General features: G+C 37.3%; 2 protein-coding genes across 2 annotated transcripts in view; both read right to left on the bottom strand.

Moving 5' to 3' along the window:
- The window catches only part of LOC121460950 (transmembrane protease serine 11C), a 53,484-nt gene extending 914 nt beyond the window's left edge, over nt 1–52,570 (bottom strand). Inside the window, exons 1-9 of the mRNA XM_041671648.1 lie at nt 52,515–52,570; nt 43,782–43,897; nt 29,174–29,292; nt 22,975–23,042; nt 19,765–19,925; nt 9,456–9,494; nt 5,854–6,025; nt 4,143–4,402; nt 2,831–2,973 (exon numbers count right to left, since the gene is read on the bottom strand). Of these exons, the coding sequence (XP_041527582.1) occupies nt 2,831–2,973; nt 4,143–4,402; nt 5,854–6,025; nt 9,456–9,494; nt 19,765–19,925; nt 22,975–23,042; nt 29,174–29,292; nt 43,782–43,897; nt 52,515–52,570 (1,134 nt within the window). The remainder of the gene's footprint in view (nt 1–2,830; nt 2,974–4,142; nt 4,403–5,853; nt 6,026–9,455; nt 9,495–19,764; nt 19,926–22,974; nt 23,043–29,173; nt 29,293–43,781; nt 43,898–52,514) is intronic.
- A 14,101-nt stretch (nt 52,571–66,671) lies between these two features.
- On the bottom strand, nt 66,672–122,797 carry LOC121460963 (transmembrane protease serine 11D). The gene is made up of 10 exons (XM_041671662.1): nt 122,696–122,797; nt 97,020–97,141; nt 93,784–93,902; nt 89,178–89,245; nt 83,610–83,764; nt 78,238–78,276; nt 76,107–76,284; nt 72,492–72,751; nt 69,723–69,865; nt 66,672–66,833 (listed from the first exon to the last, which is right to left on the bottom strand). The coding sequence occupies exons 1-10, from the start codon at nt 122,701–122,703 to the stop codon at nt 66,672–66,674; spliced, it is 1,254 nt and encodes a 417-aa protein (XP_041527596.1). The 5' UTR covers nt 122,704–122,797.
- Between the last annotated feature and the right edge of the window lie 21,382 nt (nt 122,798–144,179).

Here is a 144,179-nt window from a genome sequence, read left to right as displayed (position 1 = left end):
AGGAGTTGTTGAAGGTATTTCTTCTTATGCAGTCATCACCATATTGAGGAATGCTCTTCCCTATGTAACTATTATGCTTGGGGAAAAGGAAGGTGTGTATATTTGCCCTCCACTAAAATTGGACATAGTTTTTTTATTCTTGAGCAAATGTTGGTCCCTATAGTAAGGAAAGTAACTTTATATATCATATACTTACTTTCTTATATGAGAATACTATGATTCTACTTTCATCATATTTCAAGTGGATAATAAGCTATTCTAAAGTAATTGTGCTATATATTAGATCCCCGAACTTACAATCTTCCTAAAACAAAATTTGTACCCTGTTTTGAGCAGTATCTTTCCATTTTTCCTACCCACCCATCCTTAATAACATTTGTTATTATTATTAATTTGTTTTAGAGTTGTATTTTTATTTCTGTGTATGCCAGAGTATGTGGAGGCCAGAAGGGAGCTTGGGTCCCCTGAAGTTGGAGTTAGAGGTAGCTGTGATCCACTCTACATTGGTGTTGGGAATGAAATTCACTCATGTCTTTCTTCTGTGAAAGCAGAACGTGCTCTCAAATGCTAAGCCCTCTCTCCAGTCTTGACAGATGTCAGTATATTCTATTTTAGTGAGACAGTCTTTAAAGATTTCATGAGATCCTGAAATATTTGACTTTCTCTCTGACTTTTTGTTTGGTGTGTTTGTTTTTGGAAGTACTATATTGTTTTCCATCATGACTGTACCATTTTCTCTATCATTGGTATGTAATTTTCTCTATATCATTACAGATCATCCTTTCTTTTTATTATAATCATAATTCATATTATCTTAAAGTGATTTCTTATTGTGTTTTTAATTTGCACTTCTGTCATTGATTTTGAGTACTTTTTCAAATGAAAAGGTATCTGTGTTTTTTTGTGTGTGTGCATGTGTATATTTGTATGCTTGCAGAGATCACAAGTTGATGTCAAGTGTCTTCCTTGATCACTTTCCAACTTATCTTTGTAACAAAGTCTCTTTCTTACAGAACCTGGAGCTCTCTGACTCACCTAGATGGTCAAGCTAGGGATCCCCCTTTCTCTCTCTCTTCCCAGGGCTAGGATTATTGATATGGACTTCCTTGTCTGGCTTTCTCCCCCATGGATACAGGGGAATACCAACTCAGGTCCTCATGATTGAGTGGCTAAACTATCTCCTCAGATCCGATTTGTATTTTTTCTTTGGAAAAAAATGTCTATTTAGGCTGTTTTCCCATTTTGAAATCAGAACATGGTGCATTTGGTATTGATTTATATGAGTTACAGGAAGTTTCTAAGATTTGGCTTCATGACAGACTTGATGTTTACAGAATATACAAAAGGATTCAACAGAATGGGGAATTTTAAAATATGAAAGCTAACATTAATAGAGAGTACAAATAATTGTGTAGATTGGAGGAGACAGTGAAGAAAACAGGCAAGTGATTACTTTTTAATACTAGAAGAAAGCTGATGAAACAAGAGGGTGAACTTGGGTACAAATAGAAATGTATTACAAAGAAAGGAAATCAAGGTGGTTTTCCTTTGATTTCTTCATTTTTCTAGTTATTAAGAAAGCTAATATTCTAAAGAAGATTGAGACATAATGTAATATGTAGAAAAATATGATGAAGGTTTGACATAGCACAATAAGATATACCAGAGTTACATTAGGTAAGGATTCACATGTATTAAATGCCTTGGGTTTACAAGAAGACAGCATTTTACCTAGTGTGCAGAAGCTGATAGGGTTGGCAGATTACTCTGTGATTCACTGTGATTCAAGATTATTAGCATAGGTGTGGGGGAAGTAGAAGATGAAGCCACAAAGGGTGTAGTAAATACAATTGCTGAAGCATGGGTCTTAGGCTGTGGCAGGTTAGAAGACACAAGTCTGCTTAACCAGTTAAGTACAATGGGATTTAAGCTCTTCTTCATCTCCAAGAATAGGCTTAGTTAGTTTGAAAACAAGAAAGATGAAAACCTGTAATTAGAGAGGACAATTGTGTGTTATAAATACTTATTTGCTTGTCTTCTTGTTATTAGAGTATAGGGATATGTTTACTCATTTCAATATCCCTATACGTAATACAATAAAACACTTCTGTACAGCGATTGAGTAAAGTGATGTTCTTCCTGGGTTTACCACTAGTAGTGCCTTCCTAGACTACTTTACTTGTGTATTGTGTAAGCTCCAGGACTATTACTTATTAACAACATAGGGATATTAGAAACACATTCATTAATAAGGAAAAGTAACAGAGTTTAGAATTCAGGGAATGGGTGCAAGATCAAAATTCCTCTCTGTTTAAGTCCCTGCTCTCTCAGTTTACTTAAGAGTGCTACCTTGTCTCTTTGCCCGAACTCCTCATCAGAAATGGGTTTCAAACTAAAATATGCTGCAGGAGGTCACCACAACTAAAGTAAAGGGATATTCTTAATGATCTTAGAATCATGACTCGTATGTGGGATTCCACTTAGAAGTTGTCAAGTAAATAAAATAAGGAGGATGTTGGAACCAGCTTGTGAAAGCTCCATAAGTAATTAGTATTAGATTAAGATGACGGCTCTTGGAGATAGACCAATCAAATTAAAGTTATCCACTATGTATCTCACTTATTCATTGTTCATTCTGAGTCTCTCCTTCACTTCCATACACTGCTTCCAGTAACAAACCGACTGCCTTAGAATCATACTACTTTACTGATACCAATTTACATTATAGTTAGACGATTTAGCCACAAAGTACACCCATATTTTTAAGATTGAGAAAATTGCACTGTCCACTGAAAATTAAAGCTATCAGAAAAAAAAATCATGGCATTACCTGGCAGGCATCAACACTGCCCTCCAGAAACCCAGCACACAGCATTCCAGGTGTTATCACTCCGCCATATGCCTTTCCACTATTGCAGGTCTTGTTATCAATAATCTTCACTCTTCCTTTCTGGAGTATATTAGGACTTTCTCCTGAAGAAATGATATCATATAATTTTTAAAAGCGTGTTTAAAAATCACATATTGACATTTGCATATCTACTGTGTGAGAACATACGTGTATGCACGTGCATGCATGTGCATGGATGTGAAGGTCAGAGGTCACCCCTGGAGTGTAGGTTTTCTCTTTCCACCATGTGGGTTCTGTGAGTAAGTCCAGGTTCTGATGCTTGAAGGCAAGTCCTTTGCCCACTGAGCCGTGTTGCCAGCCCTCCAAATTATAATACGTTTTTAGAAACTCAATATGAGTTTCTCTGAGTTAGTATTTTATTTTAAAATTATATTTGTTTTTCAGGCAGTGTAAATCACATTGTAGTGAAAGCAAGAAATGTTTATGAACACACTACATACCAAACTATTGCTGAAAACAATCACGTTTTGAACTAGTTTGTCTATCTTTTGTGACAGGATTGTTTTCTTTTAAAATGTTTTAGAAAGTAAAATTAAACTTTCCATGTCAGAAGCAAAAATTTCATCATCATTTATACATTTTTATTTAAGCTTACTACAGTAATTATAAATCTTAAAATCATTTAACTTATTTTCCTGTTTTAAAAATGAATTTTATTTTATTTTATTTTTTTTGGTTTTTCGAGACAGGGTTTCTCTGTGGTTTTGGAGCCTGTCCTGGAACTAGCTCTTGTAGACCAGGCTGGTCTCGAACTCACAGAGATCCGCCTGCCTCTGCCTCCCAAGTGCTGGGATTAAAGGCGTGCGACACCACCGCCCGGCTTTTTTTTTTAATTTTTAAAATTTTTTTTAAAAATGAATTTTAAATCTATTTTTGTACTAACTCTATAGAAGTAAGATCATGGAATTCATGTAATAAGTGGGTTTTGCTCAAATATTACCTCCTCAATGAAAGATAAATATTTATTGAATGAATTAATGACAGAGGAAATTATGTATCCAAATAAAAAGAAATTTATGATAACTGTCATTACAAGGGCACAATGGCAAATAGTTCTATGAAATTATAATTTCTAAATAAATGATACTGAGCACATTTTTCAATTCATTGTACATTATATTATTTTAAATGATCTACAGAGACTAGTTTTCACATTTAGTTGTAGTTCTGAAATTATTTCTTTTTGATTCCTGAACTGGAATCCTGTCATGGAGAGAGGTGAGGAACTTACCATCAGACTTTAGTGTTCCCCAGCCAGTGACCACCACATCTGAGTTGGGTGGGAACTTCTGAGTCTCTTCTGGTAAACATGCCCTTCGAATGTTGCTTGCAAATAATACTGGCGAAGACAGATGCACAACAGCTATGTCATTATCGTGTGCAGGGTAACTGTAGTTCTCATGGATTATAATATTCTTGACATTTCGTTGTATTTGTGGTTTACTTAAAAGAAGCCCAAAACTAACTTTCCAGCCTTTTGGATTTGCATCCCTAAAGGAAATAGATTTATTTATTAAAACTTCTATATATTAGACTAAAGGAATTAGTCACTTAACCTTTGAAAACTAATTTGGTCATTTGCATTTCCATAGCACTTTTTTTGATACAAGGTTTCATTGTGTATTTCTGACTGGCCTCACCTTGCTATGTAGAGGCAAATTTGAGACTGGCCTTTAACCCAGAGAGATCCATCTACCTCTGCTTCCTGCGTTTATGCTGAGATTAAAGGTATACATCATTATGGCAAGCTCCCCACCCCCACTCTCACAAAAAAGCTATATATTAAAGAATAAATAAAAACAAAACTGTCTGTATACATTTTGAGTAACTCTATAAAATATGACTTAAAAGATAATCAACAGTTGGGCATATGAGCCCAGCAACTGAGGCATAGAAGCAAGAGAGTGGTGAGTTTGAGGCCACTCCAGGATACAAAGTAAATCTGAGGTCATTCTGAGCCATGTGTAGTGAGACTTTAGCTTAAAAATAATTAAAGAGAAATGACAATTTATAGAAAGTGCATTTTATTTATTGGATGGAATGGAAAATACTGAAGGGAATTTAGAAAGGTAAATATGACAACACAAAATAACAAGATTTAATACAAAGTGGGTAGGATGTGAACACAAAGAATTTATGAAAATTATATCATTTATATCTTTTCTTTTTGTCATTTTACACAACAAATAAAATACTTTTGTCTTCCATCTTTACTTGTTATTTGCTATTTTGTACACTATTTTCTGAAAAGTAGTCCTGTTGGAATGTTTCCAAACTGTCTACTAAAGACTTATAATAAGTAAGGTTTTCATTAGAGCTGAACAACTTAGTGGCAGAGTGCTTGCCTGGCATGCACAAAACCCTGATTTCAACCCCTAGTACTGAGAAAAGAAGGAGAGATGGAGAGGTGGCAATCTCTCAGTGCAATCATGCACCCTTTAAAGCAGCCATTATTTCCTCTGGGCATGATAGTCCACCTCTGTAATCACAACACTTAGTAAACAGAGGCAGGAGGATTGCAAGTTTGTGGTAAGGTCAAGTTATACAGCAAGTTTGAGGCTGCTCTGTCATGAGACCATTTTGCCAACTTTCCTTTACCAATGTTTTGGAGGCACTATTGTTAATATTGAGACAGATTGCTGGTGGTTAAGGGAAGGAGGGCTGCCAAGTATTCCACAATGCACAGGCCAGCTTTCTACAAAACATGATCATATCTAGTCAAAAATGTCAATATTTCTATTTTTGACAAGGTTCTGTAGGATGAGTACTTCATTTGCTATTTTACTGATTAATCAATGAGCAATTCTGAGGCTGTACCTCACTGGAGTATGAAGCAGTTGGAGGCATTGGAGGCATAGTTTCATGATTACACTGAGAGGAATATATATTATCAGGCTCTTAGTACTTGAGTGCCTTTGCTCCCTTCACACAGCGTACCTTACCTTGTGAAACAGTGAGCGGCAGTGATAAGCCAGTTGTTACTAATCAGAGTGGCTCCACATCGGTGGACACTATTCTGTTGAAGGCTTGCTTGCCAGGGCCATTCTCCTTCCTCAGCATCCTGGCCTCCTACTATTTTGACGCCTGAGGGAGTAATTGTACGTCGTCCACAGCCTGTTCCAAGGAGAGTTCATCAGTGTTGATAATGCTTATGACTATGTCTTGCTGTAGTAAATAAACTACCTATGATATATGTCTCTAGTAACTAAGAAAAACTCGCTGTCTTGGAGAAATTTGGATGGATTTACTGCTGATATGATTTCTTGAAATATACTCTAAGCACATTGTCATCTCATCCTTCTGTGCTTATCACTCGCATGTTCTCTGTGTCTTTCTTGTCTTGATGTGTGAGGTAGGTAGGATTATAGGTTTGGTTTTAGAAGAGACCAACCTTACTATATTGCACGAGGAAATATGTGGTTTTAAACATCAGTGAAGGTTAAAAACGCAACAAATGGCATGCAAATATTCATATGAAAGTGAGACTGAATATGAATGTTATGAGATAGAGCCAATAGAAATCCTGATACACAGTAGTTAGACAAAAGAAATGACATGAATATGGCTAACACTTCCAAAGCCATATGCTTCTGTGAAGTTCGTCTGTACATTGTTGTCAGTTGAGAAACATAAGAGACAGCTAGACTCTGATGTCTTGACAGCAAATTCATAGTGATAGTATAGTTCATTATTCATCAGGCTGATTTTGGTTACCTTGACTATACTAACTTTGTACCAATAAAGTGCTGAGTTTGTTCTTTGTCTTCTTTTCCTAGAGATCACCATCTCATCAGTAAATACTTTTAAAGATAAGAAATTAGGGACTGGAGAGATGGCTCAGAAGTTAAGAGCACTGTCTGCTCTTTCAGAGTTGAATTCCTAGCAACCACATGGTGGCTCACAACCATCTGTAATGAGATCTGGTGCCCTCTTCTGGCTTGCAGGGATGCATGTAGGCAGAACATTGTATATATAATAAATAAATAAATCTTTAAAAAAGATTAAAAATTATGCTTTTTGATAAAAATATGTATCTAGAACCTCCCATAGAGAACACATTACATAAAAGGAACTCAATAAATATTTGTAGAATTAAAACTGTAAAACTTGGAATAAAAGTATTTGTTTACTACTTCATTCGGAGAGGGAAAAAATTGTAATCTATTTAAGGCATAGATTAAGGCAGTGGTTAGTATTTGGCAATGTTGGAGACATTTTGTATTATTATAAGAGAGTAGAGGCTGGGGGAGTGTCTATGGCTACCCAGTAGACAAAGGCCAGGGATATTGCCAGCTACCCTATGATAAACTGGAGAAGCACTGAAACAAAGAATTAGCTGTCAATTTTGTATCAGTGTTGTTAGGAGTAAGATACACTGGACAGCATAATTGACCTGTATCAAGAATAAGAATGTTTTGCCGGGCAGTGGTGACTCACTCCTTTAATTCTAGCACTTGGGAGGCAGAGGCTGGTGGATCTCTGTGAGTTCTAGTCCAGCCTGTTCTACAAAATGAGTTCCAGGATAGCCAGAGCTGTTACACGGAGTCTCGGGGGAAAAAGAAAGAACATTTAAGGACATTTAAGTATTAAAATAAATTTAAAAAATTTAGCTGGCCAGTAGGTTCACAATTGATGTATGATTATAGTGGCAGATATACTTTGAGATATTCTTTCCTGAAGGAAGAAAGGCATGAGAAGCGTAGGAGAGTCATGCACACTTTTAAAGTTCCTAACTGACGTCCTGAAACCATTTGGTTTGGTTTTTAGCACATTTTTAACCTTGGGTTAAAGCTCCTTTCTTGAGTCACATAGCTGTGGCTGCCATGTCTAATGGGTACGCTCACATTGACTCATTGACTGTCACTCCCTTCTCTTTTTCTTTCCACTCCCACATCACTGACTCTACAGAGGATAAAGCAACTAATCCAGACCCAGGGGATAGTGGTTCCTCCCTACCCTCATTTCTGTTTGGGCTCCTCCTAAAGGAAGTTGGCTTTTACTCAGCTTCCTTCAGAGAAATATAAAACCAAAGGTCTTTCTCTGTGGGTTAGGTGCCTCCCTAGGAGGCGTGACTTCATTGTTTCTGACCTTACTCATAATTCTCAATTTCTATTCATTCGTCAGCTTCTATCTGAAGCTCCCATTTACTCATGATTGTGTCTGTTGGGCTTTCAGCCACTATCTCCGCGGTCTTACCTTGCCTATTACCTCTGCTTAAGTCCTATGTGGAACCCTGTAGCTTTATTATACCAAAAGAGAGCAGATGGTAAATTTCAGAGCAGAAGATTGCTGGCTGATACTTTCAGAACCATCATGGAACCTACAGGGGTTTTATTGCCATCCTACTCTTTTTTCCTCTAATATGTTTTAATATACTTTAATGTGTCACATGCTGATGCTCTGTTCTTTACAATTATTTTGTTTTTCTGCATACCCTCATCTTTGTGTTACAAATGTGACCAGAACTCTAGCTGGATCACGTCAAATTCTGGATTCTGATATGAAAGGGTCTTAGTGTTCCAGTTAGGGAACAGATAGACTGGATGATATCTTTAGTACCATTGCTCACGGACCTGTAAAGACGTCTATGAACCTGACTGTTTTCCAATTGTGGATTTCAATTTACAGATACTGAGAATTTCACTGCCATAATTGGTTTTAAGATGTCTTATTAAGTTGCTTGTGGGTTGTTTAATCAAAAATCTCTGAAAAAAAGAAACCTTAAATAGCCTTGTGTTTAAATTTTGTCCAGGTTCCCACTAAATAACTAAGTGGTGACTATGGGGTAGGTGAGCAGCCTGGGTCACTGTCACCTAGCTCTACAGGGTGAATGCTCTAAGCCAGCTACCCCAGTCAGTCTTTGTCCCCAGATAAATGAAATGCTTTCTTTGACAGCTTGCTCTGAGTTCCAGCCACTTTAAGGATCATGTTTCCAAAGACCAGCAATGGAGTGGGGGTGGGGGTGAAAACAATGCCTTGCCCAGCAAGGAAGAGGTGGTTTGCATATAAAGCGTATGGCTCTCTGCACACAAATTTAGTTACTAGGGTCAGCATTCCAGAGAGAGTTCCTAGGCCTGGGAGTCTTACAGGTGACACATACAACACGGAGAGCTGACATGCGCTGAGGGCTAACTGTCAGTGCAAACACTCTGGTGAGTAATTTATTCCTACTACCTTATTTTATCTTCACACTAATTTCAAACAAAGGCTTGGAACATTAAAAAAAACTTATGCTAATCCTTCACTCTAGAATCCAGATCTGAAACTCCGAATGCGCATGAAGCTGATTTTAGATTCTAAATTCTTAATTACCACTGCTTGTCCCTAGGTCCTCTCTGCCATCATGGCATGTAACATTGCTCCTCCTTTTAAATCCATGACGTCACTCTGTATCTCTTCCTACAGTAACATTCAGTAATCCGTTACTACAGTACATTCACATATGTTTCTGAAAGTCAGGCTTCTTATTACACTTCAACTGCGGGTCTCCTTGTCATTTTAAGGATGAATTTTTGATGGCAAATAACTTGGTTGATAGACTTACATGTATTGAGAAGATCTTCTGCTATTGGCATTGAAATGTCTAAAAGTCAAGAAAATGAAAATGTTTACATTTATAAACACATTTTATTTTTAACATTAATGGTACTTATGTTGCTTTTGGAGATATCCTGTAAACATGTTATCTATCTTGATTACCAGTTCTGTTCATGAATTAAAATAGAGAAAAAGAAAATATTTATACTTATTTTTTTAAAATGCTAAAGTTCCCCACTATAATTTATTTACAAAGCAGTTTAGTTTTGAGATGTCCTAAAACATACAAGAAATAGTGACCTTCCACCAAATCCTAGAACACACCTTAACAAATAATTATAGTAAGTAGGATGCTGTTACTTTTACTACATTTTTAAAATTAAAATTAATTTTTTGATTAACATATAAAGAGATGGATTTCATTGTTATTTTTCAAAGTATATAGTCACACTTTGTTCTTATTGCCTCTCTTTCTTCTGGATGTCTCTCTTCTTCTGGATGCCTCTTCTCTTTCCTCTTACCACCTAACACTGGCCTCATTTCAGCTTTCATGATACATACTCCATTACCATCTCTTGTTCCTACCTCTTCTTCCTTTTAGTCCTCTTTCTCCTCTTTTATAATTTGCCCTGATGTTTAACACACACACACACACACACACACACACACACACACACTCTCTCTCTCACACACACACACACACACACACACACACACACACACACGTGCAGAAATTTTCAATCAGGATTCCACAAATAAGAGAAAATGTGTCTTTGTCTTCCTGAATCTGGCTAATTTTTGCTTGACATAATCTCTAATTGTGTCTATTTTCTGAAAATGTTATAATGTCACTCTTCTTTACGGATGAACAAAATTCCATTTTCTATAGGTTCCACCCTTTCATTATCTGATCATTTCTTTTTTTTTTTTTTTTTTTTTTGGTTTTTCTCTGTGGTTTTGGTTCCTGTCCTGGAACTAGCTCTTGTAGACCAGGCTGGCCTCGAACTCACAGAGATCCGCCTGCTTCTGCCTCCCAAGTGCTGGGATTAAAGTCGTGCGCCACCACCGCCCGGCATCTGATCATTTCTTGATGGATACCTAGGCTAGTCCGTAGCTTGACTCATATGGGCAGTGCTCTAGTACACAGAGATGCGCTGACAGGATCTTTTAGATGAGTGTCCAGGAGTAAGCAGCTGGGTCAGATAGTAGTTCTGGTTTTAGTTTCAGTGGTTTCATTTGTGTTAAGTCCTTTTAATATATTTTAAAATTTATATTTTTTGTTCTATGGTTCAATTGTTTGCCATCCTACTTCCCATTTATTTTGTATCAAAATAATTTATTTGGGCAATGAGACATATTTTGAGCTTTTCCTCTCATGTCTATATAGATTTTAGACATTTGGAATGAAATCATTTATACCAGATAGTTTTGTTATGCATCCCATTTGTTAACATAACTGTGAATTTGCTCAATTGACATGGAGAAACTATGAGGAGAGATTAGACAAATGAATCATACTTCAAATTTCATATGTGGAAAACTGCCAGTTCACTAGCTAAGAGTTCTAAAAGACACTATCAACTGCACTATGAGGTAAACACTATATATGTCTATATTCATTTATTTTATGTTCTTGATTTCTATAAATCAAGGAAGAAGAATCCAATTCTCCATGTCAATTAAAGTTCAGTTTAATATTTGGTTGCACAATTAACCAGACAAACAAAAGAATATTTTACCAGACATTGACCTGTCTAAACAAAAGGCAAGGGCACTTAGCAGTCAGCTGGACTAGAGAAGAAATGGGCCACACCTACTACACAAGAAATCTGCCGTAGCTTCATATACCCATTGCTATTGTCTCACAGAGGTTATTTTTTGTTTTATATGATATGTCTAGTTTAGTTTTGAATTTTTGTGCTTGGTAGCATATATCAAATCATATTAAGATTTTTAGAAATAAACGTTTAGATGGATTGGACAAATCTTGTCCTGTACTCAAAGAACTAATAATTTTAAAGCTCTATGTTATTCGTACAAGTTTCTTCCTTTCTTAAAGTTTTCTTTATTAATATATTCTTTTCCAAAGAAAACAAATGTCTTGGACTTGTAGTTAGCTTTTAAAAGTTGTGCTGTCCCATAGCTCAATGGGACAGTTATCACTTGGGGATGAGGATGACAAGCTACAGTGAATTGAGAAATGACTTAAGTCATTTTCCTTTCGGATTGAGTCACAGCTGTGGCTGTCTGTATTTCCTGCAATTTAAGTCCCCTGACTCACACTCCAAGGTCAGAAATCTTGTGGATTGGCCTCACAATGACAAATTTCAACAGTGTAACCCAAGAGACTCTCTGTACAGTGTGCTATATTAAGGAAGTGACCGAAAACAATAGCTCTGTCTCTGCCAAACAGGAGATGGATGAAAGGATGTGAAGAATCCTGGGAGTGGTGGCTCACAGCTGTCATTGCAGCGCTCCAAGGCTGAGTGAGTCCTCAGAGCCTGAGACCAGAGCAGTTTACAGTACAAAGAAACCGAAAGGCCAAACAGCTCAGCCAGTGTGCATCGGTCTTCTCCAAGGCCATAGGTATCAAAGCACAGACATAGATTTATCCTTAGTGAATCAATTTGTTGGAAATGGAGATGAAAATTCGCAAGAGTTTAAAAATAACCTCTACTTCTGTCTGTTTTCCTGTGGTAGGTTTAATGACTCACCTGGAAACGAATGTGTGAGCAAAAGTTGTTAAGCAAAGAAGGAGGATTTGAACAGCTGACAAAACCGTTCTTTTGAGGGAGGAGTCATGGAATTCATTTTAAGGCCAGAGAAATTTGGTATGATTGGTTGGAGGTGAATATTAGATTTGAAACATGCTCTCTATGTTAGTCCTGTAGAACGCCCATGACTACTGTTCATAGTTGGGAAGTATGAGAGGCAAATTTGGATGAACTGGAAAGAGAGGGAGGACTCCTGTCCTGGGTATGGTGCTGCCCTCCATTTAGCTTAACACTCAGGTTACAGAGGCAGGTGGATTTCTATGAGTTTGAAGCTTGCCTAGTATAAAAACCAAGAACCAAGGTTCATAGTGAGACTGTGTCTCAAAGTAGGAGGAAGATAGGGAGAAGGGAAAGGAGGAGGAAGAAGCAACAGCAAAAACTCCTGCTCTTGGAGGTAGCATGAACACTTATACGCTTTAATCCTAGCCGGTGCCCAGTGAGACCTGCCTCAATTAACAAACAAAGCAAATAGATAGAGAGGTAAAGGTTTACAAAAAAAAGACCTTTCTGTAACCTGGTTCTAGTAAAAATTTTCTCTTGAAAGAAGAAATCTGAAACAGATAATGATAATGAAAACCAAACTATAACATTCTGAGAATAAGAAATATTTTTATAGCATTAGTAGGCCCACTTGTGATGTGAATTTTATAGAATATGGATTTTAAATCTAATTAGGGGAATTTATCACATTGCATATTCTAAATCCTACAGAAGTTGATCTGTTCTACCCCTGAGCTACATTTTCCTGTGTTGATGCATTCAGCCATACTCTTAGGGACATTTAGAAATGTCCACCTGGCTGATTTTGGAAAACTCTAAAACCGTAAGTGTATATGGATTTGCTACCTAAAATAAACAGTATAATTGTTTAATGATGTAAAAATTATCTCCCACCATGGGTTCCTTATTTGTGATGCTTTAACACACATGCAGTGGTGCAACTGCTCTGTATTAAAAAGCAAAGGAGCTGAGTGTGGATATGGATAATGCTTGAACAGAACTAGAATGCTCTGCTTGTAATAGGTTTTGGTTGGTGACCTGACTGCATAGGTAGCCCAATAATTGCTTTTCTTTATGTTTTATGTTCTGTGGTTGGATGTTGTCATTTGCTATTCCTCAGGCTGAAGTAGGTTAGTTTTTGTTTTTGTTTTTTTGAGTACATACATTCCCAGGTAGCAGTCTTGATGACGAGGATATAAATGTCGATATTAAAACAATCATGAGCTGTTTTCCCAGATGATAGTTTTATGGGTGGGTGGCATATGCAAGATCAAAGGACAACCAGTTTGTTATGTCATTTTATTATAACAATATTATGTAATATTCTGGACATTTTTGTGTATATTTATCTCTTGTGCCCCACTGATCACAGTCACCTTCAAATAGTGACTATTTTATTAATATTTATGATTTTCAGTGTCTAGTACATAATTTTGTTATTGAATTGTAAGTATTTCAAATTCTAAGCTGAAACCTACATTTAAAAATGTGCAAAGAAATATTATTCTAAAATAAATTCTTAGACTGGAAACTATTTTAAATGTTAAGAGGCATAGTCTTCTACATCTTTTGGGAAAGTTGATTACATTTTCTGTGTGGCAAAGTCAAGAATTGGGGGAAAAAAGGTGTCTGCTAGAGCTAAAAACTGGCTCTTAGCTAAGAAAGTTTATTTTGATAATTATGTTTTCTTTCAAGTGTCTTTAAAGATTTATCCAAAAATGATGGGTTAGTTCAGTAATTTCAGTCCTGACACAGTGAAGCCATTCCTTGTCTCAAGAGCAAGATTCACGAAAATATGTGTTCTCCTGACTCAGTCACTGTTCCAATTTTAGCCAGCTGTTCACGATCACTAGGTCAAGTATTGCTGCCATCTGAGAACCTTGACAGTGAGTCAGGGTCAGCATCCTTATATTATTATTATTATTATTATTATTATTATTATCATCATCATTATTATTAGAGATCATTGTTCTATTTTTTTTTTCTTTTACTTCTACATGATTTGAAGTTTTTCATTAACCGTCAGGATTTAGGGCAAGCACTTAGCATAGTTCATCTTTATTCAATTCAGTATATTTGTGTGGGAAGTGATTATTATTTAAAAACAAGTAATAATCATAGCCTTTAATCTTCCATTAAGATTGTGAACATTAAAAGGTATTTCTGTTTTATAAAGCCATTTTATTTAAGATTTACTATATGAAGCTTGAAGCTTCCTTTTTCTCTTACACGTTTCCTTTAGGTTTCTCCTTCCAGAGCTGGAAAGAGGTGGCCATTCCACCTGGCTCTGCAGCGTTGCAAATCACTCTTGTCCACTGTTTGCCATCTTGGCTCGGGCTTCAGAGTGTCCATCAGTGGTAGGGAAGCTCATGTTTAGTATATGCAATATCATTTGCTCTTCTTTTTGACATTAAAAATTTGAATGGCATAAATATTAAGTGCATACTCTGTTTACCTTAATAATATCAGATAAGCAGCCATAAAGTAATAAAGGTGAAATTTTAACAGGGTGTGGTGGTGGAAAGCTGTAGCCCTAGCATTCCAGAGGAATGCAAGTTCACCACAACCCTCCTCTTCTTATGGAGATGCTGTCTTAAAAAAGCTAAAGGATGGGGTATAGGGGATGTTGTGAGCTAATTTTAACTATGGGCTTAATCATCTTTAATGGAATGTGATATTAACATCAATGAGTAAAACTTTGGGGTTTGGGAATGGATATCAGCTTTCTTTCCATTAAAATGAATGGAATAAAGTTAAGAACTGTGTTACAAGCAATTATTATTTACTATATTATTAACATTATTGTTATTATTATTATTAGTTGTGTTTTTGAGACTGGAACTCACTCTACAGACCAGGCTGACATTGAACTCAGAGATCTGCCTGCCTCTGCCTCCTGAGTGCTAAGATTAAAATCTTGTGCCACCATGCTCAGTTTGGAAATAATTCTGGGGGAGAGCAGGGTAGAAATATATAAATGCTTTTTCTAGTACTTATGCTACATAGTCAATGTCAGGTGGCTTAACCCTCTAACCTTGTAATGATTTAGTGTTATAATAACAAAGGGTTGTAGGAACTGGTTCTCCTGAGTTAGGTGTATTTATTACGTGTAGAAATGTTTGAGGATGCTTTGCTAGATTTGCTGCTTCTATATTTACATGAACAATAATCTTTATGCATAATTTACCTCATCCCTAAGGCTTGTAAAATCAATTTTAGTGAACTTGTTCCGCTACTTTAAATCCATACATGAAAAACACATATGTATATTCCCTAGGACTCAGCTGGTTGTACAGTGAACATTTGCTATTCAGTTATTAGAGAAATAAATGAAAGAACAATTTCTGATATATTTTATACAGCAACATTTTTTTCCACTCTTAGTATGTCCTAGGTTCTAGGCTAAGAGACTTGGCTGCATGTGCTTTAAAATCTGTGATGTCATACTCTTCTTTTTAAAAATGAAGTAACTAAGACCCTATGAAGTAAGTGATTAGGTTTTTTTGTGGGAGCTTGGAGTAGAGAGTAGAGTTTTGTTTACTGTCCCAGTGTTTAGGAGACTCTTTTTAAAGATCTTTTTAAAAAACCATCTCAGTTTTACTCATTTAAATTAATAAAGCAATGTGAGTTTGATAGACCAAGAGTAGCACTATTATAAATTATATATAACAATTACACAAGTATCTAGTCCATTTTATTAAGTGAGAATACAGTAAGGACCACCACACCGATAGACCAGAGTGAAAGCTCTCAAGCAGACAGCAGAATTATTGGATTTTAATCTTGTATTTTATCCACTAGACCATTGTATCCTACTAGACTTCAGATTGATAGCCTTGGGAAGTTTGCTCCAGAAAAGGACTGATTGTGTGCTCATGATTTTCTTTCTCCTGAATGATGAATGGCGTAAGAATGAAACTTCTATAGACAATTATCAGAAACTATAGAAAAGAGACAGGTAGTGGCAACCTGCTTGAAGGATGGCCCCAGATGAAGCCTTGGCCAGGGATAGATATATCTGCTGCTTGCCAGGATTTCATGGTAGAAATGTCCCTCCTCATTCTTCATCCATGTAGTTTAGCTGTCATGTGACCTGAGCTGTATAGAGTTCTCTACCATCCTGTTGACACTTATTGGTGATCGAGCAGGGGAAAGTGGAGCTTACAGTCATTTCTTCTCTCATTAGAATTGCCTGACAGTTGAGAATTTTATAAGTTGAAAGTTCTGATGCTCAGATTTACTTTCAGAAGAAGTGGCCAAACATGGAGCCCTTAGGATAATACATGTAGTCTATCTATAGAGCCTATCATCATGAAAGAAATAGCATGTCCAAAGTGTTTTGGTATAATCATGCCTTATGGTACACATAGGATTGTGTTATACCAGGAAACATTTTTTCAAATTATATTGTATTTAAATATGTTTAAAATGATTTGCTCAGTGTCAGACTCTTGAAGTCTGCACCAGTGCCAGCTACTAGTTATGTTGAACCAGATTTCCTCCTGTCCTCAGGTGGATCATTACTCTGCCACCCGTGGTGTTTGCAGAGACCCACCCCGACAGGGTGACCTGAGGAATGTGTAATCATAAACACAAGACTTCAAGCCACATGTTTTTGCAAAAAGTAACATATTGGGTGTTTTAGAATTTACTAATGAGGAAACAGATATGTAAGAATAGAGTATGAATAATATCATTTCTGTTTTTCTTAGAAGCAGTCACCCTCTTTATTTCCATGGATGTGATTTGAGGAACAACCCATAAACTATCAAATTAAAAATAATAATCATCTGCATTTCTTTCTTTCTTTCCTTTCTTTTTCTTTCATTCTTTCTTCCTTCCTTTCTATCTTCTATTCTTTTGACTTCAGTTTTTGATTGTATTAATTTATTTGTGTGTGTGTGTGTGTGTGTGTGTGTGTGTGTGAGAGAGAGAGAGATGTGTGATTCCCCTCTGTGTGCTGTAAATACGCTTTATTACCATTGGTTAATAAAGAAGCTACTTTGGCCTGTGGCAGGGCAGAATATAGCAAGGTGGGAAATTCAAACACACACACACACATATACATATATATATATAGAGAGAGGTGGGGGGGAAGGCAGAATCAAGAGATGCCATGTAGCTGCCGAAGGAGACAGATGCCCGGAACCTTTCCTGTAGGCCACAGCTCATGATGATACATAGACTAATAGAAATGGGTTAATTTAAGATATGAGTTAGTTAATAAGAAACCTGAGCAAATAGGCCAAACACTGTTGTAATTAATATAGTTTCTGTGTGATTATTTGGGGTCTGGGTGGCTGAGAATGTAAGAGCAGTCTCCTTTTAGAGAGAGAGGCGGGGGAAGGTAAGTTCACAAAAGAGACATCAATTGAGAAAATGTTCCATTGGCAAGTCCGTTGGGCATTTTCTTGATTAATAAGTGATATGAGAGGGTTCAGCTTACTGTGGGCAGTGACAGCCCTGGGCTTGTGCTCCCGAGTTGTACAAAAAACCACACCGAGAAAGCCATGAGAAGTAAACCAGTAAACACCATTATTTCCTGGCTTTTGCTATAGTTCCTGTCTCCAGGTTTCTGTCTTTGTGTTCCTGCTCTGACTTCTCTTAGTGCTGGAGTGTGACCCACAAGTTAATGAAAGAAACCTATTTGCTTGCAAGTTACTTTTGGATATGGTGTTTATCTCAATAATTAAAACAGCAACTAAGACAACTTTCAAATCTATAACATATACATATTGAGCAGTTTTGTTTTCTTTGGATTAAAAACTCAGTAGTTAGTAGTAATTTGTGTTAAACTTGTCTTTAAATGTTCTTTATGATGTATCAGTTCTCCAAAATCTTCACAATGACCATAAGAATTATTTTTTATTCTAATCCTTTTTTTTCTATGACATTATTAGACTAAGGCATTCAAATGCTAAGTAAATTTCCCAAAGTCATTCAGCTAACATATAGAGGACTAAAAAAATCCAAATATCAAGCTATCTAGTATCGGAATCTGTAACCTTAGCCACTGCTTTATATTGCTTTTGTTTTCCCTACTCACATTGTAGGATACTTGTGCTACAACCAGTCATTCATTTAATTAGCAGCTCTAACCAGTGACACATAAGGCTTTGTCTTAAACATAGAGATTTTCTTGTATGTTAAGCAGCAAGAATGAAAATGTACTTCACAGCCTTGATGTATCTGCTGTAAGTAGCTGAGCTAACTAGTCATCATAAGAAGGTCATAGTATTTAAAAAAAATGCTGAAACAGAGACTTTGGCTGCCAAATAAATTTCAAGATCTGTATGGCACAGACCTACTTACATCTTGATCAGTGATTAAAAATTCATCTTGGCAAAGGCTGTCCTGAGTATAAGCCCTGTATTAACATCTTCCATTGTGGTTTTAAGAGAATGGCTTTGTCAGCTGCTGGGTTTGCTTCTACATTGGTGAAAGCTCATTCAGTTTTATGAGGCACCAAACTTCTGATGAAGGATAAAGAGGGAGGGACAGAGAGTTTCCAAGACTTAAGACAAGAGCACAGCCTGTACTTAATCTGCTTAGTTTAACTGCTGACAGTGGTGTCTCTCAGCGTTACAACACGACCCCTAAAGAAAAACCAGTTGTTTGGAAGAGACCACCAGACCATATATTTCTCTGAGATCTTACTAATAATTTAAAATCTGGAAGGATGTTGGGAATATGTTTTATGTTTTAGTTTATGTAGTTAGAAAATGAGTTTCTAAGACTGTCCCTTTGGATGTTAATTCTCCACAGCTTGGAAGACTACTTTCTTCCTGCCTTTTTCGACTCTACTACATATGAGCTCTGTGAGAAGGAAGGCTGGGAGAGGAAACATCCCAGGGAAGTTACAGTTCAGCAGGTATGCTTTCTTATCCAGAAGAAGCATGCTCAGAGTTTGCTTTTTGATGCTTTGATATTTCATTTAACTGAAATGAAAGTTTACCCAAGGAGCCTCCACACCCATCTTTTAGTCTCTCCTGTAGAAGTAGCAATACTTTCAGTTTCAATTCTGTCCCCCAAAATTTTCTGCATCATTCTTATAACAGGATTTGTAGCAGAAACTGACAGCCTGTCCCAGAGATGATTTTACTATACCACACTCCCAGTTATTCTAACAATCCAGGGATAAAGTTAATTCATTCCTAAGAATAAGAATCAGAATATATGTGACCATGTGAGACAAGTTAGAATCAGATTATATGTGACCATGTGAGACAAGTTCCATTAAATGTATGTCAAGAAGGGAGATGTATTTTTTTTTAAAGTTCCACCAATCCTGGCAGTCTGCATTATTGAGACTCTCTGATCAGAAGGAGCCCTCATGACTGCAGAGTAAGCCATGGTTTAGACTGCTGTGTTTTGAAAATGAAAAATGTCATTTGAGATTCTGGTTACTTTCATAGTGTGCAAAAATAGCTATCATTTTATGCAGTACAATATTTAAAGGAAGAAATTCTGCTTCATGTGTATATCAAAACAACATATTCAAATTAAAAGATGAATATCATTCCATACCATATATATTCTTACCTGAAAATTTAAACGAGGAAAAATCTATAAGTAATTTAGTTTGGCGTTTGAGCTTCTGATACACAATGGTTTCAATGCTTTCCCAGAATTTTTCTACATTGTTCCTATAACAGGCTTTAAATTTCAACACAGCATGTATCACAACTTTCCCATTGGCTTTGCTGTAAAACATAAACAGACAGATTGTTATCTCAGAAAGGGACCACTATCATTTTTAGTGTCGGGGGTGAGGAGTTTGCAAAGAGTCAGTGGTTGACATAACACAGTAGAATGTTTTGTTAGCCATAGATTCCCTCCCAAGGGAGAGGAGACAACATTTTACAGACATGATAAGAGGATTTATTAATTTATTTATTTTTACTTAAAAATTTCCACCTCCTGCCGGGCGGTGGTGGCGCACGTCTTTAATCCCAGCACTCGGGATGCAGAGGCAGGCGGATCTCTGGGAGTTCGAGGCCAGCCTGGTCTACAAGAGCTAGTTCCAGGACAGGAACCAAAAGCTACGGAGAAACCCTTTCTCGAAAAATCAAAAAAAAAAAAAAAATTCCACCTGCTCCCTTCCTCCCATTTTCCCCCTCCATCCCTCTTCCCCATTCCCTTCCCCCTCCCTCTCCAGTCCAAAGAGCAGTCAGGGTTCCCTGCCCTATGGGAAGTCCAAGGTCCTCCCCCCCTCCATCCAGGTCTAGTAAGGTGAGCATCCAAACAGACTAGGTTCCCGCAAAGCCAGTACATGCAGTAGGAATAGAGAGGATTTTTTTAAAAAAATCTTTAGATCCAGGGCAACTGAGTCTGAATTTTATATTTAGTGTCTGCCACTGTGATCATACAGCAAGTTGCTGTCATTTGCTTTTCTTGGCTCTCATGCTACAAATGGAATGATCATCAGATTTACTAGTTTTTCAAAAATATTACAGATCAAGTGCTTCTTATTAATGGAGATAGAATAACTTTCAATCTCATAGAAGTTAATGAAAATGATTTGTTAGTATAAATGTATTATGAATCTAGTATGAACTCATCAGGGGAACTAATAGAAAAGAACAAGCATTGTTGTTTTGGTGATTGTAAATGAAGTCACAGCTTGCAATAGTGAGCCATTATCTATTTACCTCTTGAATACCAGGACTGAGTGTTACAAGAAGTGAACTCATTTAATTTGTCATTCTGAATGGAATATGCAAATGCTTAAACTATACATATATATGTAACTGACTCCAGAGACAGCTTAATATGTATGGCTTTCTAGTTCTGTGTCTTCCAATGTTCTGCTAGGATTTAGAAACTAAAGGTTCCCAGTACCTATATTATCAATTTTATGTACTCTTTACCTTTATAGGCACTAATTGATGATTTAATTATTTAATTGGTTTCTCAATTAGTAACGAGAATGCGAGTTGTATTTTATTTTTTGAAACTTCCTAATGCCCAGCAGAGCTCACAACAGTTTCTTGAAATGAAGAATAATTAATACATATTAAAAACTGAATTAGAATATTTTGGATATTATTTCCTGTTGGATTTAAAAATCTTGTTAGCTAGGAATATATAATAGGTGGAAAATAGTTTTGGAAGAACTGTTGTTAACTGGAATCTGTTTCTTTGTAAGAAAAAATTATCTCCTTTATCAACTTTTCTTTCTATGAACCCCCTTGTCACAGAGGTGGGGTACTAGAGACATGGTGAAATATGGGAACTCCTAACTGCTTGAGTTTCTTTCTGTTCATATCAGTTTCCCCCAGTTCTTTGTTTTATTTATTTATTTATTTATTTATTTATTTATTTATGCAATATTCTGTCTGTGTGTATGTCTGCAGGCCAGAAGAGGGCACCAGACCCCATTACAGATGGCTGAGATCCATCATGTGGTTGCTGGGAATTGAACTCAGGACCTTTGGAAGAGCAGGCAATGCTCTTAACCTCTGAGCCATCCCTCCAGCCCCCAGTTCTTTGTTCTTTATCAATATATTTATCTACGTCTTGACAATGAATAAAGCTTTGAAACTTGACTTCTGAGAGTTCCAAAACTGAAGGAGGGAAATTGTTATACACAATGCATGTATATCATGAATGTTTAGAGTCTAATGCAAGCTGTTGAACACCCTCGGCGATTTCCATCTATTATTTGTGTATTTATTTTATCTATATACTTCTTAATGCGAGATGCTTTCAGAATGTAGCCTTGTGTGCCTTGGAAGTTGTGATCCTCTCCTTCCTCAGCTTGCTAGTCATGGGATTACAGGAATGTTCCATGTGTCACAACAGCTTCTGTCTACTGGGTGGAGGACTAGAATGGGAAGTGAATTTGATTTTTAAGCAAAAATACCTAAATCCATTTTTATGTGAACTATCCCTACTTCAATATCAAATCCAGTTTTTAATTTGTTCATAAGCCCAAACATACTTTTTCCAAATTAACCCAGACATTCTGCAATGCTCTTTTCATTTTATAATGAAAATTATTTATTATTCAATTTCTGTGTATGTATGTGTGTGCACACATGTGTAAGTGCGCATGTTAGCATTCATGTTATTTCACAGTTATATTATGTCACAGGACAGTTCTCTAGTGTCAGATCTCTTTAGTATTCTATAATGGAACTTGGGTCACCAGACTGTGTCCAGTTCTTTTACCCTACATGTCGTCTCAATGGCCCTGGCTTATTCATGTCAAAAAGTTTTAAGTATACTCTCCTTTTTATATTTACTTTTTGGTTTTGTGCCCTCAAATAAAAACAGACCATTTAACTTTTATCTGATGCTTATAAATAGTTGGAATTCATGGTTGTAGTTTAGTCAATTTGTACTTTTACTATTTTTAGATTTATTTATTTTATTTTATGTGTATGTGCCTTTTTTGCATGCATGTCTATGAACTATGTGTAGGCAGAACTCTTGGAGGTGAGAAGAGAGCATTGGGCCCTGGAACTGAAGTCATAGATGGATAGCGAGTCACCATGTGAATGCTGGGAACTGAACCTAAGTCCTCTGCAAGAGCAACTGCTTTTATTACTGAGCCATCTCTTCAGTAATCATTTTCTAAAAAATGATAAAAATATTTCCTTTATATATATATGGAGCACAGGGAGTTTTACGACACTAAATCCATTTTTGTTTCAAACTTAAAGTTGCACACCACACAAACACATTTTGTTGGAAGGCAATATAGAAAGGGAGATGAAACTGCTTCTCATTCTGCTATGCTATGCATACCTTACTTGGACAGTGTGAGCTTTGACGTACTGTTTTCTCAGTTTTGATTCATGAAATGTTTCATTCATCTATTAAAAAGAAAAAGGGTTAATGACATGATTTTAGCTTCTTAAAAAGGTTTCTATCACTTTGGAAAACTTGAAATACACCTAAAAACACACAATAGTAAAACAAAGTCATCCAGTTTGACCTCATATCACCAAATACATTTAATTTTACTTATTTATGAGTCACTGAGATTATATATTCCTAATTTTCATAAAACATGTAATGTTCATGTCTTCCAAAAATCATGAGTAGGAGCATGGTAAATTATAATACTCATTTTGAAGTGGTGAATTCAATGTACTAGTGGATATTATGATATTATTTTTCTTCCATGTGCAAATTTTACTGAATGTCAATGTAATAAAAGTAGTGTGCATAGAGGAGATGTTTACAAATTATATGTGTGTGTGCACACACGTGTGTGTTTGTGCATGCATGTATATATGTGTGCTATGGCAGACCTGAAATGCATATATGGCAATCTATCTTTTTCATTTTTCAAATATGTGCTGTTGATAGGTTTAAAGGGAGATTGTAGGTCATAGGTATTATTGAAGAAAAAAGGGGAATATGGATGGGATACTTTAAATGGGGAAGGGGAGGAAGGATAATATGGAATGAGAAGGAAGAGAGCAAATAACACTAACAATGTCTGAAAAAGCCACGGGAAAAACATTGTTGTATATGCTTACTCATATATATATAATATATTGGAGTTAAATTTACATGGGGTGATAAAGTACACTACCCCATACACCTAACTATCTGACAAATAGTAAGAGCCCTAACAATCTAACAGAAAACCCAGCTGTGTAAAACATTCTTTTGTGTTGTCAGTCAGGGGCTTCCAAGAGACTCTTAACAGTATGACATTGGCTATTGTCATTGCCACTGAGTGCCTCCCAGAAACTGAAGGTAAGACCCTATTGCACTTTGGACATGAACTTGGAAGAATCAAATTAAAACAACCTGGAAGCCTCTTCCCTGAAGATTAGTTCTCATTATATCTGAAGGAACTATACAAGCTGCCAAGGGACAGAAGCAATCAATAGTCCTAACTAGCTATAAGTGTAGGAAGCATGAGGTAGTCTGCCAGAAGATTCCCAATGGTGCAGTGTGTGGCAGTTATAACTTGGGGACAGGGATAGCCAACAGTTGTCTAACTGGACTTAAAGCTTGCTCAGTGTGAGGGAATTCATGCCTTCTAATATAAGCATAGCCAATTACCAATGTAATTGTACTAATTTACTGAGAGGTCTTATGAAAAACGGTGTTGATAGAAGTGGAGGAAGGGTACTCAAATACTGAGGTAAATCTGGGGTAAATATAAGGTTTTTTTTTTTTTAGCTTTTTGGATAGTTACATGGCAGCCTTTCTTAAAATTATAATTTTACTGGTTTTTTATAAATCTTAGTCTAGAAACTTAATAAATGTGAAAAATTATGAGGATATAGGTGGATGTTTTTTAAAAATAATGCCTATTTATATTAAAGTCCTGGATGCAGGAGGTACCCACAAATATAGAAGCCCCTGAAAACATAATGCTGTATGTGGTGGTTGGAAAGAACGTGGCCCCCAAAGGGAGTGGCACTACTATGAAGTGTGACTTTGTTGGAGGAAATGGTGGCATATGGGCTTTGCGGTCTCATACATGCTCAAGTCACACTCAGGGTCTCGGTTCATTTCCTGTTGCCTTTGGATCAAGATATAGACTTCCCCAGCACCACATCTGCCTGTACATCACCATACACACATCAGTCATGCTCCCATGATGATAATGTACTGAACCTCTGAAACTGTAAACTGCCACCTCATCTGTGCTCCAGAAATAATTCTGTGGATTGTATAAAGCTAGCGTTTTCCTCCCCTAAACAGTTCATCTTTGCTTTCTTTTTGTACCATTTCCACTTGAACCATTTTTTTTCTGTTTCACAATGTTATTTGAATATGGTCAGCATTGTCTGGGATCAGGGTGTTGAAGATATTTGGAACAATAAGATCTAGGGAACATAGTAACTATTACAAAGGCAGATAAAATTAGATTATTTCTGAAGGTATTCTAAGGCAGAGACACCATGTTGATGGGATTGATTAACAGTTCGAAACTGGTAACAATAGGTTCATGGAAATCTGTTAGTTTGGGTTGTTTATCTTAAGAAAGCTGTTGTTAATGTATTAGACTGTAATATTGCTTCTTATACAATTTCCCCCGTTCTTATCAGTTCACAAAACATAAAAATATTTTATTGGTCTTGCCATGTTACAAAGGATTGCAAGATAATATATCTCTAAGTGAGAAATGCTGTCACACAAAGGAGATAGTACACAGCTAATAGTTTGGCATTCCCAAAGTGAAGGGAATGTTTAGGCTACCATCTTTTCTTTATTTCACAATGATTCCTGAGTCGAAGGGTCCTGAACATTTAGGGTTGGTTGTTTTATATCTATATTTTCCAGTTGTAGAAAAGAATACTTGCATGGTAGCAATCTTTCCTGTTGCCTTCTGTGATGGTTAACTAGAATCACTTGAGAAGAATAGTCTCAATAAGGTGTTTTCTGGACGGGGTTGGCCTGTGGGCATGTCTATAATGGATTGCTTTGATCAAGTTGGTTGATGTGAGAGGACCAAGTCCATTGTTGGTGGCATTATTTTCTAGGCCTGGGGATCCTTAAATGTGTGGGAGTGGAAAGAGCAAGCTGAGCAGAGGCAAACACGTGACGTATGTGCAGACATTTCTTTCTGTCAGGGTAATTTCCCACAATGATAGGCTATAACCTGGAATTTGTAAATTAAAATGAATACTTTCTTCTCTAAGTTACGTTTGGTCAGAAAATTTTATCACAACAGAAATTAAACTGAAAAACTTTTAAAGACTCTTGAAATATAAGTAGTATTTTTATAAAAGTATGTTTGTTGTATTTGATAAATTTTGAGTTATTTTATTTCCATTATGGCTAAAATCCTAATAGAGAATGGTTTACTTTTAATGTATGCAACAAATATTATATTTTAAAAATAGACAATATAGTAATACTTGAATTTAAGATTCTTGGCTTTTATAGAAAAATTCAGATTTTTCTCCACAGAAACACTTGAATATATCCAAATAAAATATTTCTTTTCTAATTGAAAAAAAAAGATTCTTGGCTTTTATACTGTTTTTTTCTGATACATTTTGAAGCTCATAGAACTGAATGTATGCTAACATAATTTTTACTCAAATTGCAATATTTGCTATTCTATATTAAGTGGAACAGAAAACTATTGTCATTTACTTTATTATTAGTTTTTAAAAACTAGCATGTTTTTAAATCTGATGAATCACATAAAGAACCTGTCATTTGGTAGACTGCATCAAAAAGAGACATATGTCTAAAGGGGCAAATGCTCCTACCATGCTCTGGTTAGCTTAGGGGAAATTTTATTTGATGAATTCTGTGGTTGTATGCCTAACTAATATGTCCCTTACCCTTGGATACTCCAGTAAGTGGTTTAATGTATGAGGTTGGCTGACTGTATAACTGCGCTGACCATCTATAAACCAAAAGCATTTATGTGTTGAAAATCATATTGCTTTGTATTAAACACATTGGATTATTTATCTGGTTATATTAACTTCCTGCAATTTGAAGTGTGCTCAAGATTTTGTAGTATTTTTGGTGATCTTTCAATAAAGGACAAAAGAAAATCAAGGAGTTTGACTTTGACAACTTAATCTTTTAGTGTCTCAGTTTCTTTATATGACATAGGGACATCCTGAGGACTAAGTATTGTTATATAAGTACTTATACTGAAAATTAATGAAGCAAATTATATCAATAAGATCTTGTGTCAGTGTTAATTGGTCTTAGAACTTCTTTTCACTTAGTTGGATAGCACACCTGCTGAAGAGCTTAAAATAGTACAAGAAGGGTAGAGGTTATATATGAACTTTGAGAATGTTCTCTATCAAGACCTTTCCCCAATAGTTTATGGTAAAGCAGTATTTCTCTTTTCCAAAGGAAAAAAATATAATTTCTTTTTAGGATGAGTCATTGAAAGAATTCTATAGTGGCAATCAGAGTCTACGGGAATTAGTGTAGTGGCTAAGAGGTTTGTCTGATGATTTGTAACTCCATTTGGTGCATGCTATTGTATTATGCTATCATGTTGTGCCTATGAATGTTGTATATAGTGATAGCTTTAACAAATGAGACCATTATTATATTCTGTGAAAACAGAAAGAAAGAAAATATAAAAATAAGGCATTGCACAACATGTTTGGTATATGTTGTTTTCAAGCATATGTATTGGAAGCTAGGAATGGAGTTGTTTAATAAACCTGAAGGAGGACATCATGATCACTGCTTAACAGGCAAGGATGATGCAATATTAGTTATACCAACTGTTCTAGAGCAGTGGTTTTCAACCTATGGGTCACTTTTGATCTTTTTGGGGGTCAAATGACATGTCCACAGGGGTCGCATATTAGATATCCTGAATATTATATATTTATATTGTGATTCCTAACAGTAGTAAAATTATAGTTATGAAGTAGCAATGAAAATAATTTTATTGGTGGGGGTCACTACAACATGAGAAACTGTATTAAAGGGTCACAGCATTAGAAAGGTTGAGAACTACTATGCTAGAGTAAGCAGGGGCTAATTGATTTGAAAGTATGGTCTGAAGTTTGAGCTTGTCTTAGGAATTCAGTATTGGCATGGGTGCCATGGGAGTAACCATGATTTAAGGCCCTCTTTACAAGATGAAACCCATACCTGGCATTATTGTTGAACCAAGAGCTAGAGAGATCATAAATTCGAGAAGAAAACCTACTCCTGCTATTATGCTGCTAAATGAATATATTAAACTGACTCTTATGATACTCATAGGTTAAGGCTATCTTTTTAAAAGACTCATGAAATAATGGGACTTTGACTTATATCACATTTCACCTTTTGTGACGACTGCAACACCTTATTATGTTGGCATTTGTGATCTAATGTCCACAGAAAGAAGCTGAATTGAACGAGAATTAAGGAACTCAAGTCATAAAGCTAGTAAAACACTAATTTTGAAATTGAATAAGGCCCTTGAGTCAATTTCTTTGTCTTTTTTGTATTTTATTCTTTCCATTAGTAGCATTCACTGTCTAAAATGATTGGCTTTATTATGATATTTTCATATAGGCATATTATGTTTTGCTTGTTTTGCCCTGGACCCCATTCACGTTCTTGTCCTCTTCCCACCCATCCATTGGGCACTTCCCATTCCTGCATATCTATTTTTAAAGTCTAGGTTTCACATAAAAAAGAAAGAAGCAGTAATTATCTCTCTGAGTCTGGCATATTTCACTGCAAGCTTTTTCTTATCCACCATACTATATTGCTTTGTCTCATTTTTGTTCTAAAGCTAAAGGTTGACTTTTCTGCCTTCATTTTCTGATTCTTTCCATAGTAAAAAAACACACCAGGACTTTCAGGGACTCTGACTTATTGAAAACTCTTGTGTAGTGGGTGCTTTGGAAGGACTACAAGCTTACTAGTCAGACAAGCGAGGTCTGCAATGTCCTATCAGGAGATTTTTGAATGGCAGATGGATAACATCACCACCGCTCCTGACACTGCTAGTCTGATTAATTTAGTTACTTTAGTTAATTATAATCATATCTGTGATAACAGACACTTCCAGCCCAACAGAGTGAGACTCTTGTTTGAACTTTTAACCTGGTGAACATGAACAGAAAGCTAATTCGTAAGCAAGAGGTTTGTCACCTTCCCTCAACAGGGAAGACATGCAAAGTGGTCTTTATTTTGGTTACATTGTCTTTCAGATTGGCCAGGCTTCTTCTTCAAGGGACTGGTTAATTTTTAAACCAGAGGCAGCATGACATAAGTTATGCATCTTAGAGATCAAACATGTATTACTAATGTAATTGATTAATCCATTAGAGCTATCTACTCTTTTTCATGAATCATTTTTCTCAGGGTTATTTGAAATGTGTCCCTTTGCACATTTCCATGTTCAAGTTTTCAGAGGACTTTCTGAAAGGGCTTCTTCATCTCATCTAGAACAAGGTATTGGTTAGAAATTGTTTTGAACTTGGAAGATGACTATTAGGGTCTTAATACTTTCGGGAAAGCACAGAAAAAAAGTAACTCAACTTACCAAAGACACTATCTTTTTATTTAGGTCCATGTATTCCTGAGAATATGGCTTTGCAAATTTGCTGTCATAGTCAATGTTGTTAACCTTAAAGCTGACATGGTAGTAGAAAGGTGGCTTTCCTGAGGAGAGAAAAGGAAAATAGTTTTTCCACTGGGCACAACCACTTTCATTCTGAGAAATCATACGCTCATAAAATGTCAGGTTACGTGACATCTAAAACTCCTATTGCCCACTGATTGTGGAAATTGCTTGGGTGGAGAAATGCTGAATTATAACCTTTTGCCAAAAATGGATTCAAGATTTTTTAATGTAAAATTTTTATATGACAGTTTTCAAGTTTGGGCAATGTGTTATGGAACAAAATTACATTAAAATATAGTAATTATCTTGGTCTTTGTGATTGCCATACACTACATTTCTGCAAAATCAGCTCAATCATAGGATTTCTTACTCACAAAATACCTAAGAAATTAAAATAAATAATGGAGAAAATGAAATAAGTCATGATTTGAACGTCCCGAACATTTAGTAAACTGAACAAAGAAACAAAGTATGTGATTTTAGACAGGCAAAGCAATGAATGCCTAGATAGATGTTATCATATAGAAAATATTATTTTCAATTTTAATTTACATTAATCCTTTTATTTTGTCTTTGGACTCGTGCATGTTTATGTGGGCTTATACTATACCCATTTTTATGCATAGTTTCATAACTTAATGCCATGCATGTGGCCAATTTGGGGTACATTTATCTTAGAAATTGATCTATCTTGAATGTCTTCATTAACTTCTGTGGTCTGCTTTTCAGACTTGATCTTTCCAACTAAATGCTCTCTCAAATAGGCCACTGGAGAGTTACATACATGCCCCTGCCAGAATGTATTACTATACTTGTTTTTAAAGAAGCTTTTTGGGAAGAAAGCTTGCTTGTGGTTCCAGAGTAAAATGCTGAAGTAAATACAAGGGTAATTGAGAAGGTCCTTTTTGCTTGTACTCTTACCTTATTACTTTCATTTACTATACCCTGAAACTAAACTAGTTTTTTTTTTTTGTGGAGGGGCGGGAAGAGGTGAAGAGTTTCCACTTAGGATTAGTCTAAATATGTTTGAGAATATATTGAAATAGAAGTGATGAAAAGATCAATGAGAAAGATCAACTTTCTCCAAGCACCAACCACGTGTCATTTATTGACAGTCTCCTCTTCTCCTTAGGGTAATGCAAGCTCTGATTTATCCCAGCTGATGCTCATCTATAAACTGTGTTTTCCAGCCTCTGTTATATTTAAGAGTGAGGCTGCTTCATTTGCATTCCTGAATGATGGAATGAAAAATGCTTGTGGAATTTCTGAGATTTCCGTCAGGGGCATGTAACTCTCCAGTGGCCTATTCGAGAGAACGTTTCGTAGGAAAGATCAAGTCTGAAAGGCACTCTTGCTTTCCTGGTCTCCCTTCTTGCCGGCTAGAACTAGTGCAGATTCCTTGGACACTGAGGTGATGGTGGCAAAGCAGGACATGTACGGCAGAACAACTTGGCTAAAGGCCTGAATTTTCGGCACTTTGGAATGATCAAGTGAACTTGGTCACTCCCTCTGAACCTCCAGATGTCTTACTCTTATATGTCTGTTTATCTTCTTGGAGGTCAGTTGTTCTCAAACTTGGCTTCCCACTAGACATAAACTTTGGATACTACAGGTTCTACTACATCCTTGAAAATGGACTTTGTGTACAGATTTTTTTGTGTATTCATAAGACTATAGAAATATAAATTAATTAACTTTTAATTTACATAATAATTGTAAATATTTGTAGGCTACCCATGTAATGTTTTAATACTGTTATTTGTGTAGTGTCCAAATCAGGGTAACATTTATTTTCTCAAACATTATTTCTTTACAATAAGAATATTCAAAATCTTTTTATTAAACTTTAAAAAATGGACATAATTTCAAATTGCCTTATAAATTTGCAACTCTATAACCAGCTCTCATCATGGAAATTTCTTTGTACAGCAGACACCAGTTAGTTTAGGAACTCACAGTTGGCCAAATTATAGATAATCAATGCCTGTGTAATACTCAGACACACTGAGATATCTCTAATTATACCCTCTACCACCAAGGCAAGGCTCAAGGACCATTGTGGAATAGGACTGAAAAGACCATGTAAGAGCCAGAAGTTAGAAAGAATTGGGATGAGACAGTGATATATGTGAATGACAGGGCCTTGAAAGCTGTGAACTCATAGCAGCTGTGGGTGCTGGGATAAAATAAAACTAGTCAATGTTACAGCATGGTAAAGCTTGGATTCTTGAGCCACAGCCTCAAGTTTATGCTTTCTGGAGGGGGAGAGTCAGTTTTCTTCAAGGGTGTGATCTCGGACAGATCACCTGTGTACCAGTGGATGGCCCTATACCCATGAGGATATGGGTAGCACAAATTGGAAACAGTGGGTTTTAGAAAAAAAGCAAAGCCATGAAGTTAGAAGGGGTTTGAGGGTGGGTAGTTGATCTGGAAGGAGTTAGGGGAGGCATAGAGTTGAGCATAGATCAAAATGTATTATATGTGTGTATGAAATTCTTAAAAAATAGTAAAATGTTAAATTGAGTCAAACAAAAAAATACATTATATTATAAACATTTGTGGTTACTTAGAGTACAATAGAACATCTGAAATTATTACTTCTATAGAACTCTAAATTAGTACTAGCAGACTAACATTTGATAATATTATCTCTATTCCTTTCATCCTCTCTCTTTCTTTCTTCCTTATCTTCCTTCCTTCCTTCTTTCCTTCCTTCCTTCCTTCCTTCCTTCCTTTTGCATTGGGAATTGAACTTAAAGATTCATGCAGGCTAAGCAAGTGTTTTGTCACTGAGCTGTATTCCCTTTTAGTAGTAGTGGAAAAATTCTTTTCAAATAATTCTTTTTTTTTTGGTTTTTTGAGACAGGGTTTCTCTATGGTTTTGGAGCCTGTCCTGGAACTAGCTCTTGTAGACCAGGCTGGTCTCAAACTCACAGAGATCTGCCTGCCTCTGCCTCCCGAGTGCTGGGATTAAAGGCGTGCGCCACCACCGCCCGGCCTTTTCAAATAATTCTAAGAGCTTGATTTGTGATAGGAATTTTAAATGATGATTTTCAGGACCAAATCTAGGTTGATTTTGGGTACTCTACAAACAAGTAACAGCCTTTGCATTTAGAAAAGTTGAAAAACTCATGTAGGGTTAAGACAGCCCCTTTAGGGGGTGGGGTTTGCCTCGGGTGAATGCCTACAGATAAATGGGGGCGCGGGAGGCAGCTCTGTCTTTTCCTTCCTACCTTCTGTGCCATGCGGGAACTTCGGTTCTGTAAGTTTATCATTAAAGTGTAAATATTCTTTAATATCTGCATTGCATTTATTTACGCCGATACATTTGGCGCCCAGCGTGGGGCTTTGCCGAGACCCGGCCCAAATCGGAGACACTGCTCCTGGCGGTGGTCTCCCTGGGCACGCGGAAGCAGCTGAGATTCTGAGTGACTCGATTTTCCCTGCTGCTTGCTAGAGAATCAAGCTGGACGGGAGAGCTAGCACTCCCCTGCGTTTTGAAATCGGCAGCACCTCTGTAACAGCGTGATCAGTCTCTGTTCCCCTCCCACCTCCACCCTTGCTCGGGTCACATGACAGCGGCCCTGCGAGCCCCGGCACGCCGGCATCCCTCTGATTTGTTCACTTTGGAGGCTTTTTTCTCTGTTCCCATTCTGGCCCAATTGCTACTTATTAGTCTGGTGTCTGTTTCAATTTTGTTTTTGCGTCATTTATTTCAGACTTAGGCCACGTGGACTCAAGTGGACTCTTTCACAACCACTGGCAGGAACCAGTCATTACAGGTAAAAGAATTTTTTCTTTTATAAATAAAATGTCTGAGAATGTGACAGTTTCAGATTTCAACAGCTTTTTTGAGTGTACCATTTGGGAGATTTTACAAGAGGTGTCTATCACCTCACATCTATGGATATTTCTGGGATTCTTAATTTTCCTTAGCACTATTTGGTTTGATAATAGGAAAATGATCAAATCTCTTAAGGCAGAGGTTGAACGTTTAAAAACTATTGAGAATGACAACAATCTTCTCAAGAATCAGTTTGAAGTTCTCCAGGAAGAAAACAGATTTTTGTTTAACATGACTCTGTTAACTGAGCAAAATCTAGAAAAGGTACAGGCTGATGTTAAGGAGAAATTCATTACTATGGAAGAAGGAACAGCTGAATTAGATTGTAAGTTCCAGCAGTCCCTTTCTGTAGGAACTGAAACATTAACTGAGAGAATCAAAACTGCTGAATGTGACAATCGAATTTTGTCTAAAGCTTATGACAGATTGGCGGAAAGATTATCGATACAAGAAGGCACGGTTTATGCCATAAAAATTATGTCCAAAGATGACAAGTTATCTCTAATGGACAAATTTCATACTTTAGAATCCTCAATGAAGGCTTTGGAACATAATTCTGGACGGGAGATTCAGACATTACAAAAAGCAATGGTGAATAGAGTTGAAAAGATTGAGGAACTTCTAAATTCTGATGAAGAAGAGCAAAGGGTAGAAAGGCAAATTTTAACTACATCTGTGGATATATCCCTCAGGGACAATTTCCACAAAGCTCTACCTACAGCTCTACATGCCTTTCCAGTAATAACAACAGAAAAGGTAATTGGTTCCAGAAACCCTAGGGTCATCAAGGAAGATACATGGGAGTCTGTCCGTATGAATGATCTCAAAGAAATTAAACAGGCCGTCATGACTTTTGGGATGCACGCCTCTTTTGTTAAAGGGATGCTAAAATCTTGGGCCACAACAAGCAGAGCAACCCCCTCAGACTGGCTCCAGCTGAGCTCCGCGGTCCTTGAGAGTGGACCGCAATTGAAATGGAAATGCTTATTCAGGCAAGAGGCTAGACTTTTAGAGCAGCAGGAAAAGGCGAAGGGAATTGACATTTCCCTAGATAAAATTCTAGGTGAAGGGCTCTTTTCTGACCCTCAGGAACAAGCTAATTTGGATGAAAACATACTCTCCATGTGTACTACAGCAGCCTTGAGGGCTTGGGACAGAGTACAAGACCCAGGACAGAGAATGGAATCATTTGTCAGAGTTAAACAGGGTCAGAGAGAACCCTTTAGTGACTTTTTACAAAGGTTAACTAAGGCTGTACAAATAGGGTATCTGACCCAGAAGCAAGATGTATAATAATTGAGTCTTTGGCTTACGAAAATGCAAATGTGGAATGCAAAAAGATCTTGGGACCTTTAAAGTTCAGATCAGTGTCCTTGGAAGAATGGGTTTTGCATACACTAAATGTTGACACATTTGACTATGGCACTGAAGCATGGGTAGAAGAAGCAATTTCCAATGGTAAAAGGAGACACCAGAATACCAAATGTTTTAATTGTGGCAAAATGGGTCGTATGAAAAGGAATTGTAAACAACGGATTTTCAGAAATAATAATAATGCATCTCCTAGAAATAACAGAAATAGAAGTACTCAGCCCTCAGGTTTATGTAGAAGATGTGGAAAAGGCAGGCATTGGATGAATGAATGCAGGTCTACAAGAGATAGACAAGGCAATCTGATACAGATGGGAAACGTGAGAGGGGGGGGCCTCACAGGCCCCCATGGCAAACATGGTTCAGTCATTTCCAGTTTCTGCAGAGAACATGCCTCGTCAGGACAATTAGGAAGCCACATGCCTACTGTTAAAAACACTAGTAATCAGAAAGATGAGTTACGTGTGTTTTGGCAAACTTCTATAAATGATCAAAGACCTAAGCTGAGAGTGTGTGTAAATGGCATTTTTATTACTGGCCTGCTGGACACAGGTGCTGATGTAAGTATCGTTACCCCAGAATCTTGGCATCCATATTGGCCTCTTCAGAATGTAAATGTTCAGCTCCTGGGTATTGGAACCCTATCTCGAGTAAGGCAGAGCACGAGATGGGTTGAATGTATAGGGCCTGAGGGACAAATAGGAAAATTAAGGCCATATGTAGCCAATATTGCAATGAATTTATGGGGCCGTGACCTATTACACCAATGGAACACCCAAATTAACATTCCTGCTACTTCTAGAGTCTATATTTCTGAAAATAATATTAAAAGTTATTACAAACAGAGAAAACCGGCCATTAGGGCTGTGCAAGAACAAGCAATTGATGTCCCTTCAGAGATACCAACAGCCTTGCCTCTAAAATGGTTGACTGAGAAACCAATATGGACAAAACAATGGCCATTAGCTGAGGAAATGTTACAGGCTTTAGAACAGCTGGTACAAGAACAATTAGATGCTGGACATATAGAAGAATCTACCAGCCCTTGGAATTCTCCTGTATTTGTGGTTAAGAAAAAATCAGGTAAATGGAGAATGGTGACAGATCTCAGGGCCATCAACAAGGTTATTCAACCTATGGGCCCTCTGCAATCTGGAATTTCTTTGCCCTCTTTATTACCAAAAGGATGGCCTCTCATAGTTATTGATTTAAAGGATTGTTTTTTCACTATACCTTTGCAAAAAGAAGATAGAGAAAAATTTGCCTTCACAGTGCCTACTTATAACAATTCTCAACCTTCGAGGAAGTACCATTGGGCCGTCCTCCCCCAGGGTATGTTAAATAGCCCCTCCCTGTGCCAATATATTGTGAACCAACCATTGAAAATAATACGCAAGAAATTTCCCAAATCTATAGTATACCATTACATGGATGACATATTGTTATCTGATTCAAACATAGATACCTTGAATAGACTGTTTGAAGAAATACAGATACTGTTACCTAAATGGGGATTGCAAATTGCTCCTGAAAAGATTCGGAAGGGAGATTCTGTTAATTATTTAGGTTATAGAATAGGTTTGCAAAAAATTAAGACACAAAAGGCACAAATTCGGAGGGATCGCCTACGGACTCTTAATGACTTTCAAAGACTGTTAGGAGACATTTCCAGTCTACGACCAGCTATCGGAATAACACCTGATCTAATAATTCATTTGAACAAAACCTTGGATGGTGATAAAGATTTAAACAGAGAATTAACAGCTGGAGCAGAAAAGGAACTGACAATGATTGAGGAGAAATTACAACAGGCACATGTGGACAGAGTGAATCCAGAGCTCGATTGTATTCTTGTCATATTACCGTCAAAAATTTCTCCTACAGGAATTTTAATGCAGAGAGATGATATTATCTTGGAATGGATCTTTTTACCACATAAACCAAGTAAGAAAATGAAAACTTATGTGGAAAAAGTCTCTGAGTTAATTATAAAAGGCAAGCTGAGGCTTTGTCAACTAGCAGGCATAGACCCAGCAGAAATTATAGTGCCTTTCACTGCTGATGAACTAAAGAAATTATGGGAAGATAATGAACCATGGCAAAGAGCTTGTGCTAATTTTTTGGGAGACATTAATTACAACTATCCAAAAAGCAAGCGGCTTAACTTCATAAAGAGAACTTCTTGGATCCTTCCTCGAATCGTCTCTGATGCTCCAATAACTGGAGCCTGTACATTCTATACTGATGCCAATAAATCAGGGAAGGCAGGTTACAAATCAGAAGACTTGGGTAAGGTGGAACAAAGTCCTTATGATTCTGTCCAGAAGGCAGAATTATATGCCATTCTTATGGTACTAAGAGATTTTAAAGAACCTATTAATATAGTTACTGATTCATAATACGCAGAAAGAGTTATTTTGCATATTGAAACTGCTGAATTTATACCTGATGATACAGAACTAACTTCATTGTTTATCCAGGTTCAAGATTTGATCAGGAACAGGCTTTGCCCTATGTACATAACACACATCCGATCCCATACGGGTCTGCCAGGTCCTCTAGCACAAGGTAATGCAGAAATTGATCAATTATTGATTGGTAGTGTGCTACAAGCCTCTGAATTTCATAAAAAACATCATGTTAATAGCAAAGGTTTGAAGAAAGAGTTTTCTATTACATGGCAACAAACTAAGGAGATTGTAAAGAAATGCCCTACCTGTTCTTTCTATAACCAAATGCCACTGCCAGCAGGGGCTAATCCAAAGGGCACCCATAGGAATGAAATCTGGCAGATGGATGTGTTCCACTTTGCAGAATTTAGCAAATTGAAGTATGTTCATCACATCATTGACACTTATTCAGGCTTTCAGTGGGCAACTGCTTTAAGTTCAGAAAAAGCTGATTCAGTAATCACTCATTTATTAGAAGTCATGACTATCATGGGTATATCTACACAAATAAAGACAGATAATGGTCCTGCTTATGTGTCTAGGAAAATGAAACGGTTTTTTGATTATTACAATATCAAGCATGTTACAGGTATACCATACAATCCTACAGGTCAAGCAGTCATAGAAAGATCAAATCGAACTATAAAGGATATGTTGAACAAACAGAAAGGGGTGGAAAACACCCCCAGAAATAGGCTACATAATGCTTTGTTAACCTTGAATTTTCTCAACACTAATGAGAAGGGAACGACGGCTGCAGAAAGACATTGGATAAAGGAAAAGTCTGCTGAACTAAATCAACCAGTTTATTTCAAGGATTTGCTAACCTCACATTGGAAGCCAGGAGATGTGCTGCGTTGGGGAAGGGGTTTTGCTCTTATCTCCACAGGTGAGGAAATATTATGGATACCATCAAAATTAATAAAGGTTCAGTTTGAAGAAGAGAAGTCACTTGGAAAAGATAAATAACAATTCATTCACAAGGATGACGGGCATTCTGATGGTAAGGATTACAGATAGGTTGGGGGCAGGGTTCTTTTCTTATCTCCACAGGAAAATATTCATCTTCAAAGATGTAAGGGACCCTGAATATTTAATTACTGATGGATGGAAAATAGTTACGACCCACTGAGTATCAACAATAAAATTATATATATACTGTAAGTATTGATTTTTTATATCTATTTATATGTTTTATTGAACACTTCTTTATAAATGTGTAGAGCTGGTTTTGGAGTTCAACTATGGCTCAGTCCCTCTTCAATTCCAAGCCTGTTGATAAGAGATATTTCAGAGTTTCTGTCTCAGGTCAGGAGCCATGAAATGGTACAGAATAAGAATAATTTTATATTTGATAAACTTTCTTTGCCTTTCCTCATATCTGTGTCTTTCTTTATATGTCAGTATATGTCCTTGTTGTTAATGTTTAAATTTCCCATAACAAGCAACATATTTTCCTACAGTAATCTTTGAAGTTTCCAGGATGAAGATGGGGCCCCACAACATCAACTCAATCTGGCTTTTATGACGTCATGAATTTGTTTTTTTTTAAGCGCTAATATTAGACCTGTTTTTTGGTACCAACTACAAGAGACAATTTCGAATGATGCACATTTTTGACAACACTCTGGCCGGACCTTCTCAAAACGCTCAGAGACTAGTTATAATTTTCTTAAGTCAAAGGTTAATTTGGGAATTTTACCATCATTTGCTTTCACAGGGGCCCCTAAGAAGAACGTCGCCCCCATATCAGCTAGAAGCAATCTAAGAGGACGATGTCCCCTCTCACAACAGAGTTTGCCCACAGGGTTAGGGACATCTTTTCGTGGTTGGTTTAGGGTTGAGGGGATGGGGAGATATTGTATGGAATTATGGGTATATACAAAAAAAGGGGGATTAACTGGTTTGATGGGATTATTGGTATTTGTGACTTACTGTTTTTAGAAAATTATATTGGTACTGTTTCTTGTATATTGATATATTGAATATTGAATGTGAGTGTTCCTACCTCTATTTTTGTATAAGAGTATGCTTATATTGTATGGATACATCTATCATATCACAATGCACATTTCTACCTCTGGTACTATTTATGTAATAACATTGTTTACATTTTGATATGTAATGACATTGTTTACAGGTGAAGATCATTGTCTTCATATATTGCACAGTTGTTTATTCTCTTAGTTTTCAAATTAGATAGGTATTGAGAATTATATGTTTGTCATATTTATTGTTAGGTTAATCAGGTCTTTTAGATGCATAGAGATTATTTTTAGGATAGATAGTATAATCTTCAGCCTCTTTGAAGAGCTGTAGAAAATGGCCTTTAATCTAACCTAGAATTCTGTGCCAACGAAACACAATTACTCCTGGCAACACCACTCAACTCCTGAGAGAACATTGAGCACCAAAGACACACTCCACTGGGAGCTTGTCTTCTTGGCAGAACTGGCCTTTGGGTTAAGAAAAACCCATACCTCAACTACTGACTAAGATATGAAACAGGATTGTCTTATCTTGCCAAGACAGGGTAGGATAATTCTAAGAAAGTTCCTTGCATTTGATAATAGTATGTCAGTTATGTTAGGCCTTAGCCAGAGTTGGTTGACTCAACATTGCAAACGAGACTTTGGGTGATTGCCCAGGTAGTCAGTTGTCTCTGTCATTTGTTGCATATTTTGGATATCTCTCATTTGTTAAGTAATATTTATTCCCTTCTCAGATCTTTGATGGAGTTGAAGATTATTTAATAGTAGTTACTCTCTACATTATTTAGACTCCTTGACATAGAATGCCTAGCAAAACTTTTGTTCTCAATATTGTTTGTTATATTTATCATTTGTTATTATTGTTTATAGTTATATTTGGTTTAGTTCTGTCTTATTTAGACAAAAGGGGGAGATGTAGGGTTAAAACAGCCCCTTTAGGGGGAGGGGTTTGCCTCGGGCGAATGCCTACAGATAAATGGGAGCGCGGGAGGCAGCTCTGTCTTTTCCTTCCTACCTCCTGTGCCATGCGGGAACTTCGGTTCTGTAAGTTTATCATTAAAGTGTAAATATTCTTTAATATCTGTATTGCATTTATTTACGCCGATACAAACTCAATTTAATATTGACATTTGGTGATATGTGAAAATTATGTGGAATTCAAATTCTAGAACCCAAATGCTTATTTGAAACCTTTACTGTGTTAAATACCTAGATATTAGTTCAGAAGTAGTCACTCAGTGAATGAATGTTAACTCAGTTTCTGGATACTTTCATGCATCTTTATTCTTTTTCTTTCTATTATTTAGAGTACCAATTACTCCCCCCCCCAAAAAAAAGGTAAGTGAAGATTGGGATTGGAAAGATGGCTCAGTAGGTGAGAAGGTCCAGGTTTAGTTACCATTACCCACATTGGGGATCCAGGTGTAGAGGATCTGATGCCCTTTTTTGACCTCTGCAGGCACTGCACATGTGTGGCATACACACAGGCAAAACATTTATACACATAAAATTTAAAAAAAATGAAATTGAGAAAGAAGCTAAACTAACGAGAAAGCACACGATGATCACTTAGGGTAACATGGAGCAGAGAAAGAAAGGTATCCATGAGGTTGAATTGTTCTGTGCTTTGTTTCACTCAGCTGTTCTTTAGCTAAAGCCCTGATTCCAGTGAAATTAATAGTAGTTGTGAAAATATAGTCCATTACTTTTGGGTTTGGAATTTACGACAGTGAACTACCAAATAGTTAAATATTACAGATTCATTCAAAAGAACAGTGGTATGTGTCTACCTCTGCATTATTCTGACTTTTGATTTATGCTTTTTGGCATTGCTGGAATGGTCTTGACCATATATTTCCTTTTTATTGAAAAAATTTTCTGTACTGCTTGTGTTTACTTCTTTTTCAGCATTTAGACTTGAGCCTCATCTTCCACTTATTTAACCAGAGATCTAAATGTTCTGTGGGTGGCCTCTTGGTTCGGACCTCAAATGGTGAAGATTCTTTGCTGGAAAGTTTCTACTTGCTCCCTAGGAAATAAACATCATTTATCCCCTTGACTCTGGCTGTTCATGGGGATTGCTTCTTCTTTACACTGCTTAAACACCATAAACCACTTCTATTTCTCTTAAGGTTTATTTTTACTTATTTGTATTTGTTTGTGTGTTTGTGTGATTGTCTGTTATCTGTATGAGGGTGCCCCAGAAGATAGAATAGGTAGTCAGAACCCCTGGAGCTGCAGTTACAGGAATTTGCGAGTTGCCTGATGAATGGGCTGGGAAGTGAACTAGGATCCTCTCGATGCTCATCAAGTTCTGACTGCTGAGCCATCTCTCCAGCCTAACAACTCATTACTTACATTTTAGATATTGCATGTGGGAGGCAGACTTAAGTCTGTGTTATTCCTTAATCTGTAAAGGTCTTTTCAGGATAACACTGATCTGCTTTATCAAGTCCATTTCTCGGCTTGATGTGAAGGGGAAATATCAACTCCTTACATGTTAAGTTGATGATAATAAATGCAAGACATGAAAGTTCATCTACTTCCAAACATAATATCTTTACATGCTCTCTCTTTACCTTCACTTTCTGGTACCTACTCTTGATGAATGACTGAGTTTAGAGTCTATTTTTCAAGCGAGTGCTTCTTGGTCATAGTTTTTTTGTTTGTTTTTGTTTTGGCATATGTTATGGCTATAACTTGTGATTTAGCAGTTGTAACATCTGTCACTGCAACCTGTCTAATGAATATACATGGAAGATACAATGGAAGTGATTGCAAACCTCCTCCTTCCTGGGGTGAGGGCAGTGCCTGATTAGTTCACTCTGCATAGTTCTTTCTGTTTCTGTCTGCGTCGGTGTTGTTTTCCCGTTGTAAACTGAAATAGATATTGTATGGGAAAGAGAAACTCTTATACATGTAAACCTGTTGTAGAATATTATTGTAAGTTGTGTTGCTTTTGTTTATGCGTGGAACATTTGTTTTAATGATGTAAAGGTGTGTTGCTTATGTTTATGTTGCATTTGTTTAACTCTGTAAAGCTGTGATTCTTTGCCTGTCTAAAATGCCTGATGGTTTAATAAAGAGCTGAATGGCTAATAGTGAGGCAGGAGCAAGGATAGGTGGGGCTGTCAGGCAGAGGGGATAGATAGAAGTACAAATCTGGGAGAAGAAGAAAGAAGGAGCAAGATAGAACAAGAAGAGGAGTACATCAGGGGCCACCACCCAGCCCCATAGCAAGCCACAGGGAAAGAAGTGAGGAAGGGTATACAGAAATAGAGAAAGATAGAAGTTCAGAGGCAAAAGAAAGATGGGATCATTTAAGATAAGAAAAGCTTGCTAGAAACAAGCCAAGCTTAAGGCCAGGCAGTCATAACTGAGGATAAGTGTGTGTGTGTGTGAGTGATTTATTTGGGAGCTGGGTAGTAGGCCACCTCAAAAGCCAAAGAATAAAGAGTAAAAACCAAACAACAGTTTCACATCCAACGTGGGGCTAGAGTAAAAGAAACTCCAACAACAGTATTTCAACCACATTTTTCCCTCTGTCCACTCCTTCCGTTCCCTCCCTCCCTCCGTCCCTCCCTCCGTCCCTCCCTCCGTCCCTCCCTCCGTCCCTCCCTCCGTCCCTCCCTCCCTCCCTCCCTCCCTCCCTCCCTCCCTCCCTCCCTCCCATGAACTCCCACTCTGTTTCTGTTCAGAAAGGGGCAGGCCTCCCATTGTGTGAGCTCCTATGAGCCCAGGTTAGTTGCCTTGTAGGTTCCCTTAGGATGATGTTAACATTCTCATATATTGCTTACATGACTTATCATAATTTCGTCATGTACAAATGTAGATATTGTTTTTTCTCACTCATGTGGAGAATATAAAATTGTTTATATAAAACCAGAGACTGGACAAGTGGTCACTAGGAAGTGCTGAGAAGAGGAGAACAAAGAGAGGTCAGATGACAAGTGACTAAGTGCAGTCAGATGATAGAAAAATGAAAATTATAAACACAAATAAATGATGTAATTCAAGGAGATATACATGGTAATCTCCTTGATTATTAAACAGTCTGTAGATGTATCAAGTTATCACACTGCACCTCAATATGTACAATAAAATATTTTTAATGATTAAAAAGAATGTCTTCATGCTTAAATTGATCAGAAAAAAACACAGAAAAATTGACATAAAAGGAAAAACTCAGTGACCTCATAATTTTTCCTATTATATTAATAAAACATATTGGAAATTTGTAGACATATTTTTTCCTTCCCTGTTCAATATTGGAGAAGAATCTACACTTAAGGAAGAATTTTATGGGTAGGACATATTGCATAGAGGAAACATAGGCTTTGGAGTAAGAAATCGTATTTCTGTAGTAACAAATCACGGGTCTTTAGCTTTCAGATTCATTTGTTAGTGCATTGGTTGTTTACTTATAGAGCTACTAAGTTCAACAAATAGGAACTGTGCCTGCTTTATTCATTAATGTAATCTCAATCCCCAAATCTTTCCAAACAAAACAACACAAAATAAAAGAATACTACATCTCTAGTTTTAGAATAAATACATTGGACTAAAAGTCACTTGAGGACAAAGTCTGAGGACAAACTTTGGGGAGTGAATATTTACTCCCTTAACTGTAATGAGTGCCATGAGTCATATGTCAAAACTCATAAAAATATGCTACATGTGCAATCTTTCTTATATTTATTATCCTTCATAAAGTATTAAGTGTTAGTGCAGTCAATGTTAATAACCACAAGGGTAAAAATGCATAGCAAACAAAAAATTATGTTTCCTCTCCCTCTTCAAATTGCCAAGTTTTCCTGCTGTAAAGTCAAAAAACCCATGTGACTGAAAAGACAAGCAAAATACGTACTTACCACAGGCGACAGAATAGGCAATGAGTCCAATGACTACAGCAGCAACCACCGTCATTAAGATGACAAGGATAATCTTTCCACACCTTGTTAGCTTTATTTTTGTTTTGGACTCTGTTCTGAGTAAAAGGACAGGAAGGTGTCAGTAAGAGTTTGATTTTGGATCTTGGAAATACATATCAGTTTAGTTTTAAGTGTAAAAGTGTGTTATTTTACATGAATGATGTGGTCAGTAGACTGATGACTTTGGAAACAGTGCAGAGTTGGTGGATGTGGTATTAGGGATGCTTATTTTTCAGTACCTATAATTGATAATGGTTATACTAAATCATTATTCATTTATTCTTTCCAAGAATAAATATAATTGTTTTTCTCTGCCAGGAAGAGTCACTTCTGTCCTTATGGAGCTTACAAACTACTGAGTAGAGAGAGAAAGGACAAAAATAAGTACATAATTGCAATCTGTAACTGGTACAAGGTTTTAAGTGCTATAGGAAAAGTAGGACCGGGAAAGATCAGATTTGGGTTCTTATGTTAGCTGCAGGTGTGATAAGCTGCTACTAAGTAGAGTGGTCAGGGTAGACCCCAGCAGGCAAAGTGTGAGAATACTTAACACATGTGTAGGAGTTATGCATACCAACATACATGTGGAAAACTTAAGGCAAAGTCAATGATGCAAGGGAGGTCCATGGGTAAGGACAAGTTCGGCGTGTTAGGTAATTATGGCTGGAGCAGAGGATGAAGGAAAAATAGTGGGAAAGTAAGATTGAGAGGCATCAAGGCCCAGATTTCCTGAGCCTCATGATAATGATTTGGGGTTTTCTCAGCTAAATGGCAGCATTGAGCAGCTTTGAGTGGTGGATTGTGATATCTTGGTCTAATGTCTTGATGGAACACCTTTGGATGCTGTGAAGAAGGAATTACAGAGGGGCAGGTAGAAGAAACTACAGAGGGGCAGGTATAAGTAGGAGAGGGGCAGGATAGAAAATATTACAATGATTGAAACAGCTAATGGTGTTGACTGAGACTGGAGAAATAGAGGTAGAGCAAAGAGGTTGAATTTTGAATATATTTTAAGTATAATACTGATAGAGAACTCTTAATGGAAAGATGGGTTGTAAGAGGAAAGGAAGATGTTTTCCAGATATTTACCTGGATCACTTAAATTATGGTGCTGTCATCATGTAAGATGAAAAGGCTTTTTATGCAACTGTATTGATGTTAGGGATGTTCAACAGGTATTCATGAGACAGTGTGGGTCAGATATACAAGTGTGCAATTTGCAAAAGGAGTGTGAGTTCATCATGTTAATATTTCATCCCTGATCATGTAGATGAGAGTCTGACAGGGGATGTCAATACCAAAGGAGTCAGGGTAGGTAGAGAAGAAGACAAAGATAGAATCTCCTGTGTAGTTTTTGTTAGCGTGTTAGAAAGAAGGATCTGGCAGAGAATAGATGCCAAGGAAAACAACCAGTGTGAGGCGGGAAAGGCAGGAATGTGGATCCTTGAGGCCAGTGAAGGTGAATCAAGGACAAGGAACAAGCTAAACTGTGCTTAAAGGTAGCTCAGATATATTATGGAATGAGGATGGAAATCATAGATGGGCATCATAAAGGTGATTTTGATAGGAAGCTTTAGGAATAACACAGGGTTAAAAAGACAATGGACAAAATCTCCTGAGTAATTGGGAGCATGGGGACATTGGGGGAGGGTTGAAGGGAAAGGCAGTGACAGGGAGGGGAGCAGAGAAAAATGTATAGCTCGATATAAACCAATAAAAAAGACAACGGAATTAGTGTAAACAGGGTCTTGACCACTGATCTTTCCTTCAAAGAGTTTGCTAAAAAGGGGAGCAAAGAAAAGGCATTATACTCAGGAGAGGAAGTAGAATAATGACTTAAAAAAATCCTTGAATACTCATAAAAAAGAGACTAGTTGGACAGATTGCCACATTCCTATTTCATAAACTTAAGAATTATTCAATTTTTATAATAATACTTACTTCATGTTATTTTTATTTGTTTGTTTGTTTTGAGACAGGGTTTTTCTGTGTAACAGCCCTGGCTATCGTGGAACTAGCTTTTGTAGACCAGGCTGTCCTCTAACTCAGAGATCCTACCTCTGCCTCTTGAATGCTAGGATTAAAAGTGTACGTCATCACCGCCTGGCACTCCCCGCCCCCTTTAACTTCATGGTCTTATGTAGCTTTTCCAAGTAGTTGCAATGAATTCACCTAGGTAATTTATATTTCATCTAAAAATTAAGAGTACTTTTCTGTGACCACTGATACACCTAGTGGAGCCACCATCAACTTCTTAACACCCATCAATACAGACTTCACATTTAACATCTTCAAAATGTCTTATACATATTTTTGTTTGAGCTGAACTGAAATCAGAATTTCTGCATTGCATTTCATTGCTGTATGTCTCAATGTTTTAAACCTGGAATTCAAATTCTACTTCTTTCTTTTCCTTTCTGACATTACTCTGTTGGGGTTACTGGTCAAATTATTTTATAGAATGCTTTCTTTAGATATGTTTCTGTATTTATTTTTAAGTTTAAAATCAATGTTCAACTTTGACGTGATTACAGACTTTTATGCAACTATAAAAATAATAGAAATTCCTTGTATCCTTAGAACAATTTTCCTTGACAGTAATCTATACTATACTATCACAACCTGGACATTGGCATGCACAGAGCCAAGATACTGGGCATCTATCAACAGAAGTCCCTAATGTTTTTTTTTAACTATGTAGTTCCTCCATCTCTTGTTCTCTTTCCCTCCTTAAGCCCTGACAATCCCCATTCTGTTTTCCCTTCCTATGGCTTTGTATTGCAAGAACATTATAGAATAAAATCATACACTAGGTAACTTTTAGGGATCTGTTGTTTTTTTATTCAGATGTGGAATTCTTCATTATTACTTACAAATCATGATGGGGTTGCAAATTTTAAACATTATATACATATTGGAAATAAAAGATGCACAGTCTCGAAGAATAAACAAATTTTTAATTCATTTTAAAACTCTATGTGTATGTGTGTATGTGGTTGGGTGCAAATTCCTATGGATATATAAGTGGAGGTCAGAGATCAATGTTGTGTGTCTTTCTCTCTCCATCTTTTTAATAAGCATATCCAAATTTATTTTAATGACATACAATTTTAGAAACTTTGTATGTTAGTTAGAGCCCAGGTTCTCTGGAATAGGATCCTAGAATTATGAAAATGTGTCATATTTCTTTGCAAAGCCGAGAGTCATCTAATTCAAAGTCACAGTCTCAGAAAGCAAACTGTCTCTTCAGTCAGTTTCACCTCTGTTTTTGAGACATTCACCTGATTCGGGAATTCTGATCCCATCAGACCCCTAAGATCTACCCATCTTTGCCACTCCCACACTGTGAGTATATGCACTGTACTCCTAAACTTGGCCTTTCAAGTGAGGCCAACTTACACAGCAAAAACTTCACCTACCCAGCCCTCTCCTGTCCTCCTGAAACCGAAAAACTTCTGTAAAGCAAAGGATACAGTCAATAAGACAAAATGGCAGCCAACTGAATAGGAAAAGATCTTCACCAACCCCATATCAGACAAAGAACTGGTCTCCAAAATATGTAGAGAACTCAAGAAACTAGACATCAAAATATCAAATAATCCAATTTAAAAATGGATACAAATCTAAAGAGAGAATTCTCAACAGAAGAATCTCAAATGACTTAATGACACTTAAGGAATTGCTCAATATCCTTAGCCATCAGGATAATGCAAATCAAAATGACTCGGAGATACCATCTTATATCAGTCAGAATGGCTAAGATTAAAAACATCAATGACAGCTTATGCTGGAGAGGGTGCAGAGTAGGGGGAACACTCCTCCATGGCTGGTGGGAATGCAAACTTATACAGCTACTTTGGAAACCAGTATGGTGATTTCTCAGAAAACTGGTAATCAATCTATCTCAAGACCCAGAAATACTACCCTTGGGCATATATCCAAAGGATGCAGGGTCATACCACAAGGACATGTGCTCAACTATGTTCATAGCAGCATTATTCATAATAGCCAGAACCTGGAAACAATCTAAATGATCCTCTAACAAAGAATGGATAAAGAAAATGTGGTACATTTACACAATGGAGTACTACTCAGTGGTAAAAAAAAATACAATGACATTTTGAAATTTACAGGCAAATGAAGGGAATAAGAAAAAAAAAAACATCCTGAGTGAGGTAACCCAGACCCAGAAATACAAGCTTTGAATTTACTCACTCATAAGTGGATATTAGATGTAAAGAAAAGGATAACCAGGTTATAGTCCAGGAACCCAGAGAAGCCAGATGACAAGGAGAACTCTAAGAGAGTCATACATGGATTTCCATGGGAAGGGGAAATACAAGAACTCCTGAGAAAATTGGGAGCATGGTGGGTAGAGAAGGAGGGGAAGAAGGGGAGAAGAGGGGAGAAAGGAAGGGGAGGAGAACATGATGGAACAGGATGGCTGAGATAGGAGAAGGAGAGAGAGGGAGAGAAAGACAAGAGTTATCTTGATTGATGGAGTCATTATGAGACTAGCATGAAACCTGGCACTAGGGAAATTTCCACGAATCCACAAGGATGACCCCAACTACGACCCTAAGCAGTAGTGGAGAGAGTACCTGAACTGGCCTTCCTCTGTAATCAAATTGATGACGACCTTAATTGTCATCACAGAAACTTCATCCAGCTACTGATGGAAGCAGATGCGGAGATCCACAGCTAGCGCTGGGCCGAGCTTCCAGAGTCCAGTTGAAGAGAGGGAGAAGTGATAATATGAGCAAAGGGGTCAAAACCATGGTGGGAATATCCACAGAGACAGCTGACCTGAGCTAGTGGGAGCTCACTGACTCCAGATTGAAAAGAGGGAAACCTTTTTATAGGGGTCCTCTGAATGGGGGTGATAGTTGTGTGGCTGGGGCTGTCTGTGGGGCCGCTGGCAATGGGACCAGGATTTATCCCTAGTTCTTAAACTGGCTTTCGGAGTTCATTCTCTTTGGAGGGATACCGTGCTCAGTCTAGAGAGGGCCTACATTCTGCCTCAAAGTGCCAGACTTTGTTAATTCTATATGGTAAGCCCCACCCTCCGAGGAGTAGATGAGCGATGGGGTGGATAGAAAGTGAAGGGAGCAGAAGGAGAGGAGGGAGAGGGAAATGGGATTGGTATGTAAAATAGAAAAGATTGTTTTAAAAATAAATAAATGAATACAAAATCTATCATAAGATACTGTCTTATGATTTACATATTGGAAAGCAACTTTATTTTAGTATATTTATGTTTCAGAACTGTAAATTCTATTTTATTTTTCACAAATGTGGAAACAGTGTCTTTAGAAATTAAGTGAAGAATTTATTGTACCCATATTTGCTAACCACTTTACATTTTTTTCCTTATAAATATAACATGAAAGAACTGTACAAAATTAACTTGTTCTATGTGCTCTGTCTTGCTATCAGGTCTCAGGACTGCCATAACAAGTTCCACAGACTAGTCATGGTAGCACATGCTACCAAGGTGGAAACATGAGAATAAGATACTGGCAGATTCACAAACTCCCAAGGTCAAGTTCCTTACCTTATAGGTGAAGGGTCTCTCCTTGACACATCACACTGTTCTTTTGTTCTCATGTCCTGACTCCTCCTTGTATAAGTACAGCCATACTGTGTTACATTCTATCCAATAACCTCACCTTAAGAAAATCACTCCATTTAAGCTTTTCCTGAATGCATTCACACTCTGAGATATCAGTGGCAAGAATTTTAATGTATGAATGGGAGGTCACAATTCAACCCATTATATATATAAAATATATATTATATATAAAATTTCATTTTGTATTAACATTATGATTTAATATTAGTATATGAATATTTATCAATATTTTCTTTTATGTTAACACAAATTCATATTTTGTTTTATTTGCCATATTATCTACTTTATGTTCTATTTTATGTACTCTGTATACTACCTCTCTATGTATGTATGTATGTATTACACACTTACATGCTTATATGAATGTAGATATGTCTAACATGAAGAAGCATAAATATATATTTTGGTGATTATATGAAGTACTGGTCACTTTGAATCACTTATATTAGTGCCTACTTTATTTTAATTTTTTATTTTGTAATGAAATCAAATATCTATTAGGAAGCTCACTTTTTATTTACTTCTCACTGATTCCCTGAATGGATAATTTTTTCTAAAGAAGCAGTGTCAGATAGGGTTCCATCATTGATGACAATTCCATGTTTTTTCAGAACTTTTATTTTACCTAGATAAGATTCTCATCATAGAAAAGTACATTGTCTAAATTGTTTTCACTAGAAATTTGGTGTCTTTCAATATTTCCATATGATGCCTTAGAACTTTTTGAGCTTGAAGAAGAGAAGGAATTATTCCAGATATATAATATCCCATTATCCCCACTTTTTTCTAGATAAGCCTTGAATTCCTGAGTCAAGAGAATATTCTGATTTAGACTGATAATATATTTTCTCCCTTGAATCAACTCACATATTGAATCTAGAATGGTGTTTAACATTTTGGATGAAGTAATTGACTCAATGATATGATAAATCCTGGCAACGTAATCCTATACATGAACATGTGTTCTCAGACATTTTCTTCCACACTTTGCTAGTAAATGCATTCATATTTTATTTTTACTCAGTCAACTTGCCACAGAATAATGAAATTGCCAATGAAAACATTGCATATGATGTTTGTGATGTGGTAAATAGTTAGGGTCTATTTTTCAACTCTTTTAAACATGTCCTTATTATAGATCAAGCTATATAAGATTCTGCTTTTAAAATCAAAAATGAGTCTTAACAGTTTTATAAGAATTTAATAGTTTATAGATATTTTAAACCATTTACGGTTTTACCTTCTAATTTTTACAAAGCTATACAAAAGTGATTCTTGGATACAAAAATATGTCTCATAGAGCATATGACTTCAAACTTTCTTAATGTAACTTTCCTGGTGGAAGAAACTTCCTGGTGGGGTGCTGGGAGGGAATTTCCAAACCACCCATCCTGTGTTTCTGATTTTAAAGAAGGGGAGACAACCTTTATAGTGATCTTTCTCTGTAGGGGGCAGTAAAGGGGGCAGAGGAGCTGTCCTCTGACTAACCTCATAACTTAGGCAAGGTGAGGATCAGGGCTTCCCTCACAGCCCAGAAAGCCTTCTTTTCCAAAGGCTTTCTTAGTTCACTGTGGAGCAGCACGGTCCTAAACTGAAGAGGAAAGTCCCACACTGTTATTATTCTTTTCTATAGAACATTCTTACAAACATCACATGTGAATTCTGCTTCTCTAATAGAGGAAATGTTTGAAAATCAAACTGCCCAACATTAAACAGAAATTGAGTCTCGGTCAGTAGTTGAGGTAAAGAACAGGAAAACTTGATTTGATTTGAGCAACATGTTTATCTTCCATGTGTGTTTCACTAACAAAGTATACATCAGAATCATTCAGGTGCAGTAATGATAAGATTAGCAATGGATTATTTATAAAGGATGTTCAGAGATTTCCGACTTTAGCCTCGACTTAAAATTATTAATTCTTTGAGATAAAACTAGAGTCTGTCTTCACAGTATTGCTCAGATAGTATTTATGAAGTATAAGAGGTTGATCAAGTTGATCTGAAAGAGCCAGAATACATCCCTTAGGACCTGAGGTTTTATAAGATTTGTTAAGTAAGTATTGACAGTAACATAATTTTATGGAAAATATCTCAATATTTTCTAATAGATAGATAAGTTAAATATTATTGTGAAAGTAAAAAGTAGAATTATTAAAGCTGTGTATTGAGAAGTTGCAGCATGCCAATATGCTGGTCACCTAGAATCTAGATTTTGCACAGATGTGTAATTTTTAAAATATAGTAGTTCCCAATGAGTTTATCAATGTCTGCATTTTGTGATAGTGCTGGAAAGAATAATGTGTATGAAAACAATTATCTTCATGCTTATCTGATTAGCTTAAAAAATAAAATGTAGATATAAAAATTCTGGTCCATCTACCTCCTTCATAATAGCAGGTCAGCATGTTCCTTTGTCTTTCAGGCCAATTACATCATTGCTAATGTCAAGTATAAAGATCTTCTCTTTTTAGTTTTGCCTTTACTTCTGAACTGAACGTAAAACCATGCCGCTAAAAGTATAGAGTAGTGAAGCACTGTGGTGTTCTAATAAGTAAAAATAAGACCTCCATTGTGTTGTTACCACTTCCAAGCCGGGAGATTGCATTGTAAATGAAACAGCAAGCACAGCTACGTCTCCATCAGCCATACTGCTAGAAGCACAGACACACATTCCTTTCTGTACTCATAGTGAAATTGTATTTCAAAGCTACGATAGCCCCGACTCCTCAAGTTTCAGTTGTTATACAAGAGCACCTTATTTATAATTGAAAGGTTTCTCAGGAAATTTAGAGTAAACTCCGACGGTGAAAACTTTCCCACTAACTCTGTTTTCCTTCTGTATTGACTTTGGATTGTTTGTATTTCCATAAAGGGTGGAAGGAACTGCTCATTTGTTTTGTTTTGTTTTGCCGATTTTAGGAGAATTGTACATTTTTAAGAACCTTAAATCTTTAATCTAACTACAAGCTAACTAACTGCTTTAATCTTTCGGAGTGGTGGTAAAGCCTCCTGCTGACCCCTCCCCCTCCCCTTATACACACCTGTTCCGCAGGGATGTCCATGGCTCCTCGCTCCGCTGAGGCTGTCCCCTTGCCATCTTCCCCTTGAGTGCTGCCTGGCACAGTCATCCTCCACCTATTTAGCTTACAAGAATCTCTGGCTTTTATGTGTTTTATGATAATGGCATAATGATAATACTTAGCACTTACACAACTTTTCATCTTCAAAGTGCTTTCCAAACATTTTGCTAATTAATTTTAAAACATTAGTAAACCGTGAGCTGTGTATATGCCAATCCATAAATAATAAATAGTTGTATCACCCCAATGGGAGCAAGACTTAGAATTAAATTGTCCAGACTAAGGAAGTAGCAGGACTGACCAGTCTGAGAAAGGTGTTTTTTTTTTTTTTTTTTTTTTTTTTTTTTTTTTGTTCCCTGCATCGAGAGACACTTGTTGCTCTTCCTACTTCTTGCTTAGACTTCACTCCCACACCTTCTGGCAACTTCCCTTTTGTTCCCTATGAACAGCCAATGGCTCTTGAAGCCCTAACCTTCCATTAGGATCTGAATGTTTTCCAGCTCATAACTCGCTAGCAACCATGTATCATCCTTCCGCAAATTCCCTTCTGAATTTTTACTGCCACTTTAATTCCAGTGCTCTTTAAAGAATGTTCGATACTCTCAAATCTACAGGGTGTTGATTTTTAATTAAAAGATATATGGGTTTAACCAGCAATTTCCCTCGTCTTGGACAGCATCCTGGCTTCTCGTGCTGGTGTATAGGCGAGATACGACACATTTTAATGTTCAGTTATAGGGAAGAAATTGAGTTTGCTAGAGGCCAGGAACACAGTAAGGGTGTAAGTTTTTAATGCTGCAGGAAAAAAAAAGATTTCGTTGTTTAATTGTCTTTTCTTTCTTTTTTCTTAAATAGGTCTCATCATATGGCCTGGGCAGGCCCTGAATTTGCAATCCTTACAAGTGTGGAGATTATAGGTGTGTGCCACTCACACGGGGCAACAGTCATTTTAAAAGAGATTCAAACTCATGATGCCTGTGCAGCTGTCTTCCTTTTTCTCAAAACGTGTCTACGGAATGATAATCAGAGATAGCATGATAAAGCAATAATAATGATAATAATAATAGCAACGAAGGATCGTGCTGGCAGTATGCATTTCAATTGCTGGCTGATAGGATCTTGATCAGAGATCTTTCAGTACCATTTAAGAATTTCTACCTCATCTCTATTTAATTCATCACCACAGAGATAGCATGATAAAGCAATAATAACGATAATAATAATAGCAATGAAGAATCATACTGGCAGTATGCATTTCACTTGCTGGCTGATAGGATCTTGATCAGAGATCTGTCAGCACCATTTAAAAATTTCTACCTCATCTCTATTTAATTCATCACCACAGAGATAGCATGATAAAGCAATAATAATGATAATAATAATAGCAATGAAGAATCATACTGGCAGTATGCATTTCACTTGCTGGCTGATAGGATCTTGAGCAGAGATCTTTCAGTACCATTTAAAAATTTCTACCTCATCTCTATTTAATTCATCACCACAGAGATAGCATGATAAAGCAATAATAATGATAATAATAATAGCAATGAAGGATCATGCTGGCAGTATGCATTTCACTTGCTGGCTGATAGGATCTTGATCAGAGATCTGTCAGCACCATTTAAGAATTTCTACCTCGACTCTATTTAATTCAGCACCACCGGCACTACTTCTGCTTAGTTGCTTTTCTTGCTGTTGTCATTCGTCTCTATTAATCATATTTATCTTTGCAGATTTCTTACCATCTATCTAAAGCTCATAAACTCTATCAAACTCCTACTGTGCCACTCTACACAATGAACAAAGGGCTTGGGGTATATTGAACCACGGACAACATGAAAATCTTTAGTTTTTGGCCTAGAATGGTGTTGAAGATCAGAGATCCTCAGGGATGATACTTTATCTCTCATCAACGATACATATCACACAACCTGGGGAACTATGCATTTAATCATTCTCTCACAGGCTTTTAATCACGTGGTGAAGGCTTAGATGCATGGTGAAGGCAGGGAGATAAGGTGGCAAGTAGAACATAGAAGCAGAAACATGAGCTAGAACACACACAAAGCCGTCTATGAATACAGATGGAAAATCTAATCCTACTGTTATTAGTGGGAGTCAGCCAATGAGGTATATAGAGGAATTCAAGTAAAAGACATCGGAGAAGAAGGGTATAAAAAGATTTTACATGTAGATTGTAATTCTAAGTTTCTTTTAAAGCCACAAAACTTTATCTAGAAGTGTTTTTAAAGTGCATGAGCTAGTTTATCGGGGCCCATTCCCTATAGTGGAATGCCATGCTCAGCCTTAATGCAGCGGGGAGGGAGGAATTCGTCCTGCCCCAACTTAATGTGCCATACTTTGTTGAATTCCCATGGGAGCCATTACTAGTTGGGAGGACCGGATGGGGGGTGCGCTAAGGAGAAAGTGGGAGGGGGCAGAAAAATGGTTTTGTGTGTGTGTGTGTGTGTGTGTGTGTGTGTGTGTGTATGGGTGTGGGAGAACTGTGGATGGAATATAAAATGAAATTAAAAAATAAATTAAAAAATCAGTTGAAACAATTGTGATAATACAAATCAGACCATTTTAAAACTTGGGAAGTATTTTTCTTTATTCTCTCTTTCTTCACTTTTTATGAAATTACCATCACCTTAAAACTTCCATTAAAATCAACTGATTTACAGACTGTTGGTTTCAAACTAAGTAGTTAAACTCAATTTTTATGTATAGTGCAGTAATACATAAAGTACATGAAAACATCCTCTTAGGAAGATGAATGCAGAAGGTAGACTCTGGAGTAGGAAAAGCATAAGAGAGGGCATAGGGGACTGAATATATTATATACACATATGCAATTGTCAGAAAATAAGTTTAAGGACTGATGGCTGCAAGCCACCGTGTGGAGGCCGGGAATCGAACTCGGGTCCTCTGGGCGATCGGGCCGTGAACAGTGCTCTTAACCGCTGAGCCACAAAAAAATAACATATAGTTATCCTCCTGGATATTGGAAGTAGACAAGATTGCCAGACAGGGGTGGGGATAAGGGGAAATGGGGAGAGAGAAGGGAGAAGGGGAGGATGGGAAGTGCTTGAGGGAATGGGATGGTTGGGATGGAGGAGGGGTGGATGAGGGAGCAGAGAAGTAGATATCTTAATTAAGGGAGCCATTTTAATGTTGGCAAGAGACTTGACTCTGGAGGGGTTCCCAGGTGTCCAAGGAGATGTCCCCAGCTTGTTCCTTGGGCAGCAGAGGAGAGGGTGCCTGTACTGGCCTTATCCTATAGCCACACTGATGAATATCTTGCATATCACCATAGAACCTTCATCTGGCGATAGATGGATATAGAGATAGAGCCCTACATTGGAGCACTGGACTGAGCTCCCAAGGTCCAAATGAAGAGCAGAAGGAGGGAGAACATGAGCAAGGAAGTGGATCTCGAGGGGAGCGTCCACCCACTGAGACAGCGGGACTGATCTAATGGGAGATCACCAAGGCCAGCTGGACTGGGACTGATGGAGCATGTGATAAAACCGGACTCTCTGAATGTGGCTGACAGTGGAGGCTGATGGAGAAGCCAAGGACAATGGCGCTGGGTTTTGATTCTACTGCATGGAAGGGCTTTGTGGGAGCCTAGTCTGTTTGGATGTTCACCTTCCTGGACCTGGGGGAAACAGGGAGGACCTTGGACTTCCTATAGAGTAGGGAGCCCTGACTGCTCCTTGGACTGGAGAGGAAGAGGGAGGGGGAGGGGAGAGGGGAGGGAAGTGGGAGGAGGGAAGGAGGTGGAAATTTTCAATAAAGAATAAATAAATTAAAAAAAGAAAATAAGTTTAAAAATAAAAATAAAGCAAAAAATGCCTTTTTGAGACGTACAGAATGCCTGTAGACATAAAATATAAAAAAGTAAGGCTGAATAAAATTTTGCTTTATATTTTCATTACTCATAATAAATATATGGAAGTAAAAATTGCTATTTATGTATTGTTAGTGGTGTTACGGATCTTTAAAAAAGTTTTTTTAATGTATTTGTGTTTCTCTCCCTTTATCTCCCTCCCCCTTTCTCCCTTCCTCCCTTCCTCCCTCCCTCCCTCCCTCCCTCCGTGTGTGTGTGTGTGTGTGTGTGTGTGTGTGTGTGTGTTCAGAGAACAACTTGTGAGTTGTTCCTTCCACTTTATGGTTCCAGGGAATTTGTTTCAGGTCATTAGGCTTGGCAGCAATGCCTTTACCTCCTGAGGCATCCTGATGGCCCTGAATAAGTTTTTAATTCCTTCACATTATGCTTGTACTGCTTATACAATACATTCTTTTAAAATGAAGTAGTTTTAAAAATAATCTATTACAGCTCTTTTTAAATTACATGCAATGTAATTGTAATCCTACTAACTCCCTTCCCCTTGTTATACCACTACATCTCATCTCTTTCTTGTCCTATCTGTCTATTTGTCTTATTTCCTTTTTATGCTTTTTTTTATGCAGTCCTTTTCCAGGTCATCACAGTTGCTATGTGCCCATGATTGCTACAGCCACACACATCTGGAAGACTGTTGTATAGTTCTTTCCCCACTATATGGTCTTTGCAATCCTTCTGCCCACTCTTCTGTAGACATTCTGTAGACAATTCCCTAGACATTGGGGCGAGGGTGATATACATGTCTTGTTCCAGCTGAGTGTACAATAGCTACTCTAGGTCTTTGATTAGTTATGTGTGTCTGCTTGGCCCATCACTCATAACCAAAGGAGGCTCATATCCAATCAAGTTAGAGGACCGCACTAATCTATGGGTACAAGCACATATTTAGAAAGCAGGTTTAGAGAGCCACATAGAAGAGTCTAGAGAAACTTACTAGATACATGAAACTGACCCGTGCCATGACTCTAAGGCTCTAGTTTCAAATAAAGCCAGTGTGGTTTTGTCAGTAATAGAGAATGAGAATGATGAGAGTGGGTAATAAGCCTGGAGCATCAGATTGCCAGATCACTATCACTCCATCATGTGACATGTGAGGGTTACTGAGAGCATGAGTATTAATTAATTTATCAATCGTCTGTCTGCCTGTCTATCTGTCTATCTATCTATCTATCTATCTACCATCATCTGTCTCTATCTATGTATCTATGTATGTATGTATGTATGTATGTATGTATGTATGTATCTATCTATCTATCTATCTATTTATCTATCATCTATCTCTCTCTCTCATCTATCTATCATCTATCTATCTATCTATCTATCTATCATCTATGTATCTATCTATGTATCCATCTATCTATCATCTCTCTCTCTCATCTATCTATCTATCATCTATCTATCTATCTATCTACCATCTACCATCTATCATCTGTCTCTATGTATGTATGTATGTATCTATCTATCTATCTACCATCTACCATCTATCATCTGTCTCTATCTATGTATGTATGTATCTATCTATCTATCTATCTATCTATCATCTATCATCTATATATCTCTCTCATCTATCTATCATCTATCTATCTATCTATCTATCTATCTATCTATCATCTATGTATCTATCTATGTATCTATGTATCTATCTATCTATCATCTATCTCTCTCATCTATCTATCTATCTATCTATCTATCTATCTATCTATCTATCATCTATCTATCTCTCATCTATCTATCTATCTATCTATCATCTATCTATCATCTATCTCTCTCTCATCTATCTATCTATCTATCTATCTATCTATCTATCTATCTATCTATCTATCATCTATCTCTCTCATCTATCTATCATCTATCTATCTCTCATCTATCTATCTATCTATCATCTATCTATCTATCTATCTATCTATCTATCTATCATCTATCTCTCTCTCTCATCTATCTATCATCTATCTATCTCTCATCTATCTGTCTGTCTGTCTGTCTGTCTATCTTCTATCTATCCTTATATGTGTGCAAAAGTGCAATGGATTTGTGGAGGTTGGAGGACAGCTTTCAGGAGTCGTTTTCTTTGTCCACCATTTGGGTACTAGGATGTCAAGTCATCAGGCTTAGTGGCAAATGCCTTTGCCTGCTGAGCCATCTTGCTAGCCCAAGAGTTTGACAATTATTGTATTAAGTAAATTGGATTTAGTGATTGTTAGATTGAAAATTGAGCTTAGGAAATAAGAATTGGATTTATATGTGAACAATTAAGTTAATACCAACAATTAATTTTATGAGACTAGTACGCAGGGTTAGAATTTCAAAACCTACTTCAGACCTTAAATTTCCTCTGTTCTTAGATGCGTCATTTGGCTTTCCTGAACCTCAGGTGATTCTTCTTCAAGATACAATATTAATAACAATGCATCTCCCAGATTTATTACATGGGAGGTCTGCTTCATAAATAACTTTTATAATTACCATCATTACTTTTATATTAGTTTAGCTGATACTTTCAGTGATTAGATTTTTATCCACAAGGAAACATAACTATTTGTGTTAGAAAGTTTACTTATTAATTTCAAGTGAGATTTTTTTTGTCCTCATGTGGCTTATGCTTTATTCCACAACTTAAGGCTTATTATTATATTGATACTTATACCACTGATTTCTCTGGGGGAGAAGTATAATTAGTGATAGCCTCATAAAATCATTTGAAGAGTAAAATTGTCAGAAATATTAGACAAATGTAGCATGCATGTCAATATAATGGTGAAGTCATGAATTCATAATTTACTGTGTGAAGCCAAATCTGAGTTTTCACTATAATTTTAGGTACTGAACTTTTTTAATACATTTATTGGAAGTTTTCATTTGTTATTTTGAGAACTGTTACAAATATTTTCCCTTTTACTTCCCTTCCTCCCCCCCCCCTTCTTCTTTCCCTCCCTCCCTCCTTTCTTTCTTTCCAAGATAGTGGTTCTCTGTGTGGCCCTGGCTGTCTTGAAACTTGCTTTGCAGACCAGGCTAGCCTCAACTCCTTCCCAAGTGTTGAGATTAAGGCATATGCCACCAGGCATGGCTTCTGTTGAAGCTATTGTGAATAGAACTTTTTTCCCTGATGCCTTTCTTAGCAAGTTAGTTATTGATGCCCTGATTTTAATATGTTGATGATGCATTTTCTGCTTTCCATGGATTATCAGATATAAGTGCTTTCTGATGTAGTATTTTAGAATATTATTATGACACTTGCAAATAGAATTAATTTTACTTCTCCTTTTTCTGTTTGCATCTCTTTTTCTTTTGTCTTTATTGCCTGGATTATATCAGAAAAATCTTAGCTTCATAGAATGAACTTGGCAATCTTCTTTCCTTTTTTTGTTATTGGTAGTAGAGGAGAATTAGTGTTTTCTCTTTAGGGGTCTGGTAAAATTTGACAGTGAATTCATCTCTTGTGTTGGGCTTTGTTTGTTGGAGGCCATGACAGAATTCTGTATTTTTATGCTGTATCAATGTAAGTTCCTTATTATCTTTTTGATTTAAGTTTGGTGAGCCATATGTGCCTAGAAATGAAAATATTTATTCTATATTTTCCAGTCTCTTACATTATGTTTTCTTTAATGATCCCTGGAATTCATTGGCATTTATTTTAATATTTTTATCTTGAATTTTATCTATCTATCTATCTATCTATCTATCTATCTATCTATCTATCTATCATCTCACTATGTAACTACGGCTATCCTGAAACTCACTAGATAGACCAGTCTGACCTTGATCTGCCTGCCTCTGTTTCCCAAGTGCTTGGATTAAAATTGTGCACCACCACACCCAACTACCTTTGATTTTTATTAATTTAGATTTCTCTCTCTCTTTTTTTTAGTTTAGCTTAGGGTTTGTCAATTTTAATTATTTTTTCAAAGAACTGACTCTTGGCCTCATTGATTCTTTGTATTGTTTTGGTCTATATTTTATTATTTTCACCGTAATTCATAATTTCTTTGCATCAACTTATATGGATTGTTCTTTTTCTATGACCGTGAAGGCTGTCATTGATTTTATTTGATCTCTTTGTTATTATTAGTATAAACAGTCATAAAATGGACTCTTTTTTTTATTGAGAAAAGGAGAAAAAAAAAACAAGTTTCCACCTCCTCCCAGCCTCCCATTTCCCTCCCCCTCCTCCCACCCTACGCCCCCTCCTCCCACCCTTCTCCCCACCCCACTCCTTTCCCCCTCCCTCTCCAGTCCACAGAGCAGTCAGGGTTTTCTGCCCTATGGTAAGACCTAGGACCTCCCCACTCCGTCCATATCTAGGAAGGTGAACATCCAAACTGGCTAGGCTCCCACAAAGCCATCACACTACGTAGGATCAAACCCCCGTGCCATTGTCCTTTGCATCTCATCAGCCCTCATTGTTCGCCATGTTCAGAGGGTCCAGTTTTATCCCATGTTTTTTCAGTCACAGTCAGCTGGTCTTGGTGAGCTCTCAATAGATCAGCTCCACTGTCTCAGTGGATGGGTGCATCCCTCGTGGTCCCGACTTCTTTGCTCATGTTCTCCCTCCTTCTGCTCCTCATTGGGACCTTGGGAGCTCAGTCCAGTGCTCCAGTGTGGGTCTCTGTCTCTATCTCCATCCATCACCAGATGAAGGTTCTATGATGGGAAATGCAAATCAAAACAACTTTGAGATATCATCTTACACCTGTCAGAATGGCTAAAGTCAAAAACACCAACGATAACCTTTACTGGAGAGGCTGTGGAGGAAGGGGTACCCTCATCCATTGCTGGTGGGAATGCAATCTTGTGCAACCACTATGGAAGTCAGTGTTTCGGTTTCTCAGGAAATTCGGGATTAACCTACCCCTGGACCCAGCAATACCACTCTTGGGAATATATCCAAGAGATGCCCTATCATATGACAAAAGCATTTGCTCAACTATGTTCATAGCAGTATTATTTGTAATAGCCAGAACCTGGAAACAACCTAGATGCCCTTCAATGGAAGAATGGATGAAGAAAGTATGGAATATCTACACATTAGAGTACTACACTGCGGTAAAAAACAATGACTTCTCGAATTTTGCATGCAAATGGATGGAAATAGAAAACACTATCCTGAGTGAGGTATAAAATGGACTCTTAAAACTGTCTCTGATATATCTCATAGGTCCTGGTAAGTTGTGTTTTAATCTAGGATTCATAGCACCCCACTTAATTTTATTAAGTGACTTGCTAATCATTCAAGAATGTACTGTTTGAGGAAATGGAAAAAGCTCAGAGGATAAAGTTCTTGTTCTGCAAGAATAAAGGCTGGAGTTCAGACTGGCACAACCTACCTAAAACCTGGCAAGTTTGTCAGCTACCTATAACCTAGTACTGGAAAGGTAGAGGTAAGAATTTTCAAGGATAGCTTTATTGGCAATATTGACAAAGTCTGAGTTCACCAAGAGACTATGTCTCAATAAGTAATGTAAAGAATGATTGGGAAAGATACCTATTATTAATAATAGGCCCTTATACAAGCAGGCATTTACATGAACCTGTACATGTATATGTACACATACATGCACTCAAACACCCATGAACACTCTACAAGCACACACACACATACATACACATTTTAAAAATGCTTTATTTTTCAATATTTACATAATTGCAAAATTTTTGAGTTTTCTCTTGCAATTGACTCCTACTTTTTTGTTTTCATTAGGTAAAATGACAGTAAATTATTTGGGTATTTTTACATTTAGTATGCCCTAAAATATAATCTCAGAAAAGTTCAATAAGTGGTTGAGAAGAATGTGCATTCAGTAGCTGTTGTATGGAATATGCTTATAGATGTCTTATAAATGTATTTGAACATGGTGCAATTTAACTCTTCACTTCACTTTTGGACATTTTGTCTGGTTGATTTGTAAATTAATAACAACTAGACACTGATATTATCTACTCTGAACATACTTGCATCTATTGGTTCCTTTGTATTTATTCTATGAAATTAGGTGCACCAACTTTCGGTACCTATGTTCTTCCAATTGCTGTGTGTTCTTGATGCCATTAGAAACCATTTAATTGTTATGATTCTTTTGCAGAACAGTCGTATTTGCTTTTCCCCCGAATCTCTGTGCTGTCTAGTCTCAGTTTCTTGGCTATACAAGTAGTGTTGGGAATGGGTTCAATCTCAGTCAGATATTGGTTGGTTATTCCCACAAGATTTGTACCATTTAATCATAATTTTGATTGATTTCATTTCATAGATGATTTATTTTTGTTTTGTTGTGATTCACTAAAAAAACACACATATAAATGCCCTCAATACTTAGCATTTTTTTAATTGTATTTTTTTTATTGAGAAAAGGAAGAGAAAAAAAAAACAAATTTCCACCTCCTCCCAGCCTCCCAATTCCCTCCCCCTCCTTCCACCCTTTTCCCCCTCCTCCCATCCTTTTCCCCCTCCTCCCACTCCTCTCCCCCTCCCTTTCCAGTCCAAAGAGCAGTCAGGGTTCCCTGCCCTGTGGTAAGTCCTAGGTCCTCCCCCCTCTGTCCATATCTAGGAAGGTGAACATCCAAACTGGTTGGCTCCCACAAAGCCAGCACATTGCTTAGGATCAAAACCCCGTGCCATTGTCCTTGGCTTCTCATCAGCCCTCATTGTTCGCCATGTTCAGAGAGTCCAGTTTTAACCCATGCTTTTTCAGTCACAGTCCAGCTGGCCATGGTGAGCTCCCAGTAGTTCAGCTCCACTGTCTCAATGGGTGGGTGCATCCCTCGTGGTCCCGACCGCCCCTCAATGAAAGAATGGATGAAGAAAGTGTGGAATATCTACACATTAGAGTACTACGCTGCGGTAAAAAACAATGACTTCTCGAATTTTGCATGCAAATGGATGGAAATAGAAAACACTATTCTGAGTGAGGTAACCCAGACCCAAAAAGGTGAATATGGGATGTACTCACTCATAATTGGTTTCTAGCCATAAATAAGGGTCACGGAGTCTACCATTGGTGATCCTAAAGAAGCTAAGTAAGAAGTTGAACCAAAGGAAAAACATATAGTTATCCTCTTGGCTATGGGAAGTAGACAAAATTTTTTTTTAATTGTAGAGATGTTCCTAAAACTAGTTGCATGCTTAGCAAATGAGGAAAAAGGGAAGTGAAGAGTGAAGGTTAGAACTGGTTCCAGATGTGGACTTACATCCTTTTTTTAATTACTTACTTACTTAATTTATTTATTTATTAAAGATTTCTGCCTCCTCCCAGCCACTGCCTCCCATTTCCCTCCCCCTCCCCCAATCAAGTCCCCCTCCCTCGTCTGAAGAGCAATCAGGGTTCCCTGCCCTGTGGGAAGTCCAAGGACCACCCACCTCCATCCAGGTCTAGTAAGGTGAGCATCCAAACTGCCTAGGCTCCCACAAAGCCAGTACGTGCAGTAGGATCAAAAACCCATTGCCATTGTTCTTGAGTTCTCAGTAGTCCTCATTGTCCGCTATGTTCAGCAAGTCCGGTTTTATCCCATTCTTTTTCAGACCCAGGCCAGCTGGCCTTGGTGAGTTCCCGATAGAACACCCCCATTATCTCAGTGTGTGGGTGCACCCCTCGCGGTCCTGAGTTCCTTGCTCGTGCTCTCTCTCCTTCTGCTCCTGATTTGGACCTTGAGATTTCAGGTGGACTTACATTCTGCAATGTTACCAGGTCCCCTTTCCCAGTCCAGAGAGTGATTACCATCACTCATGGCGTAGTGGTGCTCCAAAAGATTTATCTTTCATTTTACTATAAAATAATTAAAGTTTTCTACTAGATCTATGATCTTCTTTATTATTTTGTTATTTTTAAAATAATTGTGCTATTCTTTACTTTGTTAGTTAGATTATATTACACAACATGCATGCCATTATTGCTTGAGTGTCTTAAGAGCAAGGAGTCATTTTGTTTCATTCCTGCCTCAGAGAGATGGTGGGAAACAGAAATGGGGTTTAATACACGTTTAACTGAACAAGTTACACTGTGAAATTGAGATTTAAAATAAACCTACTTTATAGTTAATTGTTTACTCTAAGCTTTCTTAGATTATCTTTTCATTAGTGATCATGATTTTAACCTGTTTGAATATCAAATAGTCAAATACTCACTTTTTATTGTTAAAGTTGGTTAATACATATGAAAGTATATATTAAACTGGATTTTTCTTAGCATTAATAATTCTGAAGCTTAGTTATGATTTTGAGAAATTTCATTTTGTATTCAATAAGAATTTTTAAATCTACAAGACTTTATAAATTACCATGCCTCTGTAAATGTTCACATTTATTTTCATGAAGTCCTTCAGGTCTCTGTAAATGTGAAATCTATCCATAACTGAGAGAGAGAGAGGGAGAGAGAGAGAAAGAGAGAGAGAGAGAAAGAGAGAGAGGAAGAGAGAGGGGAACTTTCTAAACCAGCCTGCACATGTTCCTTTGGTTTAAAAAATATCTCTTCATATGAAATACATATTTAGATTTATAACATTTTAGCAATCAACCAATTTGTTCTATTTTCTGCAAAATAAATGTTATCTTTGATGTAGCTTCTAATGTATGAATAAACACAAGCATATCTGTTATGTGATGACATGTGTGCACTCACATACAAATATCACGTACACTCATGCACAGACACCCTCCCCTTGAGGCTTGCTCTAAATGACCAGTTTAATGCTATCTTCACAGGATACAGCAAGGGAGTGTCAAGCTGGACGCTGTCTCAGTTATAGAGCTTGATTATAGGTGGCAGAACACACCCAGCCTTTAGAGTCCGGCTATAAGTTCACTTATTAGACAACCAATTAAAATAAATTGTTCTGGATCATCCTTCAACAATCATAACTTCCATAAATAATTAGACAGAAAAGATTATAAACGAACTTATTTGAAATACAATGTGTCAAAGATTTGTGTCTACACCTTTCTAAGAGTTGGTTACATTTTCAAATCCTTTTCTGTCAAATAATTTGCTTTAATCCAGACCTAAACATTTACTTCAGAAAGAGCGAAATGTTTTCATTGTGTTGCCTTGAATGTCTCTCTTCTCCAGGTGGAAGGAGTTAACTTTTAGAAGGAAGAAGTGAGACACACGTGATCATGCCCAACCAAGCTTTTGCTCTACTGAGAGCCAATAAAAACTTGGATCATTTGTGAATCAGGTTATATAGATTGCTGTGGCATTAGATTTTAATTGATTCTATTTAATTCGTACTCCCTGGTGATAGTGGTTGTGTGTGTGAGCGACTGTATGTGTGTGTGAGAGAGAGACAGAGTGAGACAGAGACTGAGAGATAAACACACAGAGAGACTGTGAATCTGACATCCTTCTCTCTCCAGAACAGACTTATTGACATTAAGCGCTTTAGTCTTTGCCTTTGGCAACCAGCTCTTCACCTCTCCTTCATCATTAACTTTTAATTTGTTATCAGGTTACTCTAAAAATTAATGACGAAGGTAGGAAGTTGGTGGTAGGAATTTCTTCCCAACAAGTTTTGTGGTTCAAAGATAGCTGAGAAGGCTGTGTGGATTCATTTTCTCAGCTTCTCTATGGAGGAGGTATGTTCTCTCCTCTATGTAGATAAAACACTTCAAATTAAAATTTACCATGAAAACTACTTGTAAGTCTGTTGGTTTCACTTGAAAACAACATTTTTGCTCTGATGATCAATACCCAAAAACATCCTGGGGGTTTTGTATAAGAATGTGATCTTGTCAAATATTTGGGCTAGCTTCAAGTTTTACAATCTTTGTACAATGTCTTCAAAATTTAATGCTAGTACTACTTTTTCTAGAAAATATTGACTATTTATACATTCTAAATAGATACTGTTTCTCTATCCTCATACAGCTCCGACTTCCTTTGCTTAACCCACACTCTTTGTACTACCAGCTTCAATGAGACATCAGAGAGCACTCCCGACTCTTCCTCCTTGTACCTAATTTCTCACTACTAAAACTTACCATGCCAATAACAAAATTATTAACCCTATAACTAGTTTAACATATTTCTTCTCTTACATAGCTATGATACAATACAATGTAAAAAGCCATACTGACACAGAAATATTAAATACTGTTGGTTAAGGCACATTTTTATGTTAAGATGGGACATTTCCAGTTTCCTTTGCAGTTAAAAAGCTCAGTTATGATATCTGAGTCAGGCACAATTGCATGCATACTTCACAGCATGTTTGCTTATGCTGCACTAGATTCCAGTTTGCTGACGAATCCAGTCGCGGTAGGTTGTCACTCGAGTATACACTCCTGGCTTATTTGGCAGGCCACACTGATAGCCCCAGCTCACAATCCCCACAACAAACCAAAGCCGCCGTGAGTCTTCTTGTACTAGTGGGCCACCAGAATCACCCTGAAGGAAACAAAGCAATTGATTACTTAAGTGGAAAAGCAACCCTGGAATCTGCAGTTTATTTCTATGGCAGTAGATGAAGTCTTAGTCATTTATGAGCCTATGCCTTTCTGAGAGACAATAAGCCATGAAAACAAGCCTGAAATCCTTCAAGTATACAAGCAAGGCTGAGAAGTTGTAGAGCCCATTAGCTAGTCTTTCTTCCTGGTGGCTTCCTCTCCATCTCGTCTTTCATCCTAGGAAGCCTTCTATGACCTTATGCTTTCCTTTGTACTTCCATCTTGGGGCTCCATTAGCTTCCTACTGTGACCTCATACTCTGTGGTATCTATGTTCCTGCTTCTTCAATATTTTATGAAGGCTTGATTATTCCCACTGGTCAGCTCTCCTTGAGTTAGCATTCCATGCCTTTTGATACTTGACCAATATCTGTGTGAGCAGTGTTGTTGCAAAGTCCACCAGGGAAGGGAGCATCCTTGTTCTTGACACAGGTGCAACCTAGGTGTCTAGTCCATAGGAGATGCCAGTGAAATAGTTTTTGAGAGAATGGGCTTATAGACTTGTCACTTACTGCCCTTTCTTTACTACCCAGTGAGATGCTTGATGCATAGTAACTCATCCACTATTATTCTCTTAGTGAATAATTGGCAAGAAATTTGTACGACAGTAACTAAAGCATTTCTTATGACATACTTATCAGCCAATGGCAATAACCAACTGCCTAAACACTTATATACTCAATAATCTAATTAGAGAGATACATTTAAAAAATACTATATTATCAGTTAATTCTGTGAATTCTGGAGCTAGAAAGCCTGAGTTTGAGTCCTCCACCTGTCAGCTCTGTGAACTCCAGTAAGCTCTTTAACATCTCTGCACTACAATTCTCTTATCAATAAATGATGTTTTTATGAGTTTAAGTGAGCTTAACACACAAAGTACTGTGGGAAGAGCTTGGTGTACAGTCAGTACTAATAAAACCCAGCATTTACCACCCAACGTATGTCTAGAAAAGTTAGCTACTCATTTGACTGCTCTTAGTAGTTAGGTTTTCCATACCTATTTAATTAATGGTTTAGACAGAGAGAAAGGTCAGTGTGTGAATCACCAACTTGCTTGACAAGTACTGCATGAAGCTGGCTGGTACCTCATTCCTTTGGATGATGCTTCATGCTCCATTTGACCAGTCCTCAGGATTTCCTTGTTATGTTTTTGATACTATTTTTCCTATACTGACAAATTTTTCTGAATTATAATTTATCTACTATGTATAAGCAAAAGCTACCTATGAGTGCCATGTAACTTTTATTGTACCTAGTTAGTTTTACTGCCTAGTGGCAGATGCTTGAACTTGAATTCTTTTGTTTGTTTGTTTGTTTGTTTGTTTCAAGACAGGGTTTCTCTGTAGCTTTGGAGCCTGTCCTGGAACTAGCTCTATAGACCAGGCTGGCCTGGAACTCACGGGGATCTGACTACCTCTGCCTCCCAAGTGCTGGGATTAAAGGTGTGCACCACCACTGCCTGGATTGAACTTGCATTCTTGGTTCTAAACCTGATAAGTGCAGGGATGATCTAGTTGCATTAACACAAGGAATGTCACAAAGAAATAAATGAAAAGATGTATTTTTGAATAAATGTAGGAAATTGATATTATAAACTTCTTTGTAAAATATTATTTATTTATTATATTTTTGAGACAGAAAATCTCTGTGTTAGAGTGTTTCAAGTAACAATCAGTGAGGCCAATATAAAAAAAGGAAAAATTTCATGATAGTGACGTCATTAAACTGCCTGACATGAAGGGCAGAGTTTGTATATACAGAAGCTGATTCATGAGAGAGGGATACTGAAAAGAACATTTTAATACGCTATCCCCATAAGCTGTTGTAACCAATATTCAGTAGATCTGAAATTGTCAAGTTGGGTTACTCTCTGACTGCTAAGTTGTATAGAAGACTTTATGAAACTTGACAATTTGTCATTGTGGAAGGTGGGCAAGGGCTCCACACCTGAAGACACTTGAATATTTATAATGTTTAACTATTTGCTCCTGTGATTATATTGGCTTAGTATCAGACAAGGGAATGGAATCCTTTGTCTTAAGTTTCATTAATTTCATTAAAATTTTAATATTAAATTTTATACTAACCACTAATGAAGAAAATTGTACACATACTGTTTGTTTTGGGGTATTTAATTTAAAGTTTTACAGGCTAGAGACAAAGTTCTTTTACTTTCTTTCCTTTTTGTTTTCTCTATTTTCTCTCCTCTTCCTTTTCTTTTTCTTCCCCCTCCCCTTTTCTTTCTTTTTCTTTTCTGTTATTATACAATTTAGGGCCCCTTATGGCTCAATTAACTAAGCTACTTTCTTTAAAGTACTTCAAAATTTAGATATCTTTGGTGGATGCATACTATGGTATTTTTATTAATTGGACTGAGACTGAAAGTGTTTACAAATAAAATGGTATGTTAAAACTTAGTAATTATTTATAAACTTAGTAACTGATTATTTTATTATGAATTGGTCATTATATATATTTGTAGGATAGAAAATACTTCTAGCTAATATTTCTACAATTCAAAACCGTAACTTTGCTCCTTGTGATAAAAACATAAAAGTTTAATCTCTAGCAACTTTGAAGCAGATTGTACTTTATCTTTAATTGTATCCACCATGTTGTATAATATTGGCTTGAACATTCATAGCAATTGAAAGTTAGTATTTTCATGACAGATGAGATTCAGAAAAGATGTTTTTCATTTATAATTAAGGGCATACATTTTTTGAGATTCAGAGTTGTGTGTGGCAATTGTTGTTATCTTTATGCCGGTGACAGAGTAACGTGCTTGAAAATGCCTATAAACTTCTCGATGATGACATCGATAATACCTGGCATGCATCCACTGAACCCGAAGGCACCCCAGCACAGAGCATTCCAGGCAAGACGCTTCCACCGTAACCAGATGGTTCATTGCATACTTCGTTACTTATTATTCTGACCTGTCCTTGCCGTAGATCTGTGACTGTGTTGCCTGTTTAGTATAAAAACAGAAATGAAACAGTCTTCAGAAAATATGGACTAATGACTCTGTGCTAAATGTGAGAATGAATAAATGCTCAAAACATTATCTATTTTAAAAGGGAGGCACCAAAAGATGCACATAAGAATTTCCTCTGCGCAAAGATTCTTGTAGGAGAGAAAGGATAACTCCTTTAGGGAGACAAGCGTCTTTTCTTTTTCTTTATGAGTTTGTGATCTGTTTTCCTTTATAGTCTTAGAGTTAACCAGTAAATTGCTGAATGTGGTGACACATGCCTGTAATCCCAACATTTCAAAAGTAAATATTGAAAAATCAGGAGTTCAAAATCAGCTCTAGTTTCGTAGTAAATTTAGTGTCAACCTGAGCCACCATGAGAACCTGCCCCAAAAAACATCGATAAAACCAACCCAACAACTTGTGTTGAAATTGACTTGCACTGTTTAAATTGTTTATAGATGGATTTGGGATTAGAAAACTGTACATCAGTGAACATTTAGCAGCGAAAGAGTAAGTGGTCTGGCCTTAAAGGACTAATCTGTGATATTAGTGCTCCCTCAGCAGAGTGCTGTCTGTTTTCTGTGGCTGGTATAAAATTTAACTATTGCATTAAAAGAACACAATGAAATGCTTTCCGAGACAATTATTAGTCCCTAGAGGGATAATCACTACCATGGTTGTAATAGCCCAAAGAAATTGCTGATGTTTCTCTTCCACTTTCTACTAGATTGTGTTATTATTTTTTTGGCCCCAATTGTTCTTTCATATTGTGCTTATTTAAATTTCAACATTATTTATGCAATAAATAAATGTGATCAATGTTTATCTCTACGTGGAGTTCCTTGCTGTGGTTGCAGGATTCATTTCATCCCAGAGAAAATTAAAGGTAGTACTTTAAGGGGTGTTAAAGTCTCCAGGTCATTATTATTTTAAGTCTCCTTTCCTTCACAGAAAATCAAAGACTTTCTATATTAATAAGAAACTTATTGAAGGGGCTCTAGCAAGCCTACACATGGCAACTATGGTTCTAACAGGCTTTGCCATTCTCCTTCATCTCCTCTATCTTGCTAAAAACTGTTAAGTTACATTCCTAAAGCTAGCCCCCAAGGTCCGTACCCATATTTGGCCCTTCCTTCTTCTGAGACTGACTACCAAGGTCCAGTTATTAAAGTATTGAAGTCCAACAATCAAACCCCCTTTATGTCACCATAATTAAAATGCCCAATCAAAATAAACCAGCTCATCCTAACACTGGGTTTCTCATTTTACAGCCATTTGCCTCTGGGTCACATCTGTCTCCTCTCTATGCAGAGGCAGTTCCTTTGGGAGAAATACCCCATTCACCCTCTCTGTTGTTTCTTTCCTCCCCTCTCCCTTGTTCCCTTCCCCTTCTCTCTTATTTTCTATCTCCTGTCTCTGTCTGTTATCCATGCCATCGGTTTCTCTGGGACAAATAAATCTCTTTTGTGCTGAAAACTTGGTCTTGGGTTGACTTGTGCTGACTTTGAGGTCTCTATTAGGTTTCTGTATCCATTTCTTTCACATATTCCTGTTACAGAAATTCCCACACCAGTTAGAAGACTGATCTCCAGAATATACAAAGAACTCAAGAAATTGGTCACAAAGCTGATGTGGGAAGGTCATTTGTCAATCTGTTGTTTCATTGGTTAATAAAGAAAACTGCTTGGCCTGATAGGTCAGAAAATTAGGTAGGTGGAGTAGACAGAACAGAATGCTGGGAGGAAGTGAGGCAGTCGCCATGCCCCTCCTCTCTGGGTCAGACATGATGAAGCTCCAGCCCAAGATGGACATACACTAGAATCTTCCTGTTAAGACATCACCTTGTGGTGCTACACAGATTACTAAATATGGGTTAAGCAAGGTATGAGAGTTAGCCAAGAAGAGGCTAGATATAATGGGCCAGGCAGTGTTTAAATAAATACAATTTGTGTGTTGTTATTTTGGGGCATAAGCTAACCAGGCGGCCGGGAGCTGGGTAGCAGGAACGCAGCCCACCGCAGCTCCTTCTACAACAAAGAGCAAAGAAAATCAGCCTACAAAACACAAGCCCAGAGAACTTAGACAACAATGAGGACACTAAGAGAGACTTACATAGATCTAATCTACATGGGAAGTAGAAAAAGACAAGATCTCCTGAGTAAATTGAAAGCATGGGGACCTTAAGGGAGGGTTAAAGGGGAGGGAGAGGCAGGGAGGGGAGCAGAGAAAAATGTAGAGCTCAATAAAATCAATAAAAAAATTCTCTGTCTAGAAATCCCTATGGTTTCTAAGGACATTTCTTGTTTTACAGCCCTGGGACAGCAGCTGTAGCTAGAGTCAGGGATGACCAGATATAGACAGTTCTGTAGTAGTGGTTGTCCTCAGGCTGTTTCCACATCAAAGCTGGACGTAGGGGTACAAGCCCTTATTCACATCATTTGGGGGCGGGGGTGACTGAAGCAGAGGATTATGAATTTGAGGCCAGCTTGCGCTACATAATAAATTCCAAGCCAGCCTGGATTAAAGTGGGACCCTGTGTCAAAACTCAAAAACAATTTTCCATAGTAACAAATAACAGACAAGATGTCATTAAGCTGTTTCGTTTTCCAGAGACACTTACCTCCATAAGTGAGAGAGCCCCAGCCTGTAACATATGCAACAGAACCAGGTATGATACTCTGGGTGGCAGCTGGGAGACACACACTATGGATATTTCTGGTAAAGGTGATGGGTCTTTCAAGTTGTATAACTGCAATATCATTATCACGAGTTGTGGGTCTGTAATTGTTATGGACTCTGATAGCTCTTACTCTCACTCTTAAGTTAGGAAGTACTGTAGAAACACCAAAGGTGGCAGTCCATTGTAGAGGATTAGAGTAGCTAAAAACAAAACCAGAAACATGCCATTAAATAGGGAGATGTAAAAAGAGATGCTTAAAAACACTGACTATTGAGCAGTAGAAATTATAGCAGTGATTACAGAATGTATATTAATACGAAAGGTAAAAATTAAACAAGAGCACTTTACCAAGTGTTGACTAGGCAGAAATTTGGATTTCTTGTATTTCTGGTCAAAGTAAATATTTGGAAAGCTCTGTGGTATATTTGTCAAGTTGCATATCTACTTTTGGGCGCATACCAGAAAAATTTCTAAAGATTTATTGATAGTATTCCTTTGTGTGTATGTTCTTGTGTATGTCTAGGGTATGTGTTCTTTATGGCAATGGGAAATTACAGCAATCTAATGAGATGGGGTAAATGTGATGACTGATTATGATGAATTCATGAACGACAGTGGTTCCAACAAAAGGGAATTCCCATGATTACGTAAAAACCATAAAGAACAATACAGAACTTTATAATCTGCTGTTGTCATAAAGTAAAAGCACATAGTCACAAAAGTACCTACAAGTTTAACAGGTTGTGAATATTTATAAATATTCAAATGCATTAGTTCCAGTAATTCTATTGAGTTAAAAGTGGTATCCAAGAATGGGAAAAGAAAAAATATAACTTAAAAAAGGTCTTTTGCATACTGATGACAATAAGTGCTTCCAACTTTGAAAGTTGTTTAACTTAATATTATTACTCCTCAGATTAAATAGATGCAAAATTCAATTAAATTATTATTTAAGAGTTTTCAGATAGTGGAGTTAATACAAAATATCAAAATTATGTATATACAAATTTCTTGATTACACATGAATGCACCCAGTTACAAATTGTAAAGAAAAACTTAAATATAAGCATTTACATGTAAATATTACCTCTGACACAAATCAGTATCATAATTATGCCAACTTGGTGTCTCATTCCCTAGTTTATGAATAAGGTGTGATTGACCGTGAAGTACTAATGAAATAAGAAAAATATGTCAAGCATGGCATTAGGAATAAAGTAAACTGTCACTTAGAACAGTTACAGTTTTCTCCACTCATAGTTTAGCAAGCCATGGCTGTCTAGTTTGTGTGAGAAAAATCTCTGGAAACAAAACACTAAATAATTATGATTTCTATCCTTTATGAGTTCAATACACTGGTGGAAGAGACAAATATACTATCAGAAACAACAAAGATTACTGAGAAAAGTAAAAGAAAAAATTGGCATGAAAAGTAAGAAAATACCATGAGGAGGTGATAACAGAGTAATTTTCAATAGAGCCTCATCATGTCTCTGTACCTGGATGTAAGGGTGGTTATCCCTTAACAAGTGCCTGCTCATGGTTCTTGGTGATGCTCAGATCAGTACAGAGGGTATCAGGACATGGTCCATATAGCTTCTCAGCTCTGGCGGTTCCACAAGGTAGAGAGTAGGTTTGTGGTGGCAAAATGAAAATACATTCCCTGCATGGCTTTGGCATTCATTGTTGATACTTGTGATTACACCATTCAAGATGGTGACATACTTTCCTTGGTTTTTGATACCTAGGTTCCAAGAGAATACAGCTCTAATATTGTTTCTAGTGCATCCCCAATTACACCAAAGACTGCTAAGTCCAGGTACTTACACTTTTGGTTTCCACACTGTGGGTGTGGCTGAAAGCCAAGAGTGTCAGTCTTACTTTTGGGCATTTCATGTGACATTGATTATTGAATTGGTTTTATGAATTTAGTTCCCTGTGTTAGCTGAAATGCAGCAGCATGTATACCTATTTAAATCTGAATCGTATGATTTGAGGGCGATCTCTCAAGCAACTTTCAAATTTATTCACCAACATTGAGTTATAAAACAGCCGCAGAAAGAAGAGAGGTTTTCTAGAATCTTTGTTCAGAAACTGTGTGCAAGTTGTGTTCATGTTTAACCCTCTTCATCTAATTAATGGACTAGTAAAAAACAACAAATGTGATAAAAGACAGTGCTTTCAGTTTTCAGTACCATCTATCTCTTTGGAATTGTGACTATCCAAAAGCATTTCAGTCTGAACAAATGGGGATTTGGAAATGATAGCATTTTAGGAAAAAAAAAAAAACAAACCCAGCAACTTGAGAAGTTTCATAGATGGGGAAATGTAAAAAGAGTTAGAGGAGAAAAAAAGCTGTGAGCCCAAAGCTTAGGATGCATCCTTTTGAAAACAAGTTTGGACTGATTTGAGAGTGGATTGTAGTACGATAAGGATGCGGTATTTTACTAATTGAAAAAGACTGAGAAAAGGATGGATGTGGTTAGGGGAACACCTGAGTTGACTTTTCTGGATGATTTTCCCTTTTAGTTTACTTTCCTCAAGTTTTTCAAGTTTTGGATATCCAGTACCAACATATGCCTGAAACTAGAAGCTTTCATGTTGAACACAGAAGAAATCATTTTCTTAGGAGCAGTGTGAGCTTCAGCTTGCACCGACAGAATGTTTGCACAGTTGCTCTGCAGCCGTCACTTACGCTAGTGTAATGGGGTAATAGTCTGCTCACTCCGAAGTGGAAATGGCCTAACATAACCGCTCTCAAGTAGGAGGACTGCTGTGGTTGTACTTGGTGCTTCCATGAAGCAGAGTATTGTGTTCCATATAGGCATTGGATCAGTTTTGTGAAACCAAATTAATGGGATTTTCTAGTCTCTAGGCCAACATCAGTCTACTAATTAGCTTATGTAATATAATGTGAAAATCATTTACAACGAAACTTAAAAATGATCTTACTTATTTAACCTGATGTATACGCTTTGCCTGAATGTATGTATGTGCACCCACATGCATGTCTGGTGCCTGCAGAGCTCAGAAAAGGGTGCTGATGCTGCGGAACTACAGCCACCATATGGGGCCTGAGAACTGAACCTGAATTCTCCGAAAGCTCAACAAGTGCTATTAACCAACAAACCATCTCTCCAGCCTGGACCACAGCAATGTAACATTTTTTTTAAAAAAAAAAAAAACAATAGCTTAACCAGACCTACCAGGAACACTAGCACTTAGTATTGTTACTCCAATAAGAAAACAGAGTGAAATTATGTAAATTCTACGAACTTTGTAAGAATTTAAATCAAGCACTCTAGTGTGTGATTCTTATTTTCTTTGATGTGTTATAGTACTGTCATTTGGAAAAAAGAACTATTAGCAAATCATTATGTCAAAGGAGAAAAGACAATTATACTTCCACAAATGAAAAAGAAATGACTCAGAAATAGTTTCCATTGAATAATTTAGGTGTCAATCCAATTATGTTTAGTGCTAGGGGTAGTGGGTGGAGTCTTCATGGAGCTGTCTTTCCATTACTCCCAGATGGAAGAGCAGCTGTGGACTCACCTTCTGAAGCAGTGAGCTGCGGTCAGGACCCACGAGTTACTGATCAGGGCACCTCCGCAATGGTGGACATTATTGAGCTGGAGACTGACTTGCCAGGGCCAGTCGCCTGTGTCGGCTAGAGTGCCCCCAATGATTCTCTCTTCAGACAGTGTGATGAGGTCCGGGCGGGCTCCACATTCTGACAAGAAAAAAAGGATTAACTTCCTGGCCCGGTGATGCTTCTTCCCATTCAGAAAATTACTGCAGCGATTCTTCCTCATTGACAATTTCTCCACCCTTTTCCTAACACGTGCTGGATATTCCAAATGCATGACCATTTATTTTTATTTGAGCAGGGCCTCATATAGCCCAGGCTACCTCCAAACTCTAGTAATAGCTGAGAAAGAGTTTGAACTACTGATCATCCCAAGTCTACACCCCAAGTGTTGGGATTATAGATGTGTTACTGTATATCTGGTTCAATATGTTATATTTTTAAGGGACAGGCTTGTTTATGAACTGTGTTACAGAACACAGTTCTGAAGTAAATTGAATAAGGCCATCTAATTCTGGCGCAACTTCATCATGGTTTGGGATACTTCATAAGTGTGGGCTAACAGGTCAGTACTGGATATGCCTCCATAGGACCCAAACTCCTATAAGGTTTCCTTTTTCTAGCTACTCAAAATATGACCTGTGACCTTATTAAATGATTACTCCAGGAACCTTGTTGGGAATACTGACTTTCAGTTCCACACCATCTAACAAGTCAGAAACTGTTGTTTTGAGAAGAGACGCATGTACATTGTGAAGTTGGAGTAAAACCATTGCATCCAGAAACCTTCTCCTGGGCATTGTAGTTCACCATGGGTGTTCTGGTTCTCCTTACCTGGCTGTGTATAAGTAAGAGAACCTTTGGAAGGAATTGAATGTGACAGAAGATTCTGATTTCTAGAATTAGGTTTAAGAGTGATGAGATCACTCAGCTGGTAAAAGAGCCCGCCTCCAAGCTTGACAATGTAAGTTTTATTTCTGGGACCCATATAATGGAAGGAGAAAATTGATTCCCTCTTATAGTCTTTTCATAGCATGTTCATATGGACAATCAATAAAAATGTAACTTAAAAATATAATATAACTTTATTTAAATAGCTTAAGAAACCTACAAACATTTCAATGACAGAGGTGAAATGGACTGGGGTGGGTTAATTTGCTCAGTTCTTCTCGACCCAAAATGTTATATCTCTTCTTGTTTTTAGTCTAATGTTTATTAGCAATAATAGATGTATATCATTAATAAACATATCTATTGATGGGTTGGTCATAGGTTGCTAATCCAAAGCAATTGTTTTCTTACAGATTCTCCAATAAAAGAGGATTAGACTTTTATTAAGAATATACTTGGGTATGGGTTCTTTTCCTGCCTTCTCCAAATAAATTCTTTGGTGAATTATTTTATTACAGGATTATTCAAAATAATTGTAAATTAAACACAGAACTGAATTGAAAAATATATTAGAGTGAAGTACCTTCTAAAATCTCTTAAGTATCTAAAATAAACCAGAAATCCAAGTACAGGGGACTAATTTCTAACTACCTTTGTTGATCTGAGACATAAGTTTTATGTTTCTAGGAATTTTATGCCTGTCCTTTTAGCCTAAAAGTATATATCAAGTGACATTGGAACATGACTCTCCCTTCAAGTTAAAGGCTTCAAACTTAAAATATTTTCACAATTTATTACCTTATGATTAACCCAAATCCACAACAAAGCAAGGCACTCTGGTGGTTCAAAAAAGCTACATGAATGTTGCCATCAACCATAATTTACAAGTCTATAGAAACACTGCTTTAGAACCACAGGAACAAAGCTTCCCAGAACTGCCAACAAAGTTGCCTGGAGCTTGGTGTTGAGTGCCAAGTGGATTATACTCCACTGTAGTTCTATTTTTTTTTTCTAGAAGAAGGAGAAATTACTAAAACCCTCATTCATCAGCCACTGTGAAGAGCAGTGACTGCTTTCTACAAGATCCCTAGAGTGAACTCTTAATGAAGTCACCAGCTTCACAGATAAGACTTTGGCAAAGAGCTCAAAAGACTTGAACTTAAGATCCTTATAATTCGATAACTACAAAATAACTGAGAAACTTACCTTGAGTCAAAAAATTTTCTGTATCCTGGTCAGTGAGTGCTAGTGTTAAACAAGAAAGAGCGAGAGTAAGATAAACAAAATATAAGCGGAAAACCATTTCACCTTGGTTTCATGAAGCTCAGTGCCAGGGAAACCAGAAACTCAGTCACTGGGAGGGTTTGCTGAAATTCAGATTCCAAGGCTCCACCTCAAGCCTTTGGAAAGAACCTCTGAGTCATGTGCCCCAGAAAGCTCTCCTTGCAACCTCATCCTAGTTGGTTGCACACAAACTGTTGGAAGTTCCTGCTTACATCTTTCAGGAAATACAGACTTTCCTGCTCCAAAGTCGCTCATTACTCTTGGCAACAGAAAGGCTTAAGCAGTCGTTAGGATTCAGTGTAATATCACTTAGAAGGGAATCATTCATTTTTCAAATGCACCTGTGAATAGTTATTGGAATATGCATGTATTACTTTACTGATGCTACAGTGTGCGCTGTTTCTTCAGGAGTTAATAAAACAGAGGCTCTCTCAACATATTATTTACAGATTAATACTAACCAAGAAATCATTACACATGAAAAATAAAGTGAAGGAAAGAGTAATGATACAGGACGAGTCAAAGATGTGATCATGAAGGGCATAACATTTGCCCTGTACTTCGAAACCCTAAGGAATGGCCCACGAAGACAAGAAGGAAAAGACATTCTGAATGGAAGGTGACAAAACACCTGTGCTCCAGGTTGTAAGATGTGTGTTGTGCAATAGTCAGTAGGTTACTACAGGTGTTGCATGCTGGGTTGTTGGGAGTGCCAGGCAAGACAACAATGTCAGCACTGGGTAGTGACAGTTTGGGTGCTCTACTTCCAGGTCTGAATTCAGAACAGTTTCCCAAGACAGGTCTTACAGTCATCTCAGTATGAACAACACATTTTATCTGAAATTTGCTACTTATGTTTCTTCATTTAGTAAAAAATGCCATACCTGCTGGAAGTTAAAAATGGTCTAAAATTTCCCTTTTCTCATACTCATTCCTTTTAACAAGCCTCATCTTCTTTGCTACTCCATACTTTTATTGTTTGACATTCGTACAGTTATGATACCTTCAGATTGATTCTGTTGTTACTTTATTGGGCATACTTTCTGAAAAGAGTATGAAAATATTCTTGCTGGTCTTGAAAATTTTTAGTGGGCTATCAATCTTATTTTTAATAATATGAAATCAAACTTCATAAGACAGGTTTTCATAGTCTTTAAAAATAGTTTATGCCAAAATTATTCCCGGTTTCATAAAGTTTGTGATATACAATGTTCTTCTGTATATGTGTTGCTTTTATTGGTTGATGAATTAATCTGTTTTGGTCAATGGCTTAGTAGAGTAAAGCCAGGCAGGAAATCTGAACAGAAATATACAAAGAAAGTAGGAGGAGTTGAGGAGTTGCCATGTAGCTGCCCAAGAAGCAAGATGTGAGGTAACAAATCAATAACCTCGTGGTAAAATATAAAATAATATAAATGGGTTAATTTAAGATGTGAAAGCTAGCTAGGAATATGCCTAAGTCTTTGGTCAAACAATATTGTAACTAATAACGTTTTCTTGTGATTATTTGGGTCTGGGTAGTCGGAAAATGAAAGCACAGTCTCTATCTCCAAGTTTGTGCATTTCCTTTGCTTTTGTAAGCATCAGTAGGGCCAAGTCATCCTGTTGGAAGTAGGAAAAACAAAGACATCTGATCACTTTTCTGCCTTCTTTGAACAAAACAGACTTGAGTTTGAATCCTAACTGCCAACATATTGACTCTTTGACCTGAACCCTTATCTATCAATGTTTCCTAAATGTTGTCAGTAAACAAACCTATGGGGATATCCATAAGCTTCTTGTTTCATTGTTCTGTCGAAGTATTCTGTTAGAGTTCTTGCTCCCCGCCCCCACCATCAGGTAAAGCTTCTTCTTTCCACATCTTAGGATATGGAGATCCTTCTCATGTTTGAGTCTATCTGTCCTCTAGTCTCTTTTCTGGATACCTGTATAAGTTGCTGTATTTATTGGATAGGCTTGACCTGATGGATTCTTTCTCTTGCTTCTTCATTTTTTTTTTCATGTTTTGCAAAACAAGCAAGGGTCTTATATGTACAATGGAAATGCTCTCTTCTAAACTGTGTCCTGACTTTGTATATCTTCTCTTGATTGTCAAGTCTGTTATCTAACAGTTAGACTAGTTTTTTGTTTCAGCTTGCTATGAGTCTCAGGGAGGTAGAAACTGCTATTGATTCATTTGCAAAATTACCCAGCACACTGCCAAATATATAACAAGTACCCAGGAAGAACTTTGGAAGTATACCGTAATGTGTAGGAGAAGAGGTAATATTCGCTTACTTAGACTGGTCTGTGAGTGATCACAATGTAAAGCATTTAAGTTTTTAAAAAGTCCCATAGTCTTTAAAGTTTAAAAACTTTAAAAGTTTAGTCTCTTTAAAATATACAGTGTCACTTTAAAATTGCAAAGTTTCTCAAAGTATCAAAGGTCTCATAACTGTGTGTTCTATAAAATCAAAATAAGTAAAATACTTCCTTATTCCAAGAGGGAATAACCAGAGCATAGACACTATCAAATCAAAGCAAAACAAAAGTCCTATAGTACATACCTCAGTGTCAGACATCTGGAACTCACCCATGATCCTTTCCCATAAGGGTTTGGCAGTTCAAGCTCTGTCCCCTCAGTAGACTCTTGCCAGCTTTACGCCATACCTACTTTTGTTCTTGGTAATCACCTCATGGTACTGGCATCTACAAAATGCTTGGTCCTCTTGCAACTGGGTTGTATCTAAACCAATAGCCTTTCCTGGGCTCTCTTTGAGGACTGCATGATGCCAAGCCTAAAGTTCTCTGCATAATCCCTTTAATCCTGGAATTTCTGCTGCAACTGAGACTGCGCCTCCACCAGTAACCTCTCCTGGCTTCTCCCTGCTTCATGATCTCTTTATCTTCAAAGCCAGTATGACCTAGGAAACTTTTACTTCTTACCAAGTTCAGCGGCCAGACCCAGCTGTAACCTAAGGCTCCTCTGGACCACAGTTTCTGTGTGATGACCCCGAGGAAACATTTGCCAGAAAATTTCCCCTTAACGATCCTGGCCTCTTGTTAATCACAGCTAATCCTTCAGCTGCAGCTAACTAGAGCCACAGATTTTTAATTCAAAACATTGAATGGCCCCAACCGAGTCTATAAGTGTCTCATAAACCTCCCTTTAACATTTCACAAGCCGTGCCATTGACCTCTGTTTCAATCTCAGTATTATCTTGTGAGTTCCCATAATAGCTTATTATGCTCTGAACATTCAATGGCTTTTCTAGCCTGAAGTGACAAAGTCCTTACACAATTTGCCCAAAACCAATCTCGTCTATCACAGAAATGAGCCTGATATCAATTTTTGTGTTAATTAGGTTTCTATTGCTGTGATGAAACACCATAATCAAGAGTGACATGCTGTGTGTGTGTGTGTGTGTGTGTGTGTGTGTGTGTGTAAGGTTTGTTTTGGCTTACAACACCAGATCACAATCCATCACTGGGAGAAGTCAGGGCAGGAAGTTAAGGCAGGAACCTGGAGGCAGGAACTGAAGTAGAGACCATGCAGGAGTGCTGCTTACTGACTGGCTCATCTAAATTGCTCAATTTTTTTTTAAATACACTCCAGGACCACTTCCCTGGTGGTACTGACTCAAACAACTGGGCCCTCTCATATCATTCCTAAAGACAGAAAATGACCCAAAGACTTGCCTACAGGCTAATATTATAAAAGCATTTTCTCAGTTGACTTTCCTCCTCTCCGATAACCCTAGTTTGTGTCGAGTGGAGAAAAATCTAGCAACACAATACCCATCAGTAATTTACAAGTATGCAGAGAAAAGTGGTATATAAGGCCAGTGGAATATTACATAGCAATAAAACAGCAGAATGCTGTCATTTGAAACAACATAAAACAGGAAGGCATTGTCACTAATAAGTCAGGCTCAAGATAACAAATAATGCATGTTCTCATTTTCATGTGAAAACTAAAACACTAAACTTAAAGAGGTATGGAGTAGGATAGTTTTTATCTACCCCTGTAAAGGGTATCTAGGAGGGAAGAATGGAGAGAGGACAGACAACGTGATGGCAAGTAAGGATGGGTAGGAAGGATCAATTTTCATGTTCTACTGCTGTCATGAACTATGATTGACAACTATGAATGAATATTTTAAAATACTTACCAGAGAAGACTTTAACTGTCCCCTAAGCAAAGAACTGTTGAATGTCTGAATTGATAGCTAAGCCGGTTTCTCTGATCTAATCTTTATGTAGTGCATAGGTATTGAAATGCCGCAGTACCCTGTATATAGGTCTAGTGACTACATGTTAGTGGGGGACAATTCTGCATTCTGTCAATTATGTTTTAAGCAAATGCTGATTGGCCAATAGCCAGGCAGGAAGTATAGGTGGAACAACCAGACAGGAAGTAGAGGCGGGGCAATGAGAACAGGCGTGTTCTGGGAAGAAGGAAGCTCTTCCCACAGTCCTGTTCAGACACCAAAGAAGCAAGATGTGACCTACCCCACTGAAAAAGGTACTAAGCCATGTGGCTAACTAGAATAATGGTAATATAAGTTATATGAGCTAATACGAAGCCTGAGCTAATGGGCCAATCAGTTTTATAACTTATGTAGACTTCTATGTGATTCTTTGGGACCTACCGGCTGTGAGAACTGGACAGGACAGAAACCCCAACAAGCAACCCGCTCCTCATGTTACAACATGTCAATTCAAATATATTTTAAGCATTTTTACTTATTTGCAAATTTTGTCATAATAAATTTTATAAATCTAAAGAATCATTTTCTCATTATTCTTATGCAAATTTGAGATATCAGTCCTGAATTATATTCCCATTTCACAAAGATAAAACTGAGGACATAAATCCTTTTAAATTCCAACCTCTAAAATTCACCCCTATTGGAACCATCTTAACTTATGTAATCAATTTTAGAAAGAAAATGATTTTTTTTTTTATCATGCTGTGTCATTCTATACAAGGCTCAAAACAATAGAAAAAGACTTGGTAGAACAAGTTAAAATACGTTGCCCTTGTGTGGACAGTACAAAATAGATCTCTTCTTATGTTGAAATTATTGTATTTAGGAAGAAAATCAAATCTTCAAAATATTTATGACTAGTAAAAGAGAAAAATTTTAGACTGTTTGTGTTAGAGAACTATATATTATATTTAGAATTGTAGTACAGTTTTGGTGGCTCAATTACAAATAATGAGGTAAGATTCTCATTTAATTAATATGTGAATTTGAATGAGTAAATTTGTAACCTATATTAAAACGAAAAGGCATAGAAATGATACTTGCATGTTATCTCATTTGAAGGGGCTATTTCCAAGTTTCCAGAGTTATTCAGTATTCGTAGCACAGATTGGATTCTGCTTTTCATGGTTTTTTTATTGGTACGTTTACTAGATCGAAATTTCATGACAGCATCTGCGATCACACCATTCCCTTCTTTCCTGAAAGTCAAAAGAAACAGACACCTTCAATACCTTTGTGCTGTTTATATGCTCTTGATGAGACCATCTTAAAAGAATTCACTTGGGAACACGTTTGCATAACGGGCACACTTAATGATATCTCACAATGCTATCTCTGAAATTTGGTTTTAACCCAGCCCACCATAATCACCATACCGCATAGCATTTTGAAACCAGAATGCTACCACCATGTGACTTTTCATAAACTATTTAAGTTTCTTAATACACTATGCCCAGAAATCTTACTGATTTTAATGGTTTTCTGTGAAGATTATATGCATAAATTGATAAAGAACTTTTGGAAAGAATGCATGGAAAACACTAAGGTGCACCATAATAACCATTACCTGTTATTAGACTTACCAAGTTGAGATAAATATTTATTGTCTTAAACTAACTTAAAAGTTGATGAGTTTTCAAATTTATGTGAGTAAAACTGATGTTTTACTCACAGATGCATTCATCTGACCACAACAACAAATTTATAGGCATATATTAAGATTTTATTTTTCTTTTTATTGACCACAGAGACTCATTTTTCACAATGAAATTGATATCAAAACCTAGATAATTCTACTTTATTTCATATCAACAATGTTAGGTTGAAAGTGGGCCTTCAAATAGTAGTGTTGGTGGCAATGACCTAAACTGAGTGTCTCTGACTGGATAAACAGAAGGATTGTTATTAGTTAACAGAAGCCTAGATTCGGAATTACTAAGGAATTCTGTAAGGCTGGCCTATGTTTATTATGAAAGCCACTACCTCCTTTGTCTACCTCTAAGATCAACCACTGTGGGCTAAGGCATCCAGTTCTCAAACAAGTTCTACCAGCTCCAAGACTCCCACCCCACTGACTATCATTGACTAAAATTGGATTGCTTTCCTGACAAGTGTTGTTCTCCATCCCCTAGATAGCAATTTGATCTTATCCCCCCACCCAAAAAAAAAACCATTTCTTTCTACCCATGGAATGATCCAGTTTGATGGTTTCATTGAGCCCTCACTTACAAATAATTAACATTATGGGCCACCTCCAACATCTGGTCTTGGCTTGTGTTCTTTCTAGTTTTATGTCAATTTGTCACAAGCTATAGTTATCAATCAGGAGGGGATCTTGATTAAAAAATGCTTCCATAAAATCAGGCTGTAGAGCTGGGTGGGGGTGGTATATGCCTTTAATCCCAGCACTTGGGAGGCTGGGGTGGGGGCAGATCTCTGTGAGTTCGAGGCCAGCCTAGGCTACAGAGTGAGTTCCAGGCCAGCCAGGGCTTCACAGAGAAACCATGTCTCAGCAAAACAAACAAACAAACAAACAAACAAATAATAAGATCAGGCTGTAGAATATTTTCTAAATTAGTCATTGATGTGGGAGGACCCAGCCTAGTGCAGGTGTTAACACCCTTGGCTGGGAGTCCCAGGTTCAAGAAGGAATCAGGCAGAGCAAGGCATGAGGAGCAAGCTAGTAAGCAGCACCACTCCATGGACTCTGCATCAGCTCCTCCCTCCAAGTTCCAGCTCAGTTTGAGTTCCTGTCCCGACTTCTCTCAGTGATGAACGGTGATATGGAAGTATAAACCACATAAACCCTTTTCTACCCAGGTTGTGTTTGGTTATGGTGTTTCATATCTTGGAGTAACTCTAAGCAAACAAGTGGAAGACTTGTATGGCAAGAACATTAAATCTTTGAAGAAAGAAATTGAAGAAGACACCAGAAAGTGAAAAGATCTCCCATGCTCTTGGGTAGGCAGAAGTAACAGTACAATGACAATCTTACCAAAAGCAATCTACAGATTCAATGCAATGCCCATCAAAATCACAGAAAAATTCTTCACAGACCTCAAAAATAACAGTACTCAATTTCATATAAAAAAGCAAAAAACCCAGGATAGCCAAAACAATCCTGTATAATAATGGAACTTCTGGAGGCATCAAAAACCCTGACATCAAACTCTACTACAGAGCCACAGTACTGAAAACAGCCTGATATATTGGCATAAAAACAGACAGGAGGACCAATGGAACTGAGTCAAAGACCCAGATATCAATCCACTTACCTAAGAATACCTGATTTTTGACAAAGAAGCAAAAAAAAAATCAAATGAAAAAAAGAAAGCATAATTAACAAATGTTTCTGGCATAACTGGATATAAACATGTAGAAGAATGAAAATAGATACATATCTATCACCATGCACAAAATTTAAGTCCAAATTGGATTAAAGACCTCAACATAAAGCCAGTCACACTGAACCTTATAGAAGAGAAAGTGGGAAGTACACTTGAATGCATTGGCACAGGAGACACTTCCTAAATATAATCCCAGTAGCACAGACACTGAGAGAAACAATTAATAAATGGGACCTCCTGAAACTGAAAAGCTTCTTTAAAGCAAAGGACATGGTCAACAAGACAAAACGACATCCTACAGACTGGGAAAAGATCTTCACTAACCCCACATCAGACAGAGGTCTGATCTCCAAAATATACAAAGAACTCAAGAAATTGGTCATCAAAAGAACAAATAATCCAATTTAAAATATGGGGTTCAGACCTAAACAGAGAACTCTCAACAGAGGAATCTAAAATGGCTAAAAGACACTTAATGAAATGCTCAACATCCTTAGCCATCGGAGAAATACAAAGCAAAACAACTCTGAGATTCCATCTTATACCTATAAGAATAGCCAAAATCAAAAACACTGATGCAACTTATGCTGGAGAGGATGTGAGCTAAAGGGAACACTCTTTCATTGCTGGTGGGAGTGAAAGCTGGTACAGCTGCTTTGGATATCAATATGGCAATTTCTCAGAAAATTAGTAAACAATCTTCCTAAATACCCAGGAATATACAGGTATATACCCAAAGATGTTCAATTGTCCCACAAGGACACGTATTCAACTATGTTCATAGCAGCTTTGTTTGTCATAGCCAGAACCTGGAAACAACGTAAATGCTCCTTGACTGAAGAATGGATAAGGAAAATGTAGTACACTTACATAATGAAGTACTATCCAACAGAAAAAAATGACATCTTAAAATTTGAAAGCAAATGGATGGTCTAGAAAACATCATATTGAGTGAGGTAACCCAGATCCAGAAAGATAAATATCATATGTACTCACTCATAATTGGCTTTTAGACATAAAGCAAAGAAAACCAGGACAATTCACAATCCCAGAGAACCTAGACAACAATAAGGACCCTAAGAGAGACATACATGGATCTAATCTACATGGGAAGTGGAAAAAGACAAGATCTCCTGAGTAAACTGGGAATGTGGGAAACATTCTAGATGCCCTGGAAACAACCTAGATGCCCTTCAATGGAAGAATGGATGAAGAAAGTATGGAATATATACATATTAGAGTACTACTCAGCAGTAAAAAAAATGACTTCTTGAATTTTGCATGCAAATGGACGGAAATAGAAAACACTATCCTGAGTGAGGTTATTCAGACCCAAAAAGAGGAACATGGGATGTACTCACTCATAATTGGTTTCTAGCCATAAATAAAGGACATTGAGCCTATAATTCGTGATCCTAGAGAAGCTAAATAAGAAGGTGAACCCAAAGAAAAACATAAAGGCATCCTCCTGGACATTAACCTTCATCAGGCTATGAAAGGAGACAGAGACCGACATTGGAGCACCGGACAGAAATCTCAAGGTCCAAATCAGGAGCAGAAGGAGAGAGAGCACAAGCAAGGAACTCAGGACCGCAAGGGGTGCACACTGAGACAATGGGGGATGTTCTATCGGGAACTCACCAAGGCCAGCTGGCCTGGGTCTAAAAAAGCCTGGGATAAAACCGGACTCGCTGAACATAGCGGACAATGAGGACTACTGAGAACTCAAGAACAATGGCAATGGGTTTTTTATCCTACTGCACGTACTGGCTTTGTGGGAGCCTAGGCAGTTTGGATGCTCACCTTACTAGACCTGGATGGAGGTGGGCGGTCCTTGGACTTCCCACAGGGCAGGGAACCCTGATTGCTCTTTGGGCTGACGAGGGAGGGGGACTTGATTGGGGGAGGGGGAGGGAAATGGGAGGTGGTGGCAGGGAGGAGGCAGAAATCTTTAATAAATAAATAAATAATTTAAGTTGTTTAAAAATATGGGTGTGTTTATTCATATCTGGGGATGAAAGATCACCATGACAGAGATGCAATTTCAAGAATAATCAACAGTGACCGTGAAGCCACTGAAAGAGGAGAGTGTGACCTGGGATATGTGACTCAGAAAGCACTCTCATGTTCAACCTGTGAGGATCATACTAGAGCTAGCAAAGGAAACAGAGAGGATATCTAGAAAGGAAGCAGCCAAATAATGACCGTGAAGAGTCTTAAGAGGCAGGGAATGATATTTCAAGGACACGCCAACAATGCCAAATGGTGCTCAGAGATCCAAGAGTAAAACTGAAGTAATTTTCTTGGATTTTGTGATTTGGATGCTGGTGATGAAATTGGCAAGAATACCTTACATTTTGGAGTGTGCTCAGAAGACAGAATACAGTGACAAGTGAGACATTAACAAAAGGAACAAAAATGTGGATGGCTTTTTTCCATCTCCTCCTTCAGTAAAGGTTTGAACCTTTATCATTGCAAGCTAGTGCAGACACAACAAATCACCCAAAGGAATGCACACTGAATAGATAGAAATGTGGTTTGTAACCTTTCTGTAGTCTCTCCCTCAGCCTCTTATTCCTCCTCAAAGCTCAATTTAAACACAATACTGTCTATTTTTGTGATGTTAATTAGTCCTTGAGAAAGAATTCATGCACCTTCTTGCACGAATTTTCATATTGCCACATGAAGGACTGAGCAATGTGGTCATTTAAGATATTTCTTGGAACATTGTTCAGTGTGACTGCTTTCGTGGAAGAGGCTCTTCTATCATACCACATGGAGTAGCAGATTCCCAAATCCTGCTTGCTGCCACTCCTGTCCACTAAAGACTTCTCATGGGTTTTACTACACTCTTATCCTTTTATTATGACATTCCAGTCAAGTGAAGCCAAAATCTTACTTCTGATCTTACATGGCTGATCTTGGATGAATACACCCCAAGTATTTTGCAACTCAAGGAGGTACTGTATGTAGGCTGCTTTATGATATCCAGAGGATCTATACAGTAACATGGTCCTATGACTGTCACCTCACACCAGCTTTTCTTGCACCCATTAAGAATGTGGCGATATTGTTATTTGTACAATAACAAAATAAATATAGCATTTTACTTCGTCTTTTAAGCTGGTCCATTTCTTATTATTTTTATTTTCATCTTATTATAACAAATACAAGAACATGCCATTTAATATCCGCAGTGCGAACAGAAGTCAAGCATACTAAGCTGCATCTTTGCAAATATGGTTTTTGTTATGCTTTCACTTACCTGAGTTTGACAACATGTGTTCTGATAAACTCACTTTTTAAATCTGATTCTCGGAATGCATTAGTAATCTGTAGAAAGAAAATGGGAAAGTAATCTCACTGAAATTGCAGTCTCTTCTTTCTCTTTAATGACTCTGTAACATGGGTCGTACACGTTGAGAAGTAGAAATCTATCAGATGAGGTCAGGTCAGGTTTGTCATGGATAGCATAGAACCAATATAGGCCGATAGAGTAATCTTCTGATGTGGGTTCTATTTCACAGCTATTAAGCAAAGAGGATCTAGACAGGGCATGACTTCAATACAAATCTCCCTAACTACATCAAATGTTTTACTTTAAGAGATCTTATGATATATGATTTGCTAGTTATGAATGAGGAAGTTGGGGTAAAACTCAAGTCAACATTAGGGAAATCCTTCCACACAACGTGATATGTGTGTGGTTCACAATGTCTGTGTTTCAAATGGTTGAAATCAGGCTAAGGTTAATTAGTGATTAATTAGATTATTAAGGCTGATTAATGATGAAAATCTGAAGGGAAGATGGAAAGAAGCAAAGAACAGTGTTTCCCTGTTAATTTTTTTTTTTGATTCTAGACTAATCTACAGTCATTACTTACAGCATTTGTTGATAATTTCTTGATCTAACAACCTTAGCCTTTTCCTAGGAGAGGTAGTTGTCTTGTCAGTTAACAAGGAACATTTTGTCAGAGTTCACAATATGGTTCAAGGTCAGGTATATTGTGCTTTTATAATAGGAAATGGATTGCTTTCACTTATATGATGCGGTTGACCCCAGCGTATGAGGAGTTAGGCAGCGTGCTGGACATTATATTTATCCAGGAGTTGAAGTCAACTTTTCTTTAGCTGATAAAATTGATACTATTTCTATAATACCACAACTTTTAAAAGCAATTCCCATTAGCAGATTAATAGCACCAATGATGTGGAAAAAGTTTTGCTTTCCCCATAGACTTTAAATTTTCTTAAAAATAGTGTATTTTGACTATATTAAAATCATTTATATTTCCTTTTAGAAATTAAGGAAATTCAGCAACTTTAATGAAAAAAGCAAAAATCGCGGAATTATATAGTATGAAGTGAACGATTTCTATCATTTGGTGATCTGTATTTCCGTTATCTAAGTAAAAAGACATGGGTTACTATGTTTATTAAGAGTTTGAGTCATAATTGCTCCCTACCAGACTATCCAAATGGATTAAATTTTATACTCATTTGGTTTTATGATCTGTTTTTTGATATTTTTTAATAACATTGGGACAACTAAGTAAACAATAAAAAAGGGATTTTATGTGTGTCTTCACATTTTTACGTATTGTGTAGAATCTTAATAAAAACACTAAAATTACATTCATTTTAATGGTAAGGGGTATAAACATACTTTGTGATTTATGTTTTAGAAAATGTTTGAGAATAATTTAAGGATGACAAGGTTTAATATGTATGTATATATACATATGTATGTGTATATGTATGTATATATTCTAAGACATTTAAGTATTTTACAAAGATATATAATATTTCTTTTTTCTCTCATGCCTTTGTGTTGCTAAATATATGGTATTTCTTATGCCAGGTTTTTACAGTTAGCTTCTCTCAGTTCTGTGTGTGCTTGGTTAAGGTTGAGCTGACCTGTATCTGACCTGATCCGTCTGGAACTGAATGACCCCATTAAGACATCTGCTGTGTTAATAAGAAGCTGGGTCCTGATCCCCACAGTGAAGCTTGATCCTTTCAATATTTAGTTAAGCCCAGAAATGCTACATGGCATTATTGTGTAGATGGGGACTTCTCATAAGTAACTGTTTATGACAATCTCGCTCCAGGTTTAGATCATTGATAGCTCCAAGAACTTTTGGATGCTCATGCATTGAGCACCAACCAGACAATTTCTTAGTACAAATGATGCAACTGTACTCTCTAATTTTTAAGAATAGATTGAATGGAGAAAGCGCCAGAAAGGGAGTGTTGGTGTGCTCAAGGAGAGTTTAAGTACAGTGTTTGGAGCCTTTGTCCTTTGCATCATGTAAATGATGCCAGAGACATCTTGGATTAGGTTGCGACGATTGTGTTATTCATGACATAATTCTTAGTGTAGGTATGATTTAATTACAAGAAACAAAGATGCTTATTCATTTCCTACTGTTAGTCCTGAAAATTTAAGTACCAAAGTAATGCATTTTTGCATTGTGTATGTTGGAATGCTTGATTTTAAAATTGCTGTTTGAATGTCTAGTTTAAAGTTCATTAAAAAAAATACAAAAGTCAAATAAAATTTGGCTTGAGATTGAGAGAACTTCCAGTAATAAGCAAGTTCTGTGCTGGCTGGTTTTATGCCAACTTGACACGGTACAGTCAAGTGACGAGAGGGAACCTCAGTTAAAAAATTACTCAAGATCAGGCTGTAGGCAAGCCTGTGGCTGTTTTCCTTAATTTAGTGATTGATAGGAGAGTGCCAAGTCCAATGTGGGTGGTGTCACCCCTGGGTTAGTGGTCCTAGGTTCTATAAGAAAGCAGATTAATCAAGTCATGAGGAGCAAGGCAAAAAGCAATACTCCTCTAGAGTCTCTGCATCAGCTCCTGCCTCCAGGTTCCTCCCCTGCTTGAGTTCCTGCCCTCACTGCTTTTAATGATGAGCTGTTGTATGGAACTATGAGTAAATTAAACCCTTTCCTTCCAAGGTTGCTTTTGCTCATGGTGTTTCATTACAGAAATAGTGACCCTAAGATAGACCCTAAACATGCTTTAGCATTTTGTACTTATGTGGAATGTGTTATCAATGATAATTATCAAATCAAATTACCAGTTAATTGAAAAACCTTGCAGATACTTAGAATTTTGCTCTATCAAATATGCAGCCAAGATTAATATTTTATAAAAATAAACAATAATATCTACCTCATTAGTATGCAAATTGCTTTTATATTTAATAAATGGTATATATATATATAACTGGCATCAAGGTGATATATAAATTATTTATTCCTTTCATGGTGAACATATTTTTCTAGCACCTCTTACTTTACATGCTTATTTTAAAGTTATCTATGATTTATTGTCAGCAAATGTTTGATTTGTGTCTCTAATTTATATACTATATGTTGAGTAATACATAAATTTTTTCTGACAGTGGTGTGTGGTGATTCATGCCCTTTAATCGCTGTACTCAGAGGCAGAGACAGGCAGATCTTTGTGAATACAAGGTCAGTCTGGTCTACATACTGAGTTTCAGACCAGCCAGAGTTACATGGTGTGAACCTGTCTCATTAAAACAAACAACACACACACACACACACTAAACAAACAAAAAAACAAAACCATTTCTTAGCACAAAAGGAGTCACAACTGGAAAAAGGTTAAGAAACTCCACAGTGTTGTGTGGTCACAGGAACACATGCATGTTGAGAGTTTAATGGAGAAAACCTGACAGAGACCGAACAAAGCTCTTCAGGGAGACTTGTAGCTTGCTGTGTATTTTTTTCTGTTCAAACTTCTAAAGTTTGGCTCCCAATGAACTTCACCTCTAAGTTGTGTGACAAGTTGCTTATTCAGTTCCACAGCAATGATAGTGCTCACTGGAGATTAACTTCCGTCTCTCAGAGTGTGATATGTAGACACAGTGTCAGTACTACTTTGGAACTAGTTAAAAATGTATATTGGTGGGAAAGGGTGACCAACATTTATTGAATTAGAAGTTGAGTCAGAGGCCCAGAAATCTGAGGCTTGATGAGACTATCACTTGGCTGTGTTATATGTTAAAATTTCACAAGCTTTGGATTAATTTACATATTTAGATGTTTTCAAAAAGAAAAGGGAAAGTGAGCAACCTTAGACTGGTCAAATCTAACCCAGGCCTGAAAGCTAGCCAAGCTCCCTGTCGATGCAGGAGTGCCAGGTGTCTGCTTGTCAGGACAGGGCAAGTAGACAGAGACATCTTCATGCATGAGGCAAAGCTTGCTTTGAACGTTTCTGTTCAAAATATTAGGCCTATCATCACACCAGGTATCTGAACTGTCTTATTCCTTGTATGGCGAACTTATTTGTTTGTTTATTTATTTATTTATTTTTGAGGCAGGATTTCTCTGTGTAACTGCCTTTTCTGTCCTGTAACTTACTCTGTAGATCAGACTGGCCTTGAACTCAGAGATCTACCTACCTCTGCCTCCCAAGTTCTGGGAATAAAGACGTGCCATGATTGCCTGGCTGTGAACGTATCTTTTACACCTGCTACTTTACATGCTTACTTGAATAATGAAAGAAAAAAGAAAGATTGAAATAAATATAAAAGGGTGGTCTCAATCCTTAACCACACAAACAACAGATTTCCTATCTTTGAAGTCATAATCAAATAAAATCCATATTCTTTATTGCCTTCCTACTTTGTTACAATCATGACACGAGAAAATATGAATAAGAACTAATATATTGGCAAAAAATTAAATCAGAGAAAGCCGAGAAACAAATTTCTCACTTCTCAAGGTTATTCATTCGGTAACATTATTATATGAAAATATTATTATCACATTAGGAGTCTTACTGTTTTCATTTTATGCAGAAATAAAAAAGAAAATTAAGCCTTAACCTACCATCGACTCGATCCTTTCACTCAAATGCCTGTGCTCTTGCGTAGCCGGGGAATTTAGCGCCTCAGTGTATTCAACATTTAGGATTTGAAAGCTGCTATGGTAGAAGTAGGCTTTTTTGTCTGGAGGAAAAACGAAGGCAGGATTATTTACTCTAGTGCTGCTAAGGAGATTAACTTTTAGAGAAAGAAATGTCTGTACTTAATATAAATGTAGCAGAATTATTTTATTTTGAGTTTTCAAAAGACTGGCAAAGCTAAGATTGTTGAGGTAAAAGAAGTAGGCCTAGCATTAATTGGATCTTTTAAAGTTGTACAGAAATACTATGATTTTTTTTATTATTACATCTACATAATATTTTGTTTTACTCACTCAGTAAACATTAATATAAATTTATGGTATGTGATTATTCATTGGTCAAAAACCAATTCAAGTAAGGGAATGGTTTTAAATTATCAGATATTCTTTTTTAGAAATTAGTTATTTTATATGTGTGTTGTATATGTGTGTATGCCCTTATGTGCTTGCATATGTGTGTGTGTGTACAGATCAGTGCTAAGTGTTTTATTTTTTTATCTGACTTAGGTTTTTTTTTTTTTTTTTTCGAGACAGGGTTTCTCTGTGGCTTTGGAGCCTGTCCTGGAACTAGCTCTTGTAGACCAGGCTGGTCTCGAACTCACAGAGATCCACCTGCCTCTGCCTCCCGAGTGCTGGGATTAAAGGCGTGCGCCACCACCGCCCGGCCTGACTTAGGTTTTGACACAGTGTCTGGAATTCAACACTCCAGTTAGACTATTTTCTGGAAAACCCCATGATCTGCCTGCCTGTGCCCACTCCAGTTACACACCCATGAATCTTGCCTAGAATTTACAGGTGAGCTTGGACAACTGGTCCTACATACACTGAACAATCGCCCCAAGCCTTTAGACAATAGTTTTGTAGATGGATTATTGATCTGACAGTTTTCCTGGAATAAGAGAAACTTTTTCAGAGCATGTCTAGTTCGGCTGCCTATAGTGAGGTATTTTTACCAAGAGAGTCTTCTGGAAAAAACATTCAGTGCAAAGATGTCAAGAATCCTTAAAATACACATATGTAAGAGAATTATGAATATGGACATAACTTAGCAGAACCTCTTGGGAAATTTTCTCTGTTCCTATGATCATATATGTAACTCATAGAGAAATAACTAGAATAAGGAAGAACTACTAACCCTAGGAGTAAAGTAGTTCACTAAATCAGGGTGGAGCAAGTAATTTGTAGTTCATAAGTGATCATGAGGTTCTGACTGGAATATGATTGCCTGGGTATCTCTTTTCCTTATTTATGTTTGAGAATGTGGTGTCCTTTGACATTCATTAACTTAATATGAAGCTCAATGATAACTTCCTTTTTTGCATCTATAATTTATTTGGTGGCTAACTTCATGTAATTTGGTAGTAGGATGTTGAGAAAAATACTACTTAGTTATAGCCTTTGTATCTGATTATCTGGAATGATTATTCCTCATTACTGGTTCTTTTTAGCATTGATAATTTTATTTTTGATCATTTTTGACTTTTTATAATAGGACATAGCATAAATTGTGCCTTTTCCTTTTCTATTCATATTCATACATATTTATTTGCATACCATATATGAGGGTTGGCATAATTATTTCTAAAACAAACTCAAAATGTATTTTAAAGGAAAGTTATGTTATCTAACAATATGTTTTATGTATTAAAACTCCTGAAATAATATTAAGCCTTATATTATTTATATCATTATATAATTACCATACATTATGGTACATAATATGATTAATTTTGTGCATTAAGACTTCTGAAATAATGTTTACCAGGATTTTAAAGAAATCTGTATGCATATTTTTTGTATATTACTTTTTCTTGTACTAATGATATAACATAAACTGTTTTAAAGGCTAACTAATACTAAAATCATCCATCTTACTTAAATTTGGCATTGACGCTTTGTATTTCCCAGTATCAGGTAAACTTATCTACTGAGCACAGTAGCAGTTTAGCTTGTGAGACTGCTTTTAGGAGACAGCAAGGCTTAGCAAACACTTAGGCACATCTGAATTTCATGCGACGAAACTCAAGGTTGTTTGCAGTATTTTGCTTTCATGATTTTATCAGGCTATTAAATGAAAAAGACAGGAGAAGCAGGGAGGGGAGCAGAGAAAAATGTAGAGCTTAATAAAAATCAATAAAAAAAAGTAAAAGACAATCGTGGTGCTAACAAAAGCAAAGTTATTCAATGTTAGCAGGAAAGAAGTAGCGAGCAATTTTATTCTTCAGTCTAGAATGTTTCTCATCTATGCAACAATGTTCGTTATATTAAAATGGTAGGCTTTATTTGGGGTCTCGTTCTTCTTTCCCCTTGGTCCTTTGAGCACTGACTGGACCACAAGGGCAAAGGAAGCAGGAAGAGCAAGCAGGTCCTTGTCTACTCTGTGGTATGAAGGAAGTAGCCTTCCGGAGACTGCTTCAGTGTTGCAGCTCAGCTTTAGCCCGGAGTTAGGGGGATATAAAGGCTGAGGAAGTGACTGGGCATTAAACAGCATGTGGCTATTAGAAGGCTCCTTATGTGGCAGCAGGGTTCTATAGAAAACTCCTAGCCTGATGTCAGAATACCTTATGGGCAGCAGGGGGAAAGTCTTTACAGGGAACTGTGTCAAGGGCCACACTAGAGATGAGTCAGGATCTGCAGGGAACTCTGTCAAGGGTCACACTAGAGATAACTCAGGCATCTCCAAAGAAAGTCAGGTAGAGAGCAGGAAGCCTTCTTCCTGGGAGACCTACATGTTCCCTAGCTTGGAGAGAGCTGCCAGGACACAGCAGGCTGCAACCTCTGACCAGCAGGGCCGCCCAACATTTATTCAATGGTTAGTTTGGAGTTTTTGAGAGGGTGTTTCACGTAATCCAGGATGGCCTTATATTCTCGATATAGCCACAGAGTATTTTGAACTTCTGGTTCTCCTGCTTCCACTCACCAAGTAGTGGGATACTTTGTATATTTTAAAAAGCCAAACTATTACTCCCCTTCCCCCCAAAAAACCAACCAAACCATAAATCAAATTAAAATACTCATTGAGAAGAAATGTTGATACATATGAATATATACTTAGAGAAGAATTCTAAACAGTATTACTGCATGTTCAGAAATAGATATAGAGGAAGGACTACGTTTTTAATCTGAGATACATTTCATTATTTAATCTGAAAGGTACTTACCAAAAGCTAAGAAGTGAATAAGGAGACCTACAGTCATGGCCAGGAGCAATACGGTTGTTATGACAACGAAAGCTACTATGAACGGACTGAAGAACCTTGACCGTGGTATCACTGATCTCGGCCTGAGAACAGGAATCAGAGAAAAGAAAACCACTCAGTTCACGTGGAAATGCACACTCTCACTGTCCATGGCTGTCTTTCTGAATCTCTTTGCTTGTCCATGAATATAATAGAAGCATAGTTGTAGGAATCCAACCTGAACCCACCAGGATGTTCTTCATACTTCCAGAATTTTCTCTCTTTTTTCTGTCATAGAACTTTTTTTAAAAAGTAGTTTGGTAGAATAATAATGTCATCTGGTTACACCTATGGTGTAAAATTACTTTATCTTTTACTACCAGTCAGTGTTTTTGGGGGTTTTTTATTTGGTTGTGTTTTTGAGAGAAGGTCTTACTATGTATCTCTGGCTGGCTTGGAACTGCCTGTGTAGACCAAGTTGGACCGAACATATAGAAATCCACCTGTCACTGCTTCCCGAATGCTGGGACTAAACATACGAACACAATTGCTGTGCTTTTAAGATCAACCACTAAAAATTCTTTCATACTGCAAGGCCTTCCGAGCTCCCAAACCTGGTGCTATCACAGCAATCCATCTTAACTCGGGTCATTACCAAGGGTGTGCTGAGAGACCACATTGAGTGTGAAGGATGAAAAAGGAGAAAGGTGGGGCGGGTGAGGTTGAGGATTAGAACAATAACTTCCTTCAAGATGTTACTGCAATGTGTTACTTCACATTATTACAGATGGCAACGTGGACAAGGAAAGTGGCAGAAGCCACCATGGTTCACAACCTTCCTCATACTACGACCCTTTAATCCAGTTCCTCATATTGTTGTGACCCCAACCATAAAATTATTCTTATTGCTGCCTCATAGCTGTAATTTTGTTACTGTTATGAATCATAAAGTAAATATGTGATATACAGGGTATGGTATCTCTAACCCTTGTGAAAGTGTCATTCTAACCCCAAAGGGTTGAGGACCACTGGATTAGAGCCTCTCCAACAACAGATGATGCAGGTGATTTTTTTTAATTTTCAACTTCTTAAGCTACAGTACAAGCCAACCAATTTGTATTAATATACTATCTCATTTTACAGTAGGAATATCACTTATAACAATTTCATTCACTGTCTTCTTTCCTTCAGGAGAGTCATGGCCATGGACATCCATCCCATCGGGAGGTCACCAGGGCAGCTCCTTGTTTGGGTAGTCATTGTAATGATCTCCCCCACTGCTGAGACAGGCTGATCTTCAGCTTCTGGGCTGAATTCCTTCTCTCTCTTGAAAAGGCAGCTTCTGCCTCTCCCCAGTTCTCCCCCTCCACCTTCTGTCTCTCCCTTCTCTCTCCCCTTCTCTCTTCTCTTCTCTTCTCTTCTCTTCTCTTCTCTTCTCTTCTCTTCTCTTCTCTTTTCTATCTCCCCCTTCTCTCTTCTCTCTCTCTTTCTTCTCTCTCCTCGCCCCCCCTCTTCTCCCCTTCTCTCTTCCCCCTCCATAACCCACTGAATACAAACATCCAACCTCACTCTGCATGGTGTGCCTATCCATGTCTCTGTCTCTTGCCCACTGCCTGTCTCCCTGCCCTGAACCAGCCACCACTCAGGGACCTGCAGCCATCCCTGCCTGGGACTTGCTGCTCTCAGGGCCTGCTGCCTGCTGCTTCATGGCCTGCTGCCACGTTTCTGCTGCCTGCCACGGCCGGGGATCCTCAGTATTTTTTAATTTTACCATTGCAGTCATGTTGTCATTTACCTAAAGAAATGGGAATAACTGTGCCTCCCTCACAAGGCTCTTTGAAGATAAGATGAGGTTATTTAATAGAGAATAAAAGTGTTTCTAGTTAAATAGATTTACCTGTGAATTCTTTCAGAATCGATGTTTTCCATGCACTTGTTTCTGATGCACTAGCCTCTAGAGGGGTCAGGTGTACTTCGGGGTTTTGTAAATTTTTATATTATAAATATCTAGTGCACGTTCAAGCTCCTGGGTGTATTTCATATTTAAAATCCTTAACAGAACTTGGGTTCAATTACATTTGGCCAGATTCTATTCTATTTTTTCCTATTTGCTTTTGGACATTCTGAGGTGAGAAAGGAATAAATATTCTAAGGTGATCATTGGTTTCTTGACTTAAGGTTTCAAGAGAGGGTGGCCCTGCAGTGCCTGAATTATGTCCAGATAACAGATTCATAAATGGTTCTCTTCTCCTTGTTGCAATTAATTCTTTGTGTATTATGTGCTGTGGATGGAGCCAGTAACTTTCTAGAAGATGGAAGTGAATGTAAATTTGCTAACTTGCATTCTTATTGACTAGATACATTATAAATTACAAATACAGTCCTGATCAAACCCATAATTTAATAAGTGTGTTTTAATCCATCTTGTAGGAAGGAAGTTACCCAAGAATAATGCAAAAAAGAGAGATAAAAGACATAGATTTCTCTTTCTAATCAATTCTACTTCATCTGGTTTATTTTGCTGTACTGGTGAAAGCAGGCTTTCTAGTCCGACAAGTGGGAGAAGGCTGGAATTTTGTCATTTACTAACTCTTTGAGACTCAGTGGATTCACTTGTCCCCTCAGCACTGTCACCTCAGGGGGTTGTGCCAATTACATCCTACAACAGGTTGCAGTACTGGGTCTGGAGTGAAATAAAAGGAAATCAAAAACAAGGAGTAAGCTGAAGGTCAACCAAGGCTGATCATTGAAAACCAAAGGTTGGGTATAGCAGAACGTTTTCTCTTTGGATCAGTAGTGTTTAGTTTTACCCTAGATATCTGAGCTATCAAGTCTCTGGTCTGTGGTTGCACAATGTCCAGGATGGGTTCCGTCTCATGGACCGGATCTTAGATTAGCTGGTCACTCCCACACATTCGGTGTCACCAATGTCCTAGCATATTTTGCAGGTAAGGTAGATTGTAGGACAAAGGGTTTGTCGCCGGGTTAGTGCACACTTTATTTTTCAGTACTCTGATGAAAACCTTCCCTTACTGAAGACATTAGAATATAGGGGTGAGGACTCCAGTGGCTTACCCAGTCATAATCAGAGAGGTTTCCTCTGGGAGTAGGTGGGTACAGATGCAGAGACCCACAGCTAGATGCTTTGTGGAGAGAGTCTATATCGGAGATGTCCATCAAATTCCTACCCTCAGAGCTCATGAATTTCCATGGAAGAGGAAGCAGAATGATTGTAAGAGCCGGAGGGATGGAGGAGAACAAGGCCCTCTGAGTCAATCAAATAGAATGCATATGAGCTCACAGCCTCTGAAGCAGCAAGCACAGGGCCTATGTGGGCCTGTATCAGCTTATATATAATATAAATATATAATATGTAATAAAATTTATATAAAATAGCATTCAGCTTCGTGTTTTTATGGGACTCCTGACTGTGAGAATGAATGAGCTAGAGTCAGACCTCTGACTCTTGTGCCTGCTCTTGGAACTCTTCCTCCTGTTAGGTTGATGGGTCTAATTTTGATAAGATAGTTTTGCGTCATCTTTTATTTTTGTCATGTTTGATTGATGTCTCTTAGAAGCCTGTTGTTTTCTAATGAGAGACAGAAAGAGTGGATCTGGCAGGGAAGAGAGGTGGGAAGGACCCTAGGAGAGTAGAGGGAGGGGAAACTATAATCAGAATGTATTGCATGAGAGAAGAATCTATTTTCAGTAAAAGAAAGAAAAATACAGTAAAATTTTTTAAAAATAAAAGAAAACAAAAAGCAAAAATTGGAGTCAGTACATGCCTCCATTTACATGAGTCTCACCTCCCATGGGAATGACTCTGGAGCCAACTTTGCCTTAAGTTCACTGAAGACACCTTGAAAGGAGAAACTGAGAAGCACCATAAGATAGATGACTCAAGAAACAAAGGGTGTGGAGCCTAAGTCACCTTAATCTCTCAAGCGACAATTACATAAGAATTGATTGTTCCACCCTGAAGAAACAGCTGAGGAGGGATCTGCTATGTTCCTCAGAGGTAAATCTCAGTGTGCTGCTGAGACGAATTTTAAGCTTCATAAACTTATAGAAATGACGTCACAGACATTGGCTTGAAGTCTGACTTATAATGTAGTTGAGGTCTGTGTCAGGAAAAAATGTGCTTTTAGTTCAGAATCTAGACCAGCAGGATTTTCAGCACTTGCGTTAAAACAGAAAAACAAATATTCAGTTGTAATTTGATTACCATGATGGCCCAGCTTTCTGTACCCTAGTTAGCTGCTTTTGTGACAGGCACCACATGTGGGCTGCTAGCTTTCACAACAGTTTCATGAAGTCACTAATAGAGTCCATTCTGAACAAGGGAAAGTGATGCTTAATAAGTAAATTCTTCTTGATCAAGTGTGGCAGAGCTGGAAATGGAAACCAGGAAGGCTTCAGGGAAATAAGACAAACTTCTTTACATTTATGTCCTGAGTCACCAACACTTCAGAGGACAGAAAAGTGCTGGGCTTCTTGTCTCTTGTGATCTCACTTTGGGAAAAACAAGGATAATCAAATCTCTTGATTACATTTCAAATATCTAGAATTTTGTCTTACACGTGATATGTATGTATCTTATTGCATAGGAAATATACAATATAGGAATTGATTTAATTTTCATTTGAAAAATATGTCTTAATATATTATATGAAAACATTAACTTCTGCCATTGATACATAGATATACCTAATATTTTGCTATGGATTAATAAATTTGATAATTAATATTATCTCCAAGAATAGAAATGTACTTATTAGATCAAATATGCATAATGCAAATACTGAACATTTTAACACTTTTATGTGCATTTTTTTATAAATTTATTTATTTATTAAAGATTTCTGTCTCTTCCCCGCCACCGCCTCCCATTTCCCTCCCCCTCCGCCAATCAAGTCCCCCTCCCTCGTCAGCCCAAAGAGCAATCAGGGTTCCCTGTTCTGTGAGAAGTCCAAGGAACCCCCACCTCCATCCAGGTCTAGTAAGGTGAGCATCCAAACTGCCTAGGCTCCCACAAAGCCAGTACGTGCCGTAGGATCAGAAACCCATTGCCATTGTTCTTGAGTTCTCAGTAGTCCTCATTGTCTGCTATTCTCAACGAGTCCGGTTTTATCCCAGGCTTTTTTAGACCCAGGCCAGCTGGCTTTGGTGAGTTCCCAATAGGACATCCCCATTGTCTCAGTGTGTGGGTGCACCCCTTGCGGTCCTGAGTTCCTTGCTCGTGCTCTCTCTCCTTCTGCTCCTGATTTGGACCTTGCATTTTAGATGCCAGTTATGATGTTGGCAATGATTTGGGACACAGTCATTTTCTGATACATATAGTTTTTACCATGATCTCACTACATGCTATAGCTTTAGCAAGCACCCAATAGAATATTCCGAAAATAATCTTCTAAGCCTACAGATCTCTCTGTATTTTGTACCATTTTTTCCAGTTTTTCACTGAATAGCTTATGGATGTTCCACAGTCACCTAAATGAATGGTTCATAGCCCCTTTCCCAGACACACAGTGTTTCTCATGTTGACAAACATTACTACCTATATTTTGCACTCAGAAGTTAGTTTAACTTTGTCCCCTTCGGTTCTGTCTCAATACAAAAGGTAACCAATCAATTCATACTCTACTGCCTAAGTCTTTTCCTTTGTAATCTCTATATCTCAACTCTGATTTGATAATAGCCTTATTGGTGATACTTGAAATACCTTTCAACTGGTCTCCTTGATTTTGTAACCAATCAAATGTTGAATTAGCAAGATTTAGGGACAGCCTACAATGTTCTAGTGATTGCTTTAGGTGCTGGGCACCCAGTAAACAAAACAAAATGAACACACTAGCTGCAATGGGATTAATGTTACTGTTCTTTTAAAATCCATGTACTGGACTCCTATCCCCCAAAGTAATAGGTCCTCTTGTTCTTGTTAGGGGAGTAATAGGTCTTGAGATGCAGTGGGAGAGGATTTAGGTTATCCAGCATTCAAAGCAAAACATAGATAATTGTGTCTTAGATGAGATGGTGAGTGGCTGGGGAGTCTAGTTATCTTTTCAATTTTGAGTCTAGAGAATTTGGGGATGATTTTTCTGAAAGGTTAAATTTAAGTTGAATATGGAATTTTTATTTTTTTACAATCAATGCCAGAAAAGACTTTTAGGGATTTTTTTTTTAAAAAAAACAAAAATCTCCCTTTTCCATCCCTCCTTTGAAATACACCTGTCTTTAAGCTAGCATTTGAAGTTTCTTGTGACATTTACGATACATGGTGATCATCTTTGCCATTTCACCTTCTGTGGTACCCTCACCTGCCTGCATCACTTTAGCCTGACTCAGTGGCTCTATAGGATACCTTCTTGATTTGTATCCCAGTTGCCTGCCTTACCAATCCTTAAGATAATTCACGCATCATCCTGCCCTATTGGGTGGTTCTCCTCCTGCCCCACTGCTACCTCTCATTTAATCTCATAAGGCTTGGTATGTTTTTCTCCTCCCTTTACAAGTTCACACATCAAAGGCATTTCTGTCAGTCTCCACTTCCAGAATACTTGATCATGGAAGGTATCTCTGACTGTTCTTTCTTCGTCTATGTTCTATAGCTAGTACATGGCCATGGAATTTACACAGACATTGTTAATGGAAAAATCAACAAATAACTCTACGAAGGATACTAAAAATGATTTTACAATAGTTTGGAGAGACTTTTAAAAATTAAAGTGCACATCATGTGTTCTAGCTTTGAATGCTGAAGAGTATAAATTTATAAATGAGGGAACAACTCTCCCAACTATTAAATGTTCACCATGTGCCTGTGCAGTCCTGGTCTTTCTTACATCATCTCATTTAATCCTCATAAAAAATGTGCTTTATGGATGTGGAAAGAGCAGCTTAGGGATTAAGTTACTCAGCTAGTAAGTGACAGAGCTGTCATGCAAATCCGGGTTTGTCAAGTTCAGTGTGCCAAAGTCCACACCAGATAGGAGGAGAGTTTCTGTTAATTATATGGTGTGGCCAACATGCATCACTTGTTACCCTACTGTTGACACTAAAAGATGGAAGCCAAACACACTTCGCAGACCTTCTCTTACAGAATATACAAATAAAATGGAGTTGTAAACAATGAGAACTATGTCCAGATGGTGATAGTTTATTTTAGTCAGTCTCAACTCCAGGTAGGTTTTTTCCACAATATAGGCAATGGGAGCTATCCAAGTGGTTTAGTTTTTACCTTTTTTTTTTTTAAGTTAAAAAATGCTTTGTTTAATCAATGTCTCATTTGGAAACTCAATACTTTAAGACAGATCAAAACAGAGAAACCTCTTTGTGAAAATGGGATCCCTATTTTCCTAGCTAGCTGAGCTTTTTTTTTTGTTTCCATTTTTTTAAATTTATTTATTTATTAAAGATTTCTGTCTCTTCCCTGCCACCGACTCCCATTTCCCTCCCCCTCCCCCAATTGAGTACCCCCCACCCTCAGCCCGAAAAGCAATCAGGGTTCCCTGTCCTGTGGGAAGTCCAAGGAACTCCCACCTCTATCCAGGTCTAGTAAGTTGAGCATCCAAACTGCCTAGGCTCCCACAAAGCCAGTGCGTGCAGTAGGATCAGAAACACATTGCCATTGTTCTTGAGTTCTCATTAGTCCTCATTGTCCGCTATGTTCAGAGAGTCCAGTATTTGGTTTCTAGCCATAAACCAAGGACATTGAGCCTATAATTAGTTATCCTAGAGAAGCTAAATAAGGAGAACCCAAAGAAAAACATATAGGCATCCTCCTGAATATTAACCTTCAGCAAGCGATGAAAGGAGACAGAGACAGAGACCCACATTGGAGCACAGGACTGAAATCTCAAGGTCCAAATCAGGAGCAGAAGGAGAGAGAGCACGAGCAAGGAACTCAGGACCGCGAGGGGTGCACCCACACACTGAGACAATGGGGATGTTCTATTGGGAACTCACCAAGGCCAGCTGGCCTGGGTCCGGAAAAGCCTGGGATAAATAAATATTTTTAAAACATAACTTTAAAGTCATGTTATAATACCACATAAGCGAAAAAAATGTTCACAAAACACAACTTTGCAGATGTTCTAGGTGAAAGTGTATTCAGAAAGTGAATCAGGAGCTATCAACGAGAGAGATGCCAATGTTGACAGGGAAATCCCACATCGTCTCATTCCTAGATGAGGAGCTATATAGATGCTCAGCAACTGCAGAAGAGGGAGAGCCAGGCTTCTCCAGGGACAAGATCCCATACAGATTGTCCAATCCCAAGGGGTTGCCCCTGGTCATAGGATGTACAGGCAACATTAAAAGGACTCAATAGGTTGTATATGTGTGTGTGCACGCATACGCACACATTTTGGTATAGCATACACATGTGCATATAAATATGTGTATACATCTAAGGATGATAGCTGAAGAGGAGATCATTAATTTGAGGGAGGTATAGGAGCATCTGGATGGGGATGGGGAGACAGGAGTGGTTTACATTCAGTTCTCATGTATGAGGTTCTCAAATAAAATAAATTTAGGGGCTAGAGATATGGCTCAGCAGTTAACTGCTCTGTCCTTGTGGAGGATGGCGGTTTAGTTCCTAGCATCCATATGGGGCTTACCTAGCTGAGCTTTTTTATTTCTTCTTTGTTTTATTTCCCTTGATAACCTTACGTAAAGAGAATACTCTGTAAAAGGAAAGAAGGCAGCATTCCTCAGAATTGTGTAATTTGATGGCAGCCAGACCTGGAGTCATGGCTTGTTGAATATATTTGCTTGATAGAGAATTCTCAGTTCAGAAGGAAAAATTCTATACTTGAATGACATGGAGGCCCAAAGAGGCCAAAGGTCAGAGAGTTTGGGATTTGTTTTTAGTTGACTTAAGGTTAGAGTGCTTTTAACTCAAACAAAGCTCCCACCTAGTTGTAAATCAGAGTTCTGCTCTCTCGAGGGCAACAGGTGAGGCTAGTTGCCAGACAACTGCTCCTGAAATAGGGAAGTAGCTTGTTCCTACCTAAAACAAAAGTCTAAGGATCCAGCGAAGTTCCAGTTTCTTTTATGGGAATAACTTGGGATTCCACCCAGGGAGTGGTTTGCCTACAGAGTGTTTGGTCTAGGGTGTGAGTCTAGGGTTTGAGTGATGAATGTGGCCCCTGACTTTCAATTTGTATGTTAATGCAGTCTTTTGTTTTACTCCTATGTTTTAAGGCCAGGTGTGTATTAACCAGTTGGAAATTAAACACAGGTGAATTTTCAGTACTCACTGAAAAATTCCCTCACGATACTATCTTATATGTTTCTATGCTTTATTATTTTCGTTTGCATCTTTGTATTCTTTACTATATTTCTAAATTCCCATGCCTCCACTCTGGAAGAGGGCATTTTTGTTGAGGCTGGCCCCCGACAGAATGAAAACATCCCTATCACTTTATGTTAAAATCTCTTATTATCTTTTAATGATTTATATTCTTATTTCTTTTTATCTCGAGTTGCATTTAAATTCATTTATTTTTCTTGATGATGTAAGCTGCTCTATACAGCTTAAACATACAGAGGCAGGAAGTGTGAGGGCCTATATATTTTGGGATAACCAGGAAAAGACAACTCCTTATAGGGGTGTCCTTTAAGCTGAATGTGGCTTCACTCTGAGGCAGCCAGCTTGGCCGGGAGCATAGGCTTCACTTTATCCCTCGGTCTTCCACTGGAAAGCCACACATTTTATACACCGTTCCAACTGCACAGCTACACATAGCGGTGGAGAACATTGTTCAAAATGCACAGCTACACATAGCAATGCAGAACAATGTTCAAAATGCACAGCTAGATAGCAACGAAGGAGTTGCTACTGGGAGGATTAACCTCATAAAGATACAAAAGACTACCCTGTATATGTGTTTGTGCGCGTGTTCACTTATGTGTGTGTGTGTGTGTGTGTGTGTGTGTGTACACGCACATGTGTAGGACATGAAGACTGGAGGAGGTTAAGGAAAGGAGAGTTGTTGATGGCTAATGAATACTTGCTGCCTGTGAACCTTGGAAATTAAGTCCTGCTGCCTCGTAGGCTGGTTATTTTGGATTTATGGAATTCAGTGTATGATCGCAATAGCCAAATTGCTTTACTCCAAGGAGGGAAATAAGTGCCTTCTATTTGATGCACAGGATACACTTTCTAGGTAGTTCTTGTTTTGCATGAATTATTTTTGTGTTCTGGAAGGTTCTTTGGCATGCTCCTCCATATTATAATACCATTATTATTTTATTATATGATAGAAATGTGTTCCAGGGTACTTTATAGCAGTTAAGAAAATATTTTGTTGCATCCTCGTTAAAGAAAAGTGTTGGGTTGCGCATGTATAATCATCTGATGCATGTGTGCAGGTACACACACCCATTAGTGCCCGTGTGGAGACCAGAGGAGGACTTCAGGTGCTTCCCTCTATCATTCTGCATGGAGTCTTTCATTGAACCTGAACCTTAGCATTTTTTTTACATTCATTTATTTATTTATTATGTATACAATATTCTGTCTGTGTGTATGCCTGCAGGCCGGAAGAGGGCACCAGACCCTATTACAGATGGTTGTTAGCCACCATGTGGTTGCTGGGAGTTGAACTCAGGACCTTTGGAAGAGCAGGCAATGCTCTTAACCTCTGAGCCATCTCTCCAGCCCCTGAACCTTAGCATTTTTACTACGCTGGCCAGCAAACTCCTGAGATCCACTTGTCTTCCCCTTCAGCATTGAAGTACTTGTGGCCATGCCTGACTTTAAGCAGGTGCTAGAGATTTGAACTCAGATTCTCTTGTTTTCACAGCAAGCCCTTACCCACAGAGCTATCTCCTTAGCTCTGCATTCTTCATTTTGAGGGATATACCCTCGACCTGTAAAACAATTATTAAATAAAGCGATATTGTAAACTACACTCACCACTGTGAGTCTAGGCTGAGATGGTCTTAGAACAGAAAGTATCTTTTATGCCTTCTTATCTTGGAGTTAAGGCTTAAGTTTTGAAAAAGAGTATTGGAAACCAAATCTGACTACATTAAAAATATAAATTCTATGATATAAGCTTCTAGATGGAAGTGGCCAGTAACACATACAAACAATGGTCATTTATGATAGTGTGTGTAGAAAATTTAGGCAGCCAGGAATTAATATTTAAAACACAGCTTCATGGTCCCATTTTGCGCATGAGACTAGAATTTTAGTGATCCGTGATCCAGGATAAATGAAACTTTACTGTGACTTACCAATAGAAATGAAGGAACTATGAAGTTTGGTCTGAGGTTTTACTAGCAAATGCTAATTCTTAATATAACTTATAATGATGAAGGAAAATAAACTAAATGTTCACGCTCCGTGCTTAGGTATGTGGTTATTTAAAGAGTGGAACGGAGGACCACACCTGCATCATTAAACCGTCAGTCAGGAGGGGATTATCTCATGCACTTAGGGCATGATAGAACGAGCCTAAGGTAAATGTTTAATTTTGCATAGATTTTTTCCCCCTGCTAGTTCTTAGCTATAGGCTGGACACTCATTCCTATTTGTTTTATTCAAATGGGAGCTATTTTTGTAGTAATTTCTCCTCGTCACCAAAAATAAACGGGGAGGAGGCTGGATAAAAAGAAATGGAAAGAAATATTGAATTAAGTGAGATGTTCTGGGAACAAAACTAGATCATCGATGGTCTATACTGGTCATTCCACTAAAGGCATCCTGCTGAATGCCACAAGCTTTTCTTGTTTTATTTTGCATGTTTTAATACCTCTAGTTTCTCCAACAATAAATCTTTTGATGTAACTCTGTTTATCAGGTATCTTGGAAAGCTCTGGATATTTATCTTGTCATGCTTTTCCCGCTTAATTCTTAGTTCTCTGGAGAGTCACTACATCAAGGAGTTTCTGATACAGCCCTGTATTTCCTTATAATTCTGATGTCATTTCCTACTTCACTTTAGTGTTCTGCTTCAGCCCTCGGGGGCATCCTGGCTAGGTACACTAGGCACTCCTTAGCTTGGGGACTTTGACCTTCACTTTACCCAGAGCACGCTTGCCTTCTTTAAGACAATGTTCATTTGACTTCTCAATAAGTTCTTTGTAACCACCCTACTTAAAATTGTAGTTTACTATTCTGCAGAGAACTGAGGCTCACTGCAGCTTATACAATTTGCTTATTTCATTGTGCGCTTCCTTATATTGCTTTAGAAATTCCTTAAAGGCGAGGGTAAGCTTTCTAATTTCCCACTAACGCATGAGTAATGCCTTTATTTAACAAGACAGCATCCTGCTGCTGTAGTTTTTCTTCTCCTTTTAAAGTGTCTTTTTAGGTTGAAAAGCTAGCAAATTGTTTAGTTACATCCCCATTCCCCCTCTAAAAAGCAAAAACAAAATACAACCCCACAAACCAGGTGGTAGACTAAATCTCTAGACAACATACAAAGCTGAGGAGGTTAAAAATTAAAACAGGTTCTCAAGGCCAGTTAAGAGAACCCAGCTGTGTAGCAACTGTGATTTAGCCTGGCTCCAGAGGCCGGAACACATCCTAACAACCTCACTCAGACTTCAGCTTGTCGTTTTCTTGTTTCTGATGAAGGGATAGGAATCATTCGTTGTTAATTCTATGACAAAATACTTATAATAAGTGGTCTATTTACAATGAACTAGGCAGACATTGGTTTAAAGAGAGAAGGAGAGCCTTTTAGGGATTTTAATCCACTTCTTGTCAAGAAGGCACAGTTCAGTTTTATTCTTAGTAAAACAACAACAACAACAAAAATAAAAGAGAAACTTTGATGCATAGCAGGAAAAAGGCAGCTGCGGAACTGACCTGTGCTGGAACTCTATGTAGTGAGGACCAGGCTGGGCTGCCACAACCATGTGCAAATGTGTTTGTCGATTGTCCTCTAGCAGTGACAATTATAAACACAGCAGCATGACCTGCAGGAATCCTTCTAGAGCTACACTGCCAGGCATGGTACTTCTCCTCACATCAAGGTTGCCTTTGTGTTTCTGGGCTTCCTTCTCCAGTACAGCATGTTATGTATTTCAGGTTTTTCAAATATCTTAAGGAGCTTCCTCTTCACTCATGTTGGCAACAGTCTTGCAGGTGACATCACTAACCTTTGATGTCTACAGAGGTGGCAGCAGAGTAAGTTGAAAACGTGTTCCTTAGTCAACTTTCATGTCTTCTTGGTCCCAAACAGGTATATTACTAGTCTGCTTTTCTTTGTTCCCAACACCACCAGGGGGAGGAGGAGGAACATCCTTGTGAGCGTTGTACCACTTGAATGACTTTTTAATTTTAATTAAGAATTGTTTTATCTGGTGGTAAAGGAACAGGTTCATCATCTCCTTCATCATCCATTTCAAAATGGATATTCCGGTTGGATATTAACAGTTGTAGATTGTCAATTTCTACATCAACTTCAAATATCTCTTCATCAAACTCAGCAATTTAGTTGAAGGCATGGTGTTCTGTTTCAAGAGCATGAACCCATGGTTGATGGGTGCAACGTAGTATGCACAGCATAAGAAAAAGACAAGGTCAATTGCTCTGATTTGTAATATTCAACCAGTTCAAAAGCGTTCAGAAAAATTTAAAGAACAACTCACTTCTGATATTGAAATATGGCTAAGGAATACCACATATACCAAAGATACATCTTTATTCAGGAATTTGTTTTATTTTACATATGTGAGTACTTTGCCTATAGAGGTCAGAAGAGGGCATCAGAGCCCATGGAACCACCAGCATGAGAACTCTGGATTCTGAACCTGGGTTTTTTAAAAGAGCAACAAGTTCTCTTGACCACCAAGTTATTTTTCTAGCCTCAACCATGGAATTTTGAAATAATAATAATAATACAGAGATGAGGGGCCATCGTAGCATGTCATATATTAGCACATCAATACAGTTATGGTATTGCTCTGTCCCCCTTCTGGTGATAATAAGCTGGAAGCCAAGATATTCCTAGCTGCGAAAGGCTCAGTCAAAGAAACATAAACATTCTTCCTCCTGAAATCAGAATTATGGTGCAGTTTTCTTCTTTTAAATAAAATTATTTATTGTTCCCACTCTCAATCCACACCTCCTCTGTTTCTGTTTAGGAAAGGGCAGGTCTTCCATGAGTCTGATACGGCTATTTAGCCATCATCTGCGAAATGAAAATGTCCAGACACTTGTTTGTGACTTTGTTATTTATGATATTTTAGACCAAGGAGAAACATGTCATCTGTCTGTCTGTCTATCTTTCTATATAACTATCATGTTGTAACTTATGCCTCACCTAGCAGATGGTTTAGCTGGGAGGATGTTGTGGACTACTGAAGAATATTGACGGACATAGCTTCATAAGAATTTCCAAGTCGCCTCTCATTCAACATGTGGTATAATTTATTGTAGTGTCATTCTTATATTTGTTCATAGAAGATATTTAAGACCACTCACTATTTCAGTGACAAGTCAGTTAATGATTTTAAGATCTGTTTTTTTCTTACTGATCTATTGCAATGTGCATTTGCTTTTCTAAGAAGCCCATCTTTGATGGGAATATGGTGCACAAACAGTGGGTCCTTGTGTCCATAGGTGATACCACAAATCTTCTGTATGCAAATGGACATAGTATTGCTATGACAAAGGAGCTGTACCATTAAACAAAGCTTGCTTAGGTGATCTGAAAGCAACACTGCCAACAGAAACAGAAACTTTAAGATGCTGGTATTTCATTTAGATGTATCTAGAAGTCATAGATATTGTTGCATTGTATGTGAGTGTGGTATGTGTATTTGTGCTCACATGTATGGGTGAAAATGAGTTGGGGTGCATGCATATGTATGGAAAATCAAAACCAACTTTGTGTGAGTTTCTCTATAACTCTACATCTTACATATAGAGTCAGTCTTTCAAGGAACCTGAAGTTTCGGAGTTCCTGCTAGTCTAGCTGGTCAACTTGTCCTGGACATCGCCTGTCTCTGCTTCCGATGATGAAATTACTGTCAGCCCTGTGCCAACCAGGCTTTCACTTGGGCACTGGGAACCAGATGTCTGAAGCTGACGCTTCTTTGGCAAACGCTTAGCCACTGAGCCACCTCCTCAGCTGCAGTTATTATGCGTTCTTAATGTGATGGAAGCAATGACCTCATCGTCTCTATTGTTGTCAAAGAACTTGTTCTAATGCTCAGAAAGTCCTGACACAGGCTGTCTAATATCCTGATTGTTTAGTCGAAGAGAGCAAAGCATAAACTCTAGAGGGCGCTGTTGTGCAATGTTAATATTGTATTTCTGAATTCTTGAAAGTATAGCCTTTATAAACACACGAAGTCTGCCAAGTTTCAAAGCAAATAATAACTACTTTGTTGAAGATTTGTTTCTTGCTTGTTTCCGAAGATACATCAAATAATATTTCTTTCTATCTGGATTTAGTTTTCAAATAGGTACGTCTTATTTTTTGCTTACTTTTATTTTTAGAAAGATGTTCTCTCACCTTTACAGATATCAACCTCATCTTCCTGCTATTTGGAAATTATGAGTACTCATAATGTGATATTTATTTACCAAAACACTTCTTTTGGAAATGAATATACTGAATACTTTTGGAATAAGACTTCTGGAATCTGATTTTGGTGAGAGTTGCATATATAAAGTTGTATTAGAGACCAAAGATATATAAAATTAAAATTTATCTTTTAACAATTGTTGAAAATTGCAATAATAAAATGTTCAAGGTTTCTGTAAGTAATTGACAGTGAAGGTGGACTGAGCTTCAGGAACCTTTTCAGTTCAGCACTCAATGCCAGCTGGCAGGTAACAGCTCTACAAGAGATACTAAATAAGGGAGGGAGCAATTTGTTACCCAGAACAGTGAAAGCATCACTTGCTTGTTTCCTTACACAATGTAAAGCTCTTAACTCTTATGATAATGGTCCTCCCACTCACTTGCAGTTTCTTTTACTGGGTGGAGTTACAAACAGTTCATGAGCGAATGCTCATGAACCCAGTAAGACCTCGAAAGGTGCATGTATTTCCTTCACCTGTCTCACGTCAGAATGGAGGAAACACTGTAGAGAATCAAAGACTCACAATAGCACCCAGGTGCTGACGGCAGAACGGCTGCCATCCTTTGACTATCCCTCAACTCTGTTTCTTCCCTCCTGCCTCGGAATTAATGAGACACGTTTGTTCTCAAACTTATCTGAGCACATAAACATTTATATTAGAAGGACCTAACATTTTAAAAATGCAAAGTGTTCTTAGAGCTTGGGAAAGTTCTACTTTGAATACTTACTGACTTGCCAAAGGGAGGAGAGAAAAACACTGCACCTGGCTTAGAGGACATGTTTATTCATATCTAAATACACAAGATTTTTTCCTATACATCTCTATCTCTATATTAGAGACTCTGGCAGCTATTTTAAAGCTTTGTAAAGCTGTCATTTCGTATGACTCTTACTAAATTTTAATGTATATTTGAATTATCTGCTAAAATGCATAATTTAAGTTAGTGACTCTGGATGTAAGACACTTCGTTTCCGAATTATGTACAAAGCTTCCAAATTATGTACAAGTATTACTTTTTTCATTACAATTAATTTTGATTTTAATAACCACAAGTGGCAGACTTCTGTATTACATGATACAAGCTTAGCTGTTTTTAAATAACTTTTCTTTTTATTGATTTTATTTAGGTCTACATATTTCTCTGTATTACATTATTTTAAAAGGAGTTTTGAAGCAATTAGTCTACAGAAGTTCAAAGATAGAATAAAGAGATTTTATTGATACACCTGAGTTCTCTGTCTCTTAAAGCCATCTAATAGCCAACCTTCTACTTTTGGATAACTACAAAATGTTCAAACTCTTACTTTATTGCTCCATTAAAATATCTTAACCCTAATATACAGCAATGTATAATTTAATATTTACAGAAAAAAAGAAGGTATGGTTATGTCCAGGTCATAGTGATGAAGTTTGTATTATTTTCCATCCATTACTGTTTCTACAATATGTACCAAAGAGATGAGGAATCGGTACTCTGAATGTATACAGGTAATATTGCAGCAAATGTGTGTATTCTCTGATGATTAACTTGATTGCTATATATAGACCTAAATATTAAGATGTTTTTGATAATTGTCAAAATAATAATCTTGCTTAATTTGAATATATGGATATATTGCAGACACTTAAAATTCATTTAAAAATGTGGGGGTCAGGAATGGAGAGATGGTAAGTGAAATGCCATGAATGATGGGGTAGGAGGAGTGCAGAAAAAATAGATCATTACATGTATAAGTTTTAGTTGAGAAAATTCATGGACAAAGAGCTTGAAGTACACATAATATTTTAAAATATATTATATATAAATATATAATATGTATATACTTCAAGAGAGATGGTAGAAATGTATTGGCAACATTCTTACAGAACATCTGACCAATACTTAGTACATATAAAATAGGGAGGAGACAAATGGGAGGAATTCCCATTTGTATTTGTCATGGCTAATTTTGTTTAATTATTCTATCCAGTAAATGGCCATTGTTCTCATAGGCAAAACTGAATTGTCACTTATAGTAAATCGTCGACCATGCCTAAGATTAGCTATTTCAAATGATTTTGAGTAATATTTACTTTCATGAATGGATTTTAAAGCATCATCTTGTATTGTTTTCAGAAGCAGGGAAAAGAACTGGGCTTCTCTGGATCATTTTCTCATGAAGATTCTGTTCATAATGAAATTTGCAGAATTCCATGGTTTATTCAGCAAAGGTTCTGAGGCCTTTGCAAAGGATGTGCTTTCTCGGAGCTTACGAGAGATGCTGTGTGATGTTTCTTTATCCTGGGAAGCAGTTTTCATGGGGTCTTGGGAGAAAACTATGATCAGTACGTCTGCTTGGCACATAGGAAATCCCTTCTATGGATCTCATTTTTCTTCCTCATCATTTAAACAAAGAATCCTTGAGGTTTCTGGTGAAAATCATATTTGCTTCTCACTTCATTCCTTTGCATTGAAGGAACTTCCTCAGTTCCATGACCTTTCCATGAAGTAGATGCTCTCACCTCTAGGACAGGCTCCCCAACTTTGTCAACATTACAGTTTCAAGAGGAGTATATAATAGTAGTGGGGGAGAAGAATCCGCTGAAACATATTTTATTTATAATGCTAACTTTGTATGCTCCTTAAGCAAGGAAAACATGTCTGTCTGCTCACATGCCAGTTACTAGTCTTTCCATCTCTTCAGCTGTCCTGTACTAGACTGTAAGCTTGACAGGAGCTGGAGGAAGGTAGACATTATAGTACTTAAGAACCTAGACTGAGTCTGAGCTAACTAGATTCACATGCAGCTTTTGTCATTTACCTGTTCTGTGAACCTAGGAAGTCTCTACCCTCTTAATTTCCTTATCTGTTAAGTAGAGACAATGAGACTGAACTTGAAGTTATATAAAGATAAAGGAGTTACAGTTTTGCTAAGGAACTAAAGTAGACAGTATTTGGTTCTTGGTTGGCCCTGTAGTAGGGTTTAGGATAATTAAAACAAAAAGCCAAACAACAACAACAACAAAATGCAGGACTGGCTGAATTGTTTCCTACCACCTCATCCTGTGTTTTTACTAAGTGAGTCTGCGCAGGCTGTGGTGGAGGCGAAGCCTCACCCACTCTGCCTTTATGCCACACTTCCTAACAGTGAGTGGAAAGAGAGGTAACATAGGGACACCATATTCAAATAACCTTAGAAATCCGACACTGAAGTCGACTCTGTGGTCCTTTCTTTATTAGAGTCATTGGCACTCTTGTTCAGCGTAGACTGAGAACGAAAGGTTCGCAAAGCTGTCATTCTCTAAAATACCCTCTTCTTTCTCCTATTTCTCTCTCAGTCTCTTAAATACCCTTTTCTAGTTGCTTCATCTTAGTGTTGTTTCATGCTCTGTTTATTTTTCTCTAGTTGATCTAATTCAGACAGTTTTAATTGCAATTTAAATCAATCACGTGTATAAGAGCAGAAGGAGCTTAGAAACTGAAAATTCTCCATCCACATACTTTCAAACAATCTGGATGTGTTGCTCAAAAATCTACTTTCAGGATTCAGATAGACAAGGATAACCAAAGGTCGTATTTTACAAAAGACAGACCTAGCCATAATTTCTTAACTGTAATGTCCAGCTGTAATCTCCACTTGGCATTTGGCATCAGTATTTCCAAGATGAAGTATTCATCATATTCTTTCTAGCACTCACAACCTTCCCTTACCCTTTCAAAACAAATTTTCTTTCTTACTGAATGATACCACTATCAACCAAGTTACTCGTGGAGACTCTGATCGTCAAAGACGAGACTCCTCTCACCCTTGGCTTCAGGTTGGTGTTCAGACTGCTCCCCCTACACATTTACTTTCTAGTCACAAGTTTTACTTCTACTTCCACCACATTCACCCTTTGCCATTTTCTTTAATACTGAACCAGGCTTCAGCGGGGCTCCATTCACCAATAGAGTCATTCCACAAGGATCTTCTCTACAGGGAATCAGAGTGCTCTGTGTATACTGTCTTGGTCAGGGTTTCTATTGCTGTGAAGAGACACCATGGCCATGGCAACTCTTATAAAGGAAACATTTAATTGGGTGGCTTGTAGTTTCAGAGGTTTAGTCCGTTATCATCACGGTGGGACATGGCGGTGTGCAGACTGACATGGTGCTGGAGAAGGAGCCGAGAATGGAGAAGGAGCTGCATCTTGATCTAAAGCGTCAGGAAGTGAACTATCTCACTTGTGTAGCTTGAGCATAGGAGACCTCAAAGCCCACTCGGACAGTGACACAATTCCTCCAACATGCCCACACTTAATAATAGTGTCACTCTCTTTGGGGATCATTTAATTTCAAACCACAGCATATGCTAGCACTCTAGCAGAATAATGTTCCTATTCACAAATCTTTGCCAGCTTTACATTTCTCTTCAGATATAACCCAAAATCTTTAATTTGGCCTGAAGATGACAGTGAAATCTCTTCTGTATGCATTTAAGTTTCTGCTTAAAAAACACTTCTTCAGGAAAGTATTCCAGAAACATGTAGATTGATATAGTTTTCATGACAATACACATTTCAGCATCTTCTTACTAACAAAAATTAAAATAAAAATTTTCGGTCACTAATCTTTTAGTCATTAGGATTGGTATTTTTGATAAATACTGCCTTATATTGCTGAAACTTCCACAATACACGTTTCACAGTTGCTTCTATTAATCTTAATTAATCAAAGCCCTTAAATTTTCCCTGGTGACATTACTATAATTAGAATTGGACAGTGGTTTTATTATTTAATTTTTAAGTGGTTGTTCTCCCAATAAATAAGGCAAGAACAGGGCTCAGGTTTTTACATTATAATTATGAATATCTAGTATCTAACAGTTTCTCAAATGAAGTAGGTACTCAAAAGAATAGGCTTATGTTCAACTGATGAGTATATAAAGTATAATATAACAAATAATAAGACAAGTTCTACAAAGGAGTCATTAAATAAGACAGTTAAGTATGGATTTTTTTGCCATATGCTACTAAAGCTTACTTTTAATAAAAAACTATTTTGCATTTCAATGAATGATTATGGTCTCCACAGACCACTAATTGCCTTCAAGACCACCAGCTTACACAGTATGAAAATCACAGGATGGACGGTACCACATAGAAAATATAACTAGAGAAGAGAAGAACTAGTCCTCCAAAGCACTCTGAATTTGGAGACAGGAAAATGAGAAATGATGTGGATCAGTAGGATCAAAAAGAAACTAAGAAAGAATGGAATTTAGAAACTCAGTGGACAGCACATATGGAGGTGGTAATGAACTGCTCTGGAGGGATTATAAGTAAAATAAGCATGGAGATTGATATCATGCTTTGCAAAGTAGATGATCACGAAAAGCTAACAAAGAGCTATTTCAGAAGTGTGTTAATGAGAAATCATTTGTAATGGGATAAAAGAATTTGCAAATGCAAGCATACACACTGTGTCACAGACAATTAATTTGCACAAATATGCCCTGAAAGGACTCATGTGCATTTGTACCACAGAATCTGTTCAGGAATGCTCAGGGTGGATATGTCAGTTGTAGGACACATGTACAATTTAATCCTTATAACAATGACCATGGATACACTATTACAGACTTTGCAAGACAATTTTTATCACATTTTATACATTGCATGCAGATAGAACTTGTGTTTTTATGGATATGCCCCAATGATGGAAAATCATGAAAAAAATGAAGGGCATTAAGTTATCATCCACAGACAGCAGTTACACAGGGGAAGGTGAAGAGGGGGAAGCTGGAGGACATGGTATATTTGTGGAAGTGACCAAAAGATTTTTTCAATAAATATTTGAATAGTCATAAATTCATTTTTCAAAATGTCCATGTCTTTGAGAAACCATTATTTTGCTCATTAAAATATTAACTATTTAATCTTTTGTGATTTTTAAAAGAATTCACCATAAGTAAATTCATTTATTAATCTAACCCCAGACATATCAGGAGCTGAATCTTTCCAATATCAGGTTTGTACTATCTCACATCAATGTGCACTTTCTAACTATCCAGACAGCTATAACTTTGGGAGTATGCCATTATTTTGTGTTAACTGAATGTCCTAGAAATGATTCTGTAGATTGTTATTATGAGTAAGCCCCTCTTTAATCAGCATAACTGCACAATATAAGTGTCTTGTACCAGCATCCAGAACAGAAAACCACTAACATCTTGCCACTTTAGCTTTTCTTTCTTTTTTATGAAAGAAATAAGACATTACAGGTAAAATTTCATTGTTTCATCTCCAGTCTGGCTTCTTGTTCCCATTCTGTAGTCAACCATGCATAGTAGACTTAATGCCTTTCTTTTTGGTTTGTTTGTAAGACCATTGCATACTTCTGCTATTCATGAATTAAATACAGTATGTTTTGTTACTTTTTAAAATAAGCCAAACAGTGCCCATATATTGCTATTATGTAGCCTTTTTGAGGTATTTTTTCTTTGGATCTGAGTTATTTGCTTAAACTACTGTATAGTAAAACTGTGTTATGAACATTATGTTGCATTTATTTATTTACCTGTTGAAAAAATATTCCATGTATATTTTGAGAGTATGTTAAGGGCTTTCTATAAAAATAGTTCATTTTGACTTTGGATCACTCAACCCTAAAGAAGATGTATTTATCAAACCCCTTTCTCCAAGGCTTGGGGATGCAGAAGAGGAGGCAAAAGGATTGTCAGAGATAGAGGTGATGGGTGACTCCGAAAAACAGTGTCTTCCAGACGTAACAAGATTGATATACATTAATTCACAGAAACTCTGACAGCATGAACAAGACCTGCACTATTGAAACCAGAGGAACCCCAGCACTGGGAAAGGGAGTGTACACAAAGTCCCACCCGCAACCAAGAAGCCATTTCAAGTTGACAGACCCTGAGAAAGATAACATCTGTTTCTTCGAGTGGAGTGTCACTGGGTATATTAACCACACTTCATGGGAGGTCCCATGTCTAAGGAATATTTGGACAACATAAAACAGACTCCATGATTTTCATGTATGTGTTTTTGTTTTGTTTTTATACTTTTTGTCTTACTGGTTTTTATTTGTTTGTTTGGTTGGTTGGTTTTGACCTTTGCTACTTGTTTTGTGTTGTTTTTAGAGAGAGAATAAGAAGTTGAGTGAGTAGAGAGGTGAAAGAATATAATTAAAATGTATTTTAAAAATTTTTAAACTAGAATAGCTCATTTTGTGTTTGGTTTTAATTTGTTTTATTGTAACAGATATATAAAGAGAAAAATTCATTTGTTTAAAGGGTGCCATATGATATTTCAATACTTACATGTAATATGTAATGTTTAAATCATGCTAAAATATATGTCCTCAAATATTTTTCATTTTCCTATGCTAAAATGTTCAAATGCATTTCTAGGTTTTTGATATATACTATTAGTACATTATCATTGTCTGTGCTCATCTTTAATTCACCTTTATATGTGTTATAGTTCATAATGATATATTTCATAACAAATATTAAAAAGCAAAAAGAATGATAGAAATAAATTAAGATAGATGCATATATCTATAAAAAATTTTGGAGATTTTTACTACTAAGGGGATGAGATTTGTTCAAAACAGAAATGTTGGAGGAAAGAAGGATTTTTTTTTAAACTGAAGTTAGTTCTGTATGTCTTTATACTGATGATAGGTATTCCGGCAGAGAATGACGCTTGTTTGTCGCAGTTCCTTGAAATGTGAAAGTTAAACAGATTTACTCTAGAGGAACCAACCACAAACTTCATGGGTTACAGAGCAACTTAAGTTACAGCTAAAAAAATAAAATTTTAAAGAACTACCTTGGGAGTGGTTTCTGGTGGTCAAATTTACAACAGACATGAAATAATTGGCTATTAGATAAATAATCCTGGATGATTAATTGGAGCTGATGTTTCTGTGTCTCATAATGACATCACCACTTCCCCATCCCAACATTAAATGGGCTCTATGATTACACAGACATATTGGTGCCTATCCGCCTAATTTTCATAAATCAATATACCCTCTTCCTAATGATTCATAGGTTTAAGCATGGATGTTGCAAGCTAAAACAACAATTTAGAAAGCAGAATGGAAACAATAGATAAGGTGCAAAACTCATTTTGGGGGTCCTGATGTATCCTATTTTCAATTTATCTCATGTTCTTTTGGGATCTTATTAGAATGTAAGTCATCTGGCTAGCTTTGTCCTGTCTCTGTATTCAGCTAATTGTATCATAAATAGTAACAAAAGAAAAGAAAATGGAAATATGGTTTATTAGGAAAGAATGGGTTCTGCCAAGACTTGCCTGTCCATTGGATGCTTATTTATTTGAAATCTTTCTTTAAACAGTGCTCTGATTGTCGACTTCTAAACCCTCATCCTGCTTTCTAAACCCCACCTTAATCTTTTGATTTTTATGCTATCTGGTGGGTATGAATACTCTGAGTAGACCTATGAAATTCTGGAAAACCACAGAACTTAAACGAATAGCAATTATTTTTTATAAAGTAGCTGTTTAAGTTCTAGGGCCTGTATGAGGATTTCTGTCTTCAGAGACAAGAACATGAACAAAGACATGAACAAATCATGTGTGCAGCCTTTAGGAAATGGCAGCTTGGATGAAATCTGAGAGTGTAATTTGTGTAGGAGAGCACACAAATCTGCCAAGAAAGCCCATTGTCAAACAGAAATATTTCATAATTACTTGAATATACTAAATATATCTAAATTTAGGTAAAAATTGCATAAAATTATTTAAAAAGTATAAAAATAAAAGTATAAAAAAGATAAAAATCTGTTCCTTTTTGCCTACCTTACTTGATGCCCTGATTTCTCAGAGAATTTGGAAGAATTGGGCAACTGGAATTTAATAAAAGAAGTCCCTAGGCCATTTGAATACTTTCCCCAACCCCATACCCTGGGAGTTCGAAGCTTTACTCAGGCAGATGGAATGTACTTTCAAAATTATGCTGTCTTAAATTTCAGAATTTCATCAGTTTTACATAATTATTGATTGTAGATATTTCATGTTAATAAGAAAAATGATTACAATAGATACAGCTTGTTTAAGAAATAAAATATAGTCAAAAGTACAATCTGTGGAAACCAAAATGCCAAGACAAATGTGAAACAATTTATTTTTAAGTTTGAAAAACAGACTGCTACTTATTTCCTACTTATCTATAGGTATACTCAAATAGATTTAATCATACATGAGTTTTGTTATTAAATATGGTTTGATTTTTATTCTTCTATCTGATGTTCCAATATTAAAGCAAAACTCAACTGCACTTACACCTAAACAGTATTCTTGCCTTAATTGTTCCTCTTTTAGTATAGCCTGCCAGGTAGGGTCATTTCTCCAATGCTGATAGAAAAGCCATATGTACAATATATACAATACAATTATTTTTATTATGCTAACTAAGTTGTTAACTTGGTATTAAGTTTATTAACTAAGTTTGCCAATTAAGTAGTATCTAAAGGCAGATTATGAGATGATTTGCTTTGTGTGTAAAAGTTTATGAAAATAAGTTTACATCAACCAAAAGGAAAATTGGAGCAATGACAGTTTTCTTAATTAGTAGCAATATTTACTAAAACTAGAAATAGCATTATTGCACAAAATAGAGAGAAATCTTGCCTTTGCTTTCTTGGAGAAAGCCTTAGGATTCATGTCACGTTTAGTAGCTGGTGATGACACCAGGAGAAATAAAAACATTTAATCTTCAAAAAGTTCTCAAGCAACAGAGCAAATTTTTTTTCTGACTATGTTTTAATAATCACAGTTCAGCTTTTGAAGACTGAAACTTGGGAAATAAAATACTTCCTTCTTCAAAGAGAATGTAATAACAGTACTTCATTTTCTTTGGTTTATTTATTTGGTTTGAAAAAAGTCCCCCTAAACAGAGAAACAACCAAGAATGTTACCTAAACAACACCAGTCATGTTTAAACAATCTCCAACAGTTTCACTAAAGTTTTCAGAAAAGTGACTGTAATTGCTTTCTACAACCCAAATTTCTTAAACATTTATGTTCTTTACATGCTTTAAGACACAGCAAAACTTGTAAAGAAAGCTACAGAGGCAAAAGCAGATCTTACCTAAACATCTTCCTCCTGAATAATGACAAGGTCCTTTCTTCTGTGTGTTCAACTGCTTTGAGATTCCCACTCAACTGTGTGACTCTTTCGTGCTGTGTGTACCTGAAGCCAAAGGAGGAAATCCCATGTAATTAAAGCCTAACTCGTAAAACAAGTCTGAAAAAAACAACTTGAACCAATGGTATGGCTTGTGGACCAGAATTAGAGACCGGGAAACCTCACAAATCAGAAACAATTCCATTTATCTGGTAAGTTGTCAATAAACATGACTACAGGCAGCAGATATTTTCATAATCCTGTGGCCATTTCACATCACAGTTGTTTTTATTCAACAGGATGTGCCACTTCTGCTTATTATCATAAGTTCACTCCTCACTTCCCATGCATTGACAGGCACCCCCTCTGAATATGCTTTTCTCTATGATAAAATATTTATCCCTCTTAATGTGTAAAACAGAGATACAGAGAAAGGCTTGAATAGGCAGGACAAATGGTTATAGGATAAGTGAGCATAAACCATGAAATTAAAACATACCTACTCTTATTCTAAATATTGTATCCTGAAAACATATCTTAGCCCAATGATACTAGAAGATAATAAGTGGAAAAGGAGAGTAGGCATGAGTGGAGGGTTAGGGCAAGAATGTAAGATTAGAAGTAGGTCTTGCAGGCAGGAGCAAAACCTGAGAAAATGCAGAGTATGGAACAAGCATTTCTGTCTAATATGTTGGTCAAGTTGTCAAGTTGAATGACTATACTGGGATTACTTCCTAGGAAATAATGAATGCTTAAGAATGGAAACGGAATACAATCAGACTGTTATTAAAATCTGAACTCCCGCCTTAGCCTTTTCTCTAACTGTGTGACTTGAGAGGAAAAGGTAGTCTAGGTGTTTTAGCCACTGGTAGAGCACTTACTTCGTGTGCAATGAGGTACTAAGTTCAGTTGTTAGTACCAAAAAAGAAAAAGGCTTGACCCTAGAGGGACTCCCAAGTGCCCAAGATGAGGTTCCCAGTTAGTTCCTTGGGCAGCTGAGGATTGGGAACCTGAAATGACCCTATCCTAGAGCAATACTGACGAATATCTTGCATATCATCATAGAACCTTCATCTGGTGATGGATAGAGATAGAGACAGAGACCCACACAGGAGCACTGGACTGAGCTCCCAAGGTCCCAATGAGGAGCAGAAGGAGGGAGAACATGAGCAAAGAAGTCGGGACCACGAGGTGTGCACCTACCCACTGAGACAGTGGAGCTGATCTACTGGGAGCTCAGCAAGGGCAGCTGGACTATGACCGAAAAAGCATGGGATAAAACCGGACTCTCTGAACATGGCGAACAATGAGGGCTGATGAGACGCCAAGGACAATGGCAAGGGGTTTTGATCCTACTTAATGTGCTGGCTTTGCGGGAGCCTAGCCAGTTTGGATGTTCACCTTCCTAGATATGGACGGAGGGGGGAGTACCTAGGACTTACCACAGGGCAGGGAACCCTGACTGCTTTGTGGACTGGAGAGGGAGGGGAAGAGGAGTGGGGGGAGGGGGAGAAGGGTGGGAGGAAGGGGAGGGAAATGGGAGGTTGGGAGGAGGTGGAAACTTGTTTTTTGTTTATGTTTAATATAATTTAAATAAAATTTATAAAAAAAAAGGCAAAAGCAAAACGTACTCCTCCCTGAGTTTCTATGTGCCCATGAGGAATGGAAAGTTGAAGAGCTTCTTAGACAGGCTTTTGACTTTGTCTTATTAGTAATTGGTAGGCAATGGCTAATGAATTTACCACAGGGCTTCAATCTGACAGGTTTTAAAACGGAATGTACAATTTAGAGAATACTGCCAGGACTAAGTGGTCCCCTTACTCTTCATAAACTCATCTTTAGACCCGCTACTTAGGCCTGATTCTACACTTAGGTTTTTGACTAAAATGAATGAAATATATTTTAAAAATTAAACATATTACCTGAAAATTTCATTTATTTGCTAACTTCAAATTATTCATTTATAGATCTCTTCAACACATTTTAATCGTATCATAGCATAAATATTTATATTGTATTTTAATAATGTTATTTCATGATCCTATTCTGATTTTTAATTCTTAGATAGAGTATCTTATATTTCTAACTTGTTTTAATACAATTCTAACTCAATAAATAGTACCTTCATTTATCAGTTACTGACAACTTAGTGTCTATATTATAAAAGATGAATTACATTATTTTGAGTGGATTCATCATTAAATTTTTTCTAACATGGAGTGTTTTGAGTATTTTCTACTTTTTTTCTAGTTCAGATGATCCTTTCAATGCTACCTCTTGTACATAGTATTTCTATTTTATTTGACTTATGATTTTGACTTAAAATACATTGAGAAGTCATATTGGACAAATGAGTGGAAATAATGTCTTTGAACTAAGAGTTATCCTCCTTCCTCGGACTCTAGAATTTGGACAGCTTTCTTCTGTTTTCATTTACAAAAATTTCTCCTAAAAGGTAGTTCAATTCCTACATCTTTGAATTAGTGAAGTTTTTTTAACCAAATAGGTGCTCATTTAAAACAAACTGAATGTTTGATATCTTTCTATAGTAGCATACATTTGCTGCTGTTATTGGTTACACCTGTCACAACAGAACTTGAAAATGAGTCAAGGGAGTGGCATTGGGAAAACTGTATTCAGTCTGAAAGTGACTTCCTGCATGCTTATAATGAGCTCAATACAGAAAGGGAGGTGGAGCTGAAATTGTGGCTGGTGAGATCAAGTAATGGTTCATAATAGGAACAAGTTTCAAAGGTGTTGACTTTGAATCTTCAGATCCACAGGGAGTGGCAGGATAAACCTTGGCCTATTCTATTGTTTTGGGATAGTCTTATTCTTAACCAAAAAGAATAGGGAATGTAGAATTATATTATACACAAAGCATAAGAATTAACTCACCATCAGTCGTGGTTTTAATGCTGTAGTTGTATAATTCCCAAGGCAACCTGCCAAGTTGATCGACACAGCCTTCATTGAGCTTGAAGATGGACCTGTATAAGAAATATTGACACTGGCATTTTTGCCTGGTGAGTGTGAAAGAGAGAGGTTGTAACTCAAAGGGTTCCTCTAAGTCACTTACTCTTAGCTTTGGAATATTTATCAGCTAATATCTATTGTGTTGGCTTAGACAGAAGGATGACTCATTCAGTGGAGCTCATCAAAATATTATGAGTAAAAATCAATAGAAACTCAGCAGCAACCTGAAGCTGATGATCTAAGAAGGTGTGGACCAATACTTTTTTCTTCGTTTTGGAGCTTATTTCTTCATCTAGTTCAGGGAAATACAGGCATATGACTATGGGTGTTCATGAATTTGTCATAACCACCTTTACAGACCTATTGTCATGATAGAAAAGTATTGCAAAAGAAAAGAAAACAAGCAGACAAATAAAAAACAAAAGGGATAAAAAAACCAGAAAATTAAAATAGAGATAATACAACTTCTACACTTAAGGCCCAACAATCATTGCCGAAGAGGTTTGTAAACATGTAAGAGCTAGAGAATCAGGAAGTTTGCTGTGAGATTGCATCTCCTAGAGATGTCAGACGCTCCACCTGTAAAATGACTGGAAATATTGTCTTTGAACTAACAGTTATCCTCCTGCATCGGCTTCTAGAATTTGGACAGCTTAACAACATGGACGCTTAAACACAAGCTAGACAATGGTGACACTAATAGTCGTGCTATGGATGTGGAGACATCTTATGAGACCTTAACCATACATACACAAAGGACCACAGACAACTAAGGAATGCTGAGAAGGGGCAAAATAGTCTTCCCCAAGGAAGAACACACCAGTTGCTTAGCTATACCAAATGGTCAGCCCTGAAAGCATACATACAAGTAAAATTATGCAGATTGAGAACACTATATTTAGGATTACATTTGCGTGTATACATATATACATATATGTATGTAGCAACAATGAATGACAGAAGAAGCCATAAATTTGTATAGCAAAAAAAGATTATATGGGAAGTATTGGAGAGTGGAAAGGGAAGGGGGGGATGAGGTAATGATGTTGTTATCTCCAAAAATGTGAAAGAAATATTTATAAATAAAAGTAGTGGATGTACTCACCCAAAGAAAATTATAAAATGATATTTAACTACAAATACTTTCATTCATTATAAATATTAGCTTAAACCGGGTTTAAGTTGCAAGTGGCCCTCCTCACACTTCCACAGTATTTTGACTGAAGCCATTCTTATCCTTAAAGAATCCATACAAGCTTGACTAAAGAAACACACTCCTTACACCCTGGTGTGGCTGTCATGCTGGCATTCAGCAATTCTCTTGCACGTTCCCATGATGCTACTTTTAACCAGGTTTTCACAGTAAGTTCTGAAAGAAGCATCTTAGAGATAGACTTTTTTCAAAAACTTGTTAAAGGCAAAGAATCCATCATTTATCCTTTTCAAGTCCTCCTTAAGCTGCACACTACTTTTCTCCTGTAAAAGTTGTAATGGTTAATCTTGAGTGAACTTGATGAAACTTAAAATCACCCAGGAGACAAATTTCTGGGCATGTCTATGAGGGTGTTTTCAGCGAGGTTTAACTTAAGTGGGGAGATCTACCAGGAAGGTTGGCAGTACCATTCCACACACTGGGACATCAGAGCAAATAAAGAGGGGGAACAAGTGGAGAGCCAACATTTGCTTTTCTCTGCTCCTGCCTGCTGATACAATATTACTTGTTGCTAGACCATTGCCACTACAGGTAGAGGCACTCACTGTCATGCCTCCCCACATGGAAGGATCATATCCTCAAACTATGAGCTAAAACAAAGTCCTCTTTCTTTAAATTCCTTTTCTTTAGTATCTGATTACAGAAGTAGAAAATGGCACTGAGTGGGATCATTGCTGTAATAAACTTGTTCACTTACTTTTAAATTTTGAAACAGGTTTCCTTTGTGGGTGTGTGTGTGAGAGAGTTTGAGGTTATGGACTAGAGAAGCCAGAATGTCCTAAGCAGAGAACAATTGGGCCATTCTAACTGGTGCTTTGAAGAGCAGAATGCCAAGAGAAATATGGAAAATGGGGACCCAACTCATAAGTTTTCAGAAGAGAATGAAGATTCTTTAAGGAACTGTGTTGAGGACCTTTCATGGTATATTCTGGAAAGAATCTGAGAGGGCAGAATATGAAGTAGAAAGTTATGAAAAATGCAGTTTGGTGAAGAAAGGACTATCAGCAAACTAAAAGTTGCAGACAAGGGTGGTGCTGAAAAAATAGCTGCAATTGTTAATAGATCAGCTCTCTCTCTCTTTTTTAATCTTTTTATTTCACATCCTGGCCACAGCCTCCCTCCCTCTTTTCTTCCTAGGTCTTCTGCCCTTGACCCCACATGCCAATGCCCAGATGAAATAGGCCGCACTCTTCAAGAGAAACCTCATTCTGTACCCTGTGCCATCAGAATAGTTGACCAAATGCAAAATCCCACAAACTATAGACTCCAACTTACAAAAATACAAGTTTACATAAAAGAAGAGAGCCAGAACTGAGCATGCTACTGAAGATAGAGTATTTTTCTGTTCAAAAAAAGATCACCTGCGGTGTTTTCTAAATTTCAGCTACTAAGGTACACAGAGGTCATTATTTCTGTGATAGATGAGTGCTAGACTACGTCTTAAGCAGGGAGAAGAACTTAGTAGCATTATCCATATAGTTCTAGCTTCATCGGCATGCAGAGTGTAAGAGTTCTGGGATGATAGGTTTACATTAAGGTTACAGGCAGTGCCTGGTGGGACCAGATTCCCTGCAAGGAGGTCCAGAGATGCCACTATGTAAAGCTGTGAAGATAAAGTCTAAGTTGTCTTGAAGATGTTAGGATGCTAGAAATTGCAGGTGTATAGGACATCAACAGACTTGAATTGGTTCAATACAGAGGCTACATATAACACAACAGAAGAATTGAGCAGGTCCAGCTACCCTAGACTCTTGGAAGTCAATGAAGCCATTAATAGCATCTGGTGTGGGCAGAGAGCCACAAACTTTGGCGTTTTTTCTGCTGGCTTCTGGACTTGCCCTGGCCTGATCTTTTCTATCTATGTTTCTGTTCCTCATTTTTGAAATGGGGATGTTTACTTGGTGCCATTGGACATAGAAGTACATAACTTACAGCTTTTATTTGACAGGGACTTACAATTAAAAGATTATCCGAGACTCTGCACTTAAAATGGCTCAACTATTTGTCACTGCTAAAAGGGTTTGTAGAAGCCCAGCTTAACATGCTGACTGCCTATAAAGCTCTAGACAGCCCACAGAGCCTACTAAGAACACTCCCATGGATCTAATCTACACGGGAAGTAGAAAAAGACAAGATCTCCTGAGTAAATTGGAACAGGGTACCATGGCAGAGGGTTGAAGGGGAGGAGAGGAAAAGGAAGGGGAGCAGAGAATAATGTATAGATCAATAAAATCAATTCAAAAAATAAAATACTCTCAAGCCCACCCTACCCTGCTTCCTCTGCAGAAAGCTTCAGCAAGACTTCAGGGGTAAAAAATTTTTCCGCCTCCCTCGGGACTCTCCCAAGCTAACCCCACTCTTCAGAACATTAGGGAACTCAAGTTAGCCCATAAAGGCCTGGTAAGAGTTCCCTCTGCCACCCTGAGGAATTCCCCAAGCCCATCCCACTGACTGCCACAAAATCTCCAATTGGCCTGTGAGACCCTACCAAGAGCTCTCCTTCAACCCCTTTGGAAATCCCCAAGCCAACTCTACTCTACTGACAGCCTTCTCCATATCAAATCTACATATTAAATGTACAATACCAGCCTACTCCTCCATGGCTAGGTCCTATCACAAAACACAAGCAATTCAAAATACTACTATAATACATGCTTCCGCACACACAACTGATTCCATTGTAGTGACCTCTATTAAGAACAATTTAGAAAGAACACAAAAAAGTAAGAAGAACGTTTATAAACTTCCTCAAAGAGTTGAAGAATTGAAAGCGAACATAAACAACCAATGGAACTTAAAGAAAACAGAAATAAACTAACAGAACTAAAAAAAAAACCACAAACAGTTGAATGAAATAAGGAAAGAAATTCAGAATATGAAAGTATAATTAATAATAGGATAGAAATACTGAACTAAATACACCAACTAAAATGAAGCTAGAAATGAAAATTGCAACAAATCAGTTAAAACTATTGGATATACCCTTTCTAACAGAAAGAATCATATAGAAGACAGAATATTAAGACTTGAAGATAAAGCAGAAAAACTGGATCATTCAAAAAAATTTAAAAGCCCATATAAATATGCAGAATCTTTGGGAAACCATGATAAGACCACATCTATGAACTATGGCCATTAAAAGTAAAAGAATTCCTGATGTCACAAAAACTTTTAAGTCAGCATTAATCTAATACTAAAACCATATAAATACAACAACAAGCTATACATCAATATCATTGAATGAATGTAGATGTAAAAATTCTCTACAAAATGTTTCCAAAACCTCAGCCCTGAACCCAGGATGCTACAATACCTACCTACTAGAAAAAAATTTCCCCATTGAGCAACAGTGGTAGGACAGTTATTAAGGTAGCTAATTGATTCCTGGTGGGATTTGAAGCCTGTTTCACAGAAGGAAATTCAGTGCTTGGTAAGGTAAACTGGTCTAAACCTCATGGCTGGGAAGTTACTGTTTGATCCTAGTGGGGCATCTATTGTTTTACTTAATGGTCACACTGTTAAATAATCTTCTAAACATATTTATGTCTATAACCATGAATCTGTGCTGCTCTCAATGATGGTCATAGAAATTATATTCTTCAGTTTGCAGAGCCATCAGTACTTCATCTTTATCATCCCCCACCACCAAAGGTTCAAAGAACATTACAGAAGAAGAGGTGGAAGGACTATAAATCCAGAAGACGGGGAATAGAGCTGTGACATACTATCTTCTAGATATGGTGTGGTCATTGGACTCATGACTTGACAGTCGATGTAATTACATGCAAGACCCACACAAGATCAAAACTGATCCAAATTCTGGCATGCATGAGGGCAGGGTTCCTGAGTGTGCACATCTTAGGAGCCATTATCTATTAGTTGATTAATGCTGTTGGGAAAGAAAGAGTCGCTTTTCCTCTTGGGAGCATGAGCACTGGCAGGTAGCTTCAGTGGAAAGTTCCACATCTGTACATATGTAGACAGCACTTTGTACTCAGTTGCTTGCAAAAAGATTATATGAAGTTTGGAAACAGATGTGTTGGGAGCTTAAAAAGAGTTGGGAACAGTATGGGTAGATATGATAAAAATATATTGTACAAATGTATGCCATTTTCAAAGAATAAATAAAAATGTTATTTAAAATAATTGCAAACTGAAAAATATCAACGTATCATTCACCATGATCAAATTGACTTTATTCCATGACATGGTTGGTTCAATATGCTCAAATCCATAAAAGAAATGCAAGAATGAACATATGAATGAGCTTCAAGATTAAAAACTACATGATCATTTCAACAGATACAGAAAAATGCCTTTGAAAAAATCCAATATTCTTTCATGGTAAGTCTCTGAAGACAATAGAACTGAAAGTAATGTATTTTAGCACAACAAAAGAAATATATAACAAATGTAGCCTACTTCATCTTAAACGGAAAAAACCATGAATCAATTTTGTAAAAATCAGCAACAAGGCACAAAAGTTGACTGTATCTGCACCTACACACTATAGTGCTTGAAATCTTAGCTAGAGAAGGAAATCAAATATTTACAATAAAAAGGTAAAGTCAAAGTATTCCTCTTTGCAGATGATATACTATGTATGAAACCAAAAAGACATCCTCAGAAAACTCTTAGAACAGATCAATGATTGCAGTAATGTGACAATAAACAAAATTAAGATACAGAAATTAACAGCCTTTCTACATAGCATTGACAATTACATTGAAACATAAATAAGGGAAATTTATTTACCCCAGCTTCAAAAATAACAAAGTACTTTAGAGGTCCTATGCCCTCGGATTGGTAGAGTTAATACTGTGAAAATGACATAATCCCTGTCAAAACAACATACAAATTCAATGTAATCCCTGTCAAAACAACATACAAATTCAATGTAATCCTGATAAAACTTCCTATGAAATTATTCTCAGAAATTGAAAAATTAATCTTTAAAAATCATATGGAATTTTAATGATCTTTGATAGCCAATGCAATCATGAACAGAAAGAATAATGCTAGAGGCCATACCACACCCAATATCAAGTTGGGCATATATCCAAAGGACTCTAAATCCTGCTACAGAGACACCAGGTTTATTGCTACCCTGTCACAGTAGGTAAGAAACAGAATCAGCTTAGCTGTCCATCTACTAATGAATGGATGGTGAAAATGTGATACAAATATACAACATAATCTTATTCAGTTGTAAAGTAAAATGAGATTATGAAATTTGGTGATGAAAGGATGGATGTGGGAAAAATTATACTGAGTGAAGTAACCCAGTCAGAGAAAGAGAAGCATTGCACATTTTCCTTCACATGTGCATCCTGGTTTTGACTCTCCAGTTATGTTCTACCAACCTGGAGTATCTGTTTAAGCCTATGGAGGATGCCCTAAGTAGAAGACAATGGTAGAATGTAAGGACTATGAATACATTTATAGAGAGAATACTGCCAGTGAAGAAGAGTTTAAGTTGGACTAAGCGGGGAGGCTGGGAGATGAAAGGTGGTAAGGAAGGGTCAATTAAATCAAAAGATGCTAAAGAAAGTCATAGGTAAGTCTAATAACTTTTAGGCCAACTAGAAATATGTAATTTAATAAAAATACAAAAGATGTTCTGACTCTGAAAATTTCTATAAGTACATTCCTAGAAGTGATCTGAGCAAGAACCCAAATACCAGGTATGGAATACTTCCTTATGAGTTGCTGACTAATGAAATAATACAGGTTTCTGTCATAACTCATGGTTAATGTAGTAGTTCTTTTTCTATTGCTTTGATTAAAGCACTGACAAAAGAAACTTATAGAAGGGATTATTTGGGCTTATGCTTCCAGGGGAATAAAAATCCATCACTATCACAGTGATGGAGGCATGGCAGTAGGCAGCCATGACAGTTGGAGCAGAAAGCTGAGAATTCACATCTTGAACCACAAGCTTGAAGTAGAAAGCTACTGGAATTAGTTGGAGTCTTTAAGCTCTCAACGACTTCCATTGACACACGTCCCCAACAAGACCTCCCCACAGAAAACTCTACCAATAGTGGCAGAAATTTTCATTCAAACGAGCATTGCTGCTCCTGAGAACTGAAGACCCTGTTGCTGAATCTACTACTATTACTACTACACATATACACACACACACAGACACAGAGTCACACACATACAGAGACATACACACAGTCACACACACAGACACACACTCACACACACCACACACACAGACACACACCACACACACACCCAGTCACACATACACACAGTCACACACACATACACACAGCAGAAGAGGTTACTGGATTACACGGGGAACTTAATACTGTTTTTAACTAAACAAATATAGCAAAAATAGAATAAAATATGTATGTTTATACTCATGAGTAAATGCTACTTTCAGCTTTATCAGAGAAGCGTCTCTTTGCAGTGAACTGTCTTGAATATAGAGATTTAAGACTGCTTATATTATGGACAAAAAGTGACAATTGACTGGTCAGTCCAAAACAGCACATTTATACCATACCCTTTATGTAATGTATGAAAATAGCAAGTTGAAGGCTCAGAGACCATTTAGAAAAGGGGCTAGAAAGAATGTAAAACTCAAAAGATGAAAAGGACTGCAAAATACCATTTTCTGAGCAAAATAAAAGCAACTAAAATCACAAATTACTAGCTGAGGTTGCCTCTGTAGGGTTTGCACAAGAATGGTGGTGAAAATAGGCAGGAATTGATGGGAAAGGGATACTGGAAATCATGCAACTCAGTGATGAACTCAATGATTAGCTAGAGAAGTGTTCTGGAATTTGGAGTCTTGTTTTTAGTTGTCTACCTACTGATGATTCCACCAGACCCCAGTGACTAACAAATGCAAAGGCTACACGGGTGACCCTGGTTGGATCCAGCAGGTCACAGAACAAAAAGAAAAAAAGAACCCATGAATATTGGAAAGTGACTTATGAGATATGTATGATAGGGATGGAAGGAGGATAGGAGAGGGTGAGAGAAGAGAGTGACCCGGATGTCTTACATACATGTATGAAATTGCCAAATAATGATTTTACTTATTTTTCTTTAGAAGGTTGTTGGTAGATTTTTAGAGACTGACTAAACACATTTTGCCTTATTATACATACATGAAAAGTTAGGGACCTTGAACAGAATATTGTTATTTCAAGGTGAAGAGTTTGGATGTTAAGTTGACAAAAGCTATGAAAATAAGTTGAATACAATTAACACAATTTAAAAATTAAGTGTGGAAAAATTCTTTTGGTTAGAGTTCTGAGAAGCCTTCACTGCTTGTGCTAGCACAAGAGTGGCCACAGGAACTAAACGTAGTGGCTTTAATGCCCAAATGAAATAGTTCTGTCTCCCAAAGTCAGGGCTCCGACTGGAAGACTGAGAATCCGATATCTGGGATGTGAACGTTTGACTGGGTGTTTTTGGATTTCAGCAGCCTTCAGACTTGAGTCTTCTGACCTGGGGACATACCTCCCCACTCTTCACGGAGAGTGAACACTCTGAAGAGACATTGCAGAGGCATTTTCTATAAACGATAACAGGTAGCTTTTCCAGGAGTTGTGTGCTTCCTCTCTGGCTTTCGGGCTATTATCAGGTCACAGCACAAGAAGCTAGTGTAAACCTGTGTTGTGGGAATGCTTCCCAGGAGCCTAGAAATAATGATGGTCCATACTGAACAGCATGGAATGTCAGCATTATTATAGGACCTGGTAGAAACAAGGGATTAAAAGGCCCCAAATACTGAAGATGGTGGAGTGGATATTTTATGTGAAGCCAAAAGCCTCATCAGAAAATTATGGTTCATGAGAAGTTACAGGTAAGTAACTAGTCAAGACCATTAGGAATATGCTTAAGAAAGGAGCATTATTATAGAGCCACTTACATGACATTGCTTGGGACTATCCATATTATAAAATGGAAAGCCGACCATCCACGAACCCCTTCAACCAAAGGCATACTGTTGTAAACAGTTGTCTTAGACCTGTATAAATAAACTCTGTCATGTTGTGAAGTGGGATTCCCCTCTGTATGCTGTGAATATGTTTTATTACCATTGGTTAGTAAAGAAGCTGCTTTGGCCTTGTCAGGGCAAAATACAACAAGGCAGGAATTCCAAACAGAGACAGAGGAGGAAAGAAAGCAGAGTCAGGGAGATGCCATGTAGCCACCCAAGATACAAGAGGTAACAAACCACAAGCCTTGTGGTAAAATATATAATAATAGAAATGGTTTAATTTAATATGTAAGAGTTAGTTAATAAGAAGCCTGAGTTAATAGGCCAAACAGTGTTGTAATTAATATAATTTCTGTGTGATTATTCAGGTCTGGGTGACCCGGAGACCAACTCAGAGTCTCAGTTTACAATGGTGGATATACACCGAAATGAGGACCACAGTGAGAGAGATGGAGGCTCACTTACTCTCACAAATCTACTACTGCTTCTTCCAAATGTCCAATGCACCATCCATCAGGGGCAAACATGGCACACATAGACAGTTCTATTCTTTAAGATCAATTGGTCAGTTGATTATGTTGGGCATATTTCATACTAAAAGCAGAGGTAAGTTTTTGATCTCACATATAGGCATGTATTCCAGGTTTGGGTTTTCCTTACAATACCCAGAGGGCCTCACTAACAGCACCATTTGGGGAACATTTGTGAACACGATTAGGACAATTATTTTTTGATATAAGTGATTTACCTAATAGAGTGACGCTTTTTCAATATTCATTTCATTGATATTGTTATGTTATCAAATACTTTTTATTTTACTGCTCACTTTTTATTTAAAGTGCTTGAAAATATCATCAGCCATTTCTTATCACCCTTTAGACATATAGAAAAAAATCCAGACAAATAATAATTTTCTGTTTCAATGAAGTAAGCTCCTTTTCAGTTCTAAACAAAATCCAACTGTGTGATATGAGATTAATTCACTTTTCCCAATGTCATAGATTTTGTGTCCTTTTTATTTTTTTTTACCCTAACATACAGGACCACTGGAGAGATTGTTCGGCAGTTAAGAGCACTGCCTGCTCTTCCAAAGGTCCTGACTTCAATCTCCAGCAACCACATGGTGGCTCACAGCAATCTGTAATGAGATCCAGTGCCTTCCTGAGGAAGAGACCTGGTCAGACATTTCTATCAACTTAGACCATGAAACCCAATATGGATAAGTACAACCAAACCACCATATACAGGCTGTCCATGCATGCTTTAGCATTGCCAGAGCATAAATTTCAATTTTTTTCAAAGTAGGATGTAGTAGACTTCCTGCCAAAGGAGTGACCCCTCTACAAAAACTTATTGAGGTCTCATTTGCCCTGGGTTTGGACAGGAATTTAAAGACTATAATATAGATAATAAAAAACATTAAGTTATATTTTAAATTAGCTTATTATAAGTGGGTGCCCATAAGTCTTCTTTATACATTCTTAGTTTTGCCTAACCAAAACCATATCCTTTCCTGTAACTGTAGGACCCCCCTCTTTGTTTAAGCCTTTGATTCCCAGAAATTGCCAAAACCTAAAAATGATTAAAATGTGATAGAAATAATGGTGTAAAATATATTTTAGAGCTATTAAGATTATTGCGTAAAGGCACTTGCCACCAATCCCTTTGACTTGAGTTAGATCCTTAGGACCCATATGGTGGAATGAGAGAACCAACTCCACAAGTTGCTATCTGATCTCCCAGTACTTGTTATAGTACACTTGGATAACCATCCACACAATACATAAAGATATGTGTTTAAAAACTAAGAAAGGACTATACGGATGGCTTAGGATTTAAGACCACTGGCTGCTCTTTCAAGAACTAGGTTTGAGTTCTACACCCCTAATACAGTTCACAGTGGTTTCTAATTCTACTTCCAGGAGATCCAATGCCCTCTTCTAGACTCTATGGGCATTAGTCATATACATGTTGATACATAGAGGCAAAACATCTCTACATATAGAATATAAAAATTAAATATTAAGAAATAAGAGAGTATATGTATAATATTGTCATGACAAATTTTTAAACTTAGGGTTTTATTTGCAAATGCCATTTTATTTCTGTTGTGCTTGTGATCTACATGATATCCTACTTGATCTTTCATTGCATAAACATATTACTGAGTTGGACTTTCTCTGCTTTGACCCTGGGGAATCCTCAAAGTGAATTTCATGTGTTCCAGGTACCCGACATGCTAAAACAAACCAGTTCAACATCTCTCAAATCTGGTGAAAAACCATTTGGCTCTCTCTGTTTTTAAGTATTTATGTTATTGCCTTGGACTTATTCAGATAATTCAAGATTATCTTAATTATTATAAATACTTGATGACCTTAATTATATCTGAAAAATGTATCTCCACATATACAACATGCTTATAAGCATGATATCAATGATGGTAAGGATGGGAGAAGGGCTTCTGCCTAGCACAAGGACTAAATATTTTTAAGAAAAATAAAGCATCCCAGGGGCCAAAGTGAGTAGACAGATGTATAATTTCAGATTTGGTACTCAAGGACATTTTTTGAGAAAGTGACTGTTGATTTAAATGTCTGAAGAATCTGGAAGAAAGGCAGTGGGCATCTAAAAAGACTGTTCTCGTCAAAAGGAAGCTCGGTCACACAAACAAGACTGCATTCAAAGAACAGCAAGCAGTCAGAAATGCTAGAACACAGTGCAGATAAGGGCTAGGGAAAAGCACAAGGAAGCGAGACAACAGAAACCAGGTAACTTGGACTTATTAATGACAAGAAGTCACCGGGCATTTGGGAAGAGTAATGACACCTTAATAGCACACTGAGTGCAGTGGTTCTGTCTGTTCCAAAGAAGGTGGGGCAGAAACGAGAAGAACAGGGAGAATAACAATTCCTTCCTCTCAGTCCTCATCCAACTCATGGACAGATCATCGTAGCTCTATCTATAGAGAACAACCACAGTTTCACAAACATAACCCTCATGACCATTGTTCTAGCCCGAGTCGAGGGGCAGTACTTGATGTAGTAAAATAGAAAATAATGAACAAAATTACAACTTCTCAGTAGAAATTTAAAATATAGCCATTTGTTTTAAGTTACTTTCCCATTTTCCTAGAATTTTTGAAAATTTTGCATTATCTTACAGCACATGATATCAATCATACATTTTATTTACTTATCTATACCTGAAATGTGAAGATTTGTTTAATTAAAAATATTAAAAGTCATAGAGTTTGTATAAATCTGAGCTTTCCAGAGTAACAGAAGTAATTAGAAGTGTGGAGAGAGAGAGAGAGAGAGAGAGAGAGAGAGAGAGAGAGAGAGATTTATTTTAAGGAATTTATTATTGTAATTATGGAAGATGACAAACTCAAAATCTGTAGAGTATGATGACAGATTGGAGAAAAAGGGCAAATCAATATTACATTCATTTGGAGGCTATCTGATTACAGAATTCTTGCTTTCTCGAGGCAGGGGCACATCTTCCTTTGGTTCTGCTGGACCCTTCAACTGGCCTCAAACATACAATGAAGAGAAATTCATTTACTCAGACTCCTTACGTTTAAATGTGGCTATGGTTTAGGTTTGCCCCCAGAATCTACATGTAGGCTCTTTAATTATAAAATTCATAGGTTCATGGTATTATAGATAGGGCCTATAGGTGATAATTAATATTAGATGATTGTCATGAGGGTGGGGCCTTCACAACAGCATTAGCTACATTAACAGAGGAAGACCTAAACTAGCATGCTTGTCTTTTCATGTGACACCCTCTGCCGTGTTATAAGACGTAGGTAAAGGGGTTGAATTTCTACATCTCCACCATTGTCAGTAAATAAAAGGCCATCCTTAATAAATGAACCAGTGTTATGTATTCTGTTCTAGTAATTTAAAACAGTTTAAGACAGATAGAAATATTATTCAAAATTGACCCCATAGGAATATAGAGGACAGCATAGCTTGATTCTAGTATGTGAGCATCTTAAGTCAGACAAGCTGACACTTCAAGTTAACCATCACAAACTGATTATAGTATATCATTCCTGCAATCCCAGCACCAAAATGGAGATTAGCTTGGACTACACAATAAACTCTTATTATGAAAGAAAGAAAGAAAGAAAGAAAGGATAGAAGGAAGAAAGGAAGGAAGAAGAAATGAAAAAAGGAATGAAAGAAGGAAGACAGAAAGAATTAACAATCATAAAGTTCAAACAGCAGATCCATGCCAGAACCTAGCATGCTGTAGAGCTAGGCCGTAAGCCATTCTGCCTATCTTCATATTGTTTACCTTTCTATGTTACCATCCCTATTCAGGAAATGTGTGCTTAGGTAGCATATCTTTGATAGACATTTAAGAATATTATTCGAGTCCATATTAAATAATCAAATTGGTTCACATGAGCATTGGCGATCGTGGTTTGCACTAATGCTTTGCCATTTCACCAAACTGAGAAATGTCTATCTGTGGAGGCAGCAATTAAGGCCAAGAGAAATCACAAAATGACAATATCTTCTCACATAAAATTAACAATCCCTACTTGCAGTTGGAAGAATGTGTACCTGAGTCATTCTTTAGTAAAGGGCGCATCTTTATTTTTTCCAAGAGTTTTAAATTGATAGCTGTTTGGGATTAAGGAATAGTTTATAGGCTTAGAACAGAAAGAAACTATTCACCTTATTTTTAATTTTAGTCTGCCTTTTTTGTACTTTTTAATAGAATTTTTAAAATCTGTTCTTTCAGGGGCATTTAAATGAGACATCAATAAAGAACGTCAAACAGGTAACATCATCAGAAGTTGGTCCACGAAAGTACAGTATTAGCTCTAAAATAACCAATGGAAGGCAGTGCAAGGCCAGTCTGTTCTCCAGGGAAGGGTGACTAACAGATAAAATAACTTGCTTACCCATAGTGTAACACACTTTTCAAGTTTGTATTACTGTGTGGATACCATATCATGAGTCATAGCCTAGACTTCCACCAGGGACATCTTTCTGTTCTTTTTGTTTTCTTTTTTTTTCAACACAGGGTTTCTCTGTGTAACTCTGGCTGCACTGGAACTCACTCTGTAGACAAGGTGGTTCTTGAACTCAGAGAGGTCTGCCTGCCTCTGCCTCCAGAGTGATGGGACTAAAGGTGTGCGCCACCACTGCCCTGACTGCCTTTCTGGTCTTTCACTGCTTTTACTCAGAACTGATGGTCAAAAATGGCCAGAGAACTCTTTTAATCCTAGAAGCCAAGGTAGTGGGGACTCATTAGAAATTCCATGGAACTTCTCTCAAGACAATTTTGAAGTTATCTAGCCCCTAGGATCCAATTAATGTATACGATTTCCTTTAAGGACAGATAGAGAATTCCTACAGGAATCAGGATCTGACAGAGTCTCTAGAGATGGCCCTGGAAGGCCTAGAATTCAGAGACTGTCTATCCAACATCCAGTTATCTAAGAATAAAACAAAAAGGTAGGAATGAAAGGACTGTAGCCCACTTGAGTATATGGCTCTTTTCCTTCTTCCCTATTCTTTCTGCCTTGCTAAAAACCATTAGATTGCATTCCTGAAGTTAACACCCATAGTGCATTCCCTTGTTTGGTCAATCCCTCCTCCAGAAGCTGAATATCAGGTTCAGCTAGTTTGGCTGTAATTTGTCCCCATAATCTGTTACGGAGTGGCTCTATTAGAAAGTATGGCTTTGTTGGAGTGGATATGGCCTTGTTGGAGGAATTGTTTCACTATCGGGACAGGATTTTAGGTTTCTTATGCTCAAGATACTACATTTGATTACCTGTTGCCTGTACGATATAGCACTCTCAACTCCAGCACCACATCTGCCTGCACTGCTGTGCTCTCTGTCATGATGAGAATTATGCACTGAACCTCTGAAATGGTGGGCAAGCCACCTCAATTAAATGTTTACTTTATAAGAGTTGCCATGGTCAAGGTGTCTTTTCACAGTGATAGTAACCCTAGCTAAGACATCGAGCAATGAAAATCTCATTTTTGGTCACCTAGTTAACATGCCCAATCAAAACGAAACATCTCATCCTAACAAGGGTTTCTCCCCTTACCTTTATGAACTTCCATTTTCCTATGTGCCACATCTTTCTCCTGTGTATCCAAAGGCAATCCTTTGTACCTCTGGGACAAATATGCTGCCACCTTTTCCCCTTTTCCCTCTTCCTCCAACTTCTCTCTTTGTCTCTATCCTTTTCATATAAAACTCTACATTCCATCCTCTAACCTTTATTTTCTACTGTAACTCTAATTTCTTCCTAAAAAATGATAGGTATTAAAAAACAGGCACCATTTAGGTTTATAGCATAATGAAGTAGAAAGCACTGAATACTTGTATATCTCCATCCTCCAAGAGCCTCCCCCACAAGCATCATCCCCAAATTAGCAGTCCACTTGTTGCAGTCTAGGAGCCAATATTAATAAACTTCTATCACTTGGGTTCATTCTCTGGGTGGTTATTTTTAAGGGTTTAAACACATGTACAATTACATATAACCACGTACATTTCTGCAGAGTATAGTTAGTTAACTTCCCTAAGATTTTCTAGTTCTGTCTCTTCATTCATTTGCCCTCTACCACTAACCTCTTCTAATGCCTTCCTAATTTTCTTCTTCCAGGAGTGATGCAGCCTATAGTACATAGCTTTTTCATAGGTCTCTATCATTTAACACTTCTCTGTTCTCTCAGGTTGATATCTTGTCTTGGTGTGCCAGTTTATTTTCTTTCTGAAGGATGTCTTGGTTGCTTCTTTGTTTTGAAATTAATAGCTGCTGTTAATGTCTGTGTGCAAATTTTTGTATGAACGTAATTTTTGAGGGGTCATGGGCGTGAATTCAAAAGAGTGATTGATGAGTCATGTGTTCAAAACAATTACCAAGCTCTCTAAAACAGCAAAACCATGTTGCATTCTCGTGGTAGCTTTGTAGCTCTCAGTAATTATTTTTGTTTTGCATTTTGTAAGACATCATCTTGCTATGTACACCAGGCTAGTCTTAAACTCACCATTATCTTGCCTTAAATCTCCCCTGGTGGGATTGCATGTGCAACAGCACCGTATCTGCAGCATTTGAAGACTCTATGGGCTACATGGAGTTAACAAGTTCAGGTGCAAGGGTATGCCAAGCTTCTGATAGTCTACTGTGCAGAATACAATGTCTGACAGTCTTGGCCAGTGCCAGACAACAGTGGTCTTCTGGATGAGTTCCTTTGAGGTATTAGCAATTATTGATGTGTTTCTCATTACTCATCATCAACATTGATCTTTTTATTCAAAGCTGGTGTTTATGTGCAACTCATTAAGACTCTTACTTCTATCTGTAGACCTAAGCAGTGCATAGTAGAGACAGAAATCTTAAATATGAAGAATTTCCCAGCTAATATTTGTGTCTACTTCGTAGTGTACAGATTGTGGGAAGATATCATTGTCATAATGTCCTCTACTGCAGAAATGTACCAGACATATTTGAAATTTTTATGAATAAACCTGAGATAATATCTTTAGTTATTCTAACATTGGCCAGTAGTGCTACTGCATTAAAATCTTCCTGATTTGCCATAACTTTGTCTGAGGACTCAATATCTATTTTCCATACTCTTCTTTAAACATGCTGTCTTTCATATTTTCCTTATTTCTAAGTGTGTTAGAAATTTGTGTATAGAGTTTCTTCCTCATCAGTTAAAATATTCATATTAAAAATCTCAAAGATGACTTCTAAAATGAGCTTTTCATAAAACTACATTTCAGGAATCCTAATTTTATGCTTCAAAATACTGAAATTTATATACAAATGATATTTCAATTACTAAATCTCTATGACAACATGCTGAAGATCTGAGATGAATATTCTGTTTATGTTGAGAGTGCTAACATTTACTCAGTTTTCCAGTCCTTTATTAGGTCACAAATTTGGTGATTTGTCTTATGAGATGGACTTCCTTGGCTTAGAAAACAATACAGAAATTAGTTTATAGCCTTCGTGCTTCTCAGAGCCTAACTGAGTTCCAGGCAGGTATGAGGTCCCACCTATAATCTCAGCATTCAGAAAATAGAGAAAGGAGTTTCCTGCAGGATTTTGACTAGCTGGACTAGTCTGTATTGGTGATTTGTGGATTCAGCTCAGATACAATCTCAATAAATAAGGAAGAGAGTGATCAAGGAAGATTTCCTATATCAAGCTTGGGGCTCTATATGCATGTGCACACGTATAAGTGCTCACACACATGTGAACATGCATAAACACCGTCATGCTTACCACACTCACATTAAAAATTGAACTTACTATTAGGTCTTAATTATTGACATAAATTAAAAGACAGTCTTACATGGGTAAGAGTAATTCATAAATAAAATATCACCATTTTGCCAAATTAATATCCCCTTGAGTCTATGAACCCTAAAAATATTTATATTACATATGAGTCTCAGTTTTATTAGCATGTTTGCTATTAGGAAATGTCAACAGTGAAAAGCTTCAGTTGGAGGGTTTCATGTATATTGAAATGACCATCTGGAAGTGCCAGAATTATGAGTCATTAAAGAGAAAGAAAAAGGACAGAGATATTGATGAATTAAGGGTCAGAAAGTTCTACAGAATAAATATCTCTTGTTGTAGAAATTTCTTGAACTATGTGTGAATTTCAGATGTGTTCATATATAGAGATATGAAGGAAGATTTTGAAATATAAGACTCTCAGAAAGTGTGTTGTCATATTGGAGGGAATGTCTATATTTGTCACTCTTTGCATAACTTACGAGCAGGAGGTCTTTAGGAACATTAAAAATATGCAAAATAGGACCATATAGGTTGAATAATTTAGTAAAGAAAATAATTGCAAGTGGGGTTAGGTAACACCAGCAATGGATTTCTTGACTAATTAGACTTTTAAAAATTGTTCCAGCACTAAACATTTATCTAACATATGTATTGATTATCAGTCAATACTGTGTGAGATAAAAAATAAATAGAGCAGTTGTGAAGCTTTATAGGATGTGAAATACTAAGATTAATACAAATATATAAAAATTACAATGAGGAGTGAAGGATCAGAATTTATTTGAAGGAGGAAAAAAATGCTAAGGGAGGTTTGTATAGTGAACAATTTTACTTGGAACAGTAAGAGACACATTCCTAGAAAAGACAAACTTAATCTTGGTTTTGTACAATAAGGAGAGCAGTCTGATAAGAGAGGAAGTTGCTTCACAAAGGAATAACAGTGCAACAATAGAGGAAGCTGTGTTTGTGAAGCGAGAAGAGCGTG

This window comes from Microtus oregoni, unplaced genomic scaffold, assembly GCF_018167655.1.
Source record: "Microtus oregoni isolate MIOR12 unplaced genomic scaffold, Mior012 000021F_ref0000039, whole genome shotgun sequence".
NCBI lineage: Eukaryota > Metazoa > Chordata > Mammalia > Rodentia > Cricetidae > Microtus > Microtus oregoni.
This window is presented reverse-complemented; position numbering and strand designations above follow the sequence as displayed.

What these genes read in the sequence shown, in the direction of transcription:
- LOC121460963 (XM_041671662.1), bottom strand. An exon ending in ACACATGTTGTCAAACTCAG is followed by an intron (nt 83,765 to 89,177) that starts GTAAGTGAAAGC and finishes TTTGACTTTCAG; the next exon opens with GAAAGAAGGGAATGGTGTGA. An exon ending in CCCTTCAAATGAGATAACAT is followed by an intron (nt 78,277 to 83,609) that starts GCAAGTATCATT and finishes GTTTAACACTAG; the next exon opens with CACTCACTGACCAGGATACA.